This window comes from Lepidochelys olivacea, assembly GCF_965140295.1.
Source record: "Lepidochelys olivacea isolate rLepOli2 genome assembly, chromosome: 10".
NCBI classification, from domain to species: Eukaryota; Metazoa; Chordata; order Testudines; family Cheloniidae; genus Lepidochelys; species Lepidochelys olivacea.
The window spans coordinates 11,472,709-11,586,203 of record NC_140420.1 but is presented as its reverse complement, the minus strand read 5'-3'; the positions used below and the strand labels follow the sequence as shown (position 1 = coordinate 11,586,203).

At 44.1% G+C, this 113,495-nt stretch overlaps 1 protein-coding gene across 2 annotated transcripts; it reads right to left on the bottom strand.

The window, feature by feature from the left end:
• Positions 1–612: 612 nt before the first annotated feature.
• Positions 613–98,651, bottom strand: TTYH3 (tweety family member 3). 2 transcript variants are annotated; one of them, XM_084640853.1, is made up of 15 exons: positions 98,261–98,651; positions 49,605–49,774; positions 37,893–38,004; positions 36,847–37,067; positions 35,843–35,938; positions 32,177–32,249; positions 31,738–31,813; positions 22,333–22,388; positions 21,253–21,345; positions 21,032–21,124; positions 20,094–20,230; positions 16,018–16,194; positions 14,802–14,877; positions 12,552–12,653; positions 613–6,901 (listed from the first exon to the last, which is right to left on the bottom strand). In XM_084640853.1, exons 1-14 carry the CDS (start codon positions 98,381–98,383, stop codon positions 12,573–12,575), a joined length of 1,584 nt encoding a protein of 527 aa, XP_084496979.1. In that variant the 5' UTR covers positions 98,384–98,651; the 3' UTR covers positions 613–6,901; positions 12,552–12,572. The 2 variants fall into 2 exon arrangements, with proteins under 2 accessions (XP_084496979.1, XP_084496980.1); XM_084640854.1 differs by lacking the exon at positions 12,552–12,653.
• Between the last annotated feature and the right edge of the window lie 14,844 nt (positions 98,652–113,495).

Below are 113,495 nucleotides of genomic sequence, written 5' to 3'. Positions count from 1 at the left end.
GATCACCTTGATTTAGAATTTTCCCTTTACCAGGAGGAAAAAAACCCAAACCTTTAGTTGGGTCTTTCAGCCTCTTCAGAAATGTTATACACCAAATTGCAGAAGAGAGTCCACATTTGGAACCCTGATATAACTCCCTGAGACAGATCCAGGATTTCTAATGGCCATAGTAGCAGATTCAAAACTGTATCCTCCACAAGGCACAAATTCTGGAACACTTGTGCACATGCTTAACTTTACCAGTTAAAACATATGGTAGCATTACCACAGGGGTTCTAAACTGGGGGTCAGGACCTCTCTGGGGGTCATGAGGTTATTACATGGGGGGATCATGAGCTGTCAGCTTCCACCCCAAACCCCACTTTGCCTCCAGCATTTATAATGGTATTAAATATATTTTTTTTAAAAAAGTGTTTTTATAAGGGGGAAATCACACTCAGAGGTTTGCTATGTGAAAGGGGTCACCAATACAAAAGTTTGAGAACCACTGCATTAGCAGGATCAACACAATGTACAATGTTGTGTATACTTAGCGGTATAGTAACAGGCAAAATGTCAAAATTAAAGCAAGAGATTCTACCAATAAAAGAAGGTTACAAAATAGAACAGTGCTATGTAGTTTCATTTGTTTATTTTAAAACATTAAACCCAAGCTGAATAGAAACCACAAGTTACATTTAGGGTTTTTTTTTTTTTTTAGTATTTTTCAGAACAAAAATTACAGTAAAAAATAGCTACGGTACAATCAAAACTACCGAAGAAAAAGGAAAGATACAAAATGGGCTCACTCCTCAGTTTAACCCTCACAATTTAAAAACATTTTAGGTAAGTGCAGGAATACTTGAAAGGAACTAGCAGGTCCAAAGGTTTAAAAAAAGTATATATTTATATATTATACATATATGTATATAAAGTGGTACGATATACAGCCATTATGGTTAAGAATAAGAACAAAAGAATTACAAAAAGGCCAGTTACATGTTCACCAGTAAGTTTCCGTGCACAGTGTCAAAAACAAATTAAAAGCTTCCCTCTTAAAGATGATAGAGAACTAAACCCACAGGGACTTCCCAGCTCACGCTTGCAAACAAGGGACGCGAGGAGCGTGATGCAACAGCTGGGCCACTAGGGTTTGATCCAAAGATGACTGAAGCCAATAGGAGTCTTTCCATTGACTTCAGCTGCCTTTGGATCTTGGGCCTTTGGAGACATCTGCTGGTTGATTCGGAATGGGAACGTGGGAGGGAGAGAGAGTTTGGAATTTTACGAGGAGAAATTCGGTACTGAACGCAGAGTGCCTAGAAAGACCCTAATGGTAGGGGTTACCCTCTTTAGAATAAAACTTCACACTTCGCATATTGTCAGGCATATCGGTTTCCATTTCCTTTTGTCCAGGCCCTCAGACTGATGGGCAGTTTCAGAGATCTCAGAAATAAATAATTAAATCATGCCTCCTGTCAATGATCCCCCATTTTTACAACGGGAAGCTGAGGCACAGAGAGGCTAAGTGATTTGCCCACAAAGTCACATAGCTCTTATTCCAGACTGCTGCTTGCTTGCTATGAGTCCCAGCTACCAGCCCTGCGCTTTAACCACTTGCCAACTCTCCCTCTCCACACTTGGTGGAGCCATGCACTGACAGAAGAGGGGCAGCAGGAGGCTCCACTCATCTGTTTGGAAGGTCAGCCTGCTCTCAAAGTTTAGGAACTGATAACATTTAGAATTTTCTGCCTCCTGATGCTACCTCGCCAACCGTGCATAGGTCACTCCCCGATGTCAGCCTCTAGTTAAAGAAGGGGAGATTGGGAGTGCAAAGTGAATCTTGGGTAAAATGCAGGGCCGGGTGGGGAGCCCTGCCAAGTCCTCTTTCTCAACAAAGCAGCAGAGTCTGTCCTAGTGATTGGAGGGGTAATGTTCCACCTGACTGTTTGCTGGTGTCCCTGCACAGTTGTGGGACAGTGTGGCTTCTTGGTGCAGTGCAGGCGGTTGGAAGCCTGGCTTCTCTCAAGACTCCTTGCTGCAGGCTGCCTCTAGCAAGGAGCTTCGCTCTCTCTGAAATAGAGTCTCCACAGTGCCTCCCACCCACAGTCCCAGCTCTTCCATGCTGCTCTGGCAGAAATACGCCACCCGGGAGAATACGCCACCCGGCTAGAGGGAAGGAGTGCTAGGATAGCCAATATGCACTCCCTCCCTCTCAGCTCCTTTTGGATTTCTGGCCACGTTCAGGAAACAGATCCTGGAGTTCCCGGTTGTGGAGTCAATGTCTTCCTGCATGACGCTCCAATACTATCCAGGTATATCCTGCCTGGTAATGAAGGACCTTGCAATGCAGGGAAAGAAAAAGCCACAGGGAGGAGAGTTTCCTTCTCCCCCAAAGCTACACTGTCCCTTTCAGCACAATGAGGATCTCCATTATTTCCTTTCATTCAGCCCTCTGCTCCCCAGGTCCTGCCATGTAACCACCACCCTTCTAACAAAAGGATGGGAACCCACCTATCCTTAAATCAGCTTGAAGGGGCCCTGTCAGCAGAGTGACGCTCTCCCTTTCCTCCCTCCAAAAGGGCACTGTGCAGTCTCTGCACTGACTTCAAGCCTTGGCTGCTCCCGGGGTGCAGGGGGGAAGAAACCAGACCCAGGAGTCAGAGGTGGGTTTTATCTACATAAGCATTTGTAGATTCTGCTGAGCAAGTGCCTCCATCTGCTATCCACACCACAGTGCCAAGAATTACAAGCAGAGCACAAGGCCAGCCCATGGAAGCTGTTCTTTCTGGGAAAGCCTGGACTGTGCACATGAACATTATATGTTCTAAGGGCAACTTCCGTGTGACTCCTCCTCTGGGGCCATTCCAAAAACTCCCCTCATGCAAAAACAGCCAGTTCAAAGCACTCAGATGGACACCCCTCTGTGCCCAGAGCTGGCTATACAAATGAATACCTTTCACATGGGAAGAACTCAAAGAGGGTGGGGGGCAATCAAATCCCCCCCCCCGGGCAGGTTTGGTCACATGATGGATGCTGCGATCTCCATTTGAACCCTTTTATCAGCAAATAAAATGAATTCAGTTAATAGTACATACAGGATACAAACACTACAGTTATATTCCCAAGACAGCACAAGAAATTCACAGCCAAGTCTTGATTCGATTTCCTTTACAATTACAATGCAGTTCTGAACACTGGACACAAAAGAGAGTCCAACATGCTATTTACATTTCACATTGTGGAGATGTTGGTGTGCTTGAAAGGTCTCAGTTCCAAAAAAAATAAAAAAAAACATCATTTGTACGAGATGGAGTGGAAAGAAACCCAACAAACCAGACAAGCCGATGACTGTTTATGCTTTTTAAAAAAAAGAAAAAAAAAGAAAGATGAAGTGTCTTTGCTGCTATCACCTTTCTAACCACACAGGAGCTGCCTCCCGTTTTGCCGTCAGCAAGGTGCCCGGAGATCAGAGTCTCACGGTTCCCCTGAATTTTGGAGCCATGTACTAATAAGCAACAACGTGGCTAGGTTCTGAGATGATTGTGTGCTCTTGAGAAGTCAGCTGGGACACATTCTGAGTGATCTGGCATGGACATTTCACACATTAAAATGCAATACAAATTACAGAAGAGAAAAAAAAGACACTCCAGTTTTACTCACTGTATCCAAGCCTCCTATAACTAGTGGTGCCACTTACAACTCTTTGCCACTAAGCTCCTGCTGTTCACCCTATGGTGGGGGAAGGGAGAAGAGACTCTGGGAGATCTTGAATTTTTGAGGGGTCTACTCCTTGGCGGCCATGCTGTGCCTACATGCATTCAGGGTTTGCGCACACACACACACACGCACCCCCCCCTCACCCCCCAACCAGACTGGTCATTTAGACTACAGCGATCACTTCACACCCGTACTAATGAGCACATGCTACTGGCTCTGCAGCAGATCCATTTGGACTAACCCCTAGAAGTGCCATATACAAAAATAAATAGAAACATTGCATTAAAATATGCAGTAGGACAGCAGGGCTCTGTGACTCTTTACAAAAGTGCAAAATCCATGTTAATTAAAGGAAGTCCTGGGTGGAACCACACAGTACACAGAGCACACCACTCACTCTGCAGTCTTGTTCTGCTGGCCACGCAGGGAGCGCAGCGTCCCACAGAATTCTTCCTTAATACACTTTAAAGTCACAGAGCACGGATCTCCAATCAGCAACTGGCTATAGCCTATGAACCCTGTTAGAATTCGTTCTGGACAGTACAACTGATTAAGCTAAGCCTGGGAAGGAAGCAAGTTAAGGCAGTATCCAGCCTGGATACTGCACTGAAAGGTATTGGCTCTTTGTTATTACCAGCATTGGACTGCTGGCTCTGGCATGTTGCATCCTACTTCTCCTAAGGCCCAGTAGGAAAACCCATGTGTTCTTTGTACAGCAAAAGCTGCCGACAGCTGCACCTGTTTGACTGAAGTTTATTTCCTGCTTTATGCTCTTCCAACACTTGCCTTAAAGGACTACTGAGAGGCATGCAGCAGATTTTGGGGCAGTTCTTCTAAATCTAAAAGCCTCAAGTATTTGAGTCTGTGCAGTCCCTAGCTGACAGACATGGGAAATAGTCCAAATTGACTACGGGAAAATGGGGGTTTCTCTAAATTGACAAAGTGTGGTTTCAGTTTTCCCCACTCAATCATACCAGCTGTTAAGAGCATCCAACGGTCCAGAAGCTTGTAAGCCAGCAGTGTCACATGCTCGTATACCACCCACCACACATGCAGCTCTCATACCAGGTTTTAAAGGGATCTGTGATGGAACATAACTAGTGTTTACCCTGAGACCTCCTCTCCAAGAAAAACGGGTCAGTGTGCTACTTTCCTTCCTTCCTTCTTCCCCATTCCTCCAAAGGTTGGAGGCTAGTCCGTTAGTGGCTTTTATTTCCTTGAGATGTCTCAAAATACCCCTTTTCTTGGAGTATGTACGCTTCCCCTATAGGAAGTATTGGCATCCTAGTTAATCATCCATGGAATATGCAAAATGTTCCCAGAGTGGTGATAACTCACCCCCTAGTAAAGAGAAAAGGACAAGATCTGGAGAAGTCTGATGAGATCATCCAGAGCAAAGGCAGATTGCTAGGCTGACTGGTCCACATTATGGACATTCACAAAACAGAGCAAACTAAAAGATGAGAAAGGAGTTCTCCTTTGATGCAATCCAGATATTGTGGTGCTAGATTTGAACCACATTTGTCCTGTGGCCCACCTCAGATTTATAAGATTTTGTACTTTAATTCTGTTTCTTGCTTAAGTCTCCCTAAGTAACTAGATTAAGACAGCTTGCACAGAAAGGAAAATTCAGAAAGGACTATGCTTTGATCTACTGGAGTAAAAAGTTCATATCCATTTATCGCACAGCTGCACATTGGAGTCTTTTCTAGTAAAAAGTGGTTTATGTCCTGTAGAGCACCATTCTTCAACGAAGCACAGAACTGGCGTAGGATGCTGCCCCCTGCAGGTACACTCCATTGCACCTGTGGCCCCTGCACAGTGTGCTAGGAGATACTAGGAGTTTATTCACATGTGCCTTGTGTATGGCAGTTAGTGGTTAGCAGTTATGACCAGAAAAAAAACCCAACAAAAAAACAACCCCCCCCCCCAACATTCATGTGTTAAGACTTTTGTTTTCTGATCCTGGAGCGCAGAGCCAAGGAGGCTGCAACCTTGCTGCTCTTATGACGAACTTTGGGCTGAGGCCCCAGGATCCTCCTCTAAAGCCAATGCCACGGGACTTGACTTTTCTACTCCAAACATTAATGGAAGAGTCCAGCAGTCTGTCACAAGTAACTCCTTGGACTCCTTCAATGGAGCTTACAATCTCTCTTGCAAGCTGACTGTCCCATGAGACCTAGTGCCAGGCTATTGCCCTAGAGATCTGAAACTATTTAGTGCAAAAAAACCCTAAGTCTTACAAGTCTTTTCCTGGAAAAAATTGGCACCAAGTGAGTTGCTGGCTCCTGTGTGTTCTGTGTGCACCCAATCTCACAAAAGCAGCACCCAGAATGCCATCTGTGAGTACAGGGGTTTCCCTGATGGAGCAGAAAGGTCAGGCTCACAGCAATGGGCAGGCAGGGGTGCATCTGAGACAGCTGGCTGGTGCTGAAAACCGCCTACTCCTCAAGAATGCAAAAGCTGTTTATAAAGGGGAAAGGAAAAGCTTATTTAAAGTCACCAGAGGGGAGAGTGGAGCCCAGGTCAGACTCCCAGCTTAAAGTAGGTATTCAGTGACACAGGAAGGGAGCCTCCACACAAGGTATCAGGCAAGAAGACTTCTTTAAAAACACTAGGCGCACATAACTTTTAAGAGTGTACATTGGCATGGCTTTCCCGATCTGTACAGTATAGTCATGGGCTCGGAGTCTCTGCTTCTTCAGTGCACTGCAGACTGAGCAGCTCCGCTGGATCACCTCACAGAACTGAAGATCTGCAACGTACTTCCATCCAGTTCCCTCTGTGGAATGGAGAGGGTAGGGGAGACAGAAGTAAAACTATTTGCAAAGGTTTCCTGATAGACTGTTGACAACGCTGGCCTCAAGTAGGTGAATCCCAGACAAACTGGTGTTCTTCTGCAGGTGCTTGCACACTCTCTCTCCACGTACAACTAGGTATAGATTTAATTTGAAAGGGGCTTCCATTCAGATTGCCAATGCACAGGTACCAGGTTGGAGGGGTGGTCTGTATTGAAGAAGCAGGAGTTGCGCTGGGTTTGGGACAGGAAAGCAGGGTTGTTCTACACTGACAGCACAGGGTAGCAGCAGTTGGCACGTTTGTTTAGCTTTACTATGTCTGCGTTATGTTTTTAATGCACACTGCCAGAGTCTGGGCGAGGTTGGTTGGTAGCGAGGTATTTGGCTCTCATGCTGGAGGTGTACTAGAGGAAGACAAAAAAAAAAAAAAAAAGACAGTAAGTCAGAATGATGTGAACTCTGAATCAGATTATTAGCACCTCCCAGCTCACTTGGGTTGGTGTTTACAGCTTACCAACGAGCCTTGAGCATGGTCCTCTGAGGCTCTGAAACAATCTTTCATAGGCCATTACACAGCCAAGTCAGAGTGACTAACGCTTTTACTCCTGTTACAAAAAGAGGCTGGCTGAGGCATTCATGTAAGGACTAGCCGATTTAGTCACACTCCTAGCAAGATGGAAATACCAGCGTCAAGAAACAACAGACACAATTTAATCCAAGTATTCTGAACACAATAGAAGAATGTGGGTGCAATGCCTATATAAAAACCCACCTGTCAGGATTTCAGTGGCTCAGCAGTCAGATTGCCACCTTCAGCCCTGTGGAAGATGGGGAGGTTGGGGGTAAAAAGGAAGGAGGAGGTGTTTCATGTTCTCAGGAGAACGAAGTTGTCAATAGACCATATGCATCATGACAATAGCAGCTTAGAAGAGGACAGCTGAGGTTATGCACAGGGCAGTCATCTGTCCACAGAAGATAACAATAAGGCTGGAACTAGACTGATATCCACTAACAATAACTGGATGGTTAGTATCAAAACCTGGCTTTGGACAGTTTTCCTACAGCCTGCCAGTAATAAAGACTGATTCTGGGGTGAAGGTGGAAATTCATCATGGCTAGATTGTTTTTAGAAGACCGCTCCAAGGGAATCCAGTAGCTGAATGATATGAACTCATCCAAACCATCTTCAGTTTTGCTAGAACACAGGAATGAAACCCTTAACACTAGGACTTGTGCACAGCAGTAAGGATAGAGACTTTGCGCCTTCATGAAACTCCAGCCATAAACATTGTTACTGTAAACAGGTGGAATTCCATCTTGTGTCATCATGGCATTAATATGCTTTACAGCAGGACAAAAGACACAGATGTCAGCAGGGTTAATTCCTGCTCCCCTCCTGCACTCTCCTTTACAAAGAGCTGCTATGAACTTTGTCTTTACTTCCTGATAATGCTGTTCAAAAACTGAAATTTCAACCTTTAAGCTCTCACTTAAAGTAGCAAGTTATATAACTGAGTGTAAAAAATTAAATTCCATATGATGAATCTTTCCCATTTGACGAGAACATTGTGAAGTGTTCTGTACCTGCACAGCAGAGACCAGAGCACTATGTAAGGTAACAGCATTTTGCCATTATTCTGTCAGTGTCTAGGAATGAATCTGTATTGTAGAAGAGCTCACCACCTCAGAGCAGAGCACAGGGATCCCTAGTTGTATTAGCTTGTAGAGATGTTGATGCTTCATTTGTGTACTCACTGACTGCTCATTTTTAAGTCCCTTCCTGCATCAGAAAAGTTTGACCTGAGAGAGGACATGGGTATTTTGTGGTAACAATGACCCAGCCCAGCACTAGTGTGTAAATGTAGAAGAGTGTGTGTCTGTCTCTCTCTCTGGTCTTATCTGTGCTCTCACCATTGAGAGAAGGACTGAAAAGGAGTCTAGCAGTTCTATGGATGATCTACACAGGTGTGTAACTATAGTTGCCCCACTACCCCCAGAAATAAGAAGTTTGGGGCTTGTGTTTCTACCAGAGAGTTAAATGTAGTAAGCTCAACAAAGTGATTTAGATCAAAGTTCTCCTCTGAGGAACCCTATAAAAGTAGAGTATTTCAGGGACAGCAGGCAGAGCTGGATTTCCCCACTGGCGTCACTCGAAGCAGGAGTCTTTTAAAAGGAGAATTTTTCAGACAGTAGCACTCCATCTGTGTTGGGTGGGTGGGTGAGAAGCAGGGCGTTAGAAGAGAAGTGGATGACTGCATGAATTCAATCCACCAAGGTTCTTAAAGGCAGTGTTTAGATAAAGGGAGTGTTTAGATAAAGAATCTAGGAACACATTTTTCACATCCCTTCCTAGAGAGATAATACACGTAGACCTGCAGCTGCCATCTATAGAAGAACTGTTCAATCAAAAGAACAGCAATCCAGTGGGGTGCATTAAAGGATGTACCAGATACACCCAGTGGCATGCAGAGGCCAAGAAGATATTGGACTACTGCTCCCATTTTTTCACAATACAGAAGTCTGAATAGCACCAAGAAAGAGAACAATAATTCAAACTAAAGAGAAAATTGGATAGAAAGTGAAACAGAAGGTATTGTTTTAAATTCTATCCTACCTTAAACCGCCATAAAATGTCTCAAGCTGACAAAAGCCATGGAAGTCAGAGTTAAGGCTGATGTTCTCAGTTCATGCATATTGCATCTTAGGTTGTGTCCACATTATAATTTTTAACCAATTTCGTAACCAGTTACTGGCAAGGTTAGCTCGAAATAGGGTTGTACATCCACATATAACATAGTTAGAACTTGGTAGTAAGGCAGCTAACACTGTTTTGCTCTTCTGGAGTCAGACAGACACATGAATGTCTTCTTGTAAGCAGCTCATCTCATTGTTTTGGAAGTGCTTACAGAACCCCTAACAACAGAATTGGCTGGTCCTGAGAGTGCATTACCCCACATGCTACAGACACCACTCTGAGGTATTACTCCTGCATTGCACTTCCAAGGGAGCACAGGGAAGAGGCTCAGAGAGATGCTAACATCAAGGTGGGCTTGTAGATACAGGTGCCCCGTCGGTGAGGTCAGGAAAACTGCCAGAGGGACACTACCTGAATGGTGTTACCTGTAACCATTAAAGTGACTAAACAGCTAACTGTGTAGAAAGCCACTAAGTGTGGACAGACATTTGGGAAAACAAAAAACAAAGAGACTGTTCACAGCTAAGTCAAAGACAAAGTACCATCCTCAAGTCAGTGTTGGCTGGATATTGCCTGTCTGTGACACAACCTTAAAGTTATTTCAAGGTAGACTGTTGTATTTAATTTCCTTAAACAAAAACAAATCACAAAAAACCCCCAGCTTTCATTAAAGGTTATAAAATCATGTATTATGGATCCTTCCAGCATTCTGGCTAGGACTCTCCAGGTGCCTATATATCTACATTTATTCTTTTTAAAGCCACATAAGCAATACAAGTTTTAACATGTATTTTCATAATTTTGTTAGCTACCCTATTGCGCCATCATGAACTACCCAGTAGATGGATATTTTGTCCTGGTGTCTTGTACTTTGACACACATCACCAACCACTTACCATCAGTCAGCGAGAACTGCTATGGTATGGTGTACATTTGTGTTTCAGCATTTCTGCAAAAAAAAAGTGTACTCCCCCACCCTACTCCCTAATGAATCAGACTCCCCCTGCCCCCCACATTAGGGGCAAAACACATTCAGAAACGTTCTCTCAGCACACATTGGCTAAGTAGGTGCCTAACAAATACACTTTGCAGGCACAAAAATTCTTGGCTACAAAAAACTGAGGTGCACAGAGTTATCTGACTTTAAGAGGCCATATCTGAACGTAAACCAGATAAACCTTGTGGTCTTTGCAGATCACCAGTACTTCACAGCTATTACACACTACACTGCAAGACCGTACCACGTATATGCACCACTCCCATCCAATATAATCCCTGGAGGCAGCGGAGGAATACAGTACTTCTGTATGGCAAAAATGCTTAACATGCTAAATGCTAAAACCTCATGGGTTATCCTGGTTTAAATCAGCTGCAAATTGAAGCTTCAAGGCTTGAATTTTATTTATTTTAAGGTTTGACCCAAGTATCTTAGACAATTTTGGGCGCAATAAAAGAACAAAAACAAAAAAACGTATCAACTGCCTTTTTTCAGTGCAGGGAGATAGGGCCAGCCAGCGGATCCTGAAATTGCAGAATTCTAGTTTTTAAAGAGAACTATAGTTAGAAGCGCGGCTAAAGATGAGCACAATTTTCGAGATCTTGGGGAGAGTGCAAGAACCTTTTATTTTTGCAAAGCCACATATGACTCTTGGCCTGACCTTGGTACACAGAAAAGATTCTAGGCTGAGACTTTGTCAAGTTTCAGTCCAGAGAATATTTTAAGTCCCGAGTCAAATCCCTGTAAAACAAAAGTTCACAGTAAATAGTGTTGATAGACCCTTAAACACAACGTTGCTAAGAGGGTCACTAGAATACCTGCAGGAATAAGGAAGCAGGAAAGCACCAAGCGTAGATGCCCAAGGAAGGTCTTTGCAAGAGTGCTACAAGAGTGGAGAAGGCTGTGACATTCTGGAGAGCACTAGCATCATGCATTAAATGTTCACGTAGATTTCCATTCACACACTGTCACAGAGTGCACCAAGGCACAACTATATTTCCCCCCACCAATTCAGCCAGCATCTTATGACCCAAGCACGTCACAAAGCAGAGCAGACAAATGGCAAGGCAGCAGACCAAGCAGTGACATGAGACAATGGTATCTAGCGTGAGGTGACAGCAGAGAAGTCCCAGCAGGAATGGTGGATGTGGAAGAGGAGCATCAGCTTTATGTACAAGTATGTCTGGGGACAGGATGCAAACTGTGGATTGTGGACCATACTAACCCAATTGGAAAGAATCCTGCATTCCAAACGGTGCTAACATTTCCACTTTGTTTCAGTAGTGATTAGAGTTTTCTTTGGACTGATCACAACGTACTTTATCCAGTTACAGTGAGTTGCTCAGGAATTCGGATTACACAACATACTCCTCAACTCGACCAAGTCACACAGTTCATGAGGTATAACTACAAGACCTGGTACCAACCACTTATTCATTCCTACTGTAACTAGTTCTGGTTGCCGACCACTATGGGTAGGGAAGGAATAAGGGCTATCCTGGAGACTGGTTGTAACAGCATATTACTCTGACAATGAAGCAGTGCAAGGAAAGGACTCACTGGCACGCCATCCACAGCGTATGCAGGAAATTGAGGGAATGCTTTTGGCATACGGAAGTGTTCAAATAAAACTAGGCAGAATCAAGAATTTTAGTGCTTGTGCCTGGCCATCAGGGAAAAGTCGCTTACTTATAGCCCTGAATGCAATGATAAAATGGAAAGCTACATATGTGAGCTTGCAGTACAGCTGCTGGTTCTAACAAGCAAGGTGCAGGAGAAATTGTTTGGTTTTAAGATTCTATGGCAGAACTTAATGAAAGTGGCAGAAAAATCTCTGGTTTCTAGCACATGCCATTGTATCAGTGAGCAAAGGAGTAGTGATAAAAGGTTCAAGGGAAGCCAGAGGTGGTAACAGACAGCAAGTCCTTATTAAAGGACAGCTACGTTGATCCACATTATTGTTACCAAGTGGATACCCAAGATGGGAGTAATTCTACCTTGTGCTTTGAGTGTGGAACACTTTTGGTTTGGTGCACTCTCTGGTGCAAGGTGTAGATACTGTTCTTCAACTTGGAATCTGTGGACTAAAGCAGCAGTGACTTTGGCTCCGCTCTGAGGTGTGGGTCTCTGGCTGTCAGAATGCATACAAGAAGCCTTGCCATCGTGAAATGTTGATATTGCTCCTTCAGTCGGCACCAGAGCAACCCTGGTTAGCTTCAACCCTTGGCAGGAGGGAATGCGGAGAGGTGCAGGGGGAAGGAATGTGAAGAAAGAAGGCACTGGCCTGGGGTAAACAGTGCAGGGATGGAGGGGCGGGTGGGAGTGGAGGAGGGGTTGAGCGAGAAGGACCTTATTTCAGTACCTGTTCCATTTGCGGGCGTGGTTACCAGTACGTCCGTGCACTGTCCGAGGGCTTAAACTGCCAGCTCATATGGCTGCTACTGTCCATGGCAGCCAAATACAACTGTGATGATGCAGGAGAGAGAGAGAAAAAGAGAGTGCAGCCTCAACGTGCATGAAAAACACAGTGCAAGCAAGTGACACGCTGTGGTGTGTGCCAGTGATCAGGAGGGCTCTACCACCCTACAGGAATAGCCCTTGGACAAGAAGGAGGAGAACGATGAAAGGAACGACTGGGGGGAAAAAAGAATAGACAAACAACGCAGTAGGTGATTAGCTCTTCTAGGATCATTCTGTCTTGGTTTTTATAATCTGTTCCCACAACCAAAGCGGAGCAGGATACTTCAGTCCTGGCCACGCACTGTCTCTTTACTCTGCTTCTGTAGCTCCTTTTTGCGGATCTGACCACCCAAACAGGGGAGCATGAACACAGATATTTTTTCTGTGCACGCCCAAACAGCAGGAATCGTTTGCTGATTAAATGGGCTCAGCCTTTTCTTCTGCTCCTGGAATAGCCTCAATTGGTTAATACAGAGACCTGCCTACGAATACTCTGGAGGATCCGCTCTACCCCACTGCCTGCCTAGGTGGGGAGCACAAAGGGATCCATTCCCTTTCCCCTACCCAAGTGGTGTGTGAGCACGCTCAGACAGTCCCTTCCACTATCTGGGATGTACATTCTCCTTCAGAAATCCCATTTCCTCCTCTGCTTGGGTTCCTCCTTGTGGTCCAGGCAGGGAAGCTGGGATACACTCTCCATCTCACCTCCCACACTTAGACATAATGGCTTCCCCCACCACCTCCCATAGCCCTTCTCTCTGGCTGCCCCAAGTGAAATTCCTTTGAAAAAACCCTTACCAGCATCTCTCCTCAGAAGCAGCTGGAAGTACCAAGATTTAGCTCCACATTCAGGGCCATTAATGCAACCAGCTACTGAAGAACCAGGGAATCCTCTCCTCATGGTTAGAGCTCCTGCAGAAAGAAGCCTCCTTTTTCTGAGGCAGAAGAGCTACAGGGTGGGAAATGCTGCGTGGCAAGACCTTGCCTCAGAGGAATAGGATGAACAGGACTGTGCAGTGTTAAAGGGACAGTGCATTTGCTGTAACAGAGAATTCCAGCAGTACAGCAGCAGTTTAGGACACCGCACTGAAAGCTGTGGCTGACCTTTCTCTGGAGCCAGCTCCATTGCCAAGAGCAGATAATGCTGTTTAAGCTCAAGTGCTGAATGTCAGGGACCTGGAACAAGTTTTTTTTTCCACTCTAAGCAAGCTTCAAGAAGTTTGGCCAGTCTATGAGAAGTATAAAAACAAGTCCTGGCCTTCCTGTTTGCCACTTTTGCCTCTTCTAAATTTAGAAGAGAGTCTTTTGTTCTATGAAGGCCCCACTCAGTGAACTGGGCTTAGCCCCTATGGTGTGGGCTTTCATTAATTATAACGGATGGCCTGTTAAGTATACTATGCTACATCCTCAGGAACTGTTAGCAGGTTTGTTAGTTAGTATTCTGATGGCCCATGCCAAAAGGTGGTATTCCGGTAATGAGATTACAGCATCTGGAGAGAGAGTGGAACACTCATCTAATTTTTTTTTAATATATAAATAAAAATCCATATTTTACTCAATAGACTAACATGGCTCTGAGGCCACTTCAAGCTCTTGATTACCAAAGAACCTTCCATGAAAGATTTTTTCCTCCTTAGGAAATTAGATACAAAAATAAGAATTCAAAATTTGTGAAATGAAAATAAAACCCTTCAAAAATGCAAACTTCATCCTCTTGTTTTCACAGTGCAAGTTAAGGAGAGATTCCGCATTACCTTTGGGTTTACTGGTTCAGCAGTTTATTTTGCAAACTTAAAGGACCAAACCCACAACTAGTTAGTAACTGTGTGTGAGAGAGACCCACTCACCGAAGTCACACAAAGTTACTCACAAGATTCAGTGGTGGCAGGATGAGCCCAGAGCGTTATTAGGTTTTATTTAATTTGATCTTTTTCATACATACCATGCCCAAGTAGCATGCTGGGCTTTTATTCTCAATAGCAGCTTAGACATGGCCTTGTCTGTTAAGTTTTTCATGATTTATGGACCAGATCTTCTGCCTTGAACTGCATGATCAGCTCCCCCTGAAGTACACAGGAGTGGCATGTGCATAGCCCCAAAGTAGAACTTGGCCTCAGATGTTGAAGCAGAGAGAAGCAGTAAAGACACTTACTGAGGGAGGTGGAGACTCCCGGCCAATCAGAGGTGTGTTCTCACAGCGGGGGTTCTGGAAGTTTGCATTCTGGCTCCTATGAAAGGGAAATATACATGGTGATAGAGGGACACATAGCACATTCTCCAGCATAGACACTTTGGAACGGACACAGGATAACCCCAATGCAGGGCACTATTACCTCCCAACGGACACGCTCTGGAAGCATCACAATTCAATTCCCTAGAATGCTTTCCCTACATGCCAAATGGCTCACTTTCACTTTGATCAATTGGACGCTAACATGGGTGCCTGTCTATCTCAGAGTACACTCTCATATTCCATTTATGAAGTACCCATCTCAGTATCTGTGGTGCTTTATTTTATTTTATTTTTTTTAAATGTAGAGCTAAACGAATCCAGCCTCCCTGCCCAAAAGTTCTCCCACATTTATTGTGGCGGTTAACGAAATAGATGAACCAGTCCAACACAGACAGGCGTTTCAGCCAGCCAGCCTGCCACTCCCAGGGCAGGAGCTCTGTAGAAGGATTAACTAAACTCAGACTGCCCTGTCTCAACTAGATGGATCTGGAAAGCAAAGACCTTTGACCTCAACTGCCTAAGGAGGACAGTCTAAAGCTGCTGTGATGTGGATCTCCACCACTTGGGAGGTTTAAAACTTCTCTTGCAAAGCAGTTACTTTTGAATAGTCCTTAAGGAAAAAAAGGACTCATCATAGAAACTGGTGACACTTAACTCCACCCCTTCCATAGGCAACACTGTAAATCCTCAAACACAAGGCAATTCGATATTTTCTAGTCATCTACCTTGTGACATGCATCCGACGGAGTGAGTATTCACCCATGAAAGCTTATGCTCCAATATGTCTGTTAGTCTATAAGGTGCCACAGGACTCTTTGCCGCTTTTACAGATCCAGACTAACACGGCTACCCCTCTGATACTTGATACCTCGTGTAGTTATTTCCGTTAGAGAACAGAAACACTTGCCAATGCTGCAAGTAAAAAGGTCACTAAGATCAAACGATATAAACAGAACCTTTTATCACTCTTCCTCTCAGGCTTATCACACTGCTGTTAGTGAGCTTGTTCATTTCCCAGTGCAGCTGCTGCAGAAAGTTCTTTAGCTAGGCTGTGCAATGGACACCTGCAACTAAAGTACAGCAAAGCATTTTGGACAGAGATAGCTACAACATGGCTCCTCTCCTCGCTACTCACATGTACTCCGTGACAGGAGCATTGCTGACTGTGTGTGCTGCCGCTGGAATGCTTGTCTCGCTGCCATAGCTACTCCCACAGCTATAGAGGCTGGGCATGTGCACCCTGTACAGATTATCGTGGGTTTGTCTGTTCCCCTGAGCTGCAGATTCCTCCTCCCCATCATCATCCGAGCTCCTGCAGGAAAGAAAGTTTATCCTAATAGCCTAGAATTGTTATGTTAGTGGGGCTTGCAAGACACCAGAGCACATGGTAATCCCAATAACCTTCTAATCCTCCTCCACACATCCCCCCACCCAACAGCCAGTCAGCGTGTGCCTCAATATGGTAGCATAGATACAGACCCGAGCAAACTTCTCCTCCCCAACCAATAGAGTGATTCAGGCCTCCCACAAACGCCATCTGGACTTTCTCAGACTGCAATGTTTTCCATATCATCCCAAAGTCTTTCCCACAGGGCTTGGCAGTCAACACAATGCCACAGCTCCCCCAACCATATAAACTGGAGTGTGGACACACCCAAGAACACTTGGCGCTTGTTTAAATGGGGCACTGCTTGCAGAAAGAACCTTATACCTGGTCTCCCTCATACACCATACTGAAGTTGAACTTTGCTGCGTACTTCTATTTCTTGAACTGATTTCCAGAGGTCTTCCATGTGACATACCATAAGATAAGGAAGTTGATTCTGCAGCTCTATACCATGAACTCCCACTGAAGACAACAAGAACTCCATTCAGAGTGGCCACAAAAAAGGTCCCTTTCTACTTCAGTGTATGACAAAAAACTTTTGGAAGCCAGTGCAGTAGGGCTTAGCTACTGTGGGATTGAGGCATTTTTGCCTAGGCTATTCCTTCCTTTCCTAAAGACCAGAGCCCTTGCTACTTTAAACATACATCAAAATCAGATTTATCTGGACTATTGTTCTCGAGGTCAATGTTTATACCTATACCTTCGTGGTTATAAAAGGTAAGTCTCATCCTACACTTTGTAGGAATGGAAGGATTGATTTTATGAGAAACTAACTTTATGAACTGAGTTCTTTTTCAAAGGAGAACCGTACATCAAACTCTATGTAACAATGGTACCACTTGATTCAACTGATCTCCCCTTTGTGTGCAACAGTTATATATTTGTTAAAATCTGCAGATGTATTTTTGCTATTTTTACTCTTAAGCCCTGCAGAGCCCGCCAGCTACAAGAGGGGCATCTGAATTTTATTCCTTCCTGGATAACAAAATTGTCTAGTAACTGGAACACTCTGTTCCAATCTCTGTTTTCAGTGGGTTTGCACAGATGGAAGAGTTTGCCCTGCAGAACTTTCAAAATTAGCAATGATGCATACGAAAAAACTCCTCAAAACAATGACTAAAAAAAAACCAACCAATCAGAACCCAGATTGAGTTTGCAGTTGAGAGAAAAGTTTGTTATCAGGACACATTTAATATGCAATCAATGAGAAACAAATCACTTCTCCGAGCACTGCTACCACAGGAAACCTTCAGCTGAAGGCCAGCTGGTGGTCAAGCAGAATACGCAAGAAAAAAAAAACAGACTAGTAAATCTTGTATGATATTCCACCTTCAGAACTAGTCTCTACTGGCTGTTCTAGGATTCCAAAGAAACCACATCTGCTGCCTTCTCCTCTAAGCTGTCTGAACCCAAACATACCTTGTTTTTCCCTGGTGCAGTATTCCTTAGGCAACTTGATTCCTCTCCCCTCCTTGACATGTAGTCCCACCCCTATCCAAATCAGGAGCAGACAGCATGCGCCTCCTGTGAGGCGGTCATGAAATGATAATATCTATTTCTTACACAGCACTTTTCATCAGATTTCAACGTGCTTTACAAGGGAGGTCAGTACCATTCTCCTCATTTTACAGATGCATGAATCTCAGATTCTGAGCCACACAGTATAGCTCATTATTGTTAGGCCACTGAAGTTGGTTTCAGAACACTGTTTTTCAGAGGCATAGGTGAACACTCGGTTACTCCTCAAACTGAGGCATGTAATTCTGGACTAAGCAGGTGACAGCAACAGAACCGGTTTATAAGTCTGAAGAGACTGACACCAAAACCCCCATATGCCTGGAATGTAGATCTCAATCCTTAAAATATTGTTCTAAATATTTACAGAAATCAAACCACACTGCTAGAGACAACTTGAGATTTTGTTGATTATAATCGACAATCTAGGATTGTTTTTAGGGGGGAAAAAAGTGTGAAAAGAAAAACATTAGGCAGTCTCAAATCCAGACACCACATTTCCCACCAGCTGAACGCATTATGTTAACACTGGCAAGCCTGAACAGATTGCAAGTCAGCGTGGACTCCTGTATAGCCTACACCTCCCCTTCAGTTTGGAAGGGCAGATACAGGTATCATTGCCCATCACTTGACTAGGGTGGCATGGACATTTTTGGGCCATTGCAATACTGCATCACTGTTGTGCAATTTAACCTAATTCCTGCCCCTCTCATTCCCCTTCATGATATTCTCAGTATAGGGATATTGGATAGTACACTGAACAAGTCAATTTCTGATAGGAAACATTCCACACTGGCAGGGAGCTGAACAAAACCGGATGATGTCTCCAACGTCTATGATTAGAAGACCAGTTATCGCATGTCTTGTCAGTTGCCCTTAGTGTCAGTAAAGTTTTACTAAAGGAGGCAGACACTGCATTTTATCCGTAAGAGAAGCCACTCCCTGAACTGGGTGCAGAGAGTACAGGTCCCAGCTTGATATGTAGACCTGCTGTTTGCTGCTGCTCATGGAAAGAGCATCAAGACCTCCAATTGTTTTCTGGGAGACACTGATATATTTCCAAGTACCTTTATTTTTTTTTTTGCGCGCAGGAAGGGCAGCCCTCACCATCCCAGGAAGTCTTCCTGTTGCATTTGAATGCCTCCAGTTCTGTACACTGAGCCTAGGACACTCTTAAAATCACCCAAATCATATTGAGAACATGAACATTTGTTAAAAACCACAGGGTACTTTTCAAACAAATGAAAGCCAGTGCAACACGGTATACAACAACCAATGCGATAACTGGCCCGGTGACAGATGGACCAATAAATCCTAGTCTCATAGGAACATAAGACTGGCCATACTGGGTCAGACCAAAGGGCCATCTAGCCCAGTATCCTGTCTTCCGATGGTGGTCAACGTCAGGTGCCCCAGAGAATGAACAGAACACGTAATCAAATGATCCATCCAGTCGACCATTCCCAGCTTCTCATAGAATCATAGAATATCAGGGTTGGAAAGGACTTCAGGAGGTCATCTAGTCCAACCCCCTGCTCAAAGCAGGACCAATCCCCAATTTTTGCCCCATCCCTGGCTAACAGCCATTGATAGACCCATCCTCCATGAATTTATCTAGTTCTTTTTTGAACCCTGTTATAGTCTTGGCCTTCACAACATCCTCTGGCAAAGAGTTCCACAGGTTGACTGTGCATCTCGCCTTCAGTTACCACCACTACATATCCATTAGAAATAGCAACAGGTCTCTGATTCCTTCAGTGCCACAAAATAATAGATGTACTTTCTATTTGGTCATCTCTCATTACTGCTGGGGCCATATCCTGCTCACATTAGTCATGCAGTTAAGTCCCATTGACTTCAATATAATTGAAGGAGTAAGGCAAGCAGGACCTGATCCTCACCACTTCAGGTCTCTCTCCCAATACTAGGAAAACACCCCTCCCACCTCCCAGTAAACGATGCATTGACAGACAATAGGTATTGTACAGTTCAAGTATTGCTGTCCTCTGCCACCCTAGAGCTATACCATTAATCTCCAACTAAAGACTAATCGTCTCACTCTGCACACCATCAAACCTCTCTATGATGCCTCTATACAGAGTTACATAGTAATAAGGTTCTGATTTAAACTGACCAAGTTAAGGCTAACACCCTCCTCCCTTTGGGCCTACATTTCATAACATCTTATCCCTCATGCTCTTAGAGCACACATGGTAAGGAGTTCTACATGCTGACGGGCATAAGTCCAGTTGCCAGCTTTCATTAGGAAACAGCTCTATAACCCAACAGTATCTAATCCCACTGCATACCTTTTTTGCTGCCAAGTGTGTGGGACGCTGCACACAATGGAACTGAACATAAGAGCCGTGACAAAGGAGAAGAGAACCAGGTAAATGAGCCCTTCCACTCCATCATAGCAGAAGCCTGTCAGAGCCTGGACGTAATCCTAAAGGGAGAAATTAAGCAGAGCCTCTTGGTTCACCACAAAAAATAACACTGCAATTTCCATATTCCAAAAATCCCATCACCTGGATTCTAGCTCACCACTTAAAAACGGAGCCATTTTCCACAATGTACTTTGCTTGGTTTCATTCGACTCAGGGCTTGTTTTTAAAAGCTAACAAACCCCCTTGTTTTTATGCAGGGCTCAATTCAGGAACAGATGTACATTGTATTCTCAGCCATACATACAAAAAACGAAGATCAAGATAAGTCTGCCTGTTCCACAGTTTCACTATTACTTATGAAATCAGCAGCTCACAATTTCCAGTTCTGCAGCTCTTCCACCCAGTGCCCCACTACACGTGTGCACAGCTAGATCTGGACTATAAATTTAACTGTACATCTTGGCACAGCAGCAATTCACTCACCAACATGGGGATCTTGCTCCACCGCTATAAAGCGCTATACATGTGAAAGGCACTGGACCCAGAACTGTATCAAGCTTAGAGTTAAGGTCCATGAAGCCTCAGTGATGCAATTTGTAGAAGCACAAAAGTTCACCAACTAATTCCCTACACTAATCTGCCATATTATATTTAAAAAAAAAAAAAAAAAATCACCCCAAAACAGGTTCTCTGCCCTCTCTGGAAGTGGAGCAGCAAAGCCAGACAAAAAGTATCTACTGTATTTTGACGCTCCAGAGAGCTTTGTACTCTGACCCTCAAAGAGCTCAGTACTCTGGGGCTCTGTATCTGCACAGAAAGTGAATATTTGTCAGCTCCAGACACTGATTTTCCATACTCACCAAATGAAGACTACGACAGTCTACCAGTGCAGTCAGGTGCTGCAAATTGATCTCGGTGGAGTTTAGAACCTCCTGTATCCGAGTAAGGTACTCCTGTAAGCAACAAGCTAGAGATTAATAGAACAAAAGGGCTTTGCAAGAGCTTATTTAGGGCCTCATGTTGAGGGGACACATCCTTTACTCGTCCAGTGCTTTCAGAAGGTAAGTTCAAGACGTTTTACCTTGGAGGTGGGGTACTCTCTGATGGCTGACCTGAGCAGCTCCAACACATCATCCTGCATTTCCACCAGGGCTTTGTGACTTCCTGATAGCTTCTATTCAAAATGAACATGAACATGGTCAGTCTTGAGGGGCAAGCCAGGCTATGCGCAACAGAGGAATTTAGGAACTGCCATTGCCAAGTACAGAGATATCATCTACGTGGCAGATAATCCAGGGTAAACTAGCAGCATCTCACAGCTGTAATGACACTCCACATAACCCACTTCAGCTCTAAAAGCACACGATGGAATCAGCTTTCTAGTCTGTACTTTTTCTAGTCTCCTCAAATATACATAGAAATACAGACAGGGTCAGATTAGTGGGCAAGGAAGTAATTCCACTCAAGCTCCACCTACAATCCCAAGCTCCTCCCACACATAGCAGCTGGATTTTTCCTGTACAAAATTATCAGCAGTGAAATAATGAACAAAAATGTAAAAGTAAGTATTAACACCCCACTAAAATGAACAAGGCAAGTTCACACTCCTCAGCAGCATGCCCAAAAGCGTACCTGATGGCATGATGCCACATTTTAAGGAGATTTTGGGCAGGCAGAACATAGTTACTGAAACTGCATTTTATCTACCAGCAAGATTAACATCTCTGCTCTTAGGAAAAAGGTGCCACATAAGCAAAAAGTAAAACTCTGGTCCTGACCACATCTCATCTGAGCAGCAGCAGCATCTCCAACAATACTGCGTGCACCTGACTTAAGAAACATGAGCCTCTTATTGCACCAGTACCATATCTCATAGCCCCTGGAAGGGTTCCCAGTCAAGTACTGTCCAAATCCAACCTTGCTTCCCTTTGGAGATCACAGCCAGAGATGGCACAACTACAGGCCACAAGCTAGAACCACCATTAGATCTGAAAGTCCTTTCCTGTTACCAAAGAAGGGGGTGACTCAGATGGGAAAAGCCCTGATGTTTAGACCAAGCTAACAATCTCGTAACCCCATCTAGGACCGATTTATCTTTTTAAATCCAGCCCCACTGAAATGCAGCTTGCAGCAATAGAAGGGTGTGAGCTGAGATACTCACCTGCTGAAAGGGGTTTGGATATCCAGCATTGCAGGCAAGATAATAGCGTAGAGTATCTATCAAGACAAAGACAAATAATAGAATAGAAATCAGGCTATATTTATTTTCCCCCCACTTTGAGCGTTCTTATGCTTGCTGCAAGGGAAGATTTAATTCTAAGAGCATTAGTAGCGATATGCTGTGTGAGAGGCAAAGTGTGAGCGGACCCACTTTCTTCCTTCCTCTGTGGTGTTATGGAGCATGGAAGACACTGAAGAAGGGAAGTTGGCTACATTCTGCAAGAAAGGAAAACCTTACTAAAAGCTGACCCTGTTGCATTTTTTTTTCCCAATAAATGGTGAGAGACTTTCCCACCTATGCAGGAAAGTGAGTCATGAGAACAGAACCACCAATGCTGCGCAGAATCAAATCAGCTACCATACTCAGTGGCACTCAGACAGCACACTGGGCTGGAGTCTGAGATTTGATTTCTATGATCCTACATTGAGAGAGAGAGAATTACACGGACATGGAAGAGTGTGCGCACACCGGTGCTTATGCTACACATCTGCTGTAAGCAGAGCTACCTGAATATATATTTTAACATGAGAAGAAGGAAGGAGACATCTTTGCAACATGGATTTACCCTGCCTCACTTGAAGGAGCAGCTGGTTTTTAAACAGTACTCTTGGGGGGGGAGGAGGAGGAGAAAGAGAGGAAGAGACACAGCCTGGAACGCGCCTAAGGAAGAAATGGAGATGGAGCTGCTGAATGGAAGACTTCTAGCATAAATTAGAGATGAATCATACTCTCCTCTACCAGTATATGCAGACTGCATTAAAACACAGCTTTTAACATGCATTGTTTCTTTCACACCTTTCTCCTTGCTTGCTCAGAAAGGTGTTTTCTGCACACAGCCAGAGTCCACTGCAGGTTTAACCCACAGGAAAGCTCCTCCTGCAGTCGAGCATACCAGGGTACTGGAACTAGAAGTGGTTCTTGTGAACAAGGCAACATCAGACTTCCTCATAGCGCCCCAAACAACACTGAAACTTGCCCTGTGCTAAACTCAGCCTCTAAAAGTCATTCCCTGCCAGCTAACCCCAGTACAGCGGCCACCACCAGCTGCAAAATACATTTAGCCCTATACACTGACAGGTCAGCCTGTCAAATGCGTAGAAATGTACCTGAAAAAGAAGGATCAGGACTACACCTGATGCCCACCTAGACCTCTTCAAGGGCTTACCAGTTTGAGGGAATGAAGAAATTAGCACATGCAAGTTACACATCCCAGACTCCATTAAGCCATCCTTGATGAGGCCAGAGGGGATTTTTGTAAGTAACCATTTATCTTTCCACAACTCCCATCCCTTCAGACTCATTTTTAACCCGTTTGCAGATTTCAGTTCCTCTCCAGCATTCATTCTGCCAACCTCTCTTGCCTCTTCCCAGAAGAGAAGTCAGTTTAGAATTGCCATGCATAAAACAGACGACGCCTCCCTCCCGCACACAAAAATAATAATCGGGGCATTCTGCAGATTGATCTTTTTCCTACACACTATGAAGATCCATTGAGAGAGAAGTGACTTTTCCAACTACTCCTCACTGTGGGGCTCAAAAGAAAGAACAGAGAAAGTAAAAGCCACGTGAGGGAGCCAACAAGTAAGGAGAGCAGGCCTGCTCCTGCCGCACTTACCATCAATATTGCATGCACCTTTCATTGTGCCTGTATAGACACTGGGACTGAGCGATACAACACAACTTGTCAGCTCCTGCATGCTGGCAATGGAACCTGACAGCTGTTATTTATAATTCATTAGCCTACTTTGGGACTGCTTCCACCAGCTGCTCCATCTCTCCCCACTGAATTTTGCTCTGGGACGACTTATCTACAACGCAGCAGAGCCATTAAACAGCAATTCGCAAAAACTGGGCAAATAATAGGATAGTGTGCACTACTGAATGGATCATACCACGAGTGGACTGTGCGCACACTTTGAATCAGAAGGGATTGCTTATTCCAGGACTACATTAGCAAACAGACCTTCCCAGAGCAAGAATATCATACATAGTCCATAGTACCCCGAAGTCGGAAAAAACAGCACAGTGACTGCAAGATGGAACAGCACCAAGTTGCGCAGGACCCTCCCCACCAAGCCCAAGAAGCTTCACCTGGCCAACAGTCCAAAAGCTTCCTGGTCATATTTTGGACACTGTGGGCATGGCATCAAAGTTGATTGGCTTCAGTTCATGTGGTTACTAGTGCTCTGCTCAGAAATGAATCTCCTCCCCGTCCACCCCATTCTCTGGATTGTGGCATCCTAACTAGCAGCTCTTGTTTTAGTAGTAAGGCATTAGAATCTATTGACTTACCCTTTTTATGAGAGATTTCTAAACAGCCAGTCATTTGTCTGGCAAACATTGAAGGAGTAGATTCTTTTACTGCACTGAGCACAGCTCTGCTGCAGGGAAGCCTGCCGAGAAGTCAGTTGCAGCTCCCAGTGCAAGTCTGAGTACCTTCTCTAAACTATGACTCTTGCATAAAATCCCTAAATCACCCTACACTAGCCAAGGACAGATATTAAAGTGCTCTGCTCCTGCCACACACCCTTCTTAGCCCCCCACTACACCCCCACCCCCACCAAGCAACCCCTTATGCTGGAGATGGGTTAGCACATGGGTGGCTGATGTGGAAGGTGACTAAACTACCCCTGTTGGTGCTCAGCTAGGTTCAACCGTGTTGTAGGTTGAAACTGAGGTGTGAACGCCCCTTCATTTAAGATTGCTGTAAGGGTCAGATAAGGGGCCTAAAATAAGGCTAATGAACATAGGCAGCAGGTAGAATGGGCCAGGGGAGGCTGACTCTCTGCCTTTCAGAGCACAGATGCCTGGGTCATGGTGGCTCCCCCACTGGTAAGCAGCAGGTGGCAATTAGAGGTACCTGGGGGCAGCAAATGTTCCCCCCTTGAGTTTTTGTACTTGTTCAAGTTGGGTGGGGTGAGCGCTTGGCTCAGGGGAGAGGTGGAGAGCACAAGCAGAGGTCTCGGGGGGGGAAGAGGGGTGTGGAGGAGAGGAGGGCGGCAGGCAGTGGGGGCCTAGGGGCAGGGACGGAGCTATGGTCTGGACACCTGGGGAGCTTCCAGCACTAGGGCCAGCCTCCCCAAATGCAGGAGGCATGCATTGCCCATGTGAATGAAGTCTGCCCAGAAACTAGCACCATGTGGGCAGACGGTTCCACTGGATATTTTTCTGAGAGAAAGCATGTACACGCACACACAGGTTGACAGAAGCTTGAGCATGTAAGCTGAGAAACTGCTCCTTTTGGTCTTGGTTTCTCCTGCATTCAGAGAAGCAGGACTTGGTCTATTCCTTATAAACAACCAAGACTGCATCCAAACAAACAAAAAAACAAAAAACAACACCACACACCAAAACACCAGACTCCATCATCATCAATTTTTACTTCCAACTGGAACATCCCCAGTTTGACTAGTTGCTCTGGTCCAAAAGGCGTAACGGCGACAAAGTTTTTATACACAAGGGGAATTCTCCCTTAACATCTGTCCAGAATATACCCCTCCAATTCTGTCAGCTGCCATAAGCACATTGATGGCAACTTCATCAGCTCTCAGAAGTCATCTTTTCACCCCTTCAGAGGAGATGCCAGTTTAGTTTTATCCTTTCAGTCTGAAAGCCTACAGGCCAATCCTTAAAGTCTGGAGGTGGTTTTTGAAACTGGCCTTTAAAGCGGTCTCCAAGAGAAGGGTCATACTGGCAGCTGCTTAGGCTGCTGCTGGCAGCAATCCTCCTGACCCACATTCTATGGGAAAAGGAAGATAAAGAGCAAAAATAAGGCAAGGGAACAATTTGATAGAAACATCAATTTGAAATCCTCCCTAGAAAGGAAATTGAAACAGGCTACCAGCAACAAAGTCAGTTTCATCTGCTAGAATCTGCTTCTCACTTCTGCATACATAGCCTTACAGTTCATAGTTTTATAACGTGATGGCACTGAAGCCCAGCAGAATTGTAGTATGGCCTCTGAGTATGTATCTTAAAACCAGAGGGAATCCTGTATGCTAGGATGGAGAGAGAACAAGCAGCATGGACTGTTTACAAAGGTCACTTTATTTTTTAAAAATAGAATCAGACCGTGGCCTAAACTGCAACTCTTTGGCCATTCCTCACATTTACCTGACTGGTCTCTCTCTGCATTTCACATACTGTGCTCAGAAGAGATCATAGTAAGAAGAAGATGCACCGTCTCCATACTGTTTAGTTACCACTGAAACTTCCACAGTTCCCAGTGATAATTAAAATGGGAGAAAAGTAGCTTTCTTCCCAGGGTATCCATACCGCTCAAGTGGTGTTGTCACATCAGACAGTAAGTGGGAGTTTCCTTAGAACTAGGGATGGACAGGAAAGGGAGTTTTTGCATGGTATCTATACAGCTTTTCAATAGAAGATTTCAACCTCACTCAACTGAAAAAGAAAAAAAAAAAAGAAAAAAGGCAAGCAGAAGTCAAACTTTTGGTTAGAAAAGACTAAGTTAACAATCAGATTGACTGATGTTTGACTTGCTAATTTAAGGGAAAGTCAGTGAAACTACAAAGTGGAACCTGGGTTCTAAACTTGGTGAACTTAGTATGGGGGGGGTGTTGCAAAAAAAAAAAAAAAAAAAGCACACACACACCACCCAACACATGGATAGCACTGAAGACTCAACTCTGTCTATGAACCCCATACAGTAGTGGCAGCATAAAACACTGCACCTCTTATCCACATGCCTCAACCCTCACCCGGAGCAACTATCTCCAGGGTTCATTCAGTCTGGTTTCTGTGCTGAGATAGTCAATAAGAGGCCATCTAGGACAGTAAGTTTTGCAACATGAACATCTGTCCACTAGTAACTGACGAAAGCCAAATTCACTTCACACTGACTGCTGAACAGCGAGAAAAAAAAAAAAAAAAAAACAAACACTAACAGCTTTCAGACACTGCCCAACTTGACTGGATTTGAGGTGAAAAGCTCCATTACCCACTCCTTGAGCAATGCAGTCCCTCAGATAAGCTAGTCTGTTCCAGATGCAGCGTGCCAGTAAGAGATAATCTGGAGAGAGGTCTTTTTGGCTAAACATATTACACCTTTTTATTTATGTGATCGACTAAATCATTTGGTAGTAACAGGATCAGAGAAAGGGAATGAGGCTAGAAGATGGCCTCCTGCTTTGAAAATAAACATGTTGGCTGCACCATGGCTTTTCGTTTGTTTTTTTAAAACTAGCAAAAAGAGGTGATTATCTAGTCAGTGTTCAATTCCATTGGCTCTCTCAATTAATGAATACCAGATAAGCCAGACACACACTGCCTCACACAAAATGATTAAGTTTCTCTCCTCTTCTAGGAGATTTGTTTTAAGAATTCTGGTCCATTTTTTGTAGCAGTAAATGAACAGTCTTCTCTTTAGCTCAAGAGTGGTGACAATAGTGATGCGCTTAATCAGATTATTTCCAGTGCCATTAGTTCTGCTTAGATCTGAAAACTGATGAAAATACTAACAGAAGCAGTTTTAGTCCTGCTGCCCAGCTTCTCCAGGAAAATGTCCCCTTCTCCTAGAAAGCTCCTATAATTTTCACACAAGTTATTGCATCAAATAAATGAACCTAGGTCACACAGCTACATGGGAAACCTTGGACTGACTGCCATGCCAGCAGAGCTGGGAGGCAGCCTTCTTAGCCCTCTGTAGGGCAAAAAAAAAATAATAATAATAATAAAGGGTGGGGGGGGAGAAGGTGACCTGGCATTACCAAGACTGCTTAATTTGGATGTGGCAGTGACAGTTCCAGGAAAGGAGCCTCATCCAGACATCAGCCAAAGAGACGGTGTTTCAAGGGCAAATGCCTGTAAGGGTGATAAAACCCACCAGGACCTAGAGTTTCTTTCTTCCTTGTACTAACAAATAGGGTACAAATACTGAAGACAAGTAAACAAAATAAGGGATATTATTAACTTAACCTTTCTGTTGGAAAAACATTTACCTAGCATGGTTAGGAGTAATGCAGAACACGACTATAGTTGAAGGATTAGTACAAAGAAAGCCTCCTGGAAGAACAGAAAATCTTTTCCTAGTTGGTGTTCTTTGCACAAACATTTTGTTTTCACTGCTTCTTTTGTGTAGTTAGCTAGTCTCCCCACCATTAAAAAAATCTGACTATTCAGAATAAACTGTAAGAAAGATTTCTATTTCCAAGTATTACACTCTGTTAGAGGTGTCAGAATCTATTCCATGGAACTTCGGGAGATGAATTAAACCTTCCATTAAAGTTTGGTGTCACATGGATGCATTAGCGCAGTTATGATGTAACATGTCTTTCATGCCTGTCATTACTAAAAATGTTTTATAGGTTATATTTCTGATATCACACTTATAATCCTGCAGCAGGCATTTAGTGAGTTCAAAAATTCTCAAAAGACAAACACAGAAGTTAAAAGCAGACATACATACACGTATATTTGCATTCCTTTGCCTGGATATTAGAGGCAATGATTAGTGTCTTCCTCATTGCATTGTTTTTTATTTTTAAGAAAAGTACGAGAGGAAAAAATAAGCAGAGTCCTGCTTTAAGTTGATGGTGTGCCTTAAATTACTGTTTTTAGATGCACCCTTGCTGGTCCTTGAGTGGACCTCAGAGATCCCAGCCCTGAGCCCTACAGGATTATCCTTCTGGCTCAAGTGCACATCACACACTTGATAATGAGGACAAGGGCCATCTGCCTAGCACCCCTGAAATAGGTATAGGAAATGCAGTTGCAGTAACTCATAGGAAGAGACAACTTGCATCATCACTCAAATTTAGTCTCTTGTGTTCAGCCATCTCCCCCATGCAGTCCAATGTGATGGAATGCTCAAGAATTAAGCCATTAAAACCAACTCACTGCTTAAAAGGGAGAGGGAGTTCATGAACAAATTAAATCACCTCCCATGACCCAATATAAAACAGGCCACACTGCTAACTGGAACTACAGGCTTTGTCATGAGGTTGTTATTCCCTTCAGTGTCCCATTTAGACTCATCTACTAGCCTGATGGAGCCTTCAGAACTGCTATGCTAAACTGATATTTGGTTGTGCCTGCAGAAAAGATAACCATTTCATTGAAGGGTCTGCTGCCCCTATTGAGGAAAAGCAGCAGCTTCAATCAGCAGCAGGAGTCTGTTACCTCCAAAGCAATTAATTTGTTCGGGAAAATTAACGGGCTCCAACCAGGCAAGGCCAAGTGAAGGAGGAACATAGTACATACAAGGTGCCTCCTGAGCGTGAGTTCCTTTGGTTTTTCAGGGTTATCTTCACTGTTATCAATGAGCTATTTAACTGGTTCCTGCTACTGTACCCATGCTGTAACTGCATACAGCTGAATCAGTGAACAGTCAGGAATAGAGGTTTCCCCCGTCTACCCATTTGTCACCTTTAGTGAAAATGAAGAGCAGCTGCCTAGTATCTAAAGTCAGCCTTGGTCATCTTGTCAATTAAGAGATATTCTCATTTCACACAGGCCTGGATCACTGTGCAAAGAAATGAAATAAGGCAATGAGTTCACTGCCATTACCGGGCTCCTGTACTTAAGACCTCTATAAACAAAGGAGCTGGAATCCCTTCCTTCCTTCCCCAGACTGTTTGATCAATAAGGCATACCAAGATTGAGACGGAGGGTGAGAATACTAACAGACTGTTTCACAGAGAATTTTACCTCCTTCCACAAACATTTCTTGTTTCCAATCTCTGAACCTCCAGCCATCTGCAGAGTAATGTTTTTAATTCCCTATCAGTTTTACAGTACACTATTAATATCAGACACACACACAGCAGCAACACACACCCAAAAGGCTGGGATTTGGGGCTTTATACTTATGAAACGTTTTAAAGAAGTTTCATAACACAGAACCAAAGCAGCATTGTTTTTAACATCTCCCGTTATGGCCAATACCCTAATTGCTCCCTAGAATTATGTTGGGCCATAAAACAGAGCTGGACTTGGAGCATAAGATAGATGTGTAAAAATAGTTAACCTTACCCTATGCTGCTTTGATAATTATCTCACCCAGCCCTAAAGATCGTTGTTCTTTAGGTTGCTATCCTAATCACATACCAACTGAATAGCCAGCCACTGCTCTCCAGAGGCTCATACAGCAATCGGTTCCTCTACCTATTACTGAATCACAGTTTGAGCAGCAGTTTTACAATGTGGACTTTTAGCTACTGGGGCTCAAATTGGGGGCACCACTCATTTTACCATGCTCCTCCATCTAGATTGAGAGTGACAAAACCAAAAGCCATTAAAGCACAGCTTGTGTAAAGTGCTCCATTATCCCTTTGTCATGAGGGTGTCATGGTGTGCAGCTGCTGAGTGTAATAAAAGAGGCATGAGCTCTTGCTTCCCATGGCTAGGAGGTATTTATGCAATGACCCCAAGGGAGGAAAACCTTGATTTCAGTGACTAATCATGTGTTTTCAGGAAGATCTGCAGAATGTATTTGGAGGCAGGGCTGAGAAGGTCGAAGGCAACATTTTCTATTTACCTGGCTGAACCCTTATATTTTAAAAGCAGATGAGAATTAAAGACAAGGAAAGCTGTATAAATACATTAGCTTGTAAAACTAGGCTGCCAGCTGGACTATGTGTTTTATAGAACCCACACAAAGTCTTGCAAGGAGTCCACCGCTTTATGTAAACATCACTTTTGCTAGATAGCATAACTATCTAAATGATCAAAATATTGAAGGAATACGATTTTCATATTTCAGCTTGCAACCTGGCATCTCTGGTAAATCCTTTCACACAAGTGTAATCGCTCCTAATACAGGATAAGTACACAAATTGGAATGATTCTGGTATAACAATCAGCACTGGAAAGTGAACAAAACTGGTGCTTAAGTGGTCCAAGGTAAACACTACTCTGGGGGATGACGGAAATTCACACTACTCTCTGCAACGTTGTTTTGGCCCGTTTGGCTGCTGAATTGAATATGAGAGGGTCCAGTTTACATTCACAACCAGAAGAAATAGAATCTCAGACAGATAAAATAAAACTTGGATGCTAGGAAGTATAGAAACAGCCAACAGAAGTCTAAACCCCAAATTTTCTGCGCATCTGAATTTCCATTCACAGCTAAAAAGAATTAAGACGTGGGATGAAAAAGGAGAGGTCACTGAATAGGCCTCTGTCTGAGAGAATTCTTTTGGGGGGGGGGGGGGGGGAAGAGAAGTGTCCTGTAGGGTCTTGGCTTTTCAGATCTTTGTGTCTGCTTTCCCCAGCATTTTATCTCCATTTCTAATACCAGTCTCAGATACTAGTCCACCAGCATTACCCTCAGTGCCAGCTTCTGCTACTATGCAGCGTATCTGAGCTGGTCACAGCCCTAGTACTTACCAGTACTGAGCACTCCATGATCCTCCACCACTTTAGAGATGTAGGCATCAGGGTTAACGCAGAAGTCACTGGAGCCCTGGAGACAAGAAAAAGGAAAGTCAACTACACCATACAAAGGTTCAGCCATATCTATGTCAGGGAATCCTCCATTAGAGGCTCTCAAGTTTGGGGATATTCCAGAAGTCATCCATCTCACCAACCTTCCCCAAAAGCAGTTTCTACAGATCTATTGCCCAGCCTTGCAGCAGAGTGGAGTTGAGATACTAGCTAGAAAACTGCACTATGGAGGTATAGTTTCTGAACCTGTTTCACATGTTATTTACTAGGACAGCTACTGAAAACCAGAAGTCCTGTAAAGACAAGCACTGGGAGTCATTTATTCACGTGCCTGATAAACCTGCAGTGTAGGGTGTGGGAAGGTTGAACCAGAGCCACTTACCACTGCAACAGCCAGCTCCAGACCCAAGGATCCCCAACTGACAATTAGAGCAAGCACCCCTAGAAGACATACCCTGCAGAAGGGAAAAAAAAAAAAAAAAAGACAGATAAGATGGCTGATGTATTGGCTCCAATTCAAACACCCAGATGCTTTAGAACAGGGGCTTCTTGGAGTTCAAAAGTAATAACCAACCAGTCTTCATTTGTGTAATTAGCAACATGAGAGAGACAGTCATAGCGTCCTGTATGCAAATCCTATTTGGAATACAGAAACTTGCATACCAGCATGCATTACTTACACTAAGAATGAAGCAGTCCAGGTCAGTAGTAACCAAAAGCAGTTAATCTAAGACGTTGTTTAGTGGCCTGCATCATTTGATTGGAAACCTACCCCCACAAGCCTGTATCCAGTTCCTAGCAGGACACTGACTGACAGCCTCAGCAAGGCAATCAAGGATTGAATGGGCATGGAGACAAGAAGTGGCCCTTAGAAGCACATCAGCAAGGAGATGTTTGTATTCCTGCCATCTGTGCTGGAACTATTCTGTGGCGAGAAGACTGCTGTTTTAAATATTGCTAATCTGGCATCTCATGAGAACAAGGATGTACGAGTGTTTGAATTTACAAAGTCGAGGGGATACAAGAAAGGGAGGCATATCCAGAGTTACACACTAACGGGCATGACTGGATCCCACAAAAAGCTCCCTTCCTCTCCCCCCCAATTACTGGTCTTGACACGTGCTAGTGGAAATAAGGATATGGGGAAGAGACTGGATTTACCTGGAAAGTTACTCCGTGTTTTAGATCACACCCCCTTCCCCAGCTGTGCTATTAGATTTGCAAATCCACCTCTGATCTACCCAGGTACCGCCCTTCACCTAACCTACCTAGTCAGGCCCTTTTGTAGCACCATAGGTTTCTAAAGAGCAGCGGAAAAAAAAGAGACAACAGGACTTTTTGATCTAAATAGTGAAAATCCCAATAAGGTTTCTGAAATAAGTTGGGCTGTCAGCATTCAGATACTACCGGGCAGCTTTCCAGCATGGTGCCTGTGGACGGCAACATGCAAGTCCACTCAAAGGGAGTTTTGAGATTCATTCCTTAGATACGGTCCTGACGTTCCATCCCCAAACAAAGCCATGCAGCTAGTGGACTCTACCACCACTGATTAATTTCTAGTCTTCCTGGTGTCAAGTACTCAGGGAAGAAAGGAAATAAGATCCAACTTATCAGCCCACAGCTCAGTCAGAAGAGAGTTAACACATCTATTACATGCTAGGTTCAGATTCCTTGGCCAAAAAGGACCATTGTGATTCTCTAGTCTGACACATTGTGTAACACAGGCCCTAGAACTTCCCTAAAATAAATTGCTCTTGAACTAGAGCATCTCTTTTAGAAAAACATCCAACCTTGATTCTAAATTTGTCCGTGATGAAGACTCCAGCAGGACCCTGGGTAAATTGTTCCAATGGTTAATTACTCTCTCACTGTTAAAAGTTTACACCTTATTTCCAAACTGAATTTGTCTAGCTTCAGCTTCCAGCCATTGGATTGTGTATCTTTCTCCGATAGACTGAAGACCTCAAATATTTGTTCCCTACACACAGGTATGTATAGGCCGTAATTAACCCCTTAACCATCTCTTTGGTAAGATACAAAACCTCTAGCAAGAGAGACTTTCACATCTCCAAAAACCAACCCATCAATTCTCCCCAGTTTAAGAGAGACCCAGATTCCCAACTAATGTGCTTCGTCTTTTGGGCCAGAATGGACTAGTTGAGATCCTAGCAGAATGATTATATTCCAATAGATGGAGGAGGAGCAGAAGACGCTAAATGTACATTAACAGTACTGTTATAATCTGGGGAAGAGGGTGGATTAAGATGAAAGGTGGCACTAGTAATCATGTACTAGTCTACCAGTTATCCCAAATTCTAGGTCTCTGGGATTAACACAGTCTGAGTGTACAAGAAGTCAGAGTATGATGGCTGTTTCATAAAAGAGGAAAAAAGCTGTTCATGATTTTGAGATATTTACATTTACAAAATATGGCAATGAATGTCAATGTAAATTAAATACTGAGTGCATTAGGATCACCTGAATAGTAAACCAGGGAAGGGCTATATTAGTTTATTGTACTAACATCATACTCTCATTAATGGCTAGAAGAGCCAAAATAGTTTATTGCATTTTGCAATTCATCAAATCATAACAAAATCAAGGGAATTGCATATAAAAAAATCCCACTTTTCGAAAAGTTTTGCTTTAATTATATATTGCATTATATTAGTAAGTGTGTGGTTTATTTCACAGAAGAAGCGAAGGCTCAGCAATACACAGCCTCTGGACAGTACTCTGCTATTCAGTCTGAGTCTTGCTCCACTTCTGGGCAGAGTGGTTGTGAAAATTATCAGGTTTGTACATTAACAAGCTTCTGCTGTATTGTGACATATGGATAGGGTGGTGGTGTACACTTTGCCATGTTCACTATGGAGCATTTGGGGTTTTAATGTAAATGAAGGGGATTGGGCCAGTAACTGTTTGACTAGAAGATCTACAACTGGCATTTCACCATCTTGCTTGGCTGCAAAACATGGGTTCTTTATTCTGTGAACTTCCTTTGGGAAATGCCTTAATTTGAGACTCTGGCTAATAAAGAATGAGTTTCTAATTTGAACTGCGGGTTTACCATCTGTGCATACATTTGCAATTTTGTCCCTTATAACGTACCAGGTATGTAATAATCTGGCAGGTAACTAAAGGCTGAATTCACATTGCAATTACCATCATGCTTGGGCATTGTGATAAACATGGCCAAGGGGCCATCATGGTATCAAATTTTCATAACGTTTACAAATACACAGTGTGATCCTAGCCAAATATGCAAGATGCAAACCATGTCAGAAGATGGCTGGGGGAATACGGTTATATTTTAACAGGATGTTCCAGCATGGTGGAAATATCTGCAATGTACATGTGAATAAAGTTGATCCACATGACTAGTTCTACTCTGACAAACACACAACTCTTGCTTCGCAGCAGTTTCAGTGGCCTTCACAGTGAACAGTTTCATGTCTGCTGAAGTGTCACAGCCTAGGCCAGAGGAAAGGTAATATGACAATCAGGCATACAACCAGGACACGTGTGAAGGTGGAAGGCTGGAGACTGCATGCACAGTATCAATCACCAGGTTTAAATCCCACCCCAACATCCGGAGCATCAGTGGATTCTTCCTTTTAAAAGGCCATTTTAATCTTGAGAGGGTCTTCAATTGGGATGACAGTACCATGCATCGCAGCTTTTCGTAAACCAGAAAGAGGTTACTGGTACTAACTGTTGGAATCAAGGCACCCTCAGGAATAAGCTCCTTGTCTTTTGGACACTAAAGCTGGATGTTAAAACAGATACAATAGAGTTCTTCTGCCAAAAAATAATAAAAAAAAAAATCTTCCTGGGAATGTATCCCAGATGTTGTCCTAAATCCTGTCAGTTTAGAGAGGCTCTGCAGAGCATAGCTCTTAAGCACGCAATCAGCCATCACTGCACTCTACAAATACTACTCAGCAGCCCATGAATGGATCCGATGGCACAGTTCGAAGGACTCAACTAGCTATTGTTAATCCTCTGCCTGCATTTCCTCAAGCACTGTCTCCGTATCAGGACTTACCCAATGAGAATAGCCTTGGAATTTCTAATTAGTCCAAAGAGCACCAGCAAACAGATCAGGACATGGAACAGAAGTAGGCCCAGGTATCCCAGCCACCTGGAATATATAGAAACACAGATAGTCTGAAGACAAAAACTGGTGTCTAGAGAATAGGCGAGCATGTCTTGAGAGAGAAACTTGGCTCTCCCCTCCTCCCAGTCAAGCCTAGCAAATAAAATTCACTACTAATTAACTGTACTACTCAGATCACATAACTAGTCTACAGTGTCCTCAGCTGGCTAGCTCTGCTACATAGGCATGAGAACACGTTTGCAAGAGTGACCAAAACATTAAGATGGTCAGTAACTTACTTCAAACTTAAAAGGGTAACCGGTCTATGCAGCTGGACGCTACATAGAAAGAGCGAATACAACAATAGTCCACGAAGTTTAGTTTGATCTATGTCTGCCTGAAGAATAATAAGAGCACTTCTGGACAGAGGGGACTCCTGAAGTATCTCTGAGCACCAACTATCTATTCATTTCTCTCCCAAATAGCGATGGTGAATTCTGTACATCTCCAGCAGCTGCTGTAACAAGGCCTCTGTATCGTGAATGCATTATAGCGTGTGGCAGGCCTTCATCTATAGAAAGTCCAGACAGCGAGGCAGAAAAGTGAAAAAGCTAACCCCATGCCAGCACCAGAGAGAGTGAGCAACATAACTTAATGGACTTTACCTGCTAAAGTAACACTTCATCTGGTGATTAAGTCAAGTCACATCTGTTCTAACTTGTTTTTACCAAGACTCAACACACTTTTGCTCAGGAAAACAATCCCAGTGAAGACAGACCTAAAACCCATGCTGGTGTGTAACAAATCTATAGATCAAGTTGCTGGAAAAATCTTCACATGTTGATCTGACCTGAAAGACACAAGCTTTAGCATCCATCATGGCCCAACACACACACACACACACACACTCTTATGGATGTCACATCAGTGATAGAGGCCAACATGTTGCCCACCTGTACCAGTCATATAGATCAATCTGAACAGCCAGTTCCTCTAATGACAGTTCCTCATTCTTCCAGAAAGGGATCTCTGTTGTTTGCCTGATCAAGTCATCCAAGAGGCCCTGGAGTTTCTGGATGATGTGCAGGTAATCAGTCTGTTTCATGAACATCTCCTCAAGGATCAGCAGGTTCGGCTCCACTGTTTGGTTCAGGGCCACGGCAGTGTCCAACACCTGTGGACCAGACAGAAGAACAAGGTAAAAAAACATCAACAAGAGAGTCTGCCAGTCTAGGAAGACCACCAGGGAGGGTGGAGATCGGGATTATCACTGCCAACAAGTGAGGAACAATTTCCATATTACTGCACCAAGGCTCTTCCAGACTCTGGGACCATTTATCTTCATAGGTAACTTACAATGAGGGAGTCATATCTTCTGATTCATTTGGCACTGAAGATGGAGGTAAGCCACCACAAGTACCACCATAAACCTAGAAAAGAGATTCACCAGGGCTGGACAGGCAAGAGAATAAGATTATTTCCCTGCTTTTAATCCCTCCTTTGCTTTACTTTTGGGATGGATTGTAAAGCAGAGGCTTCCTTTTAAGCCACAAGTCAGTGTGCACTGGAAGCCCATTGTGGTGTTGGGATAACAATAGGCAGACCACAGCTGCAGAGGAGTAACAAAATGAAAGCCCCTAGAGAGAGCACACCTTAAGCACAATACTGCAAACCACCATATTTATTAACAGTGCCATTTACTACAGAGCTACTGTTCTGCTTTTGGCCTGGCACCTCTTCTGCAGGCGGAGGAGTGCTAATGAGAAGCTGTTTTTAACCACACACAATCGTGAGAGAACACTTCATTTAATATGTTTATTTTGCTTTGATATTTTTAAAATCAATAGAGATGAAGAAATTATCTCCCTAATAAGGGAAATTGTGACAAACATTACTCTATTCAGAGACTAACAAAAGAGGGACAGACACAGATGGAAACCTCTCTCTCTCACACCCACCCCTCAATTCCTTGCTACAGTCAGTCCTTCCCTGTACTTACCCGGGTTTGGACCCCAACCACCGTGCGGTTTGCATGTCGCAGTGAGTATGTCAGCCGGTGGATGCCGTCACTGGTCTCCCCATTTCCATAGAAGCCAACAGCGATGCCAGCGCTATGGAGAGAAGAGCAAGGAAGGGCTGGTTTACAGCAAGAGTTTATCTATGCAAGTTACTGTCACTTCCTCCAGCACTCCTACCCTCTCACCAGGATTTCCCTCAGGGGAACAGTGTGCCTTCAGCTCTGGGGTAATGACATTATCCCTATTCACTAGAACAGATGGAAAGATATACAGAACCGATTTGGTGAACCTAAAAATTAGATTTGATATGCTACACATGTAACCGTGGGCTCTGTTCAGTGCCTCTAGGCTGAGTGACATGCACCCTTTTGTTAGGGGTAGGAAAAGAGTAGTTAATGGCCCAGTTAGGAGAGTTAGTTGCAAGGCAAACAGAATTCAAACCTCACCATGGGCTATCCAGATTATATAAAAATAAATAAAAATAAAAATAAAAATCCATCAACTAGCCAAGTTCTCTCCCAAGAATTACTCTGAGGTACTGTTTTGCATTGCTAAATAGGTGCTGTATTCCACCCCACATGCAGGAGAAGCCATCCACACCCACTGCTGGAAAGCCTTACTTAGGCCATGTCTATACATAGAGCACTGCAGAGCGTCTGGTGAATACGCTCTATACCAACAGGCCAGAGCTCTCCCGTCAGCATACAGGAAACCCACCTCTGTGAGCGGCAGAAGACATGGCAGAGGAGCTTCTCCTGCCAGCATAGCACAAAGCACATGAGCACTTATGACGCTATACCTCATGTTGGTCAGGCGGGTGGCTTAGCACCCCCGAGCAACATAAGTTATCCTGACATAGGCCATATTGTAGACAGTCTTACTGTTGTAGAGAGCCCATGTCTCAGGCATCTGTGCACTAACTACTTTGCTCCAGACCCATCCTATTAGACCCCTCCTTCTTCCCCATTCTGAAATATGAAACTGCATCAGCATCTACTTTGACCAGTCCTCCCATGAGAAACCTTGATGCTGTGAGGATTATGGTATTAAGATAGCAGAGACTTGTAACCACAGAAGCACAAGTTTAGAAAAACTAAAAAGTTGATTTTCAAAGCAAGAGAATTTAGTTTGAGATCGTTCAGACTGACTGATGTCTAATATGGGCTCTGGTCAGACAGACCCATTTTCCAGTCAAAACCATGATTGGTTCTTTTGGAATCCATTAACCAAAAGGAGGCAGAGCATGTAACCAAGGAACAGGAACAGCAATGGAAATGGGACAGGTATCTCCTCCAAGTCAGTGACACCTCCTTGCTTCCATCAGGCAATCACACCAGAGAGACTTTCAGTGATCTCCCTTTCCATTCCTCCCTCACCCAAAATCTATCTACCCAGTTCTGTCCCCAATGGGGGTGGGGGTGAGGGGGTGGAGAAGAGGTATGGAGTTAACCTAGACCTAGTTAACCTGGTTCTCATGGGTGACTTTAATTTTCCTGATATCTGCTGGGAGAGCAATACAGCGGTGCATAGACAATCCAGGAAGTTTTTGGAAAACGTAGGGGACAGTTTCCTGGTGCAAGTGCTACAGGAGCCAACTGGGGGAGGGGGGGTAGCTTTTCTTGACCTGCTGCTCACAAACCGGGAAGCATTAGTGGGGGAAGCAAAAGTGGATGGGAATTTGGGAGGCAGTGACCATGAGTTGGTTGAGTTCAGGATCCTGACACAGGGAAGAAAGGTAAGCAGCAGGATACGGACCCTGGACTTCAGTAAAGCAGACTTCGACTCCCTCAGGGAACGGATGGGTAGGATCCCCTGGGGGACTAACGTGAAGGGGAAAGGAGTCCAGGAGAGCTGGCTGTATTTCAAGGAATCCCTGTTGAGGTTACAAGGACAAACCATCCCAATGAGTCGAAAGAATAGTAAATATGGCAGGCGACCAGCTTGGCTTAATGGTGAAATCCTAGCGATCTTAAACATAAAAAAGAAGCTTACAAGAAGTGGAAGGTTGGACATATGACCAGGGAAGAGAATAAAAATATTGCTCGGGCATGTAGGAATGAAATCAGGAGGGCCAAATCGCACCTGGAGCTGCAGCTAGCAAGAGATGTCAAGAGTAACAAGAAGGGTTTCTTCAGGTATGTTGGCAACAAGAAGAAAGTCAAGGAAAGTGTGGGCCCCTTAATGAATGAGGGAGGCAAACCTAGTGACAGAGGATGTGGAAAAAGCTAATGTACTCAATGCTTTTTTTGCCTCTGTCTTCACTAACAAGGTCAGCTCCCAGACTACTGCGCTGGACATCACAGCATGGGAAGTAGATGGCCAGCCCTCTGTGGAGAAAGAGGTGGTTAGGGACTATTTAGAAAAGCTGGACGTGCACAAGTCCATGGGGCCGGACGAGTTGCATCCGAGAGTGCAGGAATTGGCGGCTGTGATTGCAGAGCCATTGGCCATTATCTTTGAAAACTCGTGGCGAACGGGGGAAGTCCCAGATGACTGGAAAAAGGCTAATGTAGTGCCAATCTTTAAAAAAGGGAAGGAGGATGATCCTGGGAACTACAGGCCAGTCAGCCTCACCTCAGTCCCCAGAAAAATCATGGAGCAGGTCCTCAAAGAATCAATCCTGAAGCACTTACATGAGAGGAAAGTGATCAGGAGCAGTCAGCATGGATTCACCAAGGGAAGGTCATGCCTGACTAATCTAATTGCCTTCTATGATGAGATTACTGGTTCTGTGGATGAAGGGAAAGCAGTGGATGTATTGTTTCTTGACTTTAGCAAAGCTTTTGACACGGTCTCCCACAGTATTCTTGTCAGCAAGTTAAAGAAGTACGGGCTGGATGAATGCACTATAAGGTGGGTAGAAAGTTGGCTAGATTGTCAGGCTCAACGAGTAGCGATCAATGGCTCCATGTCTAGTTGGCAGCCGGTGTCAAGTGGAGTGCCCCAGGGGTTGGTCCTGGGGCCGGTTTTGTTCAATATCTTCATAAATGATCTGGAGGATGGTGTGGATTGCACTCTCAGCAAATCTGCGGATGATACTAAACTAGGAGGAGTGGTAGATACGCTGGAGGGCAGGGATAGGATACAGAGGGACCTAGACAAATTGGAGGATTGGGCCAAAAGAAATCTGATGAGGTTCAATAAGGATAAGTGCAGGGTCCTGCACTTAGGATGAAAGAACCCAATGCACAGCTACAGACTAGGGACCGAATGGCTAGGCAGCAGTTCTGCGGAAAAGGACCTAGGGGTGACAGTGGACGAGAAGCTGGATATGAGTCAGCAGTGTGCCCTTGTTGCCAAGAAGGCCAATGGCATTTTGGGATGTGTAAGTAGGGACAAAGCGAGCAGATCGAGGGACATGATCGTTCCCCTCTATTTGACATTGGTGAGGCCTCATCTGGAGTACTGTGTCCAGTTTTGGGCCCCACACTACAAGAAGAATGTGGATAAATTGGAAAGCGTCCAGCGGAGGGCAACAAAAATGATTAGGGGTCTGGAACAAATGACTTATGAGGAGAGGCTGAGGGAACTGGGATTGTTTAGTCTGCAGAAGAGAAGAATGAGGGAGGATTTGATAGCTGCTTTCAACTACCTGAGAGGTGGTTCCAGAAAGGATGGTTCTAGACTATTCTCAGTGGTAGAAGAGGACAGGACAAGGAGTAATGGTCTCAAGTTGCAGTGGGGGAGGTTTAGGTTGGATATTAGGAAAAACTTTTTCACTAGCAGGGTGGTGAAACACTGGAATGCGTTACCTAGGGAGGTGGTAGAATCTCCTTCCTTAGAAGTTTTTAAGGTCAGGCTTGACAAAGCCCTGGCTGGGATGATTTAATTGGGGACTGGTCCTGCTTTGAGCAGGGGGTTGGACTAGATAACCTCCTGAGGTCCCTTCCAACCCTGATATTCTATGATCTATGATTCTAGACAACAGGTTGCCTAAACTAGGGCAATTCTTGGTGGGGTTTTGTTTTTTTTTTAAAAAACTTCTTGTTCCCATTTCAGATTTTGGGTCTTCACACAAAGATGGGAAAGATTCCTAGTGCTATGCTGGCCCTCAAGATGCCACGTTTACTTGTTTCATTGGGTGTTTTTAGGTCTCTAGTATTCAAGCTGAACATCTAATTTCTCTGCACCAACTTTCTGCCAATCCCTGCGTTACAGCCACTGCCCTGGAGGTTTGATGGCAGTGTAGGAAGGAAGAACTCCAACAAAAAGTCTTCAGAACCAGCCAGTCGCTGTTGCTTCTACAGTCAGCAGAGAGGTCACTGAAGGACACTAAGCACACCCTCCTCCTTCCAGCAGCTACCTTTTTAGAAAATGACATCAAACATCCTGAACAGTAGGTAGCCCAGAATGGGTTTGTGTGGGGAGATAATGGACTTTTGCACATGAATCTGTCCTGGTAAGTATGCTAAGCTGTCTTCCAAACTGCTAGTTCAGATAAATTCCTCCTCTGCTGCAGAAAAAATAGCCCCCTCTCTCTAGTCTTACCATGTTAAAAAGGACCAACAGGACACTGTAGCTAGTCCTGACTGCATCACTACTTGGTTCTCACACATACAGAAAACAGAAGCAGAGAAGCTGCACAGAGTCTGCGTCAGTCCCATGGATTTTCCCAGCAATCAGGGCCTTCATAAATTATGAAGGGCTTAGCCTGTGAAAACCTCAGTTGAGGAGTTTTCCACAAAGGGAGTAGATGACCTACATCTTGATTGCTTCAGGAAGAGGCAGAAGGCATACAATTCTAATGACATTTACAGTCCTAGTACAGGAAAGAGATTCAATTGAACACTTTTCCACAGAAGCACGATCATGTAAATGGAATTGGTGATTATACAGAGAAAACCCTCCAGATTCCTCCCCTGCTGGAATTTCTATCTTTGACAGTAGCTGTAACTCCAGGACGAGCGTTAGTTATGGGCAAAGGGAATTAGAAGCTGATAGTCCAGGACTGTGGCCTGCATGAGAAGAAGCTTGGAGCCATGTCACTGCACTATGCACATCAGCCCCCCGCCAACCCCATGCTTACTAGCCAAAGAAAGTAGCTGCAGACCCGGGGGGGGGGGGGGAGGAGCGGCAGGCAGGACAGGACTGAGTAGATTGCACTGTCCCCAAGAACTGAGACAAAGTCTGCTGATTGTTTTATTGTCTAAATGGAGTCCATTCTAGACCTTTCTTAGGAATGGAGCAGCACAGATTTGATCCCTACAGTTTTTGTAGTACCCCTATTCTGCAGCGAACTACAGCTGCATTAGAGTCACTCCTCCAGAACAGACTTGATCAGTGCAGGAGTCAGCTGCCTGGTTCTCAATATTCTCTGCACAGCAGCAAGTATTTTAATCAAAACGGAACAGAAACAGCACCCTTACGGAGTAGCAGACACTTTACTTAATAATGGGGCACAGCCAGGTGCCTAAGCCAATTTTACTGTATCATGTTCAATTTATAAATACTGACTGACTCTAGGCAGTCTAGCAGCAAGCCGTGCAAGAGACAGACATACGCTACGCCGTCAGAGGGTTCCCGAGCTGCAGCACTAGAGCTGTTGCAGTGGTTAATCTCTCACTTCCCTGACAAAGGAGGCAGATGTTCACGGAAGTGCCCTTCTCCCACCAAGAGACAGCAACTTCCCTGGGAAGGAAATCTATTAAGACATTCAATATCAGGAGTGAGGATAAAGGAAATTCAAATTAAAGATACCACTGAAGTTTGCAAGTCAACATGTGCATCATACATCCACTGTGGGCTAAAGACGGTATTAATTACATCACCAAGAAGATGTATTTAATATTGTTCTTTGTCAATAAGAACCCCTGAAATACAGAAGTTCATTTTACAGAAGCAAGTTTCACAACATGTCCGTTCCCTTTCCTACCACAATGGGGGGAAGGAAGCTCGGTGCCTGCAAGGGTTGCTGTGCTCTGGTCCCAGCTCTGAGAGAGAATGAGCTGTCACAGGTCAGGGGAAGGCAGCTGGAGATTAGAGAGAAAGTAATGGGGATGCTGCTGGGGAATCCTAGCAAAAAAAAAAAAAAATCTGTTTTAGTAAATATTCTTACCTAGATTATATAAGCAAACACTAATGTAATAAACTGCTAAAAAAGTACACTGTGCATATCATAGCAGTGGCTCCTGTCCTGCGGGGCTGGCTGGGGAGACTGCCTGCTCCAAGTGTGATGACCTCTGGTCACAGGGTCACTCACTCAAATTTGGCCCCACTCGCAGCCTGTCATTGTGACAGAGGGGTGGCTGGGCCAAACCTGAGAGTGTATGACCTCTGCAGCAAGGAGCAGAATCCACCCACCCCTGCAGGACAGAGGTGTAGGAGTCACCACTGTGGGAGGTCTGATTTCGGATGCCCATCTAAAGCAGCCTCTAAGAGTCTCAACACAGGTGCAGAGTGCTGACAACTCCAAGTAAAAATCTGAAGCTGTGGATGCTCCACACTCCAAAAATTGGGCTCAAGGCAATTCAGCTTGGGCACCCAAAAATGGTGAAACAAAATTAGAAACCACTTTTGAAAATCTGTGTCTTAGCAAGCATTTGCCTGAAGTTTTGTAGGAGCAGAGTGAGTGTGTGTGTGTCTCTCTCTCTCTCTCTCTCTCACACACACACACACACCCACCCACCCGACCAGCCGGCCAGCCACTGGGCTGTGTAAATGGAGGCACTATTTGCCATCTGCTGAAAAATTTATTTTCTTTGTATTACAACGTAAAATATTTGTTCCATTACACAAACCAGATATGCACTGGAGAACACAGGAAGGTTCTGAAAAGGTAAATTCTGTGTTTGAGTGTAAGCAGACCCACCAATCTCAGAGCACTGTGCTCTAGGGCTCAATACTCCCACACCTGACAGTGCGAAGGAGACATGCTTTGCACCACTCAACATGACTCCTCCAGGCAACGACAGGCTCAGTGTGACTCAGGGGCACAGCTACAATGAGATAGTCACATTAGAGCCCATGGAGGTTATGGGAGCCCAATCTGCAGAGGCCACTCTGACTTAGTCACTACTGTAGTTATGCCAGTCTACCTTTCGGCAGACAGGGCAGGAAGTGGCCCCCGCCAGCCAGGTTCCCATGGAAGCACTCCTGCGCCTACCTCAACCACACCCCACGCCAGTGTGAGCTGCTTGTAGGGATGCTCAGACCACACCTGCCACCCTATGCTGTCCGCACAGGCCCTTGCTCTGGATTCAGACCATGGCCATTGCTTCAACAGTGAGGAGCTCACCCAAAAAGATGCAGGGGCTGCACAAGGGGCAGGGGGACCCAGGTACTGTTGTGGTGGACATGAGAGTTAACCTCTTTATTCTGTTACAAAGTGCTTCGCCTAAGTAGGCTAGATTCACAGGTGCACTCTAGCTCCTATGCAACTCTGACAATGATTTTCCATTGTCAACCTAGCATGTTTAGCCAGTTAAACTGGGTTTATGGAGTGGCCCAAAAGTAGCTGGAGCATAGCAGTGATCCTTGCCTCATTAGGGTAGGATCAAACCCTATCCTAACAGCATGCCTTAGAGAGGTTACAGATATTGGTGAGAGCTAGCTCTTTATCTAGGTCAAGTAAAATTTCTAGAATACGTAAGCAGACAACCCATAGTAATGTAAAATGGATTAAATATCACGATCTTTGAAAAGTGCTGAGGAGGTTGTGGTTTAAAAAAAAATACAATACACCTTGGCAGTATGGATCCTCGTGTTTGGTTTCGGGACACAGAGACCACATTTATGACACCACTTGTTTGCATTTAGTGCCCAGCCACATTATTTGTGAACGCAAATCAAATGCTGTTTGTGCTCAAATGGCAAGTGTTTCATGGGCAAAACTGTGGTGCAGGTATGAAGATTTGGGGTTTGAGTCCCCATTGAATTACTCCCCTACCTTTTACAGCGGTAATGCCATTCAGTTAGTTCCAGTAGAGCTGCACCAACTTGAAACTGGAGGAACAATGACGACGCAAGCTCTAGGGCTTTTTGACCTACTACACGTGTGCTTTGGATATGCTTTGCTATTTAGTTAGAAGTTCGGAGCATAAAAGATGAGTTACGTGTGTTTTAGGTTGATACTATATGTGTATTTACTAATGTATTAAGTCTCAATTGCTGTTGCACAGATTTTTTCCATTGGACAAAATTTACTGGTACTTGAATATGGGTGCTTTATTTCACAAAAACATCCACACAAGATAGATTTTGGGGACATTGACAAGGACACACACACCCCCTACCAACTTGAGATCATGTCTGCAGAGCTCCTGCACCATAAAATTGAGCACTAGCGCACTGAACAGTGAGATTTTTGTATAAATGTGTAAAGAGAACTTGTGTTTAGACAGCCTGCATATTGTGTTGGGGTATTTATGGAGAAGACAGTTATGTTCCGATTTCCATGTTGATAAAGGTAAGTTACATTTTAGGATTTCAGAACTGGGAAGGGGGCCCCTAATCTATTTTTGCATCAGGTCCCTCAATACGCCCTTGGTGTGTCTCATTCTGATTTCCTATCCAGGAGGAAAACTACTGTAACACTAGGCCTTCAGGGTGGGGTGCAGGGCTTGAAGTGAGAGAAACACTCACGCCCCCAATGTGAAAGACTGATCACCAGGTCGCTTCTGAATATTTAAGAAGTGACAAAAGGCAGGCTCATGGAGCAACTGGCCCTCTGGGAAGAAAAATACTACACAGATGAGCCAGTCTAGCAATGTTTTTTGGAGTGCTTATACAGTCCAGAGTTAGCTAATTCCTTAAGTAGGAGGACAGCTATCAGCCACAACTGTGTTCTCTTTATTTGAAAGGAGATTCAATGATTAGACATTGTGAACCTTTCACGGTCTGAACAGCCAAGCTATAAATCATCTTTGCACTAAAGTGGTAGCATCCACTCCTCACATCAATAGTCCACACTGGCCAGTTTTGCTAAAGGAGAAGACTTTCTCTGTCACCATCCTAGAACAAGCCAGAGCCAGAGGTCGATTATATATGCTTTCTCCAGCTGCTGGAAGACAGACATCTGGAGTAGTCTAATTCCCAGTCACCCTAACATACATTGGCAGATGCCAGTCTGCCACCCTTAGTTCTTCGAGTCCTGCGGTAGAATATATACCCAGTCAACTAGTCTGGATAGCAGCACAAGCTAATCTGTGGCATCTATACCCTTAAGGTGCAGAGAAAGCAAAGGGTTGTCCATACTGTTTGTGTTCCTTAGCCAGCCATAAACTCTTTTGTACTCCCATCTCTGGCAGCAGGTCATCTGAAAAACAGGCAACTTACCAGAGCTGCAGGTTGCAAAGCCAGGGTCTGCTGTCTTTGCAAGAGAGAAAGCAGCATTTGGACAGCACTTTCAATTACCACCAGTGATTATGAACTATTGCTTCATGAGCTAGCCAGTTATCAATTCAGGGAGGTGGAAGAAGAGGGACAAATGTAAAATGAAGAGGCTAGCAAGAGTTTTCCTGGAGGAGGAAGGAAAAGTATTGCTTGGACAAATCATAAACCTTGGCTGTAACGACACACGCCTCCCAATTCATGCTTGGCAAAAAAAAAAAAAAAAAAAAACACACACACAACCAAACAACTAAACTATCAAGCATTGAAGCAGCTGGTTGAGATTTCAGGAATTCAGAAGAGATTCTCTCTAGAGTACTGATCATACACCCAAAACTAAAAAATGGTGTTTGAAAGTAATTTTGGTGCAAAGCCTTAACCTTTTACCTGCCTACTTTGGGAGGCATGAAACCCACAACATTTCCCATCTCACCCTTTCTACAGTTTAAAAACCTCACTACTGCAGATGCCTTGGACACAAAAACACTGCATAACAATAGCTACCAAGAGCCTGAAGCGGCACAATTATAAATAGCATCAGTGAGAGCTCCTGTAAGAAAAGGTTAGGAACACAGCACTTTCAAATCAATTGGGAATGGATGTTCATGCAGCTAAAGCTCCTGGGTCCACGAACAAGCAAGGTGACGGGGAGTTTAGATTTATCCTTTGAAAATTATTCTCCCCCCCAGCTTTCCACTCAATACATCTCTATTTCCCTAGAAAGGCACAGTTGCTCTCTGAACAGAAGCCACTGTATGCCAAGATGCCAGCCCTTCTCAAACATTGCAAATCTCAGCCTTTAAAGGTGACTCCATCCCCAGTTTTCTATGCTCACAATAGAACACACTGCTCTGCTTCACTGTGCTTTCTCCAGCACTTCAGAGGGTTTCTATTCTCTTTGCCCTGTGCCTGGAAAGAGCAAATGTGAACACGTACAGAGTACAAGCTAATCCCTCCTCAGGCAACTAAGCCCCTTATCCACAGAATATAGCCCCTCCACCATGCAAACCTGAATACTGCAGTCCGAACAGCCACCTATTCACCAGGTGAGGAGAAAGACAATCCCTTCTCCTTTTCTCTCCCTTTACTTTCCTCAGAGGTGAAGAATTCCCTGTCAGTTCAAACACTGGAAGGAGAACTATAAACCAAAGCCAAAGCCCAAGCCCCCTAATGATTCTCCCAGGCTTCTAGCTTTTTACAGTGTTGATTCACTAAAACTGCACCTGATCAGTGTGTTCAGGACAGCGTAAGTGAAAATTAAGGCCTGATCTGACTGACATGGTAGTTTTGCATAGTCAAAGAATGCATGATCTTATCCCAAGTACTCTCAGAATACTTTAAGAGTTAGAAACAAGGAGGACACATGCTCATCTGATACTGTAGAGTTGCATGGTATTTCTAACCATAAGCCATCATGACCACACCTGGGAGATCACCTCCACAGCAGGACTAGTTTTGGGAGTATGCACTATGGCCACTGGAGACACTTACAGGCCCAAGTGCTGTCAAGGAAGAGCAGGGATTGATCTACGTGCAGAGGTACTTACTCCCAGTTTGCAGGCTGCAGTGTATTGTTTTTGCCACACTGTCTAAATAAAGCTCTGGGTTGTTTCAGAAATTAACTGAGTTTTCTATTTCTTAACTCCTGCCACTAATTTTTTGGAAGGTGGGGTTCCTTGTCTGCACTAACCCAAAACCAGAATCCAATAGGACTGTATTCTCTTCCCCCACCCCCTTTTCCACTTGCTGCCATTCTCCCCTCACCTCCTTCAAATGTTTCTGGCATTAAAACATTAGTGGCCAACACTAGCAACATCACTAGTGACCCTTAAGGTAGTGCATCAGTCTTACCAAAGGGATAAAAATGGAGCGATCAGGACTGCAAGCACTGGATACTATTTACAAAGGAAGAAGAAAAAGATCCATGCTTTTTATTTATTTTTTTTTTAAAACCCTAAATCCACCTACCCAATGTATTGGTTATTTCCTTAGGAAAACCTGCTACCACTGTAAATTCTTGACTAGGCCTGATAATTATGTGAACTGCATCCATCTTAATTAGGTGATAAGCCCCTCAGGACAGGGTCTTCGTTAACTGCTAGTAAATGGCAAATACCCTGCTGCTCTTCTGGCACTTTATAGTCATCATATGACTCAAACCATTATGCAGTAAGGTGTGGAATAGCAATCAGAAAAGTCTATGCTGGATTTTAAAGTTAGGAGTACACTAAAAGAGAGGAGGCTGTTTCCAATATATTGAGTCATGGAGTCAGTGGCTGATGCTCAGCATATGTATGGTGTGGGAGGAAGTGGCAGTGACAAAATAGGCAACATTAATTTACCCTGCAGACAAAATGTAAACTCACCTGCAGACAAGGGTCGCGATGATCACACACCAAGCAGTGCAGCAGCAATCTGCATTTAAGTGCTCTTCACTTTTCCGATGGCGGCAGCACAGCCAGAACGAGTAGAACAGGAGGAAGAGGAGATCCAGAGCAAGGCAGGACAGAGCAACACCACCAAACAGCAACAAGGCCTGAGGAAGACAGAATAAAATAAAAATTCCAGTTACATCAGAAGCACCTCCATAGCATAAACATATGGCAGAAACAGATGACTTATCTGAGTCCCAGGGATTCTTCACTCATGGCATAGGTCACAGAATCCACCCCTGGACACAAGACTTTATGAAACTAAGCTTATTCATTAAACAGATACGTTCACAAGAGGATGTGCGGAGTAAGTCACAAATAATGGATGCACTATCGTCTTCCTGAGTCTGCAAGTCACATGAATGAGTCAAGATTAGTCTTTAATCCAGAGCAGAGATCAGTACTAGGGCAGCTGGTTGAACTGTACAGCTACGAGTATAAGAGTTTGTTTCCATTTCTGCAGGTCTCTTCATCTTCACGAATAAAATATTCCCTCCAAAATAAATGGTAGAGCAACACTAAGACTAGAAATCCAAGTGCACAAGTGGGTTTGAATCAGAGGGTGGAATTTATTATCCACACTTGAAAGAGACTCTCTGCTTTTAAAAATCAATCCCCAGAGCAGCAGTATCTTAGAGGCTCAAGCTGGGTCTGTATGCTTCCACATACTGTACATAGACAAAAAACGATCATCTAGATAATAACCAATGGAGATGGGAATATACAATAAATTTGAAATGCTCACTATCAGAACTAGTATGTGTCTACTTCAATTCATGTCTATGGTTTCCTTCAAATGATACCCAACTAGAAACATGAGTGCAGTGTTAACTCCAAATTTCTCATCAGAATCTCAGTGAAACTAGATTCGTTAACAAAAAACAAATGCTCCATTCAGAACATTCTATCAAATCCACACTAATGTAGTAAAAGGGATACTTCTACTGATTGCATTTAATAGTCACCAACAACCAGATTCTACCCAGAAAGCAAATAAAATTTAAAAATGGCTTTAATATCTGGAATGGGGCCCAAGGATTTAGTGCTGACCCAATCGTCTTAGTAGTCTGCAGTTTAGATACAGATCTGTACCAACCATGGACAAAACAAAGGATTTTTTTAAAACAATGTCATCTCCCCCGCCCCTCCCCCCCCACCCTTCTTCTCGCACTACAACCCCACATTACAAAAGAGGTATTTGATTTTAAAAAAACCCACCACAAAAAAACCCCACCTATAACTCCTACCTGGTCAGACAACTGAGCTGAGGAATGTTGCAGTTACATGAAATGTGGTTCTAAGCAAAGGCTGTTACACCATGGACAAAATGCCAAGGTAACCCGCCTCTTAGAGGGAGGGTTTATAGATTTGTATTTTCCTTCCCACCCCCTTTCTTTCGGTCTTATAGCTACCCCCAGCTCCGTTAGCGTCCTGGGAAGTCTTGCAAGCTGCACAGTTCACTGTACTTCCAATCAAGCATGTGCCAGCCTTGACAGAACTTGATACCTGTCAACCATACATCATGAGATTTGCATCAGTTTATAGCCTGCCTGTTGGACCGCAAGTTGCCTACATGGCAGCATAGTACAGCCAAGGCTTTGACAATATATCCACAGCATTTACCAGAAGACAACTACTACAGATGATTAACACATACCTAACCAGACCACATAGAAAGATATACATATCATACCCAGAATCATGCACACAGCTGAAACTATTAAAATGGGGGTGGGGAGGACAGAAGGGAGAGTTCCGTTCCCTTCACTAGAACACAACACATGGGGTGTGTGCTTTTAAGAGAGTTTCTGAACAAAGAGGGGTATTCAACAAGGCAACTGTATTCAGCTGTATTCCCGCTTCCCAAGGCCTGCCGTCTACCAGCACACAGTACTAAAATAAATGCACCTGCCAGACTGAGATTCTTTTACAAACACCTTACGTATGGTCCCAGGCAAACTGCACAAGGGAAGAAAAAAAAATTCCCCCTTCAATGGATACGCTCAGAGAAGCATTACTGCCTGAAACAGGAGCCTCACTAATAATCCATCCCTTTCCTAACACACCATAGTCTTTCTTCAATGGTGAAGGTTTCATGCTGCAGCTCAGCATGCAGAGACATCAACTTCCCCCCATAAGAAAGATTGGTTCCTGTCACTTGTTGCACCCAAACAAAAAAGTCAGGATTGTGAAGTAAAGTTTTAATTTGTTTCTCTGTAAATATTCAGCTGAATGGGACTTGTCTGTACCTAGGAGCATGCCAAGGTTCTGTGTTCATTTCACAAGGAGCAAGTGTTTGTTTTCAGCCAATGGACATACAAGACTGGAGTAACTAATCCTTCCTATAAATCAATTTAGGACCCAGAGATACGCTGGCAGTGAAAGACTAGCCACTGCTTGCTTGCTTGCCAGGATTAAACTACTAGTATTTAAAAAGAGGGACTGCAAGGCTGGATAAATCCCTTACTCCCTTTATCCTGCAGCACTAAGTCTGGGAGACCCTGATATTCAAGGCCCCATTATTCTGAGTAAATTTAAAATTATGCACTTCGCTTTTCACCATGGAGAGCACAGATTCCCCAAGCTATCAGAGCCATTATAGTAAACGATGCAGGAACCATACTTATCTGGAGACATGGTGAAGGGGCAACATTTTAATCACTGTAACTACACTTCTGGCAGAAGCCAAAATCGAGCAGTCTTTGAATGCGGGTGTAAATCCAAGTAGTATCAGCCAGATTGGCAGATGTAGCTACGCTGTAGCAGCAATCTTTCAAAATAAAAACAGTAGTAGTGCCTATGGAAGCAGTGGTTGTGCAGCACTGGTAGCATAGAAACAACCTGATTTCAGAGAGATTCGATGCCCTGGAACTGCCATCCTTTGAGGCTGGAGTGGACAGCCTGCTGTACTTCCCACAGGCTTGCTAGACTCTAGGACAGTCAGATTCCTGGTAGTTTTTAAATTTATGTATGGTGTACCAAACACCCATTTAATGCAGGAATCAGATACAAGTGGGGAAAGCTGCGTCACTTGCGCAGATTGCTGGTATTGATAGTCACATTAACAAAACAAACAAGCATCCAGATCCCAATGCCAAGAAAGGAAGTCCCAGAGCAAGAGAAAGGGCACAGTGGGAACAGATTGCCACTCCAGGGATGGCTAGCACTATCTGGGCACTTACAAGATCATCAACATCATCCTAGTTGAAGGGACCATCACTGTGAAGGGAGAGGGTAGTTCAGTTTCCAGAACAGTGCACTTCTTGACCTCTACTAAGATCACATCAACAGGGGAGGTAATTAGTGCCAAGGGTAACTGGTTTTATTGATGTGCACCCCTATCCTTTGGAAAGGGCTGAGATCACCAACTCATTGTTCTTAGGCCACAGATTTCCCAACTGTGATCCACGGATCATTGGCGGTCCACAGAGAGATAGCTGGTCATGTGGTTTTGGTTCTCCTTTTTCCTAGCTACTAAGATTGCAACAAAAAACCCCTACAAATACACTAAATAAATACTTTCCTAATAGCAACATCTCCATATAAGGAGTTGCTGTTACACCCACTAAGTCATCTGACCATCATGCATGGGAGGGGAAGTGATCTGTGTAATAGCATATGGACAAGAGGTCTACAAGGTAATGAAAGAAACCAAGATGATCCTACCTATAAGAGAGCTTGAGAAGCCCTCACCTGGGCCACTAAACAGCTTCAACATAGTAACTTTCAGTCACTACTGAGCTAACCAGAATTTAAACTTGCGACCTGGAAAAGAAAAGCTCCCCATCTAGTCAATCAAAGCCAATCCAGTGCCCAAAGATCATTTTAGGGATTGGCAGAGTATACTGAAATCATGAGATACTTCCCTCTGCAAGACTAACTGGGGGAAGGATGACGCAGGTGCAAGCGTTAACATTTCCCTTCAGTTCGCAGTTACATGTTCCCCACTTTTGATTTTACAGCACTATAGGGCAGGATTTTATTTGCTTAAAAAAACAAAACGCACATTTTTACTGAGCGAACAAAACTTGTTCGAACACTGCTGCTGCAGACAGGAGGAAGGAGGTCTGGAAGGTTGGTTTTGAGCACACAATTTCTTATTTCAAGTCTTATTAGGGTACATTAACTTCATTTTCTGGTGCCAGATCTATTCATTGGCACAGCAGCCAGGTTTTGCCAGTAAACAGATTAAAATTTCCCGGGGAATACACCACTATTTTAGTACAACATGGAGCTTCCATTAAACTTTTCTGAAGGAGGACACTAAAGCCTTCACATATCCTTGAAAAACAGCACGAAGTACTTACTGGAAGAGCTAACTTTCCCTCATCACAATCTATTGATCCATGAGAGAGCCAGTCATTTTCACTACCACAGTAAAATATAGTGCTAGTTAGTTATATGGCCTCAACAGCAAGCCAAGAGAGATGCCCTTGATTTTCCCATTGGACTTGTCAAAGCCCAAACCAAACACACCCACTTACTCTACACTTCAGGAACACTTACACTTCATCCACTGCTGTAATGCAGGTGTACAACGGTTAGTGAGAAGCTCTCTCATCTACAGTGACATTTGGTACAGGCTAAACTACAGAGACAGGACTCCAATGAGCAAACTATCCGAGTTAAGTGCTGTGATAAGAATTTGGCTGCAATATACCTTTGTTGCATCTTCCACCAGTGAGCTAAAAAAATTGCTTCTGCTTAAAATTCAACTATTTCAGTTCACTGGACAGTTAGTTTAAAATCCATAAGTGTCTACAGTTTGAGAGGATCCCAACAGTACAGTTAGTTTAATCACTCCTGGACTGTGAACTATTTATAGTTTACTTTATAATTAGCCTTTGCCAGAAGAAAGCTTTCCCTGCAATCTGTGACTAAATCTAGAAGGAACATTACACAAGCAACTTGAGATATAAAATAAAAGCAGGAGGGGTCAAAGGAGTGTGGGAAGAGAAAGATGCTCACTCAGAAGAGCAAATGAAGCAAACTGGTCCACTGCCAATAGAGCACTCATATCTATTTATTCCAGTGAGCGATGTCAGTAAGGAGTGTGGGGAAGGGAGACACGACATTGTGAGGATATAAAGTAGTCCCAGAGCTATTTCCTCCACTTTGGCTTCTGGCACAAAGAGGGCCAGCACACATCTCTCATTCAGAAGCCCAGTAAGGAGTCCTATTTCTCCTATCCACTGCAAACGCTGCCCATCGCCTTTCAGTACTGACAGTTTCTTAAAGCTGGTAACGTGAAGGAAGCAGCTGACCCTCCAGCTCTTCCCCAGACCATGGGATAGTTTCTCTTAATTCACTTCAGTAGGTTTAATGCACTGGAATTAGTCTGCTTTAAGTGTGCAGCTTTCATTAATTCAGATTAATTTTCCTGAGGGTCTGCACATAGATAAGCCCTGAGACTGCAATTAGAGTTTGACTAAGCATCCATCACTGCCCCTCCCGCTGCCACTCTGGCCCCCATTTTACAATGCATACGTTCAGCACTGGAGGCCTGTAGTCCAGTTTGGTCAGTGTACATGAAACAAACAGCTGCCGTTAATGGTACATGGGCTCCAGAAGTTGACTAGTCAAAAGGTCTTACCAGATCGTTGTAGAACGCCAGGGCTGCAACAATAAAGGGTGATGCAAGTAAGGCTGGACCCCTTAATTACCACAGGTCACATGGGGGCAAGGTCTAGAATTCATTCCAGTGGCCCCCAGTTAAAAAAAAAACAAACGTTAGCTAAGAAGAACCCAAACCACTTAGTGCAAAGGATTAATTTAACATGAAGCTGGTATTTTCTCTAACTGCAAATTCAAACCCAAGCCATATGAATCAATGGAATACTGATGTTCCAATGGGTTAACATTTAACTACAACACATTCTCTCCCTCAGTTGTTACCACACTCTAATCTCCATTTTACAGAAAGGAAACACTCCCTTACTATGGGGGGGGGGTATCCCTCTAAATTGGCTGTTCTCCTGTTTCTCTGTAATGATGGCTGAAAGCCTCTACACACTATGGAAAGAATAAGACTCTCTCCAAATTCAGCTTCTATTGACAGGTCCCCACAGACTAAAAGTCTTATTAAATGAGGCTTAGCTCAGAACTGGCAGCTTGTCAAATGAGCATTCTCACTGAAAAGGTGGATTTCCTTTCTGGGGCTTGTGTTAGATTTCAGGAAGGGAATTTGCAACAAAGATGCATCAGTGTTTAAGCAGTTCCACTTTTGCAGGATTGGGACAAAGATTGTCAGGGGAATGGGCCCTCACCTTCAGAAGCTACCCCTTTCCCATATTCCCTATGGTACAGATCAGACCAGATTAGTAACATAGATGCATGTTGTCCCCAAACAAACAATCTGCAATACTTAAGATAAAGGGACTTCCCACTGGCAAGGGGATAGCCAAGAGCAGTGGTTCTCAAAGCCAGTCCGCCACTTGTTCAGGGAAAGCCCCTGGCGGGCCGGACCGGTTTGTTTACCTTCCGCGTCCGCACGTTTGCCACTCCAGGCCAGTGGGGACTGCAGGAAGTGGCGCAGGCCAAGGGATGTGCTGGCCGCCCTTTCTGCAGCCAGCATTGTCCTGGAGCGGCGAACCGTAGCCAGTGGGAGCCGCGATCGGCCGAACCTGTGGACGTGGCAGGTAAACAAACCAGTCTGGCCCATGAGGGGCTTTCCCTGAACAAGCAGCGGACCGGCTTTGAGAACCTCTGGCCTAGAGGACCCCAATGGGCCTCTTCCATCACTAGCGTCTGTGGTTCTTAGTTCCCTACCTCAACTACTACAGGTTTACATCATTTCTGACACTGCAAATACACAATGGATTAGCACATCTATTCCTGGCCCACAATGGTTCCTCCATTTGAAGTTTTACCTCCTTGGACAGACAGTTCTACTTTCTGTTAAAAAGTAGAAAATCAAAACCTCCTCCTCACTAAGTAGTTTGCCAGCCAACTAGAAACTGGAAAGCAGTTGTGATAAACTAGGAAAATGTGTGTTTATTAATATGGGACAGGTTCCTGTGTGGTTGTTTATGATGAGTTACTTGCTATGGAGTTAGATCAAGAGGGACAGGTAAAGAAACCAAGAACAAAGTGAAACAAAGGCCCAGATAAAGAACACCCCTGCAAAAGGCAAATACCATTTATAGCCATGGAGAGGAGACTTCACAGGCCCAGACCAGGTGATATGGTGAGAAGAGAGATCAAAGGGAGTATTAAACTAAATTAAACAAGTATTAAGCTTGGTCTGTGCTATCAATTTATGTTGGTATAACTACATCGCTCAGCTTTTGATTTCCCACACCCTTGAGTGACGTAGTTATACCTGGAGTTAGCGCGATGCTATTCCCATCGACATAGGTACCATCTCTCAGGGAGGTGGAGTAACTCCCTGATGGGAGATGCTCTCCCATCAGCATAGATAGCGTCTTCACCAAGCGCTGCAGTGGTGCAGCTGTGCCGCTGCAGTGCTGTAAGTGTAGACCGACAAGCCCTTACAAAACTTCAAAGGCCCTAGAGAGGGAGGAAATTTTGGTGAGTAGGGGAGATTGCCCAGGATGTCAGTGAAAGAGCTCACAAGCAGACAGACTGGGAGAAATAGGAGCTGAGAGCAGGCAGGTTCTCTAAGCAGGCCTAGGCATCTAGCCCAGGAGCAGCTAAGAGCCACGTGGTTAGGTCTGTTACACCTTTAACCCACATCTCTGAAAGCTGTATTCCTGCTGTTAATATCAACACTGTGACAGAAGGCTTTGTGGTGCCTGACTATTAACTACTAGTCTCAACTCCCAGGGAAAAATGTCAACCACAGGGCTTAAATGCCAACTGGACCTGCTGAAAGTCAGGGTTGGTACACAGTGGGCTGTAACCCAAGTCTTGGTGTAAGGGTGTGCAAGTTGAGAGACTGAGGCCAGACACCTATGGGGGTGCACGCAGGAAGACCTGCAACAAGGACAATAGTGCACTTAATCCAGTTAAAAGAAAAGTTTTAGTGTCCTCACAAGTCGGACAAAGGTAGTGCAACCTCCACTGCCAACATTTCCCCCACATACACAGGTCTGCTAACGGAGTTCAACTCGCTGTTCCAGGCCTACATCTCTCAAAGGCAAGACCCAGTGGTGCCAAGCTGCCTGTTGGTACATTATAGTGCTTTATGTACACAAGTAATTTTTACCTAAGCACATGACCCCAACACTAGGAGGTCTTAAATATCTTAAAAGAAAGGAAAAATTATTTCCAGGTGGAGTCAGTGGCTTAATCCCCACTCCTCTCCTGCCCCAGCAACCAACCCCCTCCCTGTTAGCCTCTTCATTCTAAACAGACCCATTTAAAAGCGAATTTTAAAAAGGCACCCCAATTTCTACCTTAGGTCACTGCGGGGAGGGAGGGTACCACACACATCCAGGGTCTGCACATTCCTAGAACTAGCTCTGTACCAAAGCCAGAATTTGAAGCCAAGACTCCAGATGTAAGAAATCAATGCTTTAACTCGCTCTGCCAACTCTCACATACAAGTCAAGATACATATGGAATTTCATTTTGAGCTAGCCACCGATTCAGCCCTTTACCTCTTAATTTGGTAGACTCCTCTGAGCATCTACTAGACCCATGGACTCAGCACATAAAAGAAGAGAGTAGTTCAGGAGTGAAAATAAGTAATAAATCTCCGTGTGCGCCAGGAGTTACCACCACCTACTCTCACTGAAGGAGGTTTGGCTCATGACATTAGTGTTCATGGTTATAGTGTGAAAACACTCAGCCCTTCTGGCCAGTTAGCAAAGTCATGCATATTGGGGCAAGGGACAAGGTGAAATGCAGAGACTTAATAGCCTATTCTATCCTGCATTGGCAGGGAATTGTTCCCTACACCCCTCTAGAAGCTCTAGCTGCCTGTCACTACACACAGAATGGTGTCACTAGGGAGACCATCTGCCATTCCAACTACAGGGCAGGCACTGCTGAAATCTGAAGGAAGTGGATATAGCACTTTGCATATAAGGAATACCTATGGGACAGGTCCAGATGCTAGTGGAGGCTAGAAAAGAGTTAATCTATTCTCCCTCCTGCAGAGTCTGTTTTTGTCCTCACTGAGTATGGGACCCTCTTAGAAACCCTTTTCGACCTGAGCATGCACCACACTGCATAACTTCAAGGGCACTCTGCTATGGCATACTTGCATCCAGCAGAGATGGCTAGATGCAGCGCTCCATAATTGCTGTCATCCCTGCTCCTTTGGTCAGCCCAGAGTCTCTCTCCCATGGAACTCTGCATACAAAGGGCCCACACCCTTGCCAGTAAGAAGGAAAAAGATCAAGTTCAGGATCAGAGCAGTCTGTTCCCTTGCATTGTGGCCAACCAAATGATTAAAAAAAAACAACAACTTTAGCTGGAAGAGTGTTTAAACACAGTTTAAACTACTCACTGAGCCCCAGCATAGATGGGGCCTTTAAGAGAGGGCTCTCCCCAAAGTGGGCGGAGGTGGAAAAGTCATAGATTTTTCCCAATAGAAACAGCATGTGACGGTCACTATCTGAAAGTCAAATATGAAGGACTGGAGGACAGCTTTGAACAAAAACAAAAAAAAACAAAACAAAACAAGGAAGGAGCAAGGGCAGCCAGCCAGATCTATATGGGTCAGAAACAAAACAAGCTTTATCCAGTCACGGAAAATTAGCTGAACGGAAATCCATCAATGAAGAAGATATTTTTCCATAAGTGTGACAGCTGTAGATAATACAGCTCAGCTGGTTTCCCTTTAAATACAATTAGGCTACATTTTGAATATCTTTAAGGATTCAGTACCATATGCAGTATTTGAAAAGCTCTGCTATGGAAAGAAGCCACTTTACAATGCTTCTTAAATATATGCATGCACTTGCATACATAATTAGTGCATGTGCACATGTATGTCTTTTCTTCCAATGTACCTTGTTCTCTGCTAATGGCATCTCCACCTAAAAACAAAACATTTCTCAACACTGAGTACCTCACTATTTGGAGGCTTATCAAGAGAAACTGAAAGGGAAGTGGTCTGAATAGATCTCTTCCTGTAACTAACGCAAAAGAAAAAGCTTCAATAGAAGAGTGATGGAAGCTATACAACTCTCCTCTTCACAACGGAATTTTGGTTGTGCAGATTTTGTTGAAGTACAGGTCTACTCTAAAGAACAATTAAAAAAAAAACAAAAACTATCACACTTTGGGTTTTGAAGTTTGCCACCATTAATGGTGTTTGGGTTTACAAGGGAAAAGGCACATTCTAGTTACCAGTCCTACAAACTCACCTCATTACGTAAGAGTCAAGCTGTTTCCCCTCTTTCCCATCACCTCCCCTAAAAAGCTTTGCCAGGACAAATCATACCCTTTGCGATACCTCTCACCCCTTGCCTTCAAACAATTTTGCGCAGCTGTAACAATGCTGTTGATTAGGCACAAGGTGGAAAAAGAATCCTGCTCACTTCCCTAGCTCATATGGTTCAGCAGGTTAATGGGAATTAAAAAACAGTAAGATACATTTTGCTCCTAAACTAAGCAGATGATTTCATGTAGGGAGCAGATCTGCCAAACAGAGTGGTATTACTTTTACCCAATCACTTTTCAGACTACAACCATGCTTTATATGGCAAGACTAAAGAGATTAAGGACTGACTTCATTACAGTTTAAGTATCTACATGGGGAACAAATATTTAATAATGCAGAAAGGTATAACAATCCAATGGCTGAAAGTTGAAGCTAGACAAATTCAGTCTGGAAATAAGGCATACATTAAACAGTAATAAGCCATTGGAACAATTTACAAAGAGTCATGGTGGATTCTCCATCGCTGGCTATTTTTATATCAAGATCAGCTGTTTTTCTAAAATATATGATCCAGGAATTACTTTGGGGATGTTCTATGGACAGGAGGTCAGACTAGATCACCACAGTGATCCCTGCTCGGTTTGGCTTTGACTTTCAGAAGTTTGCATGAGCAGAAAAAGGATGCCATCAAAGAAGGTGTTCATTACTCTCTGCAACTGTTACTATTTGCAAAACATAGCAAACATCTGGGTATATTCAAAGAAGTTGTGACTTGACACAAGGAATAATAATTCTTGCCATCGGAGTGGAATTAGAAGTAATGCATAGCAGATGCTGGTGGAGCATCACAAATTTATTCACATGACAGATAGGAAATGGGAAGAGTCCAGGGCTAGAGAAGTGTGGGAATGTGATGTGCCCTTTGAATGTGAGACCTATGCTGTGCCAATAGGGTTTATGGGGTCCTTAGATCATTTCTAGAAAAGTTTCACCTCTGAAATGCTGACATACAATACTGCTGTGAGGAACCATTTGAAGAAATTCATCTTAATCCTGCTTAGGTTTCTAAATCTAAATCTGCTAGAGGTCCACTGCTGTCTACTCTCTGATCAGGGATAACTTTCACAACATTAAAGCAGTTTATACGATGCTGTGTAATTTGAGGGGTATTCAGAAGTCAAGCACCAAGACATCAATGTAGTATAAGGTTAGTTGAGTAGAAAGGCAACTTAATTGAAATGTGGGAATAAATTCAACAACATTCTCTCATGGCATTAGCATGTCAAAGAGGCAATCCCCAAAATGGCAATCACCAGGGTATCAAAATATTCCCCCCCCCCCCCCACACACACACACACAGAGTGTACATTAAAGCTCTCTCTCAAGAATAGAGAAGATTGCCATAATATCAGCTCTTACAGTACAGTCTTCAGGGACTAAAACAGAAAAAGTGATCTCTACCTCTACCCACTTAGATCCCAAAGAAAGACGCTCTGCAGAGTCTATTATGATGATCTTCATAAAGCACTGAGTAGGGTGACCAGATGTCCCGATTTTATAGGGACAGTCCCGATTTTTGGGTCTTTTTCTTATATAGGCTCCTATTACCTCCCACCCCCGTCCCGATTTTTCACATTTGCTGTCTGGTCACCCTAACTCTGGATAATCATTTTATCAGTGATATTGTTAAGAGTTTAAAAGTTACCACAACTAGGCTTCAGAGCCAACACACCATTAAGATGAATGGGGAAATTCATAGCACTCACAACTACTGTCTCAGGCTGTCACTATTGTTTACATTTGGTTCATGTTTTGCAGATTATCCTTGCAACCAAAAGGCAAGAGACTTTTTAAAATGAAAGTTTAGGAGTAGTCTACACTTGGGATTTGCCCCATCTGCAATCCTCCGTAGCCACCCACAGGTATGGCTGCAAACCCTTGGTGTAGTCAAGCATACTTACTGTTTGCACAGGGGGTATAACATGGGTTTCTAACTCCACCAAAACAAATAAATTGCTCTACCAGTCTACATTGCACAAGTGCAACCTGCTAGCTACACTGATGGGGGACCTTCCACAGATGAAACAATAAATAAAATAATCAATCCACTGCAAGCCAGCTCACTTGACCCTTTCTTTTAAAATAAGCTATTTAAGGCCAATGTTAATGTATGAGGGTAGCTACTCTGGAGGAAGATGGCCGGTTTTAAACAGAAAACAGAAGAGAAAAAGCAATAGTTCTCTGATGAAATTTTAAACTATGAATGGGAGGACTGGAGAGGTGAGGAGAGATAACACAGATCCCTGATCTGTCTACTGACTATATGGAATTTAAGTGACCCAGCATGAACGAACAGCATAACAGGCTGTTAAATGTTTAGATGCAGTATATCTGTAACAATCAAGAGCCGCACTCTTCACTTGAGATGGGCACAAATCCTCAACTTCCCCTTCAAAAGTATTTGAATCTGTATAGGAAGGAATTTTCCTCCTTGCCTTCTGGCGTGGGATATTTTGGGGGCAGAGAAGAAGGGGGAAGCACACACACAAAAAAGTAAAGCTTGTTTAGGTGCAGTAAAGAAAAACTCTTCCCATCTGCTCTCCCCCTTAGGGAGTGGGGCCGAAGAAGAGGGAGGAAGACAGCTCACAAAAGGATAGGTCTACACTACACACTAAGCTCCAAGGAGCCTTTGAATCAAGAAGCAAAACAAAAAAACCTTTACCACTTAGAGCCTGTAACACACAGGAAGCAGCAAGATCAAAGCTATTAAAGCCAGCCAAGACCAACCACAGTCACAGCTGGAGCCTGTGTTTCTGCACCACTGACAAGACTGGAAGCCTCATTAACCACTTCTATTGTCTCAGTATGGCAGACTCCTGGTGCAGGCTCCTCACCAATTGCTGGAAATGACTAAGGCCTCCAGCAAGCTACGCTAAAGGGAAATATAGTTTTAAATAGAGACACCTTCCTTCACTTAGCACCACAGAACTGTAGATGTCTTCTCGGCAACCAGAGGGCGTTAGACAGTATGTCCCTGAGAAGAGCATTCTGGCAAGTGGTAAGCACTCATGATGAGTCACTGCTTCTTCTGTCCAGTTGTCATAATTAGAGGGGACCATATGCTTTTAAAGTCTTAAGTATCATTCATAAGAGAAGAATACATATGCACTGAAGTGATATACTTCAGGTCAAACCATATAGTAGCAGCTTAAGAGCAGTTGCAGGGTAAGTAGGGTGCCACAAGGCTGCTGGGGGGAGGGCGCAATCTGCTTTGTAGAATAATCATCCAACAATGAAAGTGTCTCTCCATAGTCCCTCCATTTTAAAAGTGACATTGATCTCCTTTCATTTCAAATCAAAACTATTAATTTATGTTACAGCTCATCTGCCCATGAAGTTGGAAACTGTCAATGCCAATGGGCCTAAATAGTATAGCCACCAGTTTTGTGTCAGTCTTCAGACACGTGTATTCCTCCCATTGCACAATTCCTCTGCTCTGCATGCTGAGTTCTGGGGAGCCTGTAGGCTCCTGGACTATCTTGCAGAACAAGTTTCTTCCCAAAGTGAACTAAATAGACTAAACAACTCATTAGCTAGTCTGCAGTGATATTTGTGCTAGCAACCAGAAACATCTGAAGGACAGGTAGACTAGAAAAAAAAACCCCACACCCACCCAGCCACCCTCTAAGGATGCCTCCAGCCTGCTCAGGACACCACCATCACTGGAATCGTTCCTGCATAGATGGTTCAGAACAATTATTTACATGCACTAAGTTTCCAGTTCTGTTTCACAGGAAGGGATTTCCTGGCAACTGTTTAGAGGCTCCACCTACACTGACCTCATAGCCATGTTTGAAGAGTGACTCCATCTAAAGCGGTTTACAATGTGGTCTGACAAGGCTAGTGTGAATGGAGCCAAATCCCATTTTAAAAAAAAAAGGCAGTTTCTAATATTTTAACATCCATCCACAGCAGCCAGTCACACTTTATCATAACACAGTTCAGCAGAAACCAAGTTTAGACACTGTTCTTAAAACACAGCTGACAAGAGAAGACTGGGACACTCTGCTGTTCCAATAACCTCCCTGGAGCTCAGAAGGTGAAGAAAGCTGGTGATTAGCCTGCCATTTAGAGTCAGATTTTAACTTAACTGTGCACAGCAGCGGGTTGCAAGCAGAGACAAAGCATGTCCTTTCTCTTCCCACCCACCCACTCCTATTTCATATCACAAAGGGAATGCAGCAGTACAACACTCAAGCTTAAGTAGCTTAGAGATGAGCCTCTGAAATGTGCAGACATGGCTTTAGGTGTACAGAACTTTTTCCAGGCAGACCTGAAGTTGGGGGAGGGAGAAGGAGATGCAAAAAGAAAACAAAAAACCAAAACCCAGCAAGCTTATAGGGAGAATGCACTTCAACATTAAACACTGCAAATCAGGGAGGAGAAAGCACTAAGCAGCATGCATGCAGCGGGAAAGGGGACTAGAAAATTAGCTTGAGAAAACATGCATTTAGTAAAGTGCCACTAGTCTGCATGGATGCTGAGTTTTCAATTTTACTACACACTTTCCAAGAGGCTAAAATGGTACAGGTGGCCAGATTTCATAAGACAAGGGCAAGCTATGCCTCTCTATTTCACAACGCCACAGCTTCTTAAGAAGTCTGCACTGTGTATACTACGTGCCTGGGGCAGACATACACGCAGAGCAGCAGAGGTCATGTCAAATTTCACTGGATTCCCCTCTTATAGCAGTGCCCTGAATTCTGCCCACCTGAGGGCTACACTGGCAGTTTTTCAGAAGCCCTTGTGTTGCACTGAATTGCATGAAACTCCGACTGCAAATGGCAGCAATGAATCAGGAGAGACTAGGTCCCATCATACACAGATGCAAGAAGCCCAGATATCAGTGGGGCAACTGTCCAGTAAACTGCGATTGACATGGTTTCTGCCTTGACTGCAGAAGACTTCTTTCCGCCATTGAGTCTCTCCCTCAGTCTTATACACAACTGAGTCCATATATCTATTATTCTTACTCCCCTCCTCCCACAGGGAAAAAGGTAGCAAATACAGCAGAACCTCAGAGTTATGGACACCTCGGGAATGGCGGTTGTCTGAAGCATTTGTAACTCTGAACAAAACAGCTCTGGCTCCAGCAGTCCAAACTCCGGGCCAGGTTCCAGAGGCAGCTCCCTTCCTAGGTAGGGCAAGCTCGTCTCCTACCCAAATGGGGGTGGGTGGGTGGAGATTTTATTTTTATATATATATATATATTACACACACACACACACACACACACACACACACACACACAGAGTGTGTGAGTGTGTGTAAAAACAGCACCCATGGCTTACAGGAAAGCAGTGTAGATCCCAGTGCTGCTCCTGCCTGCAAATCGCAGCCTCTTCAACTCCTAGCTGTAAGTGGGTGCCATGAGCATGGAGGTGGGAACAGGCCACCCAAATGTGCCTACCTTTAAAATGCAATAAAGGCACAGAACAGTATTTGCTTCCCCCACTGCCTAATTGGTTACTTCTATTTTCACATGGTGTCTGGTTGACTGGTCACTCTGGAACTCTGGTGTTTGCATCTTTGAGGTTCTACTCTAAGTTAATGCTTCGGACTGATAAAACTAGGCACAGAGTTATTCAGTGGGCCATATTGCCTTGATGCTGTGCTGCTGATTGGCTGATGAATTTCACAGCTGCACAGCAACACGAAAACCTAATGAGGTGGGAGGTTGGCAGCGTGCATGAGAGCTTGCATCTCAATCCTTCCTCCACTACATGCCCACAAGCAAAGCATGACACCACTATTGCTTCAGCACTCTGGATAATCACAATATTGATCTCTTCCCCACCCAGAGGTTGGGGGGACAAAAAAAAAAAAAAAACAATCGCAGCAGGCAGTGCCTTTGCACAAAAGGCAGAAACAGTTGAATCGTGTCAGCCTAACTAGCCTGTTTTAGACAAGCACATAGCATCATCCTGTTCTCTTCTGTTCCCTTCCCTGCCTCACGTCTTGGGTAAGGGGGGAGAAGAGAATATAGTATGTGGGTCTGCAGAGGAGGACGACAACGGAACAGAGGAGAGCCAGCCCACCCGCTTCCTCACAACAATGCCAAAGGCTGCTCAAGACACCCATCCTTCAATCAGTGGGCCAAGTCAGATCTATTATCCTATTTACAATGTTGACATTGTAAGAATGCTACCTGAAAATGAGTCAGTTTAGGTCAAATCAATTGTGAAGCAGAAACTCAAGCACTGACCCCTGAAAAGAAAGGTTGCTGGGCAGCACTATTATCCATGTAGATTTCTCTCTCCACTAACCCAGAAAGGGAGCACAGCAATCACAGAATAGCAAGGAATAGCGCTGTTCTAGATTCCCAGACTGCAGTGACATTTGAGTCAGAGCAGAAGTTTTTCCAACAGCCAACAAGCATCGTGTTCTCCCAGATTCAAGTGGAAGAAGGGCTTGTAGAATTGGCATACTGTGCTATGTTACTTGATCCAGTGGTTTGACCACTACAGCCACACAAAAACTGAAACAAAATGTGTTACGATCTGGAGGCAAGGCAGCGGACCAATTCCAGAAAGCCCAAATGTAGGGACATTTACCAGGTCTAACAGGCAAAAACCCACCACTTCACTAAAGCTTTCCTCCAGTACCGCCCACCTACCAAAACCAGTATTAGTCATTTCTCATCACTTTCCAACTAAGGGAGAAGACCTGACTGAGGATGGGGAAATTGCTGCAACTGTGAAAAAAACAAGAGAGATGGAGATAAAAATATGCTGAATGACTACTTTCTATGACTAATAGACACCACGGTGACAGGTACCTTAGGAGCGCTAGTTCTAGGGTGGTGCCTAATTGGCATAAAGTGGAGCAGATTGCAAACAAACAGACTACAGACACCAGCATGTAAGGATACCCCCTGCCCGAGATCTGAAACCAAAATGGAATGATCTTTCCACAGGCTACATCACATATGGTCCTGGCCCAGTCTGTGGAACTCCTTGAGTCGTTTGGGTCCTGAATACCTGGAGAAACCTGCCCATCGTTATGGAGCTGAAAGGTAGATGAAGAAGTGGTTGTTCTCTAATCTGTGTGGGGAAAGAGGTCCTCTAAACTAGCAGTTACCAAACATCTGCAGAAAGCGTAAGCGGTCTGGTCACACAGTGCTGGCTCTCATCCTCGTTCTCAGCTAAGAGCTGATTGAAGGGGAGATTTACATCAACAGGGCTATTTCCACCCACTTTTCTTAAAAAAAAAAAAAAGAACAAAGTAATCACACTAAAAATACATCCACTGGTACATTTGATAGAAGCAACTGAGACTGGGTGGGGAAAGCATATATGCCCCACTATGAAGATGGGTATTATGAATGCAAGGTAGTGCTAAATATCTAATGCTGGCTAAGTATCAAGATACTGTCTTCTCATCTTCCACCAGGCTACAAGTAATCTAAAAGCATATGTGGAGGGACACACACAAGGGACTGCTGGTTTTAAAAACTACAACAGTACTTTCAATGAATGGCCATTACATGTTGTAAAAATCCATTAACACACTGTCACCACCTTTGCCTCTCCATCTGCTCCTGACCAGGACAAATGGGTATGAGGAGGAGCCAGTTTCTCTTCCCTTCTGCCATTATTCATACAGCTGTGACTTTGTGCTAAGTCTGCATGCAGTCCTAGGACTGTAGTGCCTCTCCCCGGAGCAATGGGTGAAACAGTTCTGAAGATGCAAAAGTTCTACAGTGCCACAGCTTGTAATGAACCAATTCAAAGCAAGTCTCTTACCAAAAAATGGGCAAGGTATTGAAACAAGGGGTCTCTCTCTCGCTCACACACCCTCCCCCACCCCTCTAAATGTGACTGTCACTAGAGCTGCATGCACTATGTGAACTCTACTAGGCAAGCAAGGCAAGAAAGGAGTGACAATGGAAATATAACTCTTTTCAAGTGTTACTGTACAAACAGATCTGAAAAGACATTGAAGACAGTGAAACTTAGTGCAGAGACAATAAAGCGAACAGGTGAAAATTAGAAGCATTTGTCATCACTCAAAAGCAGCAGCTATAGTTGGCACACTCAGAATCGCTGGATAGATAAAGTTTGCAGCAGTAACTTACAAGGCTATTTCCAGCTCCTCAAAGTGCAAAAAAAAAAAAAAAAAAAAAGTTGAAGTGCAGTTTTAAGAAGTGGTGTCTCTAGCACTGATGCAGCGTTTAGCTTTGTGTTAGAAACAACCCTTGAATGCTCTCCAGGGGTCTTATGCTGGCATAGACATTTCCCCCCCACCACCAGAATCATAGGAATGCAACAGTGGACAGGCACTAGCGATTAAGTATGCTGTTGTGTAAACCTGCTGCTAGCAGGCTTGGACACAGTGGCTAACATCAGTTGTCTGTCTATTCCAGTGCTCCCCCTATTGCTACTGCCAGTACACTTGCAGACCCAGCATCACCAGTAGCATCCTGGAGAAATTTCAGCACAGAGGCCAGTGTAGACATTCCCAGAGATAAAGTGGGAACTGTAAGAACAGAAAATAAAAGGGAAGAACGACATGGGCCACATTCATCATGAGGTACTCTTCATATGAGGGTCTGACTCAGCTCTCAGTGGAGCCCATTACTCCTTACCATTTGTATAGTGTTTGTATCAAAGCACTTTTTGTTTTTGGATGTTTATATAGTACTACTTGATCCGTCAGTTAATGCCACACATCCATGAGAGTGGTTGGCTAGACAGCAACAAGAGAAGTTAGAACAAACTTCAACTCAGAGACTAAGTATATTATTGCTGACTCAGTATTTCTAGCCCCTAGGAGCTAAGGGGGCAAGCTTTAATCCTCAAGAACAGCAGTTAGGAAAAGGTGCCCCTTAATATCTAAAATCAAGTGAACATCTGCAGTAGTCAGAAAGCTGTATTCAGCTCAGAAGAATGCATCCACTGCAATTTGTGGGTTGACCCACTGCTGTTACTCAGGTTACTAGGTTAGCAGCAAGTAAAAATCCATAACTGATCAAACAGTTCAAAACTCCATAAGCGATGGAGATTATACAGGCTCTGCTCTCAAGGATATTGCATGGTAATAGCACTCTATAGCGTTTCCTCTCAAAAAAGCTGTGGTGGGTCAAGCTGGTTCTTACTAAGTTGTGTACAAGGTCTTCAATCAGGTTCAATCAAGTTAGGATAACTAGGATCTTGAGAGTGGTCTTTTCACTACATCTTTTAACCAGGACAAATTAATTTGAGTGCAGGGTTTTCTCCACCAGCCAGAAGACTCGGGTGTTTTTTTTGTACCAGTTGCACAGCTCAGCCATGTGAAAACACCAAATCAACACATTGTCTATGGCCTAATGTGGCCAGCATCTCTGATGTCGGGAGTGGCTCAGACAAGAAGGCCAAAACTACTTACTCCATCTACTGGATCATGGTGTTTAAGCAAGGCTTCTCCCTTCCCCCGGTGTATTGTTTGACTCCTTAATGATCTCGTCACAACGGAGAAATGATTTCCAAACAAACATAGGAGAGCTTATCACCTTGTGAGCACTATTGTAGTATAACTAGCTATACGAGTAGCCTTTCTAAACTCACACTTAGCAAAAGGAAAAATCCATCAGGGTATTTATTCCTATATTAGTCCATAGAACTCCTCTATTGAGACAAAAATCTTTCTGCCCACGTTAACGAGGCGGGACTTCAAAGATGAAATGCTATTCTCAACTCCTGCCTACATTCTGGAAGGCGTTTTCTATCTCACAGCTACTGTCTCCCAAAATACCTCATACTGGTGAGGTCGGAGCAATTGGGAGGGATGGCACAGGTGCCAAGTAATCTGTTGTTTTGGCAGAGATACTTCAAATGGTATTGCGTCAATAGTTTTTAAATCAGCAACTCCCCATGAGAAAATTGTTAAGCAGGGAGTCTAGTGCTGAGCAGCACCTGCAGTTTATGAGGGAAGTCTTCTCATGTGACAGTGCACTACCGCACCGGCCACTTGTTACCAGGTACAACTGAGGTACTCTTACCCCTACCCACAGAATCAGGCTGCAGCTCTTTCACTGGCAATAGGGAGGAGTCATTCACATTCAAACATGCTCATCAGGACAGAAGAACCCCATGCACAGCTACAGACTAGGGACCGAATGGCTAGGCAGCAGTTCTGCGGAAAAGGACCTAGGAGTGACAGTGGACGAGAAGCTGGATATGAGTCAGCAGTGTGCCCTTGTTGCCAAGAAGGCCAATGGCATTTTGGGATGTATAAGTAGGGGGCATAGCGAGCAGATCGAGGGACGTGATCGTCCCCCTCTATTCGACATTGGTGAGGCCTCATCTGGAGTACTGTGTCCAGTTTTGGGCCCCACACTACAGGAAGGATGTGGATAAATTGGAGAGAGTCCAGCGAAGGGCAACAAAAATGATTAGGGGTCTGGAACACATGACTTATGAGGAGAGGCTGAGGGAACTGGGATTGTTTAGTCTGCAGAAGAGAAGAATGAGGGGGGATTTGATAGCTGCTTTCAACTACCTGAGAGGTGGTTCCAGAGAGGATGGTTCTAGACTATTCTCAGTGGTAGAAGAGGACAGGACAAGGAGTAATGGTCTCACGTTGCAGTGAGGGAGGTTTAGGTTGGATATTAGGAAAAACTCTCACTAGGAGGGTGGTGAAACACTGGAATGCATTACCTAGGGAGGTGGTAGAATCTCCTCCCTTAGAAGTTTTTAAGGTCAGGCTTGACAAAGCCCTGGCTGGGATGATTTAATTGGGGATGGGTCCTGCTTTGAGCAGGGAGTTGGACTAGATGATCTCCTAAGGTCCCTTCCAACCCTGATATTCTATGATTCTGTGATCACTGTGCTCACCCACACTCCTCTTTCCCATAAGCTACTTTCAGATAGAACTTCAGATCAAACTCAGAAGAGCCACATCCCAGCTATTTCTATTGACCTAGCAAAGAAGCGAGAGTACTGGGCACCATTCACTGCAATGCACAAGTGTGTATGAAATCCAAGTGAACCATAATGTCTACAGCTTTAGCTATACCACGCTCTCTCTGAGCATCTAGTTTAACCCTCTCCCACCCTGGTATTGTCAGAGATGGAAAATCCTTTCACCCAGATATTCTGTAGCTTTTAAGACAGATTAATCTATTTTCATTTCACCCAGTGGTCTAACAATACTGTAATATTTAAGAACACTGTTGACCTCAATCTTTTTGTTAAGAGTTTACTCCACTTACTTCGCCACACGTGGCATGTACATTAAACCACAACTGCCTGAACTGCTATTTTGCTTTTCCAAATATGTTTCCCTGTTCACAGCACAGATGTAGGCTACAAACCATCATATTAAAAAAAGTTAGTTATTCTATAACCCATTAGAGAAATAGTTGACAAAATTTACTGGGTTGATATTGGCATGAAGGCCACACAAACAAATACAGTTAAAAGAATGAGTGCCCACTTAGGACAAAAATGCCATTCATTGCACCACAGTTCTGACTGGTCAATTGCTAATAAAAAATGTTACCAGCAAGTTTTATGAATGAGCCCTATCGAAAAGCTGCACATGGGCCATATATAAGCCAGTCTGACAAGGGCCTGATACTGAAGAGAATTACTTGTAAAACATTGACAAATATAATGAATTACTTCTACCCCACTGTTAACCACCATCTACAATCCTTTAGTTATTCTGCAGAGAACCAGCCAAACTTACACTTCAGGTTGTACTCTGCAGTGAGGACATACCCTGAGAAACAGATGCTGCATCCAAAGAAACTACCAAAACAAATGGTGAAGGATTTTATTCTCCACAGAATCCGTCTGAGGCATCTTTGAAAGTGTTAGCCTGTGACTGGATTAGCATCGCAAGGGCTGCTCTTATCTGCACAGCTTCAAGCTAAGTGTTTCCCTCTGAAATTATAATCGAGTGCCATAGTTCTGCTGTCTTGTACATTTTCATGCCCTTACTGAATAGAAAAGCTGGGACTGCTTGAAAAGTTAATTTGCTATTTACACCAGTAAATTGCAGAAGGGTTTTATTGGAGTCCAAAATGGGCTGGCTGCAGAGACCGAAGTTGGTGCTAGCAGTGCTTGCAACAAGAGGTAGCACTCTTTTTACCGTTGCTTTAACTGAAACAAAGAAATATGAAAATGCACCCTTGTTTATGCTCTGTTTTGACAAACTACTTCTAATACCACAGAGAAGTTGGATTTTCTAGGCATTCTTCCTCTTGTTTGGGTGGGCAGAGAAGTTCACCTTTTTTCATTTAAAGACAGACAGTATAGACACAGAATTTTGGTTTTAAACCCAATAAACTGTATGGCTGATCGCTGAAAATTTTTGATAGAGAATTTTCTTTTTTTGGTACAGTTTGGATGGTTCACTTTGCTTGTAAAAGTGCATAGCTAAGAAACTTACTATTGCCAATTTCTTTTGCAAGCTGAGTAGTTTTGAGTATTGGGGAAGTAGAGCTTTTTCCAAAACGTAAAAGTAGATGAAAACAGATCTACAATGGGGTTGCATGGCTCATAAACCAGGGAATATTACCGCATAGATCCAAAACCTCTGCTCAATGTGTGTACTTTAAAATGGTCCTTTACAATGGATTAGTATTTTCCCAGTTCACAGTCTATGTACTCTAGTCCATGCTAGACAGGACACAAATCAGAAAACTTGATGCTATGCATAGGCTACTGAAGATTCCAGTTCAGTTAGCTCCCTAGCTAGCTGTCTCATCCATTGAGCTGCACTTGAGTAAGGTTGTATTGTTTAAAAGCAAGTGTAATATATTAGTGCTGACAAACTATTAAGATATACTGGACCACTTATGATCGTGAAATTGGTTTAAGTACAATATAAAGATGCTTACAGATTTCTCCACACCCTTAGATAATGGTACCCGAGTAATAGCACGTGACAAGAATCCCGTAACTCATACACACAAGGCGGCCCAGTTCATGCTGAATGAAAACTGAATGATCCTTTCCTGATTCTCTTGTGCTTAACTGTACAATCTCAACAATTCTCTTTATGGAATTAGAGTGTGTGTGTGTCACAGTGTGGCGCTTTACGGGAGTGTTTTGGAAGACCAGGTCGATACCTTGAACAGTTTCCCCTGAGGTATTTTTAGCAGCATCTCAGATTTTTTACCCCTCAACTCTCAGGGGATGTCACTGGCATGATACACTGATTTAGAATTGTCCTGGTTCATGGTCAGGGGTGCTAGGATACAAATGTCACTTCCATAGTACCCTCTCTCAAACAAAACCTAGCACTGGGCTGAGCTAATCCTCCACTAAAGAGCACATCTTAGGGATGTTCATTATAATTGGGAAGTAAGAGGACATTCCTATGCAACAAATAGAAGAGAATGATGGGGCCACCTCCTCAGTGCTCTTAATTATGAGTTTGTCTAGTAACCTGGCTGTGAACTTGTATGTTTGTGGGGGATTGTTACAACATTAGTGCTCTGAACCTATTGGGACTCATTTTGGTCTTGTCTGTAAATGACCAACCAGGGTTACTGAACAGCTTTTGAAGATAAGGGCTGTAGCACATCCCCATAACATGGTTTTCACCTGTCTATACAGGAAAGGCCCTGCAATGTGCAGACCATGTTATGTCTCCCATTACTCTACATTTGCTTGTGCAGATAAGCTCTAAAACAGAGGATATGAAGAGATTCTGGAGCAGGGGGAGGGGAAAGAAACTCTGCTTCTGAGGAGTTAATTACTAGTGAGAGGCATAGTTTATAGTTCCCTGATCGCAGGGCTGGGAACTTGTGACTTCTAATCCTAGCTCTGACATGTAATACCTTTTGACATAAGGGAAACCAAGGCACAAAGCCTCTAGATCAGTACAGTGAGGGAATTATTGTATACAATGAACTCCTGACAGTGAAATCCTAAACATTTACTTTGGTAGCTATGACCTGGCATGAGTATGGTTGCTTAATCAGTGGCAAACTGATAAATCTCATCTCTTCCTTGAGAAAGAGAGGGGTGTATAGTGGAACAAGGAGTTGTGCTTTATGTGACTTTCTCATGACAGGTGGGACTTTAATGTTCGACTGGAGGAAGCTCTGGGTGAAGTGTCAAATGCCCCTTTGGAGTGGTTTATCTTTGAATCAATAGGCAAAAATGTAGAAAACATACTGGTAATATGAAAAGGCTTCCTGACCAATTTCTGCCTTTACAAAACAAAGTGGTTTTAATTTTTAACTATCATGGAAAACCACACTTCTGGGCTTGGCATGTACACTACTTGTTTCCTACTATTTGTGGCTCTTTTCTGAGCTCAGAAGTGCAGCTGAAGTGGTAAAATCAGTAGAACAAACCATTACACTACCAATGACAGGCGCTTTAGTTTCTGGTTACTTGTTGAGGTGTGTGTGTATGGACTAGAGAGTTCCTTTTGGACAAGGAGGACTCCTGGTAGGAAGCAAGGATCAGTGTGCTCCTTTCTATCACTGTATCTCATTCCTCTGAATGGCTACACTTGTAGCATCCTTGTCATTTATAACATGTAAACACCACAGTGGTAGCTCTTGAGAACAGTTCTCCTCTCCCTGTCTTGTATTATTAAATAGCCTCATGAAAAACCAGCATCTCTACAAAGAGCTCTGTGTTGCTCCTCCTTCCTTCTGTATGTGGCGCTTAAAGTCTTGACAACCATAAGGGACACCAGCACTGGTGCAGCAACCCATGAACTGTGGAAGCTCATCTTTTGCTCTGCTGGGGTGTTCTGAAAGTATACATACGAATTCTTTATTTGAACTGTTCTTAACACAACTGTCTGAGCAGTTGCCAGATTTGTACACTACTAAGTAAACCTGCATGTAAGAGGATACGCTCCCCCGTTATGCGTGCTTTGTGGGTATATGTGGCAGATCAGTGGGGGTTACTAAAGCTTCCGAAGTGAGAAGATCGTATACAACAGTGGCTCCCTCATGCCTTCAGATTGTGGGTTTATTCTGTGTATATATTGGGCCACTCCTATATTTGATGCATCTCTCTTATTCTTCATGATCCATTCTCTCAGAACTAGACCACCTGCCCTGCTCTATTACTTTCCTGATCTCCATACTAACACAGTCACTGTGCTCCAAACAACTTGTTTTAGGCCCTCTTCCCATCTCTGTATGGCTGCCCTCACTATATGATAAGCGCCTCCTTGCTGGAGCCTGTATCTCGCACCCCCTCCTGCCCCCCAATCCCTGCACCAGCCCAGAGCTTCCTCCTGCACTAAACTCCCTCCCAGAGCCTGCACCCCCCACAGTTGAGAATGTTACACTGATTTGTGACAATCCCTGAAGGATTTTGGAACTACAAACCACAAATGACATTAAGTAAAAAACTCATGAAATGTCCAGTGGATTCTAGGAGATTAGGTGCAATGTGAACATAGGACTCCTGCACCCAAACTCCCTCCCAGAGCTTACACCTCAGCCCCCTACCCCAGGCTCAGCCCAGAGCCCTCTCCCACACTCAACCCCTTGGCCCCAGCCCAGAGCCTGCACCCCCTCCAACACCCCAGCCTAGTGAAAGCAAGTGATGGAGGGAGTGGGAATGGGACGGGGCCTTAGAGAAGGGGTGGGGTAGATCCTGGGTTGATTTTAAATTCAAAACGTGATCTTGTGCATTTTTTTTTTTTAAAAAAAAAGAAGGATTGGAGACCACTGCACTAGACCGTACAGGAAAATCTTAATTCTAGCATTTTCTGAATGTTTGGTTTGCAATCCTAATGTGGTCTAGGTGTAATTTTTACATATGGATTTGAGAGACACACTGCTTCAAGGACATACACCAAGCAATATGCAAGATAGCACTGGATGCATCTATATCCAAAGAGCTACTTTAAAAAAAAAAAAAAAAACAGGTGGAAGATATCTTATCTAAGAACTATCCTTGGTATCCAGGTATGGGGAGGGAACATCTCCCACAAGCCTCTGTCCTCAACACCAGGGGCTTGGTCTCTAGAATAGTTACCATTTCCACTTTGCATTTCATTGAGAAATTGAAGCTACATACTGAGCACAGATTTAAACAGGCTTTGCCTGCATTTCTATACAACTATTTCCCCCCCACCCCAACACCGCTCAGACCCAGTTCACACTTCACCTTACTTGAGCATTTTGAGAAATGCTCAATCAGAACAGAAAAAAACCCACACACTTTCCTCCTATCACATTGCAGCCTCACAGTTAAGATTAGCTAGCTTGAAACATTGTCCCTAACACTTCTGGGGTTTTTAAACTTTATTTTTTAAACTGAAGATAAGGGTCAGTGCTTCAGGACGGGAGACTGTCAGGCAGCAAAAGGAGAAGCATTACCCACTAGTGCAGAATAAGAAGGTTCAATAAGAGGAAATGAACCCATTCTATTTAGGCTGTGGAAAGCAGAATGCTACAAGTTCACGTGCCATAAAGCCCTTAAAAAGTCATGCGACTCCTGTTTGCTCCAGCTGGTTACAGCATTCCAAGTTCTCATGTTCAGCACCAACTATACAGATGATCAACAGTTCTGAAGACAAGCCAAATCCTGGATAGAGGGAACAGCCTTAATTCTTCTATCTTGTGGTGTCCACCTAACTTTCCATCCACCACAGCTGGGATCGACATAGTCATGCTGCATTCACACCCTGACTTGCCACTGTTGTATTTTTGCAGTAATATGATGTTCACAGCACAACTATGAAGGAGTACAACCAAGTCACCAGTTAAACACAAATTTGCTTCAGATGTCAGGAGCAAGAGTGCAGCTAGGCATATCCTGCTTGAGAGAGTGAAATCCTTCACCGTTCCTGCTCAGCAGGAATAAATTTGGCAAGGTAAAGCAAAGCCTGCACCCTGAAGATGGACACATACAATTAAATAGGGCTTATATCATCATCAATCACCATCATGTAGTCTCTCTGCTCCTTCTCCCACGTTGGCACAAGAATATTGGTGGGGCAGAAGGTGGGAGCAGAGGTTGAAAGTAGTTGGCACTTAAATCTCACACTGGAAGATATTTTAATTTTGGGGGGCTGGGGAAGAGAAAGCTGAATACAAAGATGGCGGGGGAAGAGACAGAAAAACCTTAAGGCTACAACAGAGCTTTTAAAGAAGTCTCACCACAATCCATTCCCTAGTCAAGATGCCTTAGAGGCTATGGCTACACTACCAAACTTGCAGAAGCACCACTGCTAGTGTAGATGCTCTAAGCCAATGGGAGACAGTTCTCCCCTGGACTTAGCTACCACTGCTTGCAAGGGCTGGAGTAATTATGTCAGCAGGAAATACTCTCCCACCTCTCCGGTGCTTAGATCAGCGTAACTTAAATCAGGCAGGCAGGCGGCTTATTCACCCCCGACCGACTATACATATAAACGTAACCGAATCCACATACATAGCCCTAGTGAGCAGAAAGTAGTCCCTCTACTGATACATCAGTCACGAGCCTGTGATAAGGCTTAGCGTAGCACTAACCCTGGCAGTATTTGCCTGGAATGCCCCACCCCATCAGCAGGTGTTCACCCATTTGGGAAGATTTCAGTGAGTCTAACAGCTAACAGCCAACTGGTTACACCATCTGAACACAGGAGGCAGTAGAAGCCATTCTCTAGCAAGAGGATTGAAAGCACAGGCTGAGCAGCCTTGGGGTAGGATCCCCAAAAGCAACGAAACAAAAAGGTTTTGAGTTGAACATTTGTATCTTGTTTATTTGGTTTTTTTAAAAAAAACATAACAAGGCCAGTGTGCATTGACAGAATAGGTTTGGAAAGGCACCTGCTCACAAGAACACATTGCACAGGACTGCAAGGTGCACAGCACATTTCATTAATGTCACCCCAATAGCTCCCTGGTATGCAAAACTTGACAGAAGACAGTCGGCAATAGTTACATACGTGAAGCAGTCTCATTAGTCTTGATGAGCCAACAAGAACAAAAAAAAGACTGGACAACTCAGCTATTTACAGTTGCAAGGGCAACCAATAGGCCATTTTTGTAATGAGGACTACAAAATAGGACTGAATTCTGTTCTCTCACATTACAGCAGCACCCGGACAAGCAAACCAAGATCCAATCAACCCAAGAAAAAAGGCAAACCAAGTCTGAGAACATATTCACAACTGTCTTTTCACACACAATTATGCAGAGATAGTTATACCCAACAACTCCAGTAAGTGTGTTTTAATACAACCAACACTTCGAGCTCAATTTGTTCCTCTTTAGAGTGAGTCCCCAACAGAAAACCTAAATTAGCTAAACACATGGTAAGATCCTGGTGAATAAAAGGCCATAAAAAGCTGTACAACCTTCTATTCAGAGACTTTTCTGAATGTCTGTCACTCTGTATTTACCCTCCCTACTTCTACAATAGAGAGGATATTTCCATGCAAATAGGATCCTTATTTCTTAAAATCATCATCTGCTCCTTCATCCTTAAGTAGGCATCATACCTGTTTATGGCAATGATTTAGGTCATGGAAGTTGTTAGGCTTTCATGAGATTCATTCCTGAATGTAACAGAAAAAAAGAAAAAGAAAAATTGGTTTCAGGTATATATTTGAGGCTATCCCAATGTAAAGTGGAGGTGAACAACTGTGTCCAAGGGCAGAATTTGCCCATAAGGAACAGAATTTGCACCACGGACCCTGTTTTTCCTGAAGCATCAGAAGGGGTCTTTGTTTTCATGCTTCTGCTCATACTACTGTAAACTTACTGAGCCTTCTAGGGTTGAAAGATACCGCCTGCCATTTTCTAGGGCTCTTGTAAACACTTTAGTTTCAAGTACAACAAGATGAAATCTGCTTAGTCCAAAGATCAGGGTGTGGAAAGTGACAAGTCCAAAACCCATATAACTACTCCATCCCTTTATTCTCCTGTTTGTAGATTAGTGTGCTTTACTGGAGCTATGAGTCAGAAAGAGCAGAAGCAAGAGAAAGAGTTTCAGATATGACTAACTCTGAAACGCATGACTAACCCAGCTTGAACTAGCAGAGCTAAGTACGTGCCTGGCATACGTAACTCTGCTTGGAAACCTATTTGCAAGAGAGACAGAAGTTAGGAGGCTCTCTCAGTGCCTGCTGGAAATAAAGCACACCACAGCCAAGATGCTGCATAAAATAATCTTAGATCCCATTCCTTGGAAGCAGTTGAGAAAGCCTACAAAACCCTCTCCTACCTACTCAAGTACTGCTTAATGACATTTGAGGGGCTTTTAATACACACACACACACACACACACACACACACCCCCTCTTCCACAGTACAGCAAAAATGTCTATATTCAGTTGTTAGCTTCAGTTCTGTTTGCTCATCAGGGAAATCTCAGCACCACTAGTCATGTTATGCTATAGATTTAGCCCCTACAAATCTGCAACACAAGGTGGTCTGATGGTATGGTTTGCTAGGGTATTTCCCAGATAAATCCTGTCCAGGGAAACTGTGCTAGAATCCCAAGAGCCACCACCATTTTTAAATATGGTTGCAATCAGCACAGTTCTTGGCTCAGTAAGGACCAGACTTTTAGTAGAGACATCATCAACTTCAGGAAATATAGCTTCCTACAGAGGTGTAAGAGACACAGAGTTGTTGAGCACTTCAGGAGACACAGGGAAGAGGTCCAGGAGACATGTGGGTACAGCACAAAGTGTCATGTGCCTCTCCAGCAGCAGGCTGCTGGAGGGGAGAGGAAGGGGCGGGGCCAGAGATAGGAGAGAAGAGGCAGGGCCAGAGCCTCTTCCAGCCACACTGCCTGGGACACTGGCCAGTGCAGCGCAGCAGCTGACTTGGAGAGCATCTGGCTGCAACAGCAGCAGGCTGCACCCTCACCCAGGCCCAGCTTCTGGGGACAGCAGCTGAGTGAGCTGGAGCCCCCTCGGCATGCTCAGAGTCAGCTCCTGTCCCCAGAAGTCGAGCCAGCGCAGGGAACGAGCTGCTGCTGCTGCTCCCTCCCCAGCAAGGCACTCTCGCAGCCAGCTACTACTGTGCAAAGAGCATGTGGGGCGGGGCAGGGCAGGGATGATTCCTGCTTGCTCAGCCACTATCCCGGAAGCCAAGCCTGGATGGAGGAAACCCACTGCCTCAGTAGCCAGGCATTCTTCCAGGCAGCATCCAGGAGAGGCTCCGGGGCCTGCCTGGTAGGGAGAACAGCTGACCATGCTGGGGGAGCCAAAACAGTAGGAGGACATAGCCCCCCACCTCCAAGGTAACATGGGGTGGGGAGGAGTCACATGTCCTCCCCTTTAGCTGGTGCCCTCCAGGGCACCAGTCATCTTCCACAGGCACCCAAATTTAAAAGCCACACACAACAAAACTAAAGCTAAATATCTGTTTTGTTTTAATGTGCTTTAATGCACTTAGTTATGAAGTGCAAGTTCATTACACCAGCAAAAAGAAAAAACAAGGCTCTCTCTCTCGTGAATGCCAAGAAACAAGGGACCAATATCAGAACCAGCCAATTGATAATTGTGTGCATCCCCAACATTGGAAAGCCATGCAAGGCTAGCCACCTACTTTGGGGCCATGGTTACATTACACCAAGGTTCTCCCTCTCCACCATTAAAAATGTTTTAGAATAGTGCTTGATATTCAGTAGATTGTCAAACATGTCAAGAATTGTTATGCTGTTCAACAAGGGCAGGATTCTGAAGGGGACAAATCTCAGAGGACAGTTACAAAAAAAAGTTAACTAAATACATTACAATAAAGGAGATACAGATAAGGCCAGTACATTCCTGAAGAGGCATTTTTATGACAGCTTGCAAAACATGGGAAAGTCACTCTGACATTCCAGTTTTATTTGAGCCTGGTTAATAAAACACTGGTAAGGATATTGGTTATCTATTTATTTCACCAACTGGGTATTGTCAGGAAGACGGACTGAAAGACACCCATTTTAATTTAGAAATTGGGTTTCAAGTGATAGTCCAAGACTATACTTGGACGATGGCTTCTGTCACTTGTCCTGAACAAGACTAGGGCCTAGTCAATGTTGATTGAAAACAGATTCAATGCTGTCTTCTGAATGATCTATTACCACTGCTTGGATTGGTTTTGTAATTCTCTGCTGTACTGGGAAAGTTTCAAAAATGGGTTAACCAACAGGGGGAGGAAGAGAAAGATACCATGGCTCACAAGAGCCCATTACATGGGTATAACAGCAGTAGTGCAGAAGCAGCACTGAAATAAGGTTTTCTTGGGGGCTAAAAGATTGTCTGCTCTAGAAATTCTCTACAGGTAGCTGTATTTCACTGGATGCAAGAATGTGCAGGCCAACACAGACGAGGATAAAAGAGTTGGGGAGACCAAATCTTTCCTCGTGTATGGATCTGGCAAGTAATTCTCTGGGTAAGAATTTCATACTGGCAGGAGGGAGAAAGGAAGAGAAAAGAATATAATTCAAATCAGTAGCAAGTTCACCACTCTGCTTCTCCCAGCATCCAACAGCTGAAGCCCTCACAGCCCCAGGAGAGAAGTCTGGCAGGCAATGCAGAGGCTAAAGCGAAGCAGGATGAATACAAAGCAGCAGAGCCAGAGCAAGTGTCCAACCTTGTTATTTACGCCCCAGTAGAACGCTCCCAGCATTCTGTACAGGCTCACACTGCAGCTCTAGAGCTGCATTCCAAAATGCACACATTGGGAGCATATCCGTCCATCCTGGTGCAGCAGACGTCCATTCAACAACTGCCTCGACAGCAAGGGGACGGGACATATTTTAGATTAATATTGAGGATAAGCCCTAGACTGTGAAAGAGTTTAATATGCTTTTCCTAAGAGCCTAAGTTTGAAATATATTTTTCCTTTAATTTGCAGAAGGACAAGATAGAAAAGCTCAAACCAGCAGTTAGTTTCATTGGCAAGCCTGTTAAAATACTATGCCTGCAGTGATCAACCATCACTTTTGATATTCCAATCTCTCTCTCATGCCCACCATGAATTCTGTCCACAGTGGTCCTTTCTGGATGAAAGGTGATCACTTTAACCTTTTAAAATTGTGGTGTTCAGGCTGCTCACTACAGTTAGTAGGATTGAGTCCACTTTGTCAAGTTGTTGAAGTCGCCACACGTGCACTAAAATCTTAGACCTAGATCAGTCTAGGAGTGCTCCACAGAGAATTCTCAGTTTTAGACACTGAAAAAGAAAATGTAACCTCCCATAGCTGTGAATTACTCAGACTTCTGAATTAGTGGTAGTCCAACAAGAGATTGCAGAAGTGGGCAGCCTTATTACATTAATAAATGGACTGGTCAGAGGAAACAAATCTTTGGCCAAGGTCCTGCAGCCTTTCTTAAAACAAAACAAAACATGCTCTTATCCAAGTTGATACTCTACTAAATCAGGAACAAAACAAAAACAGTTCTCGCTATCTGTGCTCTCGTTGCTTTCCACTCTGCTTGGGCAAAGATACATGGGACTAAATAACCAAGTTGACCACTGTAATAGAACTAAAGTTTCAGGGGAATGTCAACATTCTAACAACTGATTTTTGTTCAGACATTTCCATCCATAATGAGTTTTGTAGCGTCTCCGCACCACCCATTCCCAGAGTATTACCAGATTTCACAATAGACTTCCTGCACTTAAGGCACGAATAGGCCTATTTATCAGATTTGTCTGAATAGAACAGTGACCAGATATCACTTCGGTATTGTCCGCACAGCTGATCTTCCTAACATTTCCCACAGATCCTTCTCTAATCAAAGTAGCATTAGTAGAGAGGCTGCCAATGCTAGTTTAGAGGGCAGTCAGAACAGTCCCATTGTTTTGCATTTGCTTCCTCTATAGGGAAAGGAATCAAGTAGCTACCATCTGTACTGTAACTGGATGAGAAGTTAAAAATCCAGCCAGCCACTCTTCCACCTCAGAGTAAAACACTCACTTTTAAAGTCAATCAGGACAACACCTTTTCTACACTTTTCTACATCTGATGAAGTGAGCTGTAGCTCACGAAAGCTCATGCTCAAATAAATTGGTTAGTCTCTAAGGTGCCACCATTACTCCTTTTCTTTTTGTGAATACAGCCTAACACGGCTATTACTCTGAAACTTTTCTACACTAAGTTGTTACTCCCATTGTTGGGAACCTTCTTATAGAAGGCAACTAAAAGTTATAGCTATAACTGTCAGCACCAAACTTGGCAGATGATTTTTACTCTAAGTAGGAAAAAAATGTTAAAGTCCCTTGGGTTTATATTTGAGGACTAGCTGATTGCACATCCCATGAAAGACTTGTTTGAAGGCACTCCACCCTTTGCTCTTTCTGCTACTACTCAGTGTCAGGAGGCAAGAGGTCATCAGAGGTCAGTCACCAACCACTCCCAGTCTCTTCCTTAGTTTCTATACACAGCTAGAATTATTTACTTTTAAAGCTAAGTCAAATCTGATTAAAAGCCTGGATCAAACCTTCAGTGTTCCTAGGCATTGGCACACATGCTGTGCTGTTTAATTTGAACCACCACACACACAAATATTTATATGCATGCTCTTTGCGAGGGAGCAAAGAGCCAAAGGATTTCCCCAATGGTCTTCTAGTTATCATTGTAGCTCTCACCCTTAATAATCAGGGTGCTGAAAGGACACTACAGGAGGAGAGTCTGGGGAAAAAACAGATGCCAACAGCAAGATATGTTCCCCATCACACTCTGGTTGACACGCCCTAGACACTGTCACTCAGACCACTGACAGTCAGATCAAACGTGGCAGGGGAATGCCAACACCTTTTATGCAGCTGAATACAAATGCGTTGTGAAGCTGTTACAAAACACATACCAGCAGCCTTTGAATACAGAGCAGCAGAAGCAGCTAGATACTGTGTAATAGGCACTCCAGAATGCTGACTTTGCTACTTTCATTCATTTGATACCCTTCCCCCACCCAACTTTAACAATTTCAGTTCAGCTTGAGGCTCACAGAGAACGGGCAGAAATTGAAAACAGATTTCTCCTAAAGCACAGCTTGAGTTTCATGAATTCTATTACTCTCAACTTTCTCAGCATTTCCTGGCAGCAGTACAAGGGGGAGGGAAGAGCAGGAGGCCAGTCATATCCCACCCTTCCTCTGACTGAGCCTGCCTGCAAAAGCAATATACACCAAAATCCTCTTGCCATATGTGATGTTGCACCCCATAATGCTTTATAGAAATATGCTTATGAGTGTAAATATGACATAACTGGAATATGTTTTATACTAGATATGCCATGTAACATATCTTTGCAAAGGTTATGTTCTACTGCTTTTATTCATCCTAGTCATATGCATGTATCATTTTAATATCTGAAGTTATGAGCGTTGGCTTTAGGCTTGTATTTAGAATGTTTGTTGTAAGAAGCACATAGGGCAGATTTGGTCAACAGATTGAAGGGGTTATTCAAGTAATTGGGAGTACTTCGCTAACAATGGACCTTGGGAGACGCCAATCCACATCTAAGCTTTCCTTAGGTTCAAACTAACATGTAAACAGTGGCGTAGGCCTGCAAAAAGCTGAATCATTCATAGACATGTGACTTGCCCATGTGACTCCAAAACTCCACCTTGTAGTGGTGATTCTACACAGGGGGGAGAGAGGGGTTTCCACCCACAAGAGAGAGACTATATAAGCCCCTGGAATTCCCTCCATTTTGTCTTCAGCAGGCTCAAGAAATAGCCTCTCCACCCCAAAGAGATGCCTGAAAGAAACTGGAACAAAGGACAATAACTACAGGGGTGTGAGTGATTGCTAGATCAGAATAGGAGGAAGTCTAGTCTGTAAAAGAAGGTTATTGGAACATCTGAGGGTGAGATTTACCTGCATTTAGTTTCTTACTGTATTAGGCTTAGACTTGTGTTTCATTTTATTTTGCTTGGTAACTTACTTTGTTCTGTCTGTTATTACTTGGAACCACTTAAATCCTACTTTTTAATATTTAATAAAATCACTTTTTACTTGTTAACTAACCCAGACCAAGTAATTAATCCCTAGTGGAGCAAACAGCTGTGCATCTCTCTATCAGTGTTATAGAGGGTGAACAATTTATGAATTTACCCTGTATAAGCTTTATACAGAGTGAAAAGAAAAGGAGGACTTGTGGCACCTTAGAGACTAACCAATTTATTTGAGCATAAGCTTTCATGAGCTACAGCTCAAATAAATTGGTTAGTCTCTAAGGTGCCACAAGTACTCCTTTACTTTTTGCAAATACAGACTAACATGGCTGTTACTCTGAAACCTGTCTTTATACAGGGTAAAACTGATTTGGCTCCCATTGGGAACTGGATATCTGGGTGTTGGAGACAGGAGCACTGCTTAAGCTGTTTTCAATTAAGCCTGCAGCTTTTGGGGGACGTGGATCAGACCTGGGCCTGTGTTTGTAGCAGGCTAGTGTGTCTGGAACAACCAGGCAGGGCATTGAAGTCCCAAGCTGCCAGGGAAAACGGGTTTAGAGGTAGTCTCAGCACATCAGGTGGCAGTCCCAAGGGGGTTTCTGTGACCCAACCAACCAGACCATAGTCACATTCACCCACAAGAAAGTCAGTCTATCTTTAAAGATGAAGGATTCTGAAGGGGGGTGGGGGGAAGAAGGCAAGGAAGGAGGGGAAAAGAAAGTTTTATAGTTCTTTGTGAACTGCAAGCTAGTTGAATGCAACAGAGGACAGGCCAGCAGTTCCAATCTGCATTACTTCTACAGACCTCAGTCAGTGAAAGCATGTGGTTCAAACATCAGCACTTTACTATCTGCTCAGCCAAGATGCAAATACCTATTAATATCAACATCAGCAAGCCGCTTTTGTTTACCAGGGCACTCAACCTTCTAGGAAACCGTACCAGAATTCCATGTATAGCAGCTAGTGCCTACACAGTAACCTACCAAGGAACTAGGGGTGAGGAGAAGCCACTAACACCATGATGACCAAAGCACACATCCAAATAAGAGGAAGACAGTAGGAAAAATCATTAAAGGGAAGGAAGAGATTGAGGCAACAGTGGTATACAAGTGTGCTCGCATGCACACACGGTTGGGAAGTGCTGCTTTATACTTTCAACCAGATGGTATATTTAAATCATAACCCCATGCCCCACTATTAGATGTGCTTTTATAGTTTGTAATTTACTAAAATCATGAATCTTCAAGGGGCAGACAACAGAGAATTAGCTAATCTAAACAAGTCAGTTTGGGATCATTCATGAATTTACAAGTGCAACTATGTGTTCACAGTTTTAGCATAACCACTTTTGTGGTTTTGGTGCTTCTCTCTCTCACATACATACACTCTGTCTGAACAAGCATCACATTGTACATGTAGGCCAATAAGTGTTCAGGTGAACCTCTCCCATGAGGAAGCACTATTAGTTAAGAGAAGTTGAATTGCTTCAACTTAAAACTTCAGAATGAAATTCAACTTCAACTCCAACTTTGAATGGAAGGCTTGCTTGTTAAAGGTCTATGCAGTATGCATGACCAGCAGCATTTTGGAGGCCAAAAGGAGTGCTCTGTGCACACAGCAGGGACAAACGAACATCAATATTAGTCCATCCCATAAGAATGGCTTATACACTAACTGAATGAAACTTCCATACCACATTTCTAGAAGATGAGAAATTAGATGTGCACTCCTAGGCATGATTTGGTAACCCAGGAAGAAGTATTATTCCTCATCCCTAGTCTCCATGCCTCACCAAAGGACCCGCTCCAACATAAAACTTGAGGAATATCCCCTATTGCACCAGCTAGGGCAATCTGCATAACATTCGCATTTGGGATCATATCAATAACTGCTACTCAGATTATTCAACTGGAGTTGACAGTTGTCTAATTTGAATGAGATGTTGATTCATGTGAACCTATAAATAATCATTGCAATACTAAGTATTGGACAGCGTTAACCGGATTCAGTGTTCGGTTTATTGAAGGGGCACTTACCTGAATGAACCCTTAAAGCCTCTTCATTGTTTTCAAAACATGCAAATCATGTTTCTTTGAAAGAAAAAAAAAAATCAAGCTAGCAGCTCTGACTTGTTATAGCTGATGAACACAGATAATGTGCCATTTGCATCAGTGTCAGCACCATTCAAACGTCCCACCGCATAATCACAAAAAGATCTTATTGTAATGCATCCGTGCTATCCACCTGGCTTCATATCACTGTATCCCAACACTTAAATAAAAGTAGAAATTGGAGCAAGAATCTGAACTGGGCTTCTTAGAGCTCAGTATTTAAAACATGAAAGTTAACAACATATAAGTTTTTGGCAGCAAAAGTATCCTTGCAGCATTAAGCACAAGTTAGCAGAGGTTTTCTTGTGGGGAGGAAGGCAGTTAGGTCACCTGAAGCCTGTGGGTTGTAGCAGACAGAACGTGACACACAGCCTGTGAAAAAGGAGAGACTCATGGCCTTCCTGATCCAGCAACTGGACAGGTCCTCTGGTCCAGGGAGGGTCCCAGTGCTTTGGCTAGTGTTGAAAAGGGCTGGGCATACTGAGGTCCCATAAGACTGAGTACTTGTTCTGAACTGGACTGGTAACTGCAAGGAAGCCCGTTAAATGAGTTGGTTGCAGGACTGTTCCTGCTAGCATCTACATGAGGGTGAACTCTGGTAAGCGTATTAGCAGACATGTTGCTTCTTTTAATGGTTAAAAATTCTCTGTCATGCTATTTACCTTAAAAATAAAGTAGTCTTGCACAAGCAGCACGTGGGGTATCTTGTAATGGAAGGAACTACACCTGTTGACCATCTCTGAAGAGAAAACAGGCAGTGTCCTTGGGCAACTTGTGTGTGCTGTGATGGACAGTGAAGGCAGGGAACTGTATAGCCTGGAAACACTCCAGTCAGAAGGGAGAGGCGCACAGGTCTACTTCCAGAAAGGCAACAGCTGGGAAGCTGGAAGCCTGAGAGCGGGTGCCTTTGTTGGGCAACTGAGGGGGAACTACATTTGCAGTTGCCCTGAACTGTGACACTCCCCATCTATCACAGTGCTGAAGTGACTTCTCTTCTGGTCCTGTGTGGAGCACCAGTACCTTGTACACTCTGCAGTGTGGAAACTGAAGACAGGAAGTCACCAACCCCAAGATCTTATGCAGAAATAGTAATAAGATGTGTCCAATAAGAGGACATCAAACACTGAGTGAAATCTGACTTAAGGGGAAGCCAATTTTTAGTCAAACTGAGTTTTGCTCATAGGTCAAACTCAGAGCTAAACCAACTGCTGGATAATAACCTCTCCCTCTCTCTTCAGTGAAGGACAGAGAGCCTCCAGTTCACATATGGGTCTTTTTAAGGAGAACTTCAGAAAGATGGGGAAGGCAAGACAAGATTCCACATTCCTGATATTTCCAGAGTAGTTAAAAACCCAATCCGAAGCTCAGATGTTTGGATATCCAAGGAACCAAAACCTGCACAAACCCAGGCACATTGTGCCATGCTCCTCCGTATTTCAAATCACCGTTACTAGAAAACCCACCCAAGCTGCAGGACTGGAGATTGCAACTTCCACTTAATACTAGAATACCCAACAGGAAAACAAGAATGGGGGCAGGGGACCTAGCAGCTATCAAGACCTCATTCTTATGCCCTTTGTAGAAATTAGTCACCCACAATCCTCCTCAGCCATAACTGACTGTATCTCAATTTAAGGAGCACTAATAGGTTTCTCAGCCAACATTACTACACCCTTGGCCTTCAAGTCTATCTTCCTTCCCCACTAGCCATAGCCATTTGTAATTTCTGATGGACTCCAGGACTGGAATGACATACAGCACACTACTGCAAGCTCCACCACAACACAGGCAGCACAAGACAGTAATTCAGGACCTTACCTTTTGCACACAGGTAATGAAAAGGAAGCTACTAGACTTAATCCTCTATGTTTACAATATTCAAAAGGAAATCTATGACCCCAAGCATTAGTAATAAGGGACAAGGAAGGAAGAAATTAATCCTTGTACACAGCTCCTTAACACACATTTCAAAGCTGTGGATTAATTAGGGCAAAGCCACCTAGATTCCCACCCTTAATCTCCAGTGTCATGTCTAATGGGATATATTCTTCTGGGTGAGAATTTCTCACTCTCACAGCATGCAAAAGTCAGTCTATTAAAAAATGCCATACAAGCTTCTGCTTGAAACTGTGCTGATTTATTGGCTTAAAGTTAGCATTTAAACAAGGGCTTTGCACAAGACATAAGGCGAGAAAATGCCATCCACAGAAAGACAAAGCAGCAAAAGATGAAGAGCAGAATCAGTTCTGCTTGCCATCCACTCATCGTCTGACACCAGAAGTCAGTTTCAAAGCTAGATTCAAGAGTCCTCTGGCAACTTGAAATTGTGTTTGTGAGCTGCACCTAATATAATACTATCCACATCCTCAGTTTTTGCCCTGGGAAAGAGGGAGAGAAATAAGGCCACCTCGAAACACTGGAATATTTATATCCATCCATACTCCAATCTGAAAACGGAGATGATTTATATCAATAAGCAACACTGCCCCCCCAACGTCTCCCCAATCAAAAAAATAAAAAAATTTAAAAAAGCAGCACCACACACACACACACACACACCCACATACAGCAACAGGCATGATTCCTTCTAGGTATACAGAAAATCAAGTGATAAGTGCACTATGTTCAATTCACCAGGTCAAGCAAATGAAGACCATTTCAGGAACTCTCAGCATTTTGAAGCCCAAATAATTAATACCAACACCACCACCCTCTTCCAACACTTGACAGCTGTCTGCTTAAGAACTACACCTACACTATAGGCATAACCACCTACTTAAACTCCAGCAAGGAAACAGAACTGGTAAGACAAATGCAAGCAGCTCAGTGCAGAAACACGACTAAAGGATTTATAAATAAAGCATCAGTTTCTTGTGAATTTTTTAAAAAAAGATTTAACCCTTAAATTTGACCTAAACCAGATAGACAGGTACAAGGCTATAAAGCCTGACCAACCATATTCTGCAAGAGTCTCTCCAGCGGGAAAAAAAAAGGGTTTCAGTTTACAAGCAAAAAGAAAAGGAGTACTTGTGGCACCTTAGAGACTAACCAATTTATTTGAGCATGAGCTTTCGTGAGCTACAGCTCACTTCATCGGATGCATACCATGGAAACTGCAGTAGACATTATACACACACACAGAGACCATGAAACAATACCCCCTCCCACCCCACTGTCCTGCTGGTAATAGCTTATCTAAAGTGATCATCAAGTTGGGCCATTTCCAGCACAAATCCAGGTTCTCTCACCCTCCGCCCCCCCACACACGAACACAAAAAGTTTACAAGCAGCAGCGTCAAAATGCCAATGGCTGATCAGCTGATTTGACTTCTAATGCTTTTAACTTAGGTTTTTATTCCAGCTAAGACCCAGCAGGATACTGTCTAACAGACACATGCTCTGTAAAGATTTCCTAAAACCAGAGATCAACAGCACTGGCAAGAGAATGTGCATTCTCCAGACTAAAGTTAAAATTAATCCCACATTCTGCCTTGATGAGATGGCCAAGAGTTAGACCTTCCTCTAGCCAAGTAGCCATTTGCATGCACCATGGTCTACTAAAATGATGCATTTTCTCAGCAACTGTTGTTCTGATTAGCTTACCCTCTAATCAGAAGTTTGTTGTTTCCAGCAACAGACAGACAGTTCTCAGGGGACTAACCGAAAATGCAGCAGTGCAGCCTGGATCAGTGAGCAAGCGACCCTGCAAACAGAAAGCTGGCAAGAGTTCACTTTCTCCTGCCTATATACCAGATGTTGCTACCCGGCTAAAGGCACAGTCCACACAAACTCCACTTGCATGGTTTGCTAGAGAGACTTAAAATAAAGTGTTCGCATTTTGGAGTACGTTATGTTGCTACACCATGCTGCCACCTCCACACCCCTGTCTGAACAAAGAATGACAAGGTCAGGCTGCAATATCCATTTGCTGACGGAGGCATAATAGCTACTCAATTTTAGGCCATGGGAAACTGGGGGAGGCATCACCAATTTGAGAGACCTAAATGCAACTTTAGCTTCACTGGAGAGCAACAACGGACTCTCAAGGACACTCTAAGGTGCCACAAGTACTCCTGCTCTTTTTGCTGATACAGACTAACACGGCTGCTACTCAGAAACCTCCCACAACCCAGCCTCTCCTGATACTATAAAAAAGAATTAATGCTATCTCAGGCTAGCAGACCTGACCTGAAAAAATAGGCCATTTAGCCTTGAAAGAAACTTCAAGACTAACCCATCCAAAAGAGAAAGATCACCCTATTATTTTGAGCCAACTGGTAACTGGAGCAGAACACATCATCCAACTCCACGTGTTTTGAATTTACAGAAATGCTCTTGGGTTTCAGTATTGGAGTGAGACACCAGTACAGTAGAGGAAGTTCTACAACATTGTCTCTAATCCAAGTTCTTTGGCAGCTTAGTCTGTACTGAGTTTTTCCATCCAAGAAATACTCAATAAAAAATAAAAAAAATTTTACATGTAGGGCAAGGACCTTGTAGAGCCAGAAAGTACCAGATGGAATCAGTCTTGCTGAACTTCCTCCCCAAATCTACACAAAAACCATGCACTAAACTGAAGTCTACAAACCAAAGTGAAGTATTAGTGGAATTTAACGTAGCACCAAGCTAGTCCTTCATCTCCAGAATCACAGTACAGCAAGCTGATCACTAGCCTAACTAGCAGAGTTGAGAGATGGTACTACAACAGAAGAGCTCTGGTAGAGGAGGAGGTATACCCAAGGGAACAGCTAGGGGACATCACAGTAGGGATTGCCCCCAATGGTGAGAATTAGTCTAGTGTAGACCCAGTGCCACCATCACTTCAACTCCACCAGTGGCGGAAAGAATGGCATAAACCAGCTACCAATGGTTTAATCAACATGTCAACTAACCTTGTTCAGAGCAGGTGTAAGTGACATGACCATTCAGATGCCAGAGGCTGCCTGTACTTTGTCTATTCTAGGCCTCACCACAATTGCTGTCTATTCTAGCCCCTTTCCAGAGGGGCGTAATAGTGGAATTTAAGGGGGGGGAAAAAAAACAGTTTAGACAAAGCCTATGATGCTGTAGTTAGATACCTTTGGAACAAAGTGCTCTAGAGGTGCAAAATAATCTAGTCACAAGTGAAATGGGTCTAGTGTATAAAAGAGACTCCAGAGGACTTCGCCATTTTGCAGCGATTCAGAGATGTTTTATCAGCTTTCTGCAAGACCTAAATTGAGGTCATGACTAAGGCACACAGATAAAGCTGTGAGTAAGCTTTCATAGCCCTTATTTGTCCATATATAGGCTTAGCAGACTTCTTAATTGATAAATGCTAAATAAATTTTAATGTTCAAAGTTGTCAGAAATTATAGAGCAGTCAGACAATATTAAACACTAGTAGACATTGAGATTCAAAAAATTAAAGCTTTGTAACTGTTAAAATACACAAATTGTCAACATCTCATGTCAAAAATATAGAAAGTAAATCTATATAAATCAAATTCTAATTAGTTCTCAAGTAGCATTTTTCTTATGTTGCCTACTTATAAATTTCAATCAATGGAAATATGTCAGCGTGTGCATGTGTGGTGAAATCCATGTTTGCCAACATTACCAATCAAAATCTAATCCTTCCAAGTCTATTTATAAAACACCACACATCCAAGTGCTTACAAGAGTTAAGAACAGTTATAGTAAAATACGTTAACAACTACTATTAACACCATCAAAAGGGAAGTTTCAGTACCAAGCAGCAGTCACTCCTAGGACAACCCATTAGGAACAGCTCTGCTGTGTTAAAAAGCCTCTTAGGACTTCAGCTCATCCTTCCATCAGGAATCACATTCCTGAAAGAGGCTTCTGGCAAGCTCTACTCTCAGCACCATAAATTGGGTGGCACAACACTCAGGTCACCTGGGCAAATAAATTAAGACCTTTTACATTCCTAAATTGCTTTAGTCAGGGACAATAGCACAAGCTGCAAAGAAACCTTACTGATCTGGTGGGCTGGATCCAAAGGTAATTTGACAGCACTGATATGAACATTTCCTGGAAATTTAAGACAGTAAAAAGCATAGGAACTTGAGATAGTACTGTGCTTCAAAAGCAACATAGGCTTCGTTCCATTTCCACCTTATGACTTACTGCAAAATAAGCTTTAAAGGAACATTACAGTATGACTCAGGAGGAGGATACAGCTGAAACAACTGCTTATAACTCAAGATATAACTGTTCTATCCCACTGATCCATGCAAGGGGGAGGGAGTGACCTGGTCTATCTGAGAAGATGCCCCAGAGCAGCATTTCTCAAATGCGGCCATCAGGGGCTTTTCTTGCAGCCACAGCCTTTTGGGTAATGATGGGGGGGGGCAGGGAGTAACCCTCCCTCAGGGCCACCAGCAGGGGCTGGTCTTGGTCCCCTCCTGCAGCCACAAACACTGTAGGAGTAGGCAGCCAGCACGAGTCCCCCATGGGGCTGGGGCTTCAGGCTTAAGCCCTGGGGAGGTGGGCGACAGGCTCCAGCTGTGCAGCAGCAGGCTCCATCCCCCAGCCACAGGCTCACCCCCCGCACATCACCCCTGGCTCTCACAGCCTCCTCCAGTCCCCATCTGTGCACTAGGGCCCCAGGCTCTCGCTCTTGGTTCACCTCCCCCATCTCCCGCTGCCTCTCATCTAGCCCCCTATCACCTCTTGGCCCCCCATCCAGGGCTTAATTTGTCCCCCAGCTTGCTGGAGCTGAGTAAATCTGCTGTGAAAAGTGATATTAACAATTATACAAAAATGTCACTTTTCACAGCAGACTTGCTAGCTAGTAAGTCTAAAAACAACAACAAAACCCACACACACCTTCAAAGCACCTTGTGTTTCTATTCTGTTTAGGTCCAATAATGACTAGAAAACTGTACTTCTTAAAATTCAGTCTGCAAAAGCCCTACATCAATTATAAGGATTTGGACATGTATCATTTATTTGTTTTTCCTAAAGTTAAAGTATTTTTGCAAAAATTGTCAGAGTGGCCACCAGCAAGAGTTGGTGGCTGCACTCTGAGGCCACCCAAAAATTTGTTGCGAGAACCCCTGCTCTAGAGAGTGATTTCAGTAGATGCAACCCTCAAAGCAACACATGGAAACCAGAAACATGAAAGCAGAGTCCCTCTACCCCCAGAAACAGAGGGAAACCTCTTCCTTCATCCTAATCTAGTTAGCAGTTGCACAACTACTGTCTCCTTTCCTCTTCTCCCCTAGTTACCTACTCCACTCTTTCTATGGAGGGAGACACAACTTGCTATAACTGATGTGAAGCATTTAAAGCCTCACTTTGGACTTAAGGTAGTAACACCAGAAGAGAAAATGAGAACCTCTTCAAGAATAACCAACCTAATCCACCCTGGAGGGCCCATTCTCCTCTTCCGACACAGCCTGTTCTAACCTGTCAGTTGAACATATAGTGACAGAAGGTAGGAGCGCACAAAAAGCCAACACCACAGGTTTAGAGGCCCTCAACAGCCAACAAAAGGGTATAGCCATACACACACCCCCTCCAGTTGAGGCAGACAGTCACACTGTTGCCATAAGGATCCCTCATGTTCTCAGACAAAAAGGATGTAGTCCTAGTTACTAGAACACAACTGGTCACAGTTATCTCCAGGCAAATAAGCAGAGACACAGGACAGCACTGTCTTATTACATGCAGAACAGAGCTACCAATTACAAGCTCCACATGTGCACACACTAGGGTCCCAATAGACACAGGAAGGATTCAGACCTCAAAGACAAGCAGAACGGGTTCAACTTAAAACCACACGAGCATTACACTGGTTTCAGCAGACATCAAATAGCTTCCATTGCGCTAAATGGTGTCTTACTCATTACACTAATCATGGAAAGACCTATTTGATCTTGCCAATCCACCTGGGAGAAAGAAAAAAAAAAGCCATACTACACTTAAAAGCAGAGGCTAAATCAATACTGGTACTATGTTTAATGGCTACTGTAACATAGCACAGAACGGTTGCATTTCAAAGTTCATATTTGGATGATACAGGAAATGCATGAATACAAGAGAACAGCTTTCAAGATCACCGCTTTCAAGATCACCATCTTTATTAGTCAAAAAGAAAAGGAGTACCTGTGGCACCTCAGACGAACAAATTTATTTACGCATAAGCTTTCGTGAGTTCTCACGGAAGCTTATGCGTAAATAAATTTGTTCGTCTGTATTCGTAAAAAGAAAAAGGAGTACTTGTGGCACCTTAGAGATTAACACGGCTGCTACTCTGAAACCTCTCTTTATTAGTCTATTTTGGGGAACTGAAAATATCCTTCCCCCCCCCACCCCCAAGACTGATGAAGGAACAGGATGCCATTTCCTTAAGAAAGTATTTCCATTCCAATTCTGATTTACTCAGAAGCCCTGTTGGTAAGTGTGTGGATATCAGCTCATGACAAGGGTCTAACTATCTAGTGGCTTGACAATTCTCAGAAGACCAATAAAAGCATATTCTCCCGTCCCTCCTTACTAAAGATAGGAGAGGGAAAGGATAGAGTGCACCTATGAAGTCTCCAGCATTACCGTCAGTTCCAGTTAGCTCAGTAGAGTGCAATCAAGGACACTGATAGAACTACAAGCTGCTACACTGCATGCTTACATTTAATATAGGAAAAACTACCTTTCTAGGTACTGAAAGCTAGGGGGCAGGGGAAAATGCACCATCACCATATGCTCAGAGAATTTTTTTTGGGTGCAAATTCCAAGAACCAGTTTAAACAGAAGTGCCTATATTTTAAGTACTTAAAGTGCATGAAGAACGGAGCACGTTAAGTTACTTGTGTTGTATTTAGCAGGAAAAAAAAAAAAAAAAGATAGGTCTGCATGAACTGTAAATGGAGCAAAAAGGATATTCAAATTCATGCTCAAAATACTGACAAAACAAGCATTCAAACCAGGAGGAAGGAAGTGATTGCAATGTTACTTTGACCATCAGGTTACACTTTCTAGTTTTATTGTATTATATTATGCTTTGCACACATGCACACAAATCCTTGACATGTCTTTCCATTTCCAGAATCAGAGCATCTTCATTCAGAGTCAGCAAAAGGATGGAATATTGCTACTATCTTTACATTTGTTCATGGAGCTGCAGAGGTTATGCGCTATACATAAACAACACTGAAATAGGCAGGGTTGACATTCAAAACACACACAACTTACACCCTCGATTTCTGGCTAGAGTTAAAATAGCCATACAGCAATGGCAAAAACAAGTCCTTAACTAGCACACACTTTTTGCAACTGTGCAAGGCAGGAACAACAGGAGGCTTACCAACCCCAAGACTTCACTGTAACACTAAGTCTCAACAGAACTACTGTGAGAGAGTATTTTATAACGTATACAGAGCATACCGAACTTGAAATAGTACTTCTATTTTAAACTATTAAAAACACAAGCATATCAGATATATATTGAGTGACTGACTACTGTGTTTCTTTCATAATTCAAGAACAGTTTTCCCCATCCTACACTTTTGTTTCTCCTCTTCAATACCTCACTCTCCTTGTTTCACTACAGGAGGCAACTACCTCAGTCCACAGAAGCAAGCTAAAACCATTGGACATATGTAGTTTTGGGGTTTGTTTAAAAAAAAAACCCCACAAACACTGCACATCTTGATTTCCCCTCATACCAAGGAAATTCAGATGAGTTAAGATGAGAAAGACCAAGGTTGAAGATCAGAGGATAATTTTGCTCTCAGATTCATAGAGATTTTTGTAGTCACCTACCCACTTTTTTTATTATTAATTATTAAATAAAGAGAGATCCAAGAACAGTTTTTGCTATAATCAATTCTGCAATCTGAAGCTACTTAAAAACAAAGATACTATAGGAATCTTTTAGCTAGCAGTATCTCTTTACAGTATGTAAGCACTGCTTAGATGCCTTCCCATTTATGCATTATGGTATTGTGGTGCCCTACAGAACTAAGTATATTCAGTGTAGCAAAATGGTGTTTTCAAAGCCAAAGAGCGTGGCACAACAAGGCAGTAGAATCACTGCAGCTCCAGTCTAAGATGGCAGCAGAGAACACAGATGTTAGAATACACAGATCCACTCCACCATCATTCTAATTAGACAGCAAGTCACCCAAGTACACGTTAAGCAACGTAAAGGACACAAGTATTCTGCCAGCGTCTCCTCACACACTTGGTCCTATGTAGCTACTACTCCTTCTGTCTACCAAGCATTTTAGCTGGCTTCAGAAAGAGACACTGAACATTTCACTGAGTCCCAGCAAAGGCAGGGTGCTGAGCTATCTGAACCACCACTCCAATCCTATGTACGATGGGATATTTTGTACTAAGTGGCAGCACAGCGGTTAGGAAAGCCAAGTACTTATCATTCAGCCACAGGGCAGAAGGCAGCGCCTGTGCCTCACCTGGACAGCTCAGCCTGTGGCAGCGTTACCTTTTCCAGCCCTAAGAGCCACATCCCTATTTGGCAGCTGGGCCCAAGGGGCTGGTGTTTTACCCTCCCCCAGAGGAAGGAAGGCTTCGGATGCTCTCAAAGGAGCTCAGGGTTTGTGCTATTGTTCCAGGGGCTAAATAATTTCCTGCCTCTCTCCTGGTGGGGGGGGAGGGGGGAGGAAGAGAGAGAAAATACTGAAAAGATGTATTATAGACTACAGTCAGAGAGGGCAACCTGCCCCATGGCTGATCTAACCCGGTGGGCGGGGTGGGGCAGGGCAGGGCAGACTCTCTCTCCTCCCCCCCCCCCCCCCCCCGTGGATCTACCCCGTGGGCAGGGCGGGGCAGGGCAGGGCAGACTCTCTCTCCCCCCCCCCCCCGGTGGATCAAGCCCGTGGGCGGGGCGGGGCAGGGCAGACTCTTCCCCCCCCCCCCGGTGGATCTACCCCGTGGGCAGGGCGGGGCAGGGCAGGGCAGGGCAGACTCTCTCTCCCCCCCCCCGGTGGATCAACCCCGTGGGCGGGGCGGGGCAGGGCAGACTCTTCCCCCCCCCCCCGGTGGATCTACCCCGTGGGAGGGGCAGAGCAGGGCAGACTCTCTCTCTCCCCCCCCGTGGATCTACCCCGTGGGCGGGGCGGGGCAGGGCAGGACAGACTCTCCCCCCCCCCGGTGGATCTACCCCGTGGGAGGGGCAGGGCAGACTCTCTCTCTCCCCCCCCGTGGATCTACCCCGTGGGCGGGGCAGGCTCTCTCTCTCTCCCCCCCCCCCCCCAGCCGGTGGATCTACCCCGTGGGAGGGGGGCGCAGCGCACGCCAAGCCGGGGGGCGTCGGAGGAGAAACTGACGAGACCCGGCCCCCTCAGGCGGCCCCTCACCTGCTGGTACTCGGCGTCCTCCGGGCGGAAGTCGGCGCTGGCGGCCTCCCAGCGCAGGCTGACGTGCGGCAGGCGGTGCAGGAGACTCACCCACCAGGGCGGCGAGTAGCTGACCCCCGCCATGCCCGGCCCTGCCGACCGCTGCCTCCGAGACCCGAGCCGCGGCCCCCGCCTCACCCGCAGCCGCCGCCTGGGGCTGCCATGGGCGGGAAGGAAGCGCCGCCGGCTCCGCTCTCTCGCGCTGGCTCCCCCGAATCAGGCGGCCGGGCCCGCGCTGCTCCCGGGCGGCGCCCTCCCCCGCATGGCGGTGCCGGCTCCGGCTCGGCCCAGGTGAGCGGCTCCCTCCCGCGCGAGCTCCGCGCCGCCAGCCCGGCCGCTCGCTCTTTGTTCGCGGAACCGCCCCCGCCCCCCCGGCTGGCCCCGCCCTCCCGCTTCCTTCCCATTGGTGCCGCCCGCCGCCGGCCACGCCCCCCCGGGGCCCTCCCTGAAACGAGCGTGCGGGGTCTCAGCCCGGGGAGGGAGTCTTCGGCCCAGGCCTGGCACGACACGGCAGCGCACCGTCATCGCGTCAGGTCACTGCACCACCACGCCACGTCATCGCAGTGCCACTGCACCATCGCCACCACGCCATCGCAGTGCCACTGCACCACCACGCCACGTCATCGCAGTGCCACTGCACCATCGCCACCATGCCAGCGCACCACCACGCCACGTCATCGCAGTGCCACTGCACCACCACGCCACGTCATCGCAGTGCCACTGCACCATCGCCGCCACGTCATCGCAGTGCCACTGCACCATCGCCGCCACGTCATCGCAGTGCCACTGCACCATCGCCGCCACGTCATTGCAGTGCCACTGTACCATCGCCACCACGCCAGCGCACCATCACACCACGTCGTTGCAGTGCCACTGCACCACCACGCCATGTCATCGCAGTCCCACTGCACCATTGCCACCACGCCAGCGCACCATCACACCACGTCGTTGCAGTGCCACTGCACCACCACGCCACGTCATCGCAGTGCCACTGCACCATCGCCACCATGCCAGCGCACCACCACGCCACGTCATTGCAGTGCCACTGCACCATCACGCCACGTCATTGCAGTGCCACTGCACCATCACGCCACGTCATCGCAGTGCCACTGCACCATTGCCACCACGCCAGCTCACCGCCACGTCATTGCAGTGCCACTGCGCCACCACGCCATGTCATTGCAGTGCCACTGCACCATCGCCACCACGCCAGCGCACCATCACACCACGTCGTTGCAGTGCCACTGCACCATCGCCACCACGCCAGCGCACCACCACGCCACGTCATCGCAGTGCCACTGCACCATCGCCACCACGCCAGCGCACCATCACGCCACGTCATTGCAGTGTCACTGCACCACCACGCCATGTCATTGCACTGCCACTGCACCATCGCCACCACGCCAGCGCACCACCACGCCATGTCATCACAGTGCCACTACACCATCGCCACCACGCCAGCGCACCACCATGCCACGTCATTGCAGTGCCACTGCACCACCACGCCATGTCATCGCAGTGCCACTGCACCATCGCCACCACGCCAGCGCACCATCACGCCACGTCATTGCAGTGGCACTGCACCACCACGCCATGTCATCGCAGTGCCACTGCGCCATCACCACCACACCAGCGCACCACCACGCCATGTCATCGCAGTGCCACTACACCATCGCCACCGCGCCAGCGCACCATCACACCACGTCATTGCAGTGCCACTGCACCACCACGCCATGTCATCGCAGTACCACTGCACCATCGCCACCACACCAGCGCACCATCACGCCACGTCATTGCAGTGCCACTGCACCACCACGCCATGTCATCGCAGTGCCACTGCACCATCGCCACCACACCAGCGCACCATCACACCACGTCATTGCAGTGCCACTTCACCACCACGCCATGTCATCGCAGTACCACTGCACCATCACGCCACTCCACTGCACCACCGCCACTACCACGCCAGCGCACCATCACACCATGTCATCGCAGTGCCACCGCACCGCTGCACATCACGCCACGCCACTGCACCATCGCCACCACGCCAGCGCACCACGTCATCGCAATGCACTGCATCATCGCCACCACGCCAGCGCACCATCACGCCACGTCATCGCAGTGCCACTGCACCATCGCCACTCCACTACACCACCACCACCACGGCAGCGCACCATCACGCCACGTCATTGCAGTGCCACTGCACCATCACGCCACATCATTGCAGTGCCACTGCACCATCGCCACCACGCCAGCGCACCGTCACGCCACGTCATCGCAGTACCACTGCACCATCGCCACCACGCCAGCGCACCACGTCATCGCAATGCCACTGCACCATCGCCACCACGCCAGCGCACCACCACACCACGTCATTGCAGTGCCACTGCATCATTGCCACCACGCCAGCGCACCATCACGCCATGTCATCGCAGTGCCACCGCACCGCTGCACCATCACGCCACTCCACTGCACCGCTACCACCACGCCATCGCACCATCACACCACGCATTGCAGTGCCACCGCACCGCTGCACATCACGCCACTCCACTGCACCATCGCCACCACGCCAGCGCACCACGTCATCGCAATGCCACTGCACCATCGCCACCACGCCAGCGCACCATCACGCCACATCATTGCAGTGCCACCACACCGTTGCACCATCACGCCACTCCGCTGCACCATCGCCACCACGCCAGCGCACCATCACACCACATCATTGCAGTGCCACCGCACCATCACGCCACTTCACTGCACCATCGCCACCACGCCAGCGCACCATCATGCCACGTCATTGCAGTGCCACCGCACCACTGCACCATCACGCCGCACCACTGCACCATCGCCGCCACCACACCAGCGTCACTGCACTGCTGCACCATCGCCGCCACCCCACTGCACCATCGCTGCCACCATGCCAGCGCATCATCACACCACGTCATTGCAGTGCCACCGCACCATCCCACTGCACCATCTCCACCACCACGGCAGCGAACCATCACACCACGTCATTGCAGTGCCACTGCACTGCTGCACCATCACACCAGTTCACTGCACCATCACCACCATGCCAGCGCACCATCACACCACGTCATTGCAGTGCCACCGCACCATCACGCCACTCCACTGCACTGCACCATCGCCAGCACGCCAGTGCACCATCACGCCATGTCATTGCAGTGCCACTACACCGCTGCACCATCACGCCACTTCACTGCACCGCCGCCACCACCACACCAGCGCACCATCACGCCACGTCATTGCAGTGCCACCTCACCATCACGCCAGCGCACCGTCACACCACACCACTGCACTGCTATTATATGCCAAATACCATCACGACACTCCATCATAACCACTCACTGTTACTCCATATTACTCTGCAGGTGTGCAAGCACCATCGCCACTGCGCTTCAGTATGCCTTTCCACATCACCATGCCACCACCATTACATACCTGCAACTTCTCATCCCATCATTACGCTGCTACACAAGGCCGTGTGACATAACTTACTCATGCAATGCTGACATGTCTTTGACCTTGCCTTCTCTCACATATATACATAGCAATATATACTGAAAAAAACCCAACACAACAAACAAACAAACCTAAACTGCTACCCAAACAAGCTACTCCAGTGCACTAGTTTCTGCCCCAGGGAAGAGGATGAGAGAACAAACGACATGTCACAGATGTATAGTTACATTACTTAATGCACTACTGAAAGGCATTCAGATATTACAGTGATGAGCACAGCATAAGGACCCATGGAGAACAACGGGCGTTGCTATGAATCAGTATAAGGAACCATCATACATTATGGAGAGCAATCATACCACTGTGCAACATTAAGCAATCTCCAGTTCTGGGATTATCACAAACACTCCACACCCATTCCAGAATTTTATTTTCTTCCCCAATGCCTCATCTACAACATTTTTTTTTAAATCAGTTCCTAAACTTTTTGGATGGTCTACATTACAAAATGTAATGTCAGATTTTGAGAGGTATTTAGGCACCTAAATGTACCTATCTGCATCTTTAAAGATCCCACTAGATACTTATCTGTCTTTTTAGGCACCAAAATACCTTTAAAAATTTGGTCCCAAGCACTTTGGGGAAGAGGTTGTCATGTAGTATATGTTTGTACAGCCCCTAGCACAATGGGGCTCAACCTAGTTGATGTCTTTAGTCATTAGGGCTAGGTAAATATTGGAATAATAAAATCATCTAGTGATAGTTAAACCCCTGGTCAGCATGATATCAGCTTAATTTGCTTCTTCACAATCATATTTGTACACAATAACCTTTTGTATTACAGACAAGTCTAAAGAACAAATGTTTAAAAAGAGGAAGGATGGGGGGACAGTACGATTTCCAGAATTTGTGCAATAATCCTAGAAAGACAGAGAAAGCAAAAAAAATTGAAAGTTAACTCCAAAATTACAAATATATCTTTTGACTAGCAGGTTATTTAACAGTGATATCTGAATGTAGAGAAGCCATCCTCTGCATCTCTTCCCACATCTTTCCTCCTACTCCCAATCTCTCCTCCCCTGCCCCCAAAATCAAACCTGCAGAGTGCAGCTGATGCCTAAATCCACCTCATTTTACTTCCATCTGGAGCTGAGCTCTCTGCACTGAGGGAAACTAAATGATGCCTAGTCAGTTTCATTCTCTGTGCTAGGAGAGCTGTTCTTAAAACTCAGCAGGAGCTAGAGTTGAACTGACTGTGCGCTGGTCATGTTCTAGCAGAAGAAGCAACACCAAAGTGCTCAGTCCTCCTACCCTTCTTGAGCAAGGAACAAAAACACAATCTAAACTGGTTGTGTTGATTTCTCACCTGCAGTGTTGGAATCAATAGGCTTTTCCCCAAAATAATCAATTTGAATGTATGTCAAAATTAGGGCTAAACTCTGACAGAGTCTCTAAACAGACTATTTGTATGTCAAGTTCTTTGCCCCAGGTATGAAATTACAGATCCTCTGTCTTTCTCCATTTCACTAGTCAATAGGAAAACAATATTAGAATAATTAAATGGTCCTCAGAAGACAGAGAAGTTAGTAGTCAGATAGCTCAGGAATTGGATTCATGCCCAGTATCTGAATCAGTGTTGTTCAATATATTTATTAATGGTTTGAAGGGGAAAGTGGATAAACAGTTGATGAAGATTACTGACAATACAGAACTATTTTGTTTAGGAAAACTAAGGAGAATCATGAATAACTTCAGATGGATCTAAGTACATTATGGAACTGGGCAGCACAATGAAAGATGATTTAAACTTCCATAACTGTAATGTAATTAATATTGGGCCAAATAATCTAAACTTGTGTGTGCTGAGGGGTTATAAATTTGCAGGAGTGCCTGAGGAAAGAGAACCAGGAACATATGTGAGAAATTCAAAATTAAAGAGGATTGGGTAATTGTGATCTTTAACAACAAGCTACCTAAGCTTTTTAAAGGGTAACCAAATCTCATGGTAATTGCTTGCGAGGGTCAGTAAAGAATGTCCTTCTCCCTTAAACACACATGTTGTACAGCATTCCACATTCATGTAGGTATATTATCTAGAGGAGGGAATATTCTCCTCTGAAGCACCAAAACATTGAGTCTTAGTTAATGACAGAAGCAGAATAGTGAGCTTGATGGAGTAATACTCTGATCCACTTTGGCAAATATGTTCAGCATTTATACTTTTTCAAATTTAATACAGAGCTTTTAGTGAGCAGCAGGTAAAGTATGTCAGACATAATACAGACAAATAAAGTCAACAGTTTTGTTTATTCCAAATTGAACAAGGAGTTAATAGCACACATCTTGTGGCATACAGAAATGCACCAATATGGAACAATGAAGACAAGAACTCCAAGGGTGTAATTAAAGTCAGAGGGCGTTTTAATGTTGACTTTAATGGAGGGTCAGGATTACACCCCAAGTATTTAGAAATAGGCAAGTGTAAAAAAGTATTAAGTCCCCATCCTATGTGTTTATTAGAGATATTTATATGCCCCCCCCTTACTGTAGTATCTGAGCACCTCACGATCTTTAATGTCTTTCTCCTCACAACACCCCTGTGAGGTAAAGTAGTACCATCAGCCCCATTTTCCAGATGGGGAATAGAGACACAGAAAGACTTGCCCAGAGGAAGTTTGTAGCAAAGCAAGGACTTGAACCTGCTGGGTCTCTTAAGTCCTCTCCTGAAAACATGTAAACATCTTAACTTTTGAAATTCATACCCACTTTTCTATCCTCCAAACCCATTCAAGAGTGGTTTGGTTTTTTTTAATATTCATAGATTCCAAGACCAACATGGGCCATTTTGTTAATCTCATCTGACTTGCTGTGAAACACAGGCCATAAAACTTCCACAAAATAATTTCTACAGCATATTCAGTCATTCGGGTTCCCATTGTCTTTCCAGATCTTCCATTGGTATGGGTGGGTTTCAGTTGGTCCTTTAACAACCCATTCATACAACCCCAGCCAGTTATGTGACACGAACACCTCATGTCTTCTGCTCTGCCCCAAGAGCAGCTTTTTAACCTTCTAGCACCACTGGGTAGCAAGCTGTAGTCAAGTAAGTCACTGCCATGCATATAATTCATAAAAATATTCTAGAAGATTCCCACTGTGTCACATCTTTTCCCCATTGAGACAGAACGAAGCAGGGTCACTTTAACCAGTCACCCGGGGAAGTTCAAACTCACAGTTGTTATCATTGGATGCCCAAACCAATTTCTTGGTAGCTGTCCTACTAGGCACTTTCAAGATTCTTACAGCAGAGTTTTCACAACACAGGACACAGCAGTTTCACACGCTGCCTTAGGTCTTCAGATGACACTAGCAGCGTGCGCATAACGTGCTCTAGATCAAAAGGAATTATTGTGAGGAAGTTCTATGGCCTGTGTTTTACAACATGTCAGACTAGATGATCACAGTGATCTCTTCTAGCTTCAGAATCTATGAATCCAAACAAACTTCTGGCATTCTTTAGGTCCTGATCCAAAGCCTATTAAAGTTAATAAAAAGACGCAAATTACATGGACTTTGGACTGGGCCCTTAATTTGATTTGGTGGACAATCAGTACATAAATCAGACCCTTGCATTAAATAAACCCCTAAATATTTAAGTACGAATGGACTCTATTATGCATAACACAACAGATCATGTGTTGTGCTCTTACCAGAGCCATTCCGACATTGTGACTTACCTAAGGTCTGCAACCTGAGTAAGCTGGAGGGTCCTTTCACATTCTCGAACAAACAAAAATTAAACAACACTATTTTTAGCTTCAAAAAGTAAGAAGCGGAGTGTATCCTTTTGGGAAATGTACTGAAAACTAAGTAAATTATCTGACTAGCTTCAGGACCTTGCAGTAAATAGGGATGATAAATAACAAGCAGCCAGTGCTTTCAAGCGGGAACAATGGAAATCACAATTTCACTGGCCTCATTACAAAGATTGTGTTGTTTTCTATGGAAATTAAAACTTGTAAAAAATGTTTGCTGTTTTTCATTATAAAGGAATGTTCCCATATGTAAGTGAATTCTTACTGTAGAGGCATGTGGTCTATTGTTATTGCAGGAGCTCTCAAACTTTTCTACAGTACAGACCAAATTTTAACACAGAGATCATCTCATGGACCACCTGCCTCCCATTTGTAATCACATGAACCACGCATTCTCAGCTATGACTGTAGAACATCCTTGTGGCAACACACTCATGAACTGATTACACGAAAGAGTGAAAGTAACACGTTTTAAGTATAATTTATTGCAATTTAGCAGCTGGAAAAAATAAAACAGCCAGCACTATGTGACCAGCCAGTTTTTCATGAGCCACCAGTAAGCGTTCCACAGACCAGTTTGAGAATCACTGGTCTATTTAAATAATTTTAGAATTAGGAGTCTTTGCGACATAAGCCAAGCTACAAAAATCTGTAAATAGCTTAGTTTTCTCTATTTGAAAATGAGTATAATACCTACAACTTTATCCTCTAAATACTAGCGGATGAATATGGACCATGAACACCTTTATTTTCAGGGAGAGATTTTATCAGGTTATCCAAAAGCAATTTAGGATTTACAGTGTCTGCACCAGCATAACTTATATAGATATGGAAAGCAAAAGACAAAAATCGGCTCTTTGAAAAACTAGGATAAAATGTTAGTTTCTGTAAATGTTTTGAAATATATAGTTGATTTTAATGTCTTTTTACTGAGGAGGGGCTTTCTGCATAGACAAAAACAGTTTCAAGGAATCCTTATAATAAATGGTAAGTAGATTTTAAAACAGAGGATTCAGGGCTAGACATACAGTAGCATTGCTAAAAAGGAGTAAATATGAGCTATAAAAGCCCAGACCCTTCGGCACTTTTGTAAGAAAAGCTCCCATTTTCCTGCACAAGGACTGCAGGATACTGGTCAAAGTGTTTTGCTTAATTTTTTGTTTTGTTTAAGTGCCATCAAGGAGGAGGCAGACATTATTTTGGATTCACATGTTCTAAGCTTTTTCACCTTCAGTTCAACAAGCTGCAATTGACAATCCTAGGACAGGAAGCTGACAGAGCTCACTGTGAAAGCTGGAAATATCCTCATGCAGGTAACCAGTGGCAAGGTATTTATGTCTCATAATTATAAGCTGAAATGCTCTTGGTTGGAATCCGTCCTACAGATGTTCCTGCTTCAACAGGCTCATGGACAGGAAAAAAATCTCTTCTGCATCCACTGTGCTCTCAGTCTGTCAGCAATCAATTGAACATAGAGCCCTCAAAACAACATTGAGACCTAGTTTGACAGCACTGCTGTAAATCATTCCAAAGTGTTTCAGTCTGTTTGAATTACAACAAGCTGAATACAATTAAGTAAGAGTATAAACGACAGAATAACAATAGTATCATCTCGGGGCACCTCATGAGGGTCAAAATGATGTACAAGCTGGAGCTCCTGCAAGCTGAAGAATGGTAGTGAACATGCCTTGCCTGCAGTTGTATGCTACAGGAGAGAACTGGACATGAAGCTATTGGAACAAGGGCTAGGTTAAAGGGAACAAAAAGAGGTATCAATGCTTTGAAGCTGCCTCACAAAATCAGTAACAGGTGTAAGGGAAAATAAAATGCAGAGAAAAAGATGCACTCTTTAATCTAGGACAGTCGCTCTCAACCTTTCCAGACTACCCCTTTTGGGAAGCTGATTTGTCTTGCGTACCCCCAAGTTTCACCTCAATTAAAAACTACTTGCTGACAAAATCAGGCTTAAAAATACAAAAGTTTCACAGCACACAATTACTGAAAAATGGCTTACTTTCTCATTTTTACCATATAATTATAAAATAAATCAATTGGAATATAAATATTGTACTTACATTTCAGTGTATAGTTTATAGAGCATTGTCTGTAATATGAGATTTTAATTTGTACTGACTTCGCTAATGCTTTTTATGTAGCCTGTTGTAAAAGTAGGCAAATATCTAGATGAGTTGATGTACCCCCTGGAATACCTCTCCATATCCCCAGGAGTATGTGTACCCCTGGTTGAGAACCACTGATCTAGGAAGTAGCGGTCAAGTATAGTATTTAATACTAGGTATATTTTCTATTGTAGAGGAGCTACGGTATATTCTGTGACTGAAAGCAGAAAGGACTCTGATCTCTTAGATATTTTGCATCTCTTACATGAGCCTATTTAGGTAATTCTTGCTTACATGAAGACTGATGGCTATCAGGCCCCCATTGATTAGATTTTAGTGGCCTTGTCCCTCCCCATTTTTTTTTAAAAAAGGGTATTTCTCCCACTATTACCAAAACAAATGAACAGAATAACCACTGTAGCAAGATATATTTAGGAATAGAAGATGCAAGTAATTCACCTTTACATAAAAAAATGTTCTCTAATCAGTTGGAGCCAACTTCAAATGCCATCTTGTTAGATGGCAGTCCTGCTGGAAAAAATGGCCCTTAGTTACTAACAATTGGCTAATGTGTAGCAGTAGTAATATTTTGTAATTCATTAGCTTTGTTCAAGATTCACCAGATACAATCAATCAGTCAATAAAAGGAATGGATCTCCAAAATGAAAGATATTGAAGAGATGGTGAGATTAAGGCCCATTTAAACCTTCAAAACGAGACATGCAACTGGGTGGCCCACTTCAGCCCATGTGATAGCTCAAAAAAAAGCAGATAGACCTAGTAAATGTAAAAGCACTTACTCTTCATGGACCCTCTGACAGTCAGTCAGTCAAACCATTCATACATTTTTCTTTAGTTATTCAATGTAATTCTTTCTGGTTGTGCTATAGAAGCATATTATGCAACAAGTAGGCCCACACCCCTGGATGTTATGTTTTGAGTTTGGATAATTCAGACTATATCATGCTGTGAGGCCCATACTAGCTCATTGGCTATCAGATCTTGCATGTGGTAGTAAAGATTTTACCCCATATACAGATTTTTTTAAATGCTGGCTTGTACTGTGACTAATGCTAGGAGGTCATTTTATGACCCTTTTGAGGCTGGGGGCTAAACTACAGGACATCAGTGAGAGGTCAGTATGACATATGTATCTCAGCAGCATTTCTGCAATCCTACTCCATTCATCTTGGGAAATGCTAGGATGCCACCTTCTAGATATGCTATTTTCAGCAAAAAACAGAGACACCCACAGCCCAATTCCTTCTCCCTCATCTCCCAACACAGTTTAAAAATCCAGAGATGATGGGGATGAAGGCAGATTAACCACAAATCTTTGCAACCCTGGGATTCTTATTTCTGCCTGCCTTCTAGCAGATTACAGAGCCTACTGCTAAGTGTATTGTTCTGTGCATTTCTACCATTGCCTGGTCTTAAAGCAGAGCGCTCCATGGTTCTGGTGAATCCAGGCTATTTCTGCAGGCATTCTGCGCCAAAAAATAAAAAATTCTGCTCACAATATTTTAAAATTCTGCAAATTTTATTTGTCAAAATACTACATAATCACACCAGTTTCAATTATTTTGGTAATTTATTTCAAAATACCTGTCAGCGAGTATGTCTGTAGCAATACAGATACTCACAAAAATTCCCCCAGAAGTAGGGAGTTAAAGAAACCCCTATGACAACTTAGTTCCTGTTCTCTGCCTCCTCCCTGGCCCCGATCCCACCCAGGGGGCCAGACACTCACAATCCAGCCAATACACACGAACCACCTACCCTCAGAGCCCAGCCGCAGGGTCCCCTCAGCCCAGTTAACTGTATCCCCTCCCCACAGAGTCCAGCCAAGGAGCCCCCAGCCCACATACCCACACCTCCTCCTCTCCAGAGCTCAGCTGTGGCCCCCAAGCCCAGACACCTGCCCCCCCCTCCTTCCATCCCTCCTAGAGCTCAGCCATAGCCTGCCCCCCCCGCACCCAGGCACCCAGTTTGTTACCGCTCAGAGCCCAGGGATCCAGAGGGAGAAACAGCCTGATGCTGGGTCTCAGGCTTGTGCAGAGTTTCCTGCATACTGCCATCTCCTTCCCTCAAGGCGTGCAGGGAACCCTCTAATTCCCTCCCCTCCCCCAGCAGTGTCTTCTTTGTGTGAATCGGGCTCTGCTGGGTCCAGCGGCCCCTAGTGGTGGCCAGCAGCACTGCAGCCCATTTTTCTGGGGGAAAGGAAATTCTGCATGCATTAAGTTCTGCAAAATTCTGCACTGCACAGTGGCACAGAATTCCCCTGGGAGTAATCCAGGTCCAGGTTAGTCTTAATCCACCCATAATAGGAAAGGAGACTACTGAGAAGTCAGTCCACTTCTGTCATCATCAAGAACCCAGGAAACCTGTACACTTCATCTTTCTCTGCTTACAGTAAGTGCTTCATGCAGTTGGCATGAAGTTTCTTTTGAGTCTCACACTTGAATTTTATGCCACAACACAGAAAGAGATACAGATGAAACTTCTTGTTGGCTGCAAAAAGCAGGAAAATCTGAGGCAGTGGCAGTTTTGGTTGTAACAGTACATTTTCAGGACTCTTCTTTTCAACAGAACACCAGAAACAAATATGTAACATATGAATCTATCATCTCCGTCAATTCTACTTGTGTTTTGGACAGAGTTAAAGAATGTCTTTCATCCTTAATTCCCCTCCTCCCCCTACCTACTTAGATGAGGACATTAGGAGTACAGTTAACACAAACTCTATCCCACTCTTATCTTCACTTTTCCACTACTCCATCTCCTCATTTGTCCTGTGGAACATAAAAAAAGAGGGTCTAGGCACACCTGGTGCAGCAAGACAACCTCTGGCAAAAGGGTTGAACAATGATCCAAATGAAAATATAGTGACCACATCTTTAATGCAGTATAAGTCAGGGTAATAACACAATCAGAGGCAATTTCTGATGCAATTATTCATGAACAATTAATTTATAAACATAAACTTTATTTATAAAGTTCAATAATTAGAGGATAACATGTAGTAATTGATTTTAAATCCAAAAGATCTCAGTATAAATTATGTACAACATTTTCACAATTCTAAATAAAATATTAAAAAGATCATAAAATATATTGTCTCTTCCTAGTGTTCCAAGGTTAATACATTTACATTTAATCTACATTAAAAACTCATTTTTGTCTGGACTTCTTTTTTTAATTCTATGCAGAACACAATAAACATATCAGGCGTGGATGCCACATTTAAAATGTATTAACAAGCATAGGCACTTCAGGACCAAGAAGAGAATGGAGGAGATGTAGTCTCAAGAAAGTTGTATTCTGACTAAACACATGCAAATGCACTCTCTCACACTCACACACACACACACTAATGTCCATTTTGTCTTCCAGTAGATTTAAAATGGGCAACACTGGCACAGAGAGCACTTCTACAAAAGCAAAATGGAAAATTTGCAATTAGATTAGATAGGTTATAATGGAGTTTAATTTTCATTTAGGCCTTGAAGCCCTTGCGAGGTTATCAGTGCCTTCTGCAGCGAACATTTATTTCTCAGAACCTGAATGAGTTTTTACAGGAGCTGTGTCTAGACAGGTCTGAGCTACGCTGATTTTCATTTCCTGATCTCCATGGTGGGTTTAGGGGGAGAAAGAGGATGTAGTGCTGTGATCTACTTTGAGAGTATTTCTTCCTTCAAGCCTCGTCTCAGCTTTTTGTTACTGACACTCAGAGACAGATAGGAATAAAATAAAAGCTCGCAACGTTAGTCAGTATTTATATATTGCTTTCAATGTATTCCTTTAATAAATAAAATAAAGCAACATTAAAAGCTACTAATATTGTAGGTTTTTCCCTTCTGCCCATATCAGGTCAGGGCTATGATATAAAATGAGTGCAGATACTTTCCAAACTAAGAGGTGAGCAGGAGTGCAGTACTCAAGGGAACATCATTTTTTTGACAGCTCAGATTTCAAACTTTGAATTAGTTTCCCTCCAGACACATTTTGATTTGTCCTACCCCACACAAAGTTGTGTCCCCTTTACCCCGAACTCACTCTGTGCCTCAGAGAGACATTCCCTCTACTCTGTCCTGGAACTTGTCTGCTGATGCTATTACTGACCACAAATATCCTTTTTAAAACGATTCACTGCTTAGTGAAAATGATAGCCTCTCTGCTCTGTATCTGGTTCCTAATGCTTTGTTAATAGCTCTTTATTACTGCCTACTATTTTAAGAGAGTATTCTATCCATTATATTCACCATCCAAGTATTTCCACACAGAGTAGAGGCTGGGAAGCCATTCTGGTCCAGTCTTGGCCCTAGCACATGCCATGTACCACACACTATCCCCTTAACCTGTCAGAGCCCTGAGCTCTTTCTAGTCTCTAGAGGCATATCCATGACACTCAACCACAGTTTAAGATCTAAAATTTTGGACATAAGCAACTTTTACAGACCTACCACCATTTTAACTAACTGACAATCTCTCTCATAGTTTATGTGACTGTTTCAGAAAAGAAGGAAAACATCTTCTTTTAGCTTTGGCCAAGAGAATTGCTTTTCTCCCCTCTCCCTCCCCCCCATGATAATCACGTGACTGCAGTAACAGTGGAATACCCTATCCAATGGGAGTGTAAATGACATTCCACAGACTACATTGGGTATGGAGAGCTCCCAACAACTGCCTCTAGAAATAGTACAGACAACATTTCCACTGATGGAATTAAATGAAATCAGCTGCATTGTGCTGCAGCCATCCAGTTTCCTCTTTGGCTGCAAGTACTGGCACGAACTACGATAAACCTCAGATAAAGCACAGTCTCAGTCCCCTGATTGCAATGAAGAACCGACTTATTAGTATTCAGCATAACAATGCTGACTGACTTTTAATTTAAAAAAAAAGAGAAGGAGGGAGAGAATGTGATAAAAATCTTATACCTAGAAGTGTAGTTTGGGTGTACAAGGGACTCAAGAACTCCTTGATGACATCCTTAGCAAGCAGCTGCTAAATGCAGTGCTAGCCCTCTACTCAGGAGAATGGGTGGACTCCCTAAGAATCCTATTGAGTTACTGAACATATTTACAGAATTGAAACATGCTATTGCTTTCTGATGTATGCGACATCTATTTGCACTCCTGCTCAATCAACACTGAATGAAGGAACATTTAAAAGTATATTTTCTTTAGTAACAGTCAGCATTAGAATGCAATATTCCTTTTCACTCCCCACAAATTGCACTTTTGTTTAAGCAGTCCTGTGAGTTATTGACAGCTCACTTCTCTGCCACTATGGAGGAAAGGTGGGACAAGGTTAGGTAGCGGACTGATAATCAAAAGAGCAACAGATTTCCCGCGTGGCCTTGGGTAGGTCACTTAACCACTCTGTGCCACAATTTCTTGATAATAATCTTTACCTCCTTCACAGGGGTGCAAAATTCATTAATGTTTATAAATCATGTTGAGAACCTCAGACAGAAGATGACATATGGGGGGAAAAATAATATCAGATTTTAAAATACAGTAGTGTTCGGCAGATTGATCCATCTATATAGATGACATTTCAGACATTGAAAAGTACAGTAAGCTAAAACAGAACACATAACAGTGTATTTCCTCTGTGAAATATTTTCACATATTAAAAGATAACCCTGCATAATCCACTGATGGGTCTGCTTTGCTCCACTTACATATCATAAACACGAAGGCATCCCTCACACACTACTCCCCATCATTATGCATTCTCTCCATGGATACCATTATAGTAAATGCAATGGTTTAC

What these genes read in the sequence shown, in the direction of transcription:
- TTYH3 (XM_084640853.1), bottom strand. Translation starts at nt 98,383, where the DNA reads ATGGCGGGGGTCAGCTACTCGCCGCCCTGGTGGGTGAGTCTCCTGCAC. An exon ending in GATCTATATGACTGGTACAG is followed by an intron (nt 35,939 to 36,846) that starts GTGGGCAACATG and finishes TATATATTCCAG; the next exon opens with GTGGCTGGGATACCTGGGCC. An exon ending in TCATGGAGTGCTCAGTACTG is followed by an intron (nt 22,389 to 31,737) that starts GTAAGTACTAGG and finishes TTGTCTTGATAG; the next exon opens with ATACTCTACGCTATTATCTT.